We start from the raw sequence: 106,376 nt of genomic DNA on the forward strand, positions 1-106,376 counted from the left end.
AGACAAGCCTCTTCCACTCAGGTGGAGGAGTGGGGAGTCAAACCCGGTCCTCCAGATTAGAATCCACCTGCTCTGAACCACTTCACCAGGCGAGCACTTTCACAGAACTGTAAGTCAGAATTTTAAGGATGTTTGTCCTGCTGAAGAAAAGAGGCGGCGGGAGGTAGACTTCAAATACCTGACGGGCTGTCATGCAGAAGAGGGCGAATATTGGTCCTCTGCTTCTCTGGAAGGCTGATAGGTTGAAGTGACAGGGAAAAAGATTTTGAGTCCTCTCACTTCCACAGTTGTCTACGCATTTCGCTGACCTCCAGAAAGATGGACAGCTGAGTCAGCCTTGAACCAGCTACCTGAACCCAACTTCCGTGGGGGTCAGACCCAGGTTGTGAACTGAGTTTTGACTGCAGCACTGTAGCTTGCCTCTCTGCGCCACGGGGCTCCTAGTTGGCCATTTCTCAAGCCACCTGGGAAATCAGCCTTCTGTACTATCCTGCCAAGCGACCCAGGGAAAGAGCCCTTAAGAGCGGTCCAATAGGCAGAATTCAGGAAGTGTGTTTTAATTTGCCTCCGGAAAAGGTAAGAGATGAAGCGGGGGAAATATTCATAGTGTTGGGACAGGTGCTGCTGGCTAAACCGTCCCACTGTTTGTGTTCAGACTTTGGGGCTTGCTACTAGGATAAGCCAGTTAAGATCTTGTGCCTGTCACTGTTTACATACAAAAGTCTGAAAAAATGTCCTAATGATTTCAAACCCTGCTACAAGCTTGGCCGTGGTGTTGGGAGGAAGGAGGGGGATATCTTTGGCTATTAATAGTGGGTGGCAAGCCAGAAGGACCTGATAAAAAAGTTCCTAACTCATTTCTCCGGAACAATGTCAATCTGTCATGTTGAACACAAACACACACAGAGAGAGACTTGGCCAGGCCAGCTACACAACGCCTGACCGCTTGCCATGAAAGCAGTCCAAATCCAAATCAGATCGAATGTGTACAAATACCACACGCTAGTTGTAGGGCGAGGCGGGTGGATTTCTGTGCTGGTGGAGAGTTACACTGTCCAAGACCTGTATATCAGGTGTGAAGGACAGTTTAATATTAGGAATATATTATCGTCCCCCAGACCAAAGTGCACAAGAGGATTCTGAGATGGAAAAAGAAATTAGAGAGGCCAACAAAAACAAAAATGTAGTGATAATGGGTGATTTTAACTATCCCCATATAAACTGGAAAAATGCATGTTCAGGTCATAGTAGGAGAGCATTCCTGGATATGCTAAATGACTGTAACTTAGAGCGAATGGTTTGTGGAACCAACCAGAGGAGGTGATCCTAGATCTAATTCTATGTGGGACCCAGGACCTGGTGCAGGAAGTCCAGTGTTGTTGAGCCCGATAGAGAACCAGCGACCACAATGCTGTCCCAGATTCAGCCCACAGTATCTCAGCATGCGAACAAATTGGCAACGCTACTGAAATGTAGTTACATTAGCCTTCAGAAAGGAAATTTCTCCAAAGATGGGGGGGGATAGTGTAAGGGAAGCTGAAAGGGGAAAATCAAAGAGAGTCAAAACTGTCCAGGATGCTTGGAGGGGTTATTTAAAAACACAGTAATAAAAGCTCAACTGGAGAATGTATGTTCCTACAAGGTTAGAAAGAGCAGCACCAGTCAAAAAAAAAGCCACCATAGGTTAACAAAGAGGTTGAGAAATTATCAGAAAAAAAAATGTCTTTTTAGAAAATGGAAGTCCAGTTTGGCTGATGAAAGAATATGAGAGGAACACAAATGAAATTTGGCAAAGAAGAGAGAAGCCAGAGAGGGATTAAGCTGTAAGGGGAGGCAAAAAAAGGATTATGAGGCAACATGGCTGCGAACATCAAGACCAGCAACAAAACAGTTCTTCAAGTACATCAAAAAGCAGGGGAAAGCCAGCAAAGGGAAGCGGTAGGCCCGTTAGATGACAAAGGAACAAAGGGTGTGCTAAAAAGATGGCAGGGAGATTGCAAGAGAAGCTGAATGAATTCTTTGCATCTGTCTTCACCCAAGAAGGAGGTGAGGAACATTCCTGCACCTGAACCAAAGAAACTTCTTAGGAAGTGAGATCCGAGGAACTTCTTAAAGATAGTGGTAGACAAGGAAAGGAGAAGTTCTGGCAGCCATTGATAAACTAAATGTTACCAAATCCCTGGCCCAGATTGCATTCACCCAGAGTTCTTAAAGAGCTCAAGCATGAAATTGCTGATCTTCTCACTTTAATATGCAACTTATCCCACAATCAGGCTCCATCCCTGAAGACTGGAAGATGGCCAATGTCACACCAATCTTTAGAAAGGATCTAGGAGGGACCGAGTACAGGCCAGTCAGTTTGACATCTGTTCCTGAAGTAGAATTAGTAGAATCTATCATTAAAAGATAAAATTATAAAACATGTAGAAAAGCAAGACCTGCTGAGAAAGAGTCCAGCATGAAACTTTTGCAGAGGCAAAATCCTGGGTTCTATACAGAAACTTACTAGAGTTCTTTGAGGGTGTAAACAGACATGTGGATAAGTGGGGAACAATGGTGGACATTGTCTACTTGGATTTCCAAAAGGCTTTTGACAAAGTTCCTCACCCAGAGAGACTGTTGAGAAAAACTCAGCAATGAAGGAATAAAGAGGGGAAGTCCCTCCCTATGGATTAAAAACTGGGTTGAGAAACAGATCATGGGAAACAAAGAGTGGGTGTAAATGGGAGAGTTCTCACAATGGAGAGATGTCAGGAGTGAAAGGAAGATTGTCCCCCCAAGGATCCTGCTTTGGGACCAGTGCTCTTTAACCCTGATTCATAAATGACCTGGAGAGTAGGGGAGGTGGAGTAAGCGTGAGTGGCCATGGGTTTGCAGATGATACCAAATATGTAAGGTGTACTGGTGAGAACCACAAAGGATTGCCGAAGAAGCTCCAAAGCGGACCTTGGATAAATTAAGGTAGTGGGCTCCAGAAATGGCAAATGCAGTTCAATGTAGCAAAATGTAAGAGTGATGCACATAGGGGCAAAAAATCCAAACTTTCACATACTGCGCTACAGGGGTCAGTGCTATCAGTCACAGACCAGGAAAGGGATTTAAGCGTCTTAGTTGATAGTTCCATGGGAATGTCAACTCAATGCATAGCAACAATGAAAAAAAGGCAAACTCTATGCTGGGGATAATTAGGAAAGGAATCTGATAATAAAACTGCAAAAGTGATTGTCATGCCCTTTATATATAAAAGCAGTGGTGAGCAGCTTGGAGTTACTTGTGTGTCAGTTCTGGTAGCGCATCTCAAAAAAAAGGATATTGAGGGAGATAGAAAAAAGTGCAGAGAGAAGTATGTAGGCAGCAAAAACAAGGATGGAGGATGAGGGACTGGAGCACCTTCCCTATGAGGAGAGGCTGCAGCGTTTGGGAACTCTTTTAGTTTTGGAGAGAGAGAGGCTGGAGGGGATATGGATTGAAGTCTACAAGAGTATGCATGGGGTAGAAAATGTTGACAGAGAGAAATTTTTCTCTCTTTCTCCCACATCCTACTGGGAACCAGGGGCATCTCATTGAAAATGCTGGGGGAAAAATTGAGGACTAAAAAAGGAAACACTTCTTCACGCAACGTGTGATTGGTGTTTGGAATATGCTGCCACAGGAGGTGGTGATGGCCACTAACCTGGATAGCTTTAAAAGGGGCTTGGACAGATTTGTGGAGGAGAAGTCAATTTATGGCTACCAATCTTGATCCTCTTTGATCTGAGATTGCAAATGCCTTAACAGACCAGGTGATGGGAGCAACAGCCGCAGAAGGCCATTGCGTTCACATCCTACATGTGAGAGCTCCCAAAGGCACCTGGTGGGCCACTGCGAGTAGCAGAGAGCTGGACTAGATGGACTTTGGTCTGATCCAGCTGGCTTGTTCTTATGTTCTTATGTTCTTATCAGTGTGGTCAGCCGGGCTTAGCTCTGTGTTGCGGTTAATGTCCTGTTTTTTCCTTTGTCGTTGGGGAACTGGTTGTTTTTTTCATTTTTGATGTAGCCCCCTTACAAATCCCTGCTTGGGTTGGAAAAGAGGGTATCAATGTCCTGTTTTTTAAACACGCTGGCACCAGTGGCTCTTAAAAGCCGAACCCCACGTGCTTGAGCTTCTGGGAGCCATGAAAGGCCCCTTCCGCACCTGCAGCATAAATGCACTTTCAATCCACTTTCAGCGCACTTTGCAGCTGGATTTGACTGTGCGGAAGAGCCAAATCCCCTTGCAAACAATTGAAAGTGCATCATCCTGCACGTGTGGAAGGGGCCTAAGCCAAGATTTCTGCTGGTTGAAATGAAATGTGTGGGTTGGATTTGGTGAATTGAGCAAGTTCTATTGATTTCCCACCCTCCCTTCCTGCTGCAGGCGTGGCCATGCAATTCCTGGTTTGCAGGTGGAAGGATTTTCAGTGCTTTTTCCTGGTCCCTTCCCAGGGTATGTGAAACCAGAGAAAAAGGGGGGGGGTCCTTCCTTTCATTTCTGCTTGCTTAAAGCAAGAGTGGATGGGAAACGGAGAGAGAATGTGATGCTCAGCTACTTTGAGACTCCTTCGAGAAAAGCAGGTTATAGAAATCAAGTCTTCTTCCTGTGCCAGTTGGGGAGAAGGGTATAAATGATATAAATAAAATAATTGTGCAATTGCTTGGTGAAGATCGATGCTTTGTTTAACCCAGCAGCGATGGTCTTGTATCCCTCTGTGTTTGTGTGTGTGTGCCCGTGCGCTTTTGGCTTCCTCTGCTGGGTCTTCCTTGGTGGTCTCCCTTCCGAGTACCAACTCTGCTTAATGTCTGAGTTCTGGCAGGATGGGACTATACCAGTGGTGGCGAACCTATGGCACGGGTGCCAGAGGTGGCACTCAGAGCCCTCTCTGTGGGCACACACAAACAGAGTGCCCCCCACACACACATCTAGGCTGGCTTGGGCCACTGGGCTTGACTATTAGCATTATTATTAGAATTAGCTAATAGATTATTAGCATTATTAGCATTAAACCTAAGACCTAGTTTTGGGGAAGCAGTGTAGGTAACCCGGTGAAGCCCTGTTAAACCCCACTAATTTTCATGCGAAGAACTAAAGCATGATCCTTTACCTGGGAGTAAGCCCAGTTGCTGGCAATGGGGCTTGCTTCTGAGTAAACCCTCCTAGAGTCGTGATTCACCCGTTAGAAGAGTTGCACGGTTGCTTCAAAGCAAAGTCACAGACTACCACCAGCTTACTCCTAACACGCACCTCGGACCGTTTTTTCTAAACTACAACCTCAGTATTCAGGTTAAATTGCCGTGTTGGCATTTTGCAATAAATAAGTGGGTTTTGGGTTGCCATTGGGGCTCTTGGCCTTGAAAAGGTTTGCCATCACTGGACTATACCAGGCAGCCTTCCCCTTCCTTTTATACATGCTTGCTCCTATTCTGCATATTTTTGTGTGTGTGAGTTAAATAATGACACTATGAGGACTGGTGAGCAGGACAATCTTTGGCACAGAGAACGAGATGGGATTGTTGATTTGGCCCTCTTGAGTTTATTTTTACAAGTCTAATTAGATAGTGCAGGGGAAAGCAGTCATGTAACTTTCCCCCATTCTAAACTTAAACCACCACCCCCACCCCCACCCCCATCTAATAATGTGCCTTATTTTGTTTTCAGCAAGAGAAACTTGGAAAGGATCTTTCTTTTGAGACGCCCGTTTGGTTGTGCAATAATGTCGGATTGTTTTCTTTTGATTATTTTTGGGAAAAGACAATAGTTCAGGACTTAAAGGGGAATAAGTTGTAAGACTCATGTTTACAGGAACGCTAAACTGATTTGGCCTGCTTCCCCTGGGCCTTTTCCCCCCCCAAAACCTTTGTACACAGTTTATCAGTATGACTAATAATAAAGTCAACTGAATTTTCCACCAGGGATTCTCTGCTTTGCAAGAGAGATGCGTTTCTCACACTGACGCGTTTGTTTGTTTTTGGTGGCTGTGGGGTTATTTTACAAAAAACAAAGATGCTTGAAGGGGGACACGATAGGAGGTTTGGAGTTGCAAAAATGGACAGAGAGTGGTTTTGCTCCCGACGACTCAGAGGCATCTGATGATACTGATGGGCAGCAGAAACACAACAGCCCAAACGTCTACCTGGATTCTCCATTACAAAGCGTGGTGGTTATCAGTGGCTTAGAGAACTCCAAAGAGATTCCTGGGGGAATTATTAACAGCCAGCAGATGTGAAGGTACAGGTGGATTCTGTGACACTGTCAGTTATAGTTGGTGTAAACCATAGGTATCAAACTTGCGGCCCTCCAGATGTTATGGACTACAGTTCCCATCATCCCCTGCCAGCATGATGTAGTCCATAACATCTGGAGGGCCGCAAGTTTGACACCTGTGGTGTAAACAGTCGCTTCATTTTTCCTTGTGCACATTTGAATTTTGTATAGGAACGCTGCAGATTTTTCTTTGGGGGCTTGTTCAGGCCAATTCACTGGGCGACCTTGCCTAGCCTACTTCGCAGGTCTGTTGTGGGGATAAAACAGAGGAGAAATCACACATGTCAACTGCGGTTCCTTTGGCAAAGAGCCTAGTAAAAGACCAATACATCTGAATACATGAATCCACAAGCATCACCTTGTATACAACTCAGAACCGGACAGGGAAACTTTATTTAGATCCAGTGGGAAAGGGCTACTTCCCTTTGGCACCTGCAGTATTGTGTTTCCTGTTTATTAGATGAATAAAACAGGAGTCCAGCCAGCAGCAGCAATTGTAACTTATACTACTATAAGCTTTTGTGAATCAGAGCTAACTTAAATCAGATGCGTTGGACGGTACATTTGCAGGAGATACCTATTCTCCTTTGCATCTGGTGAACTAAGTTTGGACTCACAGAAGTTTATGCAGGAATAAAGCTTTTGGGTTTTGAATGTTTACTTACAGAAGTGGCAAAGGACTTGGTTTTACAGTGTTGAGAGACACCACTGGACCGCTTTTTTGTTCTGCTGAAATGGACTAACGTCTGGAATTATTACTCCGTGTGTATGACCACAACACACACTCTCTTTCTCTTGCTCTATAGCTGGGTGAACTAGATAAAAGAGTTGGAAGGGGCCAGCTGGTTCAACCCCTTCAGCCTAAAAACAAAGGTATATCTGAAGGCATAGGATTTTAGATCTCTCTCTCTCCATCCATCCATCCATCCATCCATCCATCCATCCATCCATCCATCCATCCATCCATCCATCCATCCATCCATCCAAGGTACAGCTAAGTCTTCAATCTCTTTCTATACAAGTTCTCTATCTATATATACATTAAGTACAGCTAAGTAATCTGTCTGTCTGTCTGTCTGTCTATCTATCTATAGCATTTTAGATCTCTAAATGTCCATCGTTTTAGGTATCTGTCTACTTATACAGCATTTTAGATATCTAGATATCGTTTTAGCTGTCTATATATCTTTAGATGTTTAAATAGCTAGCTTTCCAGATGGTCACCGCGTATTGGTGTGCAGCCGAGCAGTCAGATTCGCGTCCCATAGCAATTTAGAGCCCAGATCCTCCTCGCCCAAGTTGTGCCCACCCTGCAGGCGGAGCGAAATACCCGGATGAAGGGAGAACCCACGGGCTTTCTTCTCCCCTCCCCATTTTGGAACGTGAGAAGAGTCGCGCGTTGGTTTCCTGCGCGCGCAGCTCAAGGTCCCCCGCGAGAGAGCGCGCATCCAACCCCCCCCCTTCTCTCTGGCGCGCGCTCCGTCCTGTTCTACCTGATCTCACCCAGGCGCTGCGAAGTCCCGCCGCCAAACCTCGCGAGAGGACATGCCCGCGAGAAAGGCGGCGAGAGAGGGTGAGTGAGGGGAGGACTCGGGTTGGCGCAGGGAAAAGGGGGGGGGGACGCTGTGTGCTTTTGTGAGGGGGTTCGCTTGGCGCCCCCCGCCATTTCCCCTCCTACGGGCAAGGGAGAGAGGAAGGGGGGCGGGCAGGCTTTCGTCCGCCCCGTCTCCGGGTCGGTCTGACAGGCGAACGGCGGATGATTAGCTCAGGGTCCTCAGGGGGCGGGGCTTCCTAGAGGACATCAACCCCCGACAGGCTCCGCCCCCAAGTGGCTTCCATCCATGCCAAAGCCCGGAGGCGCCGGTGGGCCAGCAGCAGCCTTCATTCCCAGAGGACTTGGTTCGTTTCCAAGGTGCTCCTGAACTTGTGTTTACTCTTGGAAGGCAGCCACGAGCGGACCGCCTCCTAGAAGCCCATTGTTGTAATAAGTGTGGCTGGTCTGGATGGACCATCATGCACGCCAGAGTTCAGAAGCTAAGCGGAGTCCCCTCTGATTAGTACTGGGGTGGGAGAGCAGGGTTGCCTTGCAGAGAAAGGCAATGGCAAACCACCTCTTGTTAGTCCCTTGCCTTGCAAACCCTGTGGGATTACCATAGGTCAGCTGTTACATGACAGCACTTCTCACACACGTATGGCAGTTTAGATCTCAGAAGCTAAGCAGGATCGACCCTGGTTAGTACTTGGATGGGATACCACCAAGGAAGTCTAGACATAGAAAGGCAGTGGCAAACCACCTCTGTCAGTGACTTACCTTGACAACTACTGAGTCGCCATAGGGATAACTGTGACTTGATGGCACTTTACACACATGTAAAATCCCCTGAAGTCACTTGGCTCTGCACATGGATCAAAACCCTGGAGAATTCATTCATTAACCTTTATTCATTGACTCCCTGGAGAATTAAAGAATGCTTATCCGATGTTCTATGTGCCTCATGAAAACTAAGCTTTGGTGCTTCCATGATAAAGACTCTTCCCTTCCTACCAATTGCCCTGACCTGGGTGGTCCAGGCTAGCTGCTGTGCCCCTCCAGGGTTACACCTTCAACCTCTCACAGGGGTTTTGAGAGATGCGGGGCCCAAGCAGAGCTTGATTTATTTATAATATTGATGTGCTTGTTCCAACTCAGGGCAGCCTCGTGAATCGAGGCCCTCAAAATGTCCTATTGCTAACATCCAAGCTTTGGAGTTTAGGCTGATCAGGGAATTCTGCTGTCAAGATACCAGGTTTCCCAACCTTTCTGGGTGATTTTATCCCCCTGTCCTGAACCCGGGATCCTGGGATTAATCCCTTCTGGTAGATCCACCCAGACTGGGCTTGTGCTCTGACAAACACAGCAGGCCACATCAATGAAAGCATTATGTTTTATTAAAAGGAATATTAAAAGGTTCATACACACTCATAAGGCAGGTGAGCAGGTGCATTAAAGTTACACTTTCAGACAGGAAGGCAGGTAGCTCTGCATGAGGGAAGCATCAGGTAGACGATGCTGGCAAGACGGTTCTGATCCGCCGCTGTTGATCCCAAGGATCAGGCATGACTGTTTTCTCTTTGTCCTCTCTCTTATCCTCTCAGATGTTCAGAAGCTGTTTGGTAGGAGCTGGATTCCTCCCCCCTCCCTTCTGACCTGGCTTCTTGCCGTTCAAGCCAGATCACTTTGAAATGCGGAAAGCAGTCATAGGTGTTCCTCTCGGTTTGTTCGATATATAGATCCTTCCTGTGACCTGGCAGGAAGCAGGATATTGCATCTAGTTTTATGGCTTGATCAGAACTGCTGATGTTCAAACTGCTTAACATGTCAGGACTGATTTATACCAGGGAGGCCAACTCTTGACAACTGCATATACCTATTTTACTGCTCTGGACGGAAACATTGTAAACCGTAAATTGTTTCCTTTGCGTTCATGGGATATCATTGGCTCCAGGACTGTGTCTCTCCTCTGTGGTGTAAGCCTTATTACTGGATTCTGTAATAATTATTTCATTCATTTATTAGTTTTATATACCGCCCTCCCCCTGAGGGCTCAGGGCGGTTCACAACAAGATTAAAACATACAGTAAAACATAATTTAAATATTAATTACATAAAAAACAGAACCCATTTAAAAATGTGGATGGCATCTGGCTACCCCCCCCCCCCTTGTGCCCACGGGAGGCCAGATGACATGGTAAGATATGCATTTTTGCAATCAGGCTGGCAAATACGCCTGGAACGGAACAGGTCCGTTCTTGCAGGCCCTGCTCTGGAAACTCTGTAAGTCCCGCAGGGCCCTGATCTCCCTAGGGAGGCCCTGTTTCCACCAGAGATTAGGGGCCAGGGCTGAAAAGGCCCTGCCCCTCGTTGAGGCCAGCCTGATCATTTTTGGGCCAGGGATCACGAGTAGGTCCTCCTCCGAGGAGCAGAGGGGCCTACTGGGGCAATATGGGGAGAGGCGGTATATTGGTATTTTTGGTATATTTTTCACGTAAAAGATGTTAGAGCTGACCTTACTCTCCTGTTCCTTTCAGATTTTGTATTTCCTAATTCTTTATAAGGCGGTTAGTTTGGAGAGCTCTGCTGTACCTTAGTGCAATTCTCCCAAGGATATCTTTTAAATTTTGATTTCAAATAGAGCTCTGTTTGGGGGTTTTTCAATTCCACATGTTTGTTGAAGTCAGAAGATCCAGCGTATAGTATAATTTTTATTGTAATACTGAATGGTGATTCAGGCTTAACTTGTGCAACTTCAGGCTGGGGATTTTTAGTTTTCTGTTGACTGACTACCTTGGTTCCATAACAAAAGTGAGAAGTTAGGGTTTCCTGTTGAACTGAGTGTTGATCTTGGAAGCCCCCCACCCTGCCCAAGTTTTTCCCACTCCTGTTGATGAACTGAACACCTTGTCCTTCCTGGGAACTTCTCTGCATTATAGAAGATCACCCCCCTCATTGTTTTGGTGTGTAGGAGGAGTCTTGTGCCCTAGTTGTTTAAGGCCATATTGCTCTTTGGCATTATTTCATTTATGGTATTTGTTAGTTTCTTTTAAACTGGAAAAGCTCTCAAAGGCCCCTTCCGCACACGCAACATAATGCGTTTCAAACCGCTCTCACAACTGTTTGCAAGTGGATTTTGCTATTCTGCACAGGTTCAAAGTGTCGGGAGGGATGACCCTTTGGGGTTTTTTTGGTGTTGCAGCCATTGAATAGGCAGGAAATTCCTGCCGCTGCAATTGGTGTAATGATGTTTACATGAAGTGTCTCATTTTATGGACACTGAACAAGAGCTATAACACAACGGTCCACTGATTTTATAATTTTTATTTGTATATGTGAGCATTACACTTTCAACACTATGCTTTGCTCTGGGTATATTTACATTGGTACTAATGAAAATATTAAATAGCTGGAGCACTTCTGTCACTAGAAGCTAACCAGTTGCTGTCCTTAAATGCCTCCATCTTTCCAGTCTTCTAAAAATCCTGCACATCTTTTTGGTTTGCACTGAGTATATGTTTTATATGTTGAAGGATATATTTGACAGAGAGGAGAGCTGCAACAGAGACCGTTTCTCAGTCCATTTTGTGTACAGACTGTTTCCTCTTTATTTTCCTTGCACCTTTGTGTGAAAACAAACATCTCTGTATCAAATTGTTTGAAATTGACCTTAGAGGAAATGCTACAGTTTCCTAAGGTAGAATCTAAACTAGAAAGGAAAACGTTGTTGGTTGCATTTGTGGTCCCAGTACTTTCAGTGCAATTGACTAACATGTGAGGAGGTTGGAAGAAAGTTTAGTGGAATTCTCCTCTCAAAGCCCTCCGAAGTTCGCATCCTGGGGCAGGGAGCTCCACTATTTAACTAAGTGTTGTGTGAAGAAATACTTTGTTTTGTCTTCTTTTGAATCTCCCACCATTCAGCTTCAGCAGATGGCCCTCCTGTGCTCTAGTTATTAGTGGAGAGGAAGAAGTCGTGTCTTCTCTCTACACTATTCCACATAGAAACATCAAATCAGGGTTTAATCTCAAGGACTAATAATGGGATTTTCCGCATTTTTATTTTCTCTGCTTGTAAGATCCTGTTTCTTTTGAGGATTTTTCTGTTCTGTGAAGTCTCGATGTGTCTATGGAATGCATTTCAACGTAACTTCAGTGGACTTTTTTGTGTATTGAATTTTTCAGATTCGCCGTGGGCCTTTTGATTTTCAGGAGATACAATTTTGGGCAATTTATTACTGAGGTAAGTGAAAGTTTTGATGACATCGGCACCATTCATACCTTCTTTACAAACTGATTAGAAGGGACGGTCTCTGGGAGCTAGCAAAGATACCAGCTTTCTTCAAGATGCTCATAAGTTTGCCCCCTCTTTGGACAGTGCTGTCATTTCCACGGTTGGCTTGCGTGTTCTTGGATGCCGTGTAAAACTGATGCATTGGTAACAGTCTGCATCTTTTTTGCTGGTTTTCTTTTTTTGCACAAACTACCAATCAGGCCTTAGGTCCGCCTTCTGTTTTATGAGTGGAAAACTCCTGTGCCCTCCCCAACTGTGTCTGCACGTTCTTAGGTAAGGTGGAGGAAGGCTTCCATCTCTCCCTACGTGGGTGGAAATGCGATTTACTTGCCTGGCAGGGTCTTTGCCCTCAAGCCAATATGTTTATTTTATCATGTTTCCTAGTTACATTTCCAAATACAAAGCACCTCTTCTGTGGCTGTTTTTCGTGTGCAAATGTTATACTGTAAAATAAACGACTGATGTTTCTTGTTCATGGGATTTTTATGTGCAATTTCTGACTTTTTAAAAGACCCGCCTGAAAGCTTTCACGGCCAGATTCAGCTGGTTGTGGTGGGTTTTCCAGGCCATGTGGCTGTGGTCTGGTAGATCTTGTTCCTGCATCTGTGGCTGGCATCTTCAGAGGTGTATCACAGAGAGAAGTCTGTTACACACTGTGTCTAGTGAGAAGGGAATGTTTAGTGGGGTATATATTGTCCATGTCCCAGGGTGGGGAACAAATCAGTAAGTGTTTGGGTGGAACTTGCTATGCAAAGATGTGGTTGAGCGCATTGTATTGCAGGTGGGGTTATCAGTCCATTTTTTAAGTACTGGTAGCCAAGCTTTTTTAATTCTCAGAGTCTCTTCTTTCTTGTTGAAGTTGTCTTGGTGTTTGTGAATTTCAATGGCCTCCCTGTGCAGTCTGATATAGTAACTTTCCAAATTGTCCAGAATTTCAGTGTTTTCAAATAAAATGTTATGTCCAGTTTTGTTTAGAACATGTTCTGCTACTGCAGATTTGTCAGGATGGTTGAGCTGACAGTGTCTTTCATACTCCTTAATATGAGTCTGAATGTTGTGTTTTGTGGTTCCTATGTAGATCTTTCCACAGCTGCAGTGTATGCGATATACTCCTGCAGAAGTGCATTGGATAGAATCATAGAGTTGGAAGAGATCTCAAGGGCCATCAGGACCAACCCCCTGCCATGCAGTAATGCACACAACTCTCCAAACTATACCAGGGTTGTGACGTAGAGGCAACCAGTGTCAAACCAGCTCTGATTGTCTCCTGGCTTGAAAACCCTTTGGGCTCACCATAAGTCAGCTGTGATTTGAAGAGGGGGAAAAATAGCGGTATGCAGGATTTGCTTGATAGGAAAGAATCAAGTTTCGTCAGAATTGGTCCAGACTTCTCCATGCTCCGGCATTTATTGAATTAGGAGGATTCTTCTCTACTCTTCATCTTTGCAACAGTCTTACTCACATCCTTGTTTTGCTGTTTCAGGTTAAGAAAGATAGTTCTGACTTGCTCTTGTTCCACAAACCACAGCTTGCAATCAGTATTTGTCCAACAAGCACAAACTATTGTTTGGTGATTTGGATGCAACCAGAACCCATGGTTCGCCACAACCCCCCAGAGCAACTTGACAAAATAACAGCACACCAAGGGAGAAAGATAAATTGTTTGGTATGGTGAGAGCTCCAAGAGGAACTCCCAAGCCGGGTGAATGGGCAGTCCCATGGAAAATTAGACGGATTGTCAGTAAGCATAAACTGATACACGCCGGGGCAATAAGTCTGAACTTCATTTAATCAGAAATGTAAACACTGCCTTCCTGTCTTAGATCCCTCTGGCCAGTGGTTCACAAGCAAATTAAAAATGAAGATCACAGCAGAGAACGACATGTAAAGTAAACAGTCATACGCTGGTGTAGGCCAAGCCAGGAAAGGTATCTCGGTAGCTCACTCTTCCATTGCTGCAGCTACTGGGGGTTTGCCAGTGGTGTGGTTTACTTTCTGTTCTGTAAAGAAATGCCAGTCCTATTACCTGTGTCTGTAAAATTGCAAGAACAGGTTGAAAACTGTCCAAAGTGCATGCTGGAACTAGAAACGACATGTGTGTATTACCTGTGTGTTTTTGTCCGCCAGGCGAACAGTCTCAAGGGAGATGGGTTATTAAAGATATGAAAACGGTGCAGATAGGAAAATGTTACCACCACTAGATGCAAACCAGATTGGGGCCTCTGTTGCTCTTCATTTGACCTTTAGTTTTTTAATTGCTGGGTTTTTCCCGCTTGACTGTACCCCTTGGGTACACGACAGGAAAAAAATTAAGCACGCAGATATGAAGCATTGTTTGCACAGGGTCCTGGTCCGCAGAACTAATTAGAAATGGAGAGGCCAATCAGGTACCCACTGCTCAGTTTAATAAAACCGGGTTTGTTGTTTTTCTTCAACAAATGTGTCTGCTTTTGTATGAGCGTCTCGGCATTGTGCACAGGAAGCGTTTTAATAGCCCAATTAAGTGTCTGTAAACTCTGCCATTCCAATCAATGTCTCAGCAAAAGTTCCTGGTATTGGCGTGAATGCCTCTTTCCCTGGCCTTTCTCTCAGTCAGCTGAAGTACAATCAAAGGCATCCCTGCATAGAGTACATTACAGTAGTTTTGACTCTAGGAGTGGGTATAATTCGGTCTGGAAAAAACCTAGGCTCCTTCCGCACATGCAAAATAATTCACTTTCAATCCACTTCCACAATTGTTCGCAAGTGGATTTTGCTATTTCGCACGGTAAAATCCAGCTGCAAAGTGCACTGAAAGTGCAGTATTCTGCATGTGCGGAAGGGGCCTCAGGCAAGCCGATTAGCCACGCTTTGGATCAGCCCCATCCGTCTATCAGGCAGCTCCCAGATTATTTCTGCCTTGAACACCCTCATCTTGTCTGAATTGAGCTTCAGCTTATTTACCCTTGTTACTAGCCCTGGGATTATTGAAACGCTCATTATACCACAGGCCTGACTCCATCATTTTACTGAAATGGTGGCAGCAGCAGCATGCTGGTAACTCCTTCCTCTCCTAAACGTTTCCAGTCAGTTTCATGTAGATGCAGCCCTGCCATTCACTTAGTTTTATGTAGGTTTAAGATGGCTGGGCTGAGACTGTGGGCTTTTAAACTTTCAAACAGCTATATATGGCCAATTGCAAGCCATGAATCTAGTAGAAGAAGAAGAGTTTGGGTTTATATCCCCCCTTTCAGTTCTGTAAGGAGACTCAAAGGGGCTGACAATCTCCTTTCCCTTCCCCCCTCACAACAAATATCCTGTGAGGTGGGTGGGGCTGAGAGAGCTCCGAAGAACTGTGACTAGCCCAAGGTCACCCAGCTGGCACGTGCTGGAGTGCACGAGCTAATCTGGTTCTCCAGATAAGCCTCCACAGCTCAAGTGGCAGAGCGGGGAATCAAACCCGGTCCTCCAGATTAGTCCCTCTCTTGTTTGCGTTCATGTGCTCATCTTGCCGGTAATCCATGCGGCGTCACAGTTTTGGGATGTATTAATATTTTGGTAACTGACAAGCCATTTGCTGAAATGTTTTGAACACCAGTTTAAATGTAGGTGCAGCAACTCATAGCAGTGCAGCAGGGATCTATAGTTAGGCTAGCCGATAGGGCCTAACTAAATGGTGAAAACCCAAACAAACCTAACGCAAAAGAAAGCTGGCTCTCTACATCCTTTTTCAGTCCCCAAACGGCACGTTTCACAAAACCAGCAAGTAAACATTTTCAGCAGAAGTTTTCAGCAACGTTCTAATATTGGAAGCATGCAGCAAAAATCAATATTGTGGCTTTATGTTTAAATTGCGTGTTATGTTTTCAAAAGCGAGTGGCTCCAAAATAGCTTTGTAAAGAAATGAAGCTGTCTCTCCGCATACAATGAAACGGTGCTTAATTTCTAAAGTGGGAGGTCTTGAGGCCCAAACCTTGCCAGAACTCACATTCTGACAAGGGGGGGCTTTTCTGTTGGTGTTAAATGTGCCCCTGTGTGCCGAAGCTGCCCGTCTGAAAGCTCTGCGCTTTCAGAGTTGCTTTATTGCAGCTAGTCTGTATATTCTAGACCTGCTCTTGGCATTAAAAAGTGGGCCCCGAGGCTGTAGGCATGAGGCCTAACACTATCCTGTGTACCCTGTGTTAAGCTTTGGGCTCAGCACCCAGAAGTGTCGCATCAAAGCTCACGCAATGCGTGCCTCTGTGTGTTACTGTTCTTTGCAAAAGAACTCTAGGCAGCCCAAGTCCAGTTAGATGTGGGGGTGTCAGGGGCGACCCCTGATTGATGGAGGTGCGTTCCTAACTCCAGACCAGAGCTGTGGAGGTTGTATGTCACTGCTTTTAGATATACGTTCTTTGCCTGCTAAATGTTGCCACTGTGTTAATGGAACATTCCTTCCTCGATCTTGTTCTAATGATTTCACACACTTGGTAGATAGCTGGGCTTGTCCCCAACACTCTTCACTCTCATGGGAAGCAGATGTTTCCATTGGTCTGTTGGGAGGAAGAAGAGTCCAGGTGGCTTTGTCTATTGCTGACCTTGGGGCGCCTAGGCTCCGCTGTAACCCTTTCTTATGGGGGGGCTGTTTGGGGATAAAGAGGGGTGCTGAAGCCTGGTCTGGCCGAACTCGCTTCCTGTAAGCTAGGTGCTTCGTTACCTTCCAATAAACTCTACTGATTTCTTCACGCAACACGGGATTGGTGTTTGGGATATACTGCCCCAGGAGGTGGTGATGGCCACTAACCTGGATAGCTTTAAAAGGGGCTTGGACAGATTTATGGAGGAGAAGTCAGTCTATGGCTACCAGTCTTGATCCTCCTTGATCTGAGATTGCAAATGCCTTAGCAGACCAGGTGCTCGGGAGCAGCAGCAGCAGCAGAAGGCCTTTGCTTTCACATCCTGCACGTGAGCTCCCAAAGGCACCTAGTGGGCCACTGCGAGTAGCAGGGTGCTGGACTAGATGGACTCTAGTCTGATCCAGCAGGTTCGCTCTTATGTTCTTAAGGCCATTGCTTTCACCTCCTGCCTGTGAGCTCCCCAAGGCACCTGGTGGGCCACTGCGAGTAGCAGAGAGCTGGACTAGATGGACTGTGGTCTGATCCAGCAGGCTCTTCCTTATGTTCTTAAGGCCATTGTTTTCACATCCTGCACATGAGCTCCCAAAGGCATCTGGTGGGTCACTGTGAGTAGCAGAGAGCTGGACTAGATGGACTCTGGTCTGATCCAGCAAGGCTCTTTCTTACATTCTTACGATCAACAGATCCAGTGTCCGTGTATTGATCCAAGGGTCGAGACCTAACAGGGTTGAAATCATAATTTAGCAGCGAATGAATTCTGTGAACAGTGCTGTGTGTTGCAGTCTGCCTGTATCCATGTTTTCCAGCCATAAGCTTCCTTGTCAACAGTTCTGTTGACCTCAATTGTTTTGTAAATATATGTGGCCCTGACTTGGCTAGGCAGGTCTCAGAAGCTAAGCAAGGTGGGTTCCAGCTAGAACCTGGCTGGGTGACCTCCGTGGAATACCAGGGTCATGGTGCGGAGGCAGACAATGGCAAATCACCTCTGACCATGTCTTGCCTTGAAAGCTGTACTGGGCTTTTATAAGTTGGCTGCGACTTGACAGCTCTCTCTCTCTCTGATTAAGAGAGCCAGAGTGGTATAGTGGTTAAGAGCTGGTGCACTCTGATCTAGAGAATGGGGTTTGATTCCATCTGAGCAGTGGATTCTTATCAGGCGAACTGGACTTATTTCCCTGCTCCTCCACATGAAGCCTGCTGGTTGACTGTGGGCCAGTCACAGTTCTCTCAGATCTCTCTCACCCCCCACCTGCCTCAAAAGATGTCCCTTGTGGGGAGAGGAAGAGAAGGAGTTTGTGAGTCTCTTTGAGTCTTCATACTGGAGAGAAGGGGGGGGGGTATAAATCCAAATGCTTCTTCTTCCTGTAGGTGTGTGTAGGGTTGCCTGTGGGTAGTAAGAAAAGGATAATTCCTGTGTGTCAGATAGAAGTTCGGAAGAAAAATGATTGGTGCATCTGTGTGCGGGTGCCTCAAATACAGATGTGATAGAGGTTTATTTATGTGATAGAGGCTGTATTTATACCTGCATAGCAAAGAGTATTTTGGAAGGGGGGGGGCTGCACATTCCTGATGGAAGGGCTGTACTTATTTAGCTGGTGCTGTGCTGTTGTCTGGGAAGAGAACTAGCTCTCCTAATTTGCATCTGGCAGTTAACGGTGGCAGTGTTGATGCTTTGGGAACGAGAGGTGAGGTTTTCCTGGGCCAGGGATGTAGCAGCGGCAGGAGGGTCATTAAACCTTTTCTTCATACAATTTTCCTTACCAAAACCTCCCCTTCCATATAGCACCTGTCTTCTGCCCATCACCACTGAAGCTAATGGAAGCTTTGGAGACCATATAATGGCTTTGAGGGAAAGAGTTAGCTTCTCTCCCACCCAGCATGTGAACCCAGTCCGGTTATGGCCCCTTCCTGAGTGGTTAGAAGGTTTTTTTTAAAAAAAGGTTAGAGACTAAGTTGTAGAACTTTTGCGTAATGCGTGGTTTGACCATGCAACCTTTTCCCCCCCCTCTTGTGAATTTTTGTAAGGTAGATAAGCGGGTGATGGAAAGAATTGTTAAATATATAGAAGTACCCTCCCCCCTCAAATACGTCTCAGAGAAAATATCTGTAGTTGTTGTCAAGGCTCCGTTGTTACCATAGACACGGTTCTGCGAAGATGAGATTTGCTTAATGCTTCATAGATAATTCCTCCCCCCCCCCTTCGCTGCTTTATACCTTTTTTTTAAAGGCAGGGGCCAACAGTTTTAACGCATTTCACCCTAAAGAAGCATCCATTCGGTCTTCGTTAGGGTCACACCCGATTAGTAGATAACGCAGTGCAAGAAAAAGAAAGCATGTGACAGAAATATTTCTGCAGGTGCTGATTTTGACCGTCATAGAGAAGGTAAGGCCAGGTGGCTATGCTTGCAACAGCTTTGAAGTTAGCACTGTCCACAGTGACATTCTGAGTAGTACTCTTTCACTGAATAAAACAAGCTTTAACAAATAACACATTTTCTTACAAACGCTTGTATTTCCAAAAAAAAGGAAGGATTTTTGCATCAAATTCTCCTTCTATTGTTTGAAAAGGCGAGAAATCCGTACATTCTTGACATTTTTAATGTCGGTCTTGTTCGCAGTGCGGTCAAGGGAAGCCGATGTAGAGCTACGTTGCAGCACACTCTGGAATAATTTCCAACTTGTGTTTTAGGGCTCAGTGTGGGTTAAAACCCATAATGGAGTCAGACCGGTTCATGCCTTAGTAGTCCGAGGGAATTAGGTGGGAGATAAATATTTTAAATTTTAAAAAATAAACCCCCAGCTCCTTCAAATGTGCTTCTTGGCTGCCCGAAAACTCTGTTATGGCAGTGGGATTAGAGATAAAACATTTCCGGAAGTTTTAAATTTGTGGAAAAAGGTCGAACGAAGGGATCTGCTGCCTCCCCTTTTTTCCCTAGGTCAGCAGTGGCGAACCTATGACACGGGTGCCAGAGGTGGCACTTAGAACCCTTTCTGTGGGCACGTGTGCACAGAGTTCATCATGTTGGGGGGGTGGGAAATCACCCACACACACACACATCTAGGCTAGCGTGGGCACGATCCTTTACCTGGGAGTAAGCTCGGTTGCTGGCAATGGAGCTTGCTTCTGAGTAAACCCTTACCAAATAAGTGGGTTTTGGGTTGCAATTTGGGCACTCGGTCTCGAAAAGCTTCACCATCACTGCCCTAGGTGTTTTGTGGGGGGGTACTTTATATTTCAAACAGAATCAGTAAACAATGTCCATAAGTCTTATTTAAACACTTCATACTTAAAGTGCTTTTAGTTCTCATGAACATCTCCTGTTACCTCTGGGTTACCTTGCAGTCTGCTTCATTTGGTCAGCCCTTTCCTGTGAACGGAGTTTTTTTGAGTTATCTAGCAGCCCACAGTGACAGGTAGGATCTTAGTCATAATGGTGAATTTTGGACACACCATTAAAGGTTTGCTTGTTTGACCTCTGGAGTTTTTGCTCCATTTCCCAGTCATCAGGGAAGGATTTCAGTTTACACTTGAGTATCTTAGGACTCAGAAGAGCAGGTTCACGTGGTAGAGTTCTTGCCTCTGTGAACTGAAGCGTGCCGTGGATCAGGTGAATCAACATGCGCTAATGCTTATATTTATAGGCCTTTTACAGATTTCGGAATTCACTTCTGATAGAATGTTCACCTGTCCAGTATAATACCATATGTTGCAAGGGAAGGGGTGTGTTAGAGAGCTAGTGATATTTGCAGTGTGAATTCAACAGATAAGGGCCATCACCTTCAAAAGACGACTATGTTATTTCAGTTTTTAGGCAGTGTGTTTAAAAAATCAGAGGAACGTTTTTAGTAGGTGTTGAAAACGCGCATCGTACTGCATGTCTCCCCTCTTGTCGGGACAAGAAAAAAATAAAGATTCAAGAGAAATATAACTTTAATGGCTAAATGTCTGTGGTTTACCAGGACATTGAATTGCTGTTTTTGAATAATGATATCAAGAATTACAATAAGCAACGCAACCGGTTTCCATGGAAGCTAATTCTTGGGTTTTGCATCTGTTGCAGACTGAAAGCAATCGCAGCCCTATAAACCATAGTGCTAAAAATGTGGGGGGAAACATGTTCTATGGGAATTAAAAGAATCAATCTTCTTCTTTTTTGCTAGTGGAGTGGGTAGCATGCCAGTATGCATTAGGGGGCAAAGCGAGGAAGAAGGGGTCGGGCAAAAGAGTTTCTTTGCAGCTGGAGTTTTTCTTTTAAGTTTCTCAGAATCTCACACACACACACCCCATTCCCAGGGGTGGAGAGGAAGCGCTGTGCATTTGGCCAGGACGTGATTGGTTGGCAAATACATGATTCAGCATCCAGGCTAAAATTATTAGTCTGGACGGTGCCTGGACGGGAGGCCCCTTGAGTACTGCAGGAGGATATAAATACAGTGAATGTGCTTGCAGGTCAGGATGCTGGAAAGGCAAGTGCACATTCTCTAAGCCTCATGAAGGCCAAAGAGGTTGGTCTCCCGTTTTTGGTCCTAATGCTGAGGAGAAACGCGGTCATTCCCCCTGAACCTCACATGCGCCTCGTGATGTGGATAGAGCTGAAGGGGGAGTAAGGGCGCACATCCGGTTCGCTCCTGGAAACTATCCCGGGAGATGTCTTGTCGAAGGCTTTCACGGCTGGATTCAACTGGTTGTGGTGGGTTTCCCAGGCTGTGTGGCCATGGTCTGGTGGATCACAGTGTGTAACAGACTTCCCTCTGTGATACACCTCTGAAGATGCCAGCCACAGATGCTGGCGAAACGTTAGGAACAAGATCCACCAGACCACGGCCACACAGCTCGGAAAACCCACAGCAACCAGTATTCTGGGAGAGGTTGGACATTCACCGCTGCAGCTTCTCCGCTGGAGCTGCGGTGGAGGCTCCGAGACGTGGAATGGGTTCTAGTGGCAGCCACTACTGCTCCTTCCAGAGGTGGGCATTTTGTGGCTGGAGCAGTGGAGCCTCAGCACTTCTTCCAAGAGCTGAACCTGGAGAGAGAGACCCTCTGAAACCACCTCGCTTGAGCTGTGCGTTTCCACATTCCCGCCATCTGGGGAGAACTTGCTGTATTATCTCGTTGCCGCAGCTGCTGGAGGAAATGTTTCTGTCCCATATAAACGTTTTTCTGACAACTCCCCATGCAAGAAAGGTAGCATGACGCTCAGCCTTGGCAGAAGAGTGGTATGGGTTTTTCCCCAAAAAATATTAATTTTACTTCTTGTGGAGGTTCCAGTGAAGAAAGGCATTCTCAAAAGAAGCAGCGGAAAAGTAGGCTAGCCTACCCAGAGGAAACAAACCCGAATTTCCTTCCTCCTCAGTCTGAATCTAAAACTTTCCTTGCTTTGTTCGGTTCACGGATAAACAAAATAACACCTGCAGTTTGGTCATAAATGAAAATATCTTTGGGGTTAAATATATCAGTGAAATCATAAAGTTAACCATTTATGAAATGCTTCGATAAATATCCACATTCTGTGGGATATCAGCATACTGCTAATTGTGTGGTGGAGAACATATATATATATAAACCTTTATTAGGCATAGAATCCATATAACAGCCAACATTGTCCGAACAAGTATCCCATACATGAGAACCATCGCAGGTAATCATTTCAAAGTTTCTATAAGGAACCTAGCTACAAAAGTTAAAATCTCGGAGGCGGAATTGTTTAGTAGAAACGTAATCTTCCCCACAGTAGAGTATTCATTAAAGATTACAGGACAAAGAGCAAAAAGTCTGGTCCTAGATCCCTCGTGGTGGAGGACATGTTTTGGAGTTTGTGCCACTGACTTTGATCTCCTGGCCCTCCTGTTTTTCTTGTTTATTTAACAACAGTTCTATTTTGGATGCCCCTAAGTACTAAATTTTGGAAGAGAGCAGTCTAATGTTGCTCAAAAAGTGATTTTCCTTTGATTCTCACCTTTCTTTTCAGATTTAAAGTAACCATAGTGATGAGAATTGGGAGCAACAGAAACTGTTGCTTTGTATTATATCTACGTTTCCTTGTTTGTAGATTTCAATAAACCTTTTTATATAAAGTAACAAATATAATGGGGGGGAGATTTGGATGCATGTCGCTAACCATTAAAATCATCCTTCTCGGGTTTATGAATACATTATCTTGGAATTCTAAAATACTCGTTGCAAGTTTAAAAAAAAACTTGTTTAACCGTTCTAATTTTTTTTGTCTATAATTTAATTTCAAATGGATGAAAACTTAAAACACAGATTTTCAGTTCTCTAGACTGAAAAAGGCATTCATTTGCAACACCCGGTGGTTTTAGGGGAATTTAGTTCTCTGCGTGTTCAACGCTGTTGAAAGGAGTTGGTTTATTGATGGGAATGGCAGTGATGCCGCAAAGATGGAAAATTTGCATTTCTGTGAGATTTTTTAATAGGAATTCTGCTTTGAAAAGGCTTCCTTAATGATCTGCCTGTTATAATGAGCGTGTGGGAGCTTGGAGCAGATACTGTCATAAAATGGAATGGGAGCATGACAACTGATTCTTTCTAAAAAGCTAATTATTAAGCCGTGAGTAACCGCATGTGATTGTAAGTTTAATTAGATCTGAGCGCTGCTTCTCCCATTACTTTTCTTTGTGTGTAAGTTGGGTTAGCCAGACTCTTCTCTGAGATGCTGCTAGAGAAAAAGGAACAAGCATTTCTAAGAGGTCCTCTCCTCCTCAACCACAGTCTGGAACCACATGGGACATCTAAAATTCAGCAGATGGAAACAGACAGAACTTCTCTCACACAGTATGGCCTGTTTGCAGAATTGGGTTTTGCTGAAGTTTTATGTTGACCGTCACGTGACAATTCTACTTATTGACTAGTGCAGGGGGTCTATAACTTCGTAACTGTGGGACCTGCTGATACTTTTTTCTGGGGTCCACCAAGTGTTATTGGGAAGTGGGTGTGTCCAAGTAGGGCTTTTACCCTGCTGTAGGACTGTTGGGCATTTGATTGGCTGTGCAAACTTTTTAAAAATACTGCTTTGGCAGCAGCTGCTACCACAACAGAATGATCTGTACTGCGTTACTGAAGTTAAGCTGCAGCAACCATTTTGTGGCCGCCTCCTGCAGCCACCATTTTGTGGCAGCCATTTTCTTGCTGCAGCCACCACGCCGTGTTGGAATTCCACATGTGTGCACAGGCTCAAAAAGGCTGAGGACCCCTGAACTGGTGGGATTAATCCTGCTATCCCCCATTTTGAAATGGAAGAGGCTATCTTTAAGCTTTCAGCTGGCCTTAGAGAATAGTGGGACGGAGTAGTTAACCCCACTGCTAACTTGCCCCACTGCTAACTTGTTGGCAAGATGTATGGCTTTATACGTAGAACGGAGCTGCTTGTGGCAAGACCAGAAAGGGAAGTTGCAGGCAAATTTCTCATTCGGTCACGCGCAATGTGTGATCAGTGGCGTAACTGGGCAAACTGGAGCCCTGGGCAAAACCTGAGTTTGATGCCCCGCCCCAGGCACGTGCCTGGTGCAACGCGCACCCCCCCACCAGCCCCCTTGTGGCGTATCTAGGCAAACTGGAGTTTGCCCCCTCATGGGCAGCTGCCTTCCCCCACTATGACCAAGCAATGATTTTTTACACCAGGTCGTTTCAAAGTCACCATCACATTATAGAACATGCCCCAACTCACAAATATGAACACAGCAATAGGCCATGCCACACAGTAGAAATATTTTTTTAAACATTTTCAAAATGCTTTCAAAATGTTTTATTACTGCTATTAGCTCCCATTGGAAACAGTGGGGGATGGGGCACTGCGAGTCCATAAATTTGGACTCCCTGAACCAAAACTCACCAAACCTGAGTGATGGCATCAGGAGAGTCTCCTGAAACATCCCTGAAATTTTGGTGCTGCTAGCCTAAAAACTGCACCCCCTGTAGGCCAAAAATGGAAAACCTACTTAAATACCAAAAAACCCCACAAACGAACCCTGCATTTTTGGCACCCACCACAAGGGGGTGCCCTGGGCAACTGCCCACTTTGCCCAATGAGCATTACGCCCCTGTGTGTGATAACCTTCTCCTTATCATTTGTGCTACTGACCACATTCCTTCAGAGCGAGAAGATTCGTTGTCGCGTTTGTGGTTGTTTTAGATGAAGTGCGAGGCAATCGGCTGTCACCCTAGGTCTCATTTTAGTCTCTTCTACCAGAAGGTGGGAAACATACATAAAAATGAGCTTCCTCCGTTCAAAGAACATTCATGACACGGACGTTGATGAGTACTGATTGCGCATGGACCAGCAAATAGCCTTGGGCGTACTTTGGAGCTGCGTTACCTCTAACCGGTCCTCCTTCCAGTGAATACTGGTGGTGGGTATTGAATAGGGCTGGTACTCACGGGTTGACCTAGACCATAATAGAAAGAACATTTTGTCTGTCGAGTTAGAAGGTAAGCAGCACTGAAAAGCGAAAAGAATCTTTGGAAGAGGAGATGAGTCATAAACAAAGAGAAAGGCCTTGCCAACGATACACCCACAGAATCTTATCATAAGCATTTCGCTTTACCTCTGATCAGTACGAGTTTTGTGCAGTTATATAAGAATCTGAGAAGGGCTCCCTTCGTCTTTTGGTGGGAGGATATGAAAGTGGGTGTACTTCACTACGCGCATCAAGAAGGCTCTGTAAACGAGCACTTTGCCAGTATGGGCGGCTGCTAATTTTTGATAGCTGGGCCACCGTTTCGACAGGTGGGCCAAGGACGTTTTTGCAGCAAGAGGGAGCTTTGCAGAGCCGAAAGAAGTCCGCCTTGATTGTAGGGACAGGTTTGTATATGACTCACCGACCTGCATTGAAAATACCACACGCTCACGAGCCTTTGAACGTTTTTGAAGCCAGAATAAATCCAGAAGCTGGTTGCTCGTGTTGAGTTTTCAATATTCAATAGTCACTAGCTAAGAACATAAGGAAGAGCCTGCTGGTTCAGACCAGAGTCCAGCACTCTGCTACTCACAGTGACCCACCAGGTGCCTTTGGGAGCTCACAGGCAGGATGTGAAAGCAACGGCCTTCTGCTGCTGCTTCTGCTGCTCCCTGGTCTGCTAAGGCACCTGGTCTGCTAAGGCAGTGGTGGCGAACCTTTGGCACGGGTGCCAGAGGTGGCACTCAGAGCCCTCTCTGTGGGCACGCACAGAGTGCCCCCCACACACATCTAGGCTGGTGTGGGCCACTGGGCTCAATTATTAGCATTAAACCTAAGACCAAGTTTTGGGGAAGCAGTGTAGGTAACCTTGTTAAGTGCTGTTAAACCCCACTGATTTTCATGCGAAGAACTTAAGTGCAACCCTTTACCTGTGAGTAAGCTCAGTTGCTGGCAATGAGGCTTTCTTCTGAGTAAACCCTCCTAGGATCGTGATTCACCCATTGGAAGAGTTGCACAGTTGCTTCAAAGCAAAGCCACTGACTACCACCAAGTTACTCCCGAATAACGCACACCTTGAAGCCAAACGTTTTTTCTAAACTAAAACCTCAGTATTCAGGTTAAACTGTTGTGTTGGCTCTTTGCAATAAATAAGTGGGTTTTGGGTTACAGTTTGGGCACTCAGTCTCAAAAAGGTTCGCCATCACTGTTCTAAGGCATTTGCAATCTCAGATCAAGGAGGATCAAGACTAGTAGCCATAGATTGACTTCTCCTCCATCAGTCTGTCCAAACGCCTTTGAAAGCTATCCAGGTTAGTGGCCATCACCACCTCCTGTGGCAGCATATTCCAAACACCCTCACGCGTTGCATGAAGAAATGTTTCCTTTTATTAGTCCTAATTCTCCTCCCCAGCATTTTCAATGTATGCCCCCTGGTTCTAGTATTGTGAGCTGCCCCTGTAAAGATTAGGGAAGTAATTGTAAAAGCGATGATTAGTTCTTGTGGATGTATCCTTGTCTGTGTGTAAGGTTTACTTGAAGGCGTTCTGGGGCATTCCTGAAGCATCCCCTTGAATGCATATATTGTATATTTAGACAACTCACAAATTATGCAGTCTATGACTGCTAGCCATGTTGTGTGCAAATATTTGCTTGTTCGGCTAGGAAGGAAGGCAGCTCTGCAGATGACACTGAAATCAGAGCCGCGAGCCGTTACAAACAGCCTACAAAATGTCAGACAGGTAGGCTATTTCTCAGGGAAATGTTCATCCCCCTCAATAGCATCATCCCTCCCAAACGACCAATGTTGTTGTTTCATCAACCAGACAAGATTTTGTGAATAATAGGCTGTTCTAAATCTTGTCTAATGCAGAACTTCCACATTCTTAGCCAAAGCAAGATGTATAGCAGAGTGTATTATTCAGGCAGGAGATGCAAAAATATCCCTCTGTGACCTGTTGGGGTGGGGGGAGGGGGGACAATCTCCAACGATCTTTTCCCCAAAGCCACTTCCTTTCAATAGACTCTTATCTGTTGCTCTTTACTTCAACACTACTTCTACATATCCACAGTTTGTTTGAATTAGTAAAATTTAGCAAAGGCCAAGAACTTCATGTTCTGTCAAGACCAAACTGTCCCATGTTGTGTTTGTAGGAGGTCCTCCCACCGGATTGTGCAGGAGGCACGCCAGCGGAGCTGTTGCAAAAGAGGAATGGCAATATGGTTGCCCTGTAGATAAACAAGATGTCATTCATCCCCAAGCTGGTGATTAATGACAAAACAATACAGCTTCTTTTCAGTGGGAATAGGAAGCCCTGTACATGTTACTGGCCCTTGTATTCCTTGTACAAACTGCACAGACAACCATGCGTAAGGGAATGCAGTCATTACTAGCACGACAGGCTGCCACTTTTAATAGCCTTTCTCTATTCCAGGTGGCAACAGTCTCATCAGCAAAGAAATACCACTAGGAAAACTTCTTCTTTTGTAGCTTGCGTTAAATTAGTTGTTGAATATTGGAATGGGACGGTCTTCTTTGAATAGCATGTTCAGCTTTTCCTAACTAAGCAGCCCTCTGCTCTTTTCACCTCCAGCGACTTGAACACAATGGAGCGCTTGGGGCCAGCGGACCCAGAAGACGATTTGGGATCATTCCCACGCCTTGCCCCTAGTCCGCACAGCGAAGCAGTGGCTCACGAACTCCAAGAGCTCTCCTTGCATCCCGTACAGTGTTTGCCTCCCCTTAATGAAAGGAAGAACGGTGAGTACGGCACAGAGCTCCGACAGTTTATGTTTAGGTGATGCTTGCTTTAACTTGCTTTACTTTTAAGCCAGCTGAGGTAAGGAAAGATCCAATGAACTGTGACAAAAAAGAATTCACGGGACAGACATCTCCCCACACCCCCTGCAGTTCTTGTGCCCCTCCTGAAAAGCTCTCAGAGTATCAAGGGCCTCCCCGGAACATATCGGGGCGCAGTGTTGGCGAACAGCCATTCAAGAGGAAATGAATGGAAATCAGCCTCCTTTCTTTTAATGAAAGTTCTTCCATGAATTGAATAATTGTTGATTCCCACTTCTTGATGTAGACCACCACCCCGCCATATTTATTGTTTCTGTTTCTGAGGGTTTCTGTTTCTGAGGGTTGGTTTCTGAGGGTTCCCCCATCCTCTGTTTCTGAGGGTTCCCCAATCCTTTGGGACAGCTGTTTGGAAGGAGCCCAGGGTTTGCAGAAGAAAGGAGAGACCCGTTCCATTAATTTGTTCCCTGGTTCAAACCAAAACTGAATACTTGGAACTTCCCTCAGGAGCACTGCAGAAATCAACATGAACGCTGTCTCCAGTATGGTTGTGTCTTTGCCCCTTTGTTGCGCCAGGTGATGGAGCTTCCCAGTGCTAGTATGGTATAACCTTGCATATCTCCTGATATGCTGCTAAAGTATCTCCAGAAATATGAACCACCGGTTTCGGAAGAATCAGTTACACTTAGAGAATGTAGTGAATATTATTCATCGCAATCCCTGTGGTTTCTTTTGGACAGGAAGACAAGGAATGCTTATCAGGGCATGTCTGGCTTGCACACGGGCTACTTTCAGTTTGTTGTGGTCTCCGTTCTTTGTTTGGCAAGGCAACATGCTTGTCCGCGATAATCTGCTTTCTCTGCATCCAGAAATGTCTCCAGTCATGACTTCCCATTGGATTGCGGTAGAACAGTTGGTCTTACCTTTGAGAAATGCAGCTATAAGTTACTGAACAAAACTTACACAGTCCTTGTAAGAACATAAGAACATAAGAAAGAGCCTGCTGGATCAGACCAGAGTCCATCTAGTCCAGCACTCTGCTACTCTCAGTGGCCCACCAGGTGCCTTTGGGAGCTCACAGGCAGGAGGTGAAAGCAGTGGCCATAAGAACAGAAGAAAGAGCCTGCTGGATCAGACCAGAGTCCATCTAGTCCAGCACTCTGCTACTCGCAGTGGCCCACCAGGTGCCTTTGGGAGCTCACTGGCAGGAGGTGAAAGCAATGGCCTTCTGCTGCTGCTGCTCCTGAGCACCTGGTCTGCTAAGGGATTTGCAGTCTCAGATCAAAGAGGATCAAGATTGGTAGCCAGAGATCAACTTCTCCATAGATCAGCCCAAGCCCCTTTTGAAGCTATCCAGGTTAGTGGCCATCACCACCTCCTGTGGCAGCCTATTCCAAACACCAATCACACTTTGCGTGAAGAAGTGTTTCCTTTTATTAGTCCTAATTCTTCCCTCCAGCATTTTCAATGGATGCCCCCTGGTTCTAGTATTGTGAGAAAGAGAGTTCGCAAAGGAATAATGATGGAGTTCATAAAGGAAGGGCAGCCTAGAAATGTAATGATTTTTTAAAAAATTTAAATTTTTTTTTAAATTTAAAAATAAACTCTTGAAGATAAATTTGCATAAAATTGGAAATGAGCAGTTAAAAGGGGAGGGAGAGACCTCAGCAGAGGAAACAAGCGAAAATGGCATTGTTGATGGCTTTAAGCGGACTACTGAGATACAAACAGAGGAAAGGGGGAAGCCCCTCTTTGCTTTAGTACAGCCGTTGCCCCTGCGTTCTGTCATACCCATGCAGATTTCCAAATTGCATTCTTTATTTAACCGGGAAAATGTTGCCATTTATATATGCTTGTGGCGCTTCCAAAAGTCAAGCTTTGATTGGAGGAGAGAGAGAAATTGTTCACTTGAAGACATCTGCCCTATATAGGAAAGGAGAAGAAGGTCCCAATGGTGCCCATTATAGAGAGTTGTCCACTGAGGATGGAGCAAACATAATCTTTCTGTAACTCTGGCCTCCAAGAATTTGTGAAGCAGCAAGCTACGCCAGCGGCCGCCTCTTTAATTCTTTACTAGGGAGGGAGGGAGGGAGGGAGGGAGGGAGCTGAGCAGAAGGAAACTTTTCCTAAGAACCATGGTTAAAGACCCAGCTAGGGCAACTGTGCTGTGCTGGGCCCTCTGCAGCACATGCCCAGGACTCTGGTTTTGTGCAGAAAGTACCAAATGAGGCATTCAGATCTGGGGAACAGATGCTTGGAATTTTATATTACCTTCCTGGCATCTCATTCCGAGCGGGTTGGATTCCTCCCAGCACTGTTTTCCCCCTAGATTCTGGGCAGGCTTTTTAATTGCAACCCCGTTTGCTGTCTGATTTGGATTATTCATCCTCCGCTTGTTGCGACTCGATCCTGCTGTTCATATTGGGACTTGGGAAAGACGTTCATCAACATAGGAGTGAACAGTTTGGAAGGGAATGCCTCGTGGACGTGTTTGTTCACGGTGGATTATTTAGCCTGATTTCACGCTGGTCAAACCAGTAGATTCCAGGTGTGTGTGTTTGTTTTTTAAGCCACTCTGTTTATTTGGCCACCAGATCCTTTGCTATTCTCCCTTTTCCTGGAGGATCCGCTCTGACCGGAATCCTCTTTGTGACTGAGCATTACTTTGGCAGCAGCTGTTGTAGGCCAGGCTTTCCTCTTCTCCATGGGGGAGATGGACCCTGTCCCAGCAGCTCAGGCGGATGTTTTGGATGGGCGCGTCAACGGACAGCCGGCTTTGATGTCAACTTCAAAGGAAGTTCTGACTGGTTTGTTTTTTAGGCACAGGTACAATTGGACACCATAACGGTGAGAGCAGACAAGCAGAGGGACAGAACTGAAGCTCAGTCAACAGGCAAAGACTCCCCCCACCCCCCAGTTAACAGACTCCCAAGTACACTTTCAGTTGAGTTATATAAAAATGTCACCTTTTGCATGTCCCTCAAGGTGAGCGCCAATTGCAAGGTAAAGGCCTGCAAACAAAGAGCTGCAAGCAGCTCTGGTAAAGACCATTTTGGTGGGGAAGTCACCTTGATCCTTCTTGACCTGAGATTGCCAGTGCCTTAGCAGACCAGATGCCCGGGAGCAGCAGCAGCAGCAGCGGGCCATTGCTTTCACCTCCTGCCTGTGAGCTCCCAAAGGCACCTGGTGGGCCACTGCGAGTAGCAGAGTGCTGGATTCTGGTCTGATCCAGCAGGCTCTTCCTTATGTTCTTCAGTCTGCCTTTACTCGATTTTTCTCACCGATGCAGACATGTTCAGCACCAAGATCTACATTGGTGTGTCTCCGCTCCTTGTGGCCCCAGTTCACTAAAATGAAGTGAGTGACCACAAGGGACAAAGCAATTTCAGCAGTGGCACCGGGCCTTCGGGACTCACCCCACAGCAATTTATCTGGCCTTTTTCAAGCGTTAAGCCAATTTTTCTTTGCTATGCATTAAAAATCCTTTCCCACCTTCATGCCGGTCTCCATAACCCTGTTCTAAATTGTGCCACTATGTGCTACTATTTGAACTAGTTCTGACTTTCTGCTGCCAGTCTGATGCAGCCAGCGTGGTGTAGTGGTTAAGAGCAGATGGATTCTAATCTGGAGAACTGATTTTGATTCCCCACTCCTCCACTTGAGTGGCAGAGGCGTATCTGGTGAACCAGTGTGTTTCCACACTCCTACATACCTGCTGGGTGGCCTTGGGCTAGTCCCAGTTCTCTCTGGACTCTCTCAGCCCCACCTACCTCACCAGGTGTCTGTTGTGGGGAGAGGAAGGGAAAGGAGCTTGTAAGCCACCTTGAGTCTCCTTACAGGAGAGAAAGGTAGGATATAAATCCAAACTCTTCTTTTTAACTTATCAGCTGCTGTTTTGTATTTTAATGGTTCGGGTTTTTTTATTGCATTTAGATGGTTATCACATCGTTCACTGCCTCAAGAGCTAATTGCTCAGCACAGTCTAAATAGTCCTGCTGAATTGTCATCTGGTTCAGAGTAACGGGTTGTTTGCTAGGAAACAGGTGCCGGATTGCCTGTCGTAGTCTGCTCCTCACCCCTCCTCTGCCTGGCCTATCCTGATGGTCGTGCTGGCATACACACATTGCACTGACTTCCACTGGGGAAGCCTAAATATTGCCTTTTGGAGTGCTTCAGACACACATAAGCAAATGCCAAGCTAAGGTTCCCTCCGCACATGCAGAATAATGCATTTTCAATCCACTTTGCAGCTGTGCGGAATAGCAAAATCCACTTGCGAACAATTGTGAAAGTGGATTGAAAGTGCATTATTCTGCATGTGCGGAAGGGGCCTGAGTGCGAATATTCATCCAATTTAAAAATAAAATTTAAGACTCATAATTGCATGTTCAGGGCTCAACGTCCTTCATGTGTGCTGTCACAGTAATCCTTACAACAGTCCTATATAGTAGGCCAGGTTTACTATTCCCTATCTCCGAGTGGAAGTTGCAGTTTGCTCTACGGCCACTGGCTGAGGTAAGATTTAAACTGGAGACTTTTCATGCTGTAGTTTATTCTCACAGCACGTGACAGTGTAGGAGCAGTTAGGGGATCACTAAATAATGTTTAGTTTTAATTAAAGAAAAAAAATTAAACTCTGGCTTTCAAAGAAGGCTTTTGTAATCCATAGAGTTTAAAATTAAACCGTTGTCATCTGTAAGCTATTTTAAATCCAAAATCCTTGGAGAGCGGAATGCGTTGCGATCAACATTTTACCGCTTTTTAAAAAGCTTTTTAAAGTTTTAATTTTAAAGTCATTTTTCTGAGGTTTCCAGAAAACCACGAGGGGAAAACGTTTTTGCGGCGGCGTGTGAAATTGTTTTGACTCGGCGCGATAGCGCACATATCAGTTAAGAGGCGCCAATCTCTGATGTTAGCTATAAGAAATGAGAAGGCCAGCTCTGCCTGCGCCGATTTCCCATTCAGTTTGTCACTGCTACTAGTACTGCCAGTTCCCACAATCCTCGCATTCCCTGGGCATCAGTCAGTGTCTGGAAGGAGCCTTTTTCAAGTATTACAGCATGTGAAACGACCCGCAGGCCGAAGTCTAGTGCTCTCCGGAGACACGACCCCTGGAGCGGAGCCTTTTCTGACATTTTCACAGGCTTCGCGAAAGAATTTCTGCAGCGTCATTCCGTTTGGTAAACTCTTCAGCAGGCTTCTGTCACTTTTAAGTCAGATTTATTATAAACGTCGTCCCCTGCCTTTAATAACTTCGAGTGATGTCATCAGAAGGAAAGGTGTGGGTTGGTGACTCATTTTGTGGGCAGAAGTATGGGGGGGGGGAAATCTTGTTTGCAGATTTTAATATTTAAGACATTTTGAAAGAACATTCAAATGTCTAACCAGTCCATGGACCATAAAGGTAAAATTTGTCTCTAGGAATGCATAAAATACATTCTTAACGTTTTAAAAACAAGTTCAATTACCTTTTGTGGGTGGGGGGGAGGATTAACTTCAAATAGAGTTGTCAGTCTCCATGCAGGAGATTAGCCATAATTAAAACTGTTCTCTAGACCAGCCATTCTCAACCAGGGTTCCCTGGTACCCTGGGTGCCGTGAGTGTGTCCCAGGGGTACCGCGGCAACACTACCGTCCCCCCCCCCTCATTTTTGTGGTGTCTCCCTCTGGCGCCAGCAAGGACATGGAGCTGGCCCATGGGGCAGGGCCTGCCACAAGGTCAGCAGCCACCACCACCCCCAGTGCTACCCTTCACCCTGGGAGGGGAAGGTGGGGTGTGTGGCAAGCAGGGGCAATGGGAGGGGAAGGTGGAGGGTGGCAGCAGGGGTACCGTGAGATATGAAGAGTGAGGTCAAGGGTACCCTGACCTTGAAAAGCTTGGGAAACACTGCTCTAGACTATAGAAGAAGAAGAAAAAAATGTATTGTCGAAGGCTTTCACGGCCGGAATCACTGGGGTGCTGTGTGGTTTCCGGGCTGTATGGCCGTGTTCTAGCAGCATTCTCTCCTGACGTTTCGCCTGCACCTGTGGCTGGCATCTTCAGATGATGAAGTAAAGGGTGCAATTACTTGTTGCGTGGTATCCACCCTCTGAAGATGCCAGCCACAGATGCAGGCGAAACGTCAGGAGAGAATGCTGCTAGAACACGGCCATGCAGCCCGGAAACCACACAGCACCCCAAGAAGAAAATGGCTGCTCTGTGTCATTATAGACTGCCAATGTTCCACCTCCTCAAGTTCTAAACACAAAGGCTCCGGGAGTTTCTAACCCAGAATTGGCTACCCTGACTTCAATTCTGAAATGGCAGTCGCTTGCTTGTATGTATGTGTGTGATACTCTACAATTTAGGCAAACCGTCCTTTAGCGATATTAGATGAGAATGGGTTTTTTCCTGCCAAAATGGCCTGTGATTCTGGGAAGAAATCCTCTAAATTTGTCCATATTCAGCATAATGCAAGGACTGAAGTGAAGTTTGTTCCTGTGATGAGAAAATGGACACATGGGCTTCTGAGGCGTTGCTGATTGTGGCTGAAGTGGGATCCGCTGAATTGTGGGAGGAGCATTTTCTTCGCAGAACAATCATGCTGGTGTTTGCATTTGCACTTGTGTTGCACCACACATGAGCCCACAATTGCACTAAATAGAATGGAACTGGTGGTGGAGTTTCCTTCTTGGGAGGTTTTTAAACAGAGGCTGGATGGCCGTCTGTCATGACTGCTTTGATTGTGTATTTCTGCCTGGCAGGGGGAGCAGACTCAATGGTGGTCTCCTGTACGATTCTATGGTCTTTAGAGAGAGAAAGGCCTATGTCTGAATCTCTTTGAAATGTACACAGTTCACAAGATTTCATTTAGGCTCTCTTCGCATTCTTCAGATTGTGACTCTTGTGTTTCTGGCAGGAGTGTTGTATCTTCAACCGATCCTTGTCTTTTCTGTTTCTTTGTTACTTTTCTGTAAAAATCAGATGTTTTATTGGTGTGTTTTTTTTCATTACTCAACATGATGGTTTTGTTGGTGAATCTGTGAAAGCTACTCGCATGTTGTCTTTTGGAATTCTTTTATCCTTGGCGCGTAAAAGAATGATAGCCATAAGCAGACAGGTTCTCTCGACTTTGAATTCTGGCTTTTTGAAGACAGATTATTTCTAAAACCTTTTTTTTTTTTTGCATTTCCATGGGAAAGAAAATAAAGTGAACTGTCTTGTTGCGTTTAGCTGAACATTTTTTAAAAATGAGTGTACAGTCAGGAAAGCATTCACCTGCACTTTTATAGTTACGACTTCTTTAGTCTGTATTTTTGGTTTTCTGGCAGTTTGGGACGGGGAGGGGAGGGGAACAATTTTGTTCGCTTTGACATGAAGAGGAGAAATAGGATGGACTTCGTGAGATAAGCCCCAGGAAGATAGCAATGGCTTGTTTGTTCATCTACTTCATGGTTAACGAGGCAATAAAATTGTCCACCCATGCTCTTGATTTCATTTCTCATATCACCGATACTTGAAACTGAGATTAGCCATCCTCCCCCCGTTTCTAGCCAGACAGGAATTGTTTAGGTAACAGGGATGATTATGCCTCATTTCCCAAGGAGCGGTTCCTGAGAGTTTCTAACTCGCATTTCCTATCTTGTCAAGGTCTGACGAATCTGGCTGAGTGTAGCTAATGTGGGAAAGCCATGTTAAAGGGAACAGCACAAATCGACCCTTTATAAAAACGTTTAAGGGCGAGTCACCAAATACTCAACACAAATTCAGTTTCATTTGTCTTCAGATTAACTGTGCTGTTTGGAACTGAACCCCTCACCCCCTTCCAGGCTCTTGTTAGCCTGCTAATAAAAAGATAGGTACCTGTATTCCATTTGTTTTTCCTTTTAAAAGACTAATAGTGTACAAAGATGCAACACAATGTCGTGGTTAAGAGCTGTGGACCGTAGTCTGGAAAGCTGGGTTCAATTCCCCACTCCTCCACATGAAGCCTCCTGAGTGATGTCGGGCCACTCGCAGTGCTCTCTGAACCCTCTCAGCCAATGGCAAGCGGTGGCAAACCACCTCTGAACACCTCTTACCTTAAAAACCCTACAGGGCTGCCGTAAGCCAGCTGCGACTCGATGGCAGCTCACACAACAGTGCATGCGGATCAGTCTGAATGATGTTGACTTCTCTCTTGACCATGTCCCGGTCTGAATCAGGGCAAGACCCTTCGGGGAGGTTCTGTCGCAGGCCTTCCAGCAACTTCTCCTCTGTTTTGATCCTAAATAATTCATTCCTTTGTATACGTCAGCGCCCTCAAGACGCAGCCAACTTAACAGTTACCTTAGCAAAGGACTTTCATGGCAAGTGAGAAATAAAGGACGTTCCCTTTCTCTGCAGAGCCTTCCTTAGCCTCTTGTCTAAGCACTGATCCTACTTAGCTTACAAGATCCGATGAGGTTGGGTATGCCAATTCCAATCCGTTCCTTTCATGCACAATATTCCATAGCCATGGGATACAGAATTTATCAGTCTCCTTTCATCCCAGCAGTATCCAGAAGTAAACTGAGAAGAATTTTCTTGATGCTGAGTACAGCCAAGTATGCTAGAATTGTCCTGTATTTGTATAACTAGTAACATATTGCCAGAAAATGGCCTCCATTTATATGGTGGGGGGTGGGGGGGTGCATGAACATGCATTCGTCACAGGAGTTAATCTGAACGGGAAGAGCCCATTCAGATTAGCTCCTGTGACGAATGCACGTTAGAGCATCTTTCTGTTTATTATATTTCTTGCGCCGTGTTTGCTTAATATTGTTTAATTCTGTTCTACGTGAAACCTTACCCCGTTTCCTTTCAACAAATGCCTTTCTAATGATAATCTTCTACAGCTTTTTTTCCTTGAATCACGCTTGAGGCATTCCTTCAGCTAAGCCGCATGTTTGCCTCTCTTGTTAGGCGCTGAAGAACTCTAATAAACATGTAAGAACGTAGAAGCAGTGAATGGTTAGAGGCAAGGTTTCCTCCCTCTTGCAGAGCAAAACAATGCAACTTCTGAACCCTGGATGGTCAGGTTTCTAGTGATCGGACAAATATTAGAATTCCTTCATGCCTGTTTCGTAGTCCACGCCACCACAAGCGTGAATGTGTTAGCGTTTTCTGCATCGTCTGCTTTTTATAGGCGAGTTATTTAGGGGTTTAAGTTTGCCATGAAACTTTGGTAGAGGAAAAAATGTGGCTTACATCCAGAGAATCATGTCATTTCAGTTCTTCAAAGGCAGCATTGTCTGTATGAATCCTTAAAAAAAAACCAAAAACAACCCCAACTCTCCCAAGCTTTTACGAGTAGGTGAATGTCTGACTGGACTAGCCATTGCACTGAAAAGCAATCAAGAGTGAGACACAGCTTGCTTCTCAACAGCACGACTGGGGTTGTACCACGTTGTCATAAAAATATCAGTGTTAAAGGGACACCAACTGCCACCCCTTCTAGCATTCCCGTGGAATGGGCAGAATCACAGACCTTCGTGGAGATTTTGAGTGAGAGGTTAAAGATGGGTCAGTCTCGTGCAAAGTGATTTATTGCCAGGTACAGAACAAGACAATGGTTTCTCCAGTTTGTCTTCTGTTCACTTGATGTGTAAATTGGCCTTCAGATTAGGTATTATAAACATACACCTGAGTTACCAGGAACAATCAACCAATTCCAAGAACAGCGATTCACAAATACTTTTGATTGATTAGCAAGCGGTCAGACAAGAGGGCGAATCCATATGCATCATATCCTGTTTACCTATCAACTACAGCCAGAAGATGGCTTCTGTTACATTTTTTAAGTTAAAGCGCAGTTCGAAAGGTGAGAAATATAATTCCAGGAGTTCTGATTAATCTTGTCTGTAGGCTCTTGTGAGTATCGTTTTCCAGTTTCTCGACTTATTTCTCAGTTTCACCACCCATCAATGCGACAGCAGCCGCCCTTGATTGATTGGGGCAATGTCTTCTCGAAACTTAAAGCCAACTTTGCTTGCAATGGGCCTGCTGCCGCCTCCCAGTTCCCCTTCTGCATAGATAGCCAATGATGGCCCACCGTTGATGCAATGCCGACGATGCTTTTTGGCTCATCAAAATGGCTGCTGCACAGCCAGAATTTACATCCAGTAGTGTGCAAAGTTGGCACACGTCACCACAACTGGCAGAGTTGGGGCACGGCAGATTTAAGAGCATTCCGCCTGCTGTCGGAACGGCTTTTCAGCCACCCCGGGGCAAACCGTGCCAGCGTGTCGCCGCATGCCGACTCTTTGTTGGGATTATAGTTGCCTCACCCAGGGCTCCTTGATGCTTGCCTCACCCAGGGCTCCTTGATGCTTGTCACTCAGTGCTTTCCCAGCTATGGGCATCTTTTGGAGGCAGGCACCAAAGCTCGGGCGGCATTCGCATTTTGTTAAGAATTCCTGATGGGCGTGGTTTGCTTTCGGCTACTGAAGGAAAAGTTAAGACCAGGGAGATTCGTGACTTTGAGGTCTTTTGCATTTGAAAGTTGATAAAGAGGGCTGCCGTGTTACCAGCGACCCGGGGTTCATTCGGCCCTTCTCCAAAAAAGTTTACTTTCTAGCCATTTGTCTCTTAGCAGTCTCTGTCCGTTTTGAGTATGGCCTGGTTGTAAACCATTGTCTTACACAACCAAAAACTTGAGTTCTCTGTAGTCAAAAGTATGATGACTCCCTCCTTTCTGCTGCTAGTCTGTGACTGGGCTTCACAGGCACATAACTAAAACGGTGAATTCTCGGGTGGAGAATCGGTGCTCCTTGTACGAACCTAACTGTAAATATTTGGCAACATTTGTAGTTCAACAGTTTGTACCACTGGGATGTTGTGGGGTTTCCGGGCTGTATGGCCGTGTTCCAGTAGCATTTTCTCCTGACGTTTCGCCTGCATCTGTGGCTGGCATCTTCAGAGGATCTTGAGTTCGTACCGCTGTTTATAACCTCCATTCCTGTCCTAGTTCAAAAAACGGTTGTCAGATCTATGTACACACATAGCCATAGAAGAATTCTACGTGAGAAAAGAGGCAAATTGCAACATGAGTGTTTTAAAGATAATTTGACAAGGGCATGTTTGAGAAAACATGTTGGCTGAATAGTTGTAAGGTTTTCTTTTTCACTGTGAGATGACATTCGTCGAGAAAAGCAATGTAGACTTTTTATAAGTGGTTCGGTTCAAACTTTTGCCTGCTCGTTGAACTGATTTAAAGCCTTTTGCCTTTGGGACCCAAAAGCATGATAACCAGGTTTGCTCAGAACTCTTTTGTGAATCAGATTCCTGGATCACTGTTTTCAGAGAGCTACATGCTTCTCTTCCATTCAAATACAGAAACATATCCAACTTCTGGAGAGCCAGCATGGTGTAGAGGTTAAGAGCAGGTGCACCCTAATCTAGAGAACCGGGTTTGATTCCCTGCTCTTCCACTTGAGCTGTGGAGCTTATCTGGTGAACCAGATGTGTTTGCACCGTCCTACATTCCTGCTGGGTGACCTTATACTAGTCACAGTTCTTCAGAGCTCTCTCCTTACAGGAGAGAAAGGGGGATATAAATCCAAAACTCTTCTTCTCCGTCCCAAGAACTCAAGTTTGGAGGAAATAGGCATGTCATGAAGCTCATGCAACAGAACGTGAGGATCTCAAGAAAATACATTCTTTATGTTAGTGCATCAACTTTACTGTTCTATTTTCTTCCTCATGAGTTCCCAGTCTTATTGCACAGAACTGCAAGGCTGAACAGTAGTCCTGACAAGAACCTAAAGAGTTAAATAAAGTTTATCCCAATTTGCTGGTGGTTTCATAGCTCACACACTTGGATGAAAATTTGATTGGCTCATCTGAGCAGGCCCTTTTCGTGAGAAACATTTTCTGTAAGTAAAGAGAGAAAAAAGCTTTTTCCATTGTCGACATAGAGCTTCTAGGGAGACACACGAATAGTTGAAGGTCATTGGCTTAACCATGCTGGTGTTCTCAAAAGAGTTTCTTGGATTGTGATATATCTGCCTTTATCTGAAGTGTGGTTGGTTCCTCTGCTTCTGCTCTCCACACTTTCTTCCTTCACAGATTGTGCGTGTTCTGAGAGTTTTAGCGTCATCCACGTAAGTAAAATCCCCAAGAGTTTCTTTTTGCTGTGTGAGGGGGAGTGTAAATCAAGGGCTATTCCACCCCTTGTATATTTTCACAACAAAAGAATGGGACATTTTTGTTTAAAATTTATGTTTGGTTAAAATTCTCCTAGTGAAAATTTATGTTCGGGCACCGTGGAGAAAAAAGCTTCTATAATGTGGAAATGCTATTGCCTGAAGCAAGCAGTCGTCAGAAAAGTTTCTGCTTTGCAATTGTTTCACAGTTCCTGTTAAAACAGGAGAAGCGCCAATGTGTGGTCGAAGGCTTTCACGGCCGGATTCAACTGGTTCTGGTGGGTTTTCCGGGCTGGGTGGCCGTGGTCTGGTGGATCTTGTTCCAAACGTTTCGCCTGCATCTGTGGCCGGCATCTACAGAGGTGTATCACAGAGGGAAGTCTGTTACTCACTGTGTCCAGTGAGAAGACCCTGGGACATGGACAATATGCCTCACTAAACTTTCCCTTCTCACTAGAGACAGTGTGTAACAGACTTCTCTCTGTGATACACCTCTGAAGATCCAGGTGAAACGCTAGGAACAAGATCCACCAGACTACGGCCACACAGCCCTGAAAACCAGGAGAAGCTCCGTTTGTATGTGCGCCAGGCACTTAAACGAACTTGTCGTTCCAGATTTGGGGAGGGGGGGGGGGTCTGCTCTGAAAGGTAAACAGAATCAAATTCCATGCCTTCCACTCTGGTCTGGATTAGGAAAAACATAAAACACCAGAAAACAGCATTAACCAAATAAACTCTTCGTTGGCCCCTAGTTAGGAGAGCTGCCTTTTCCTGCAGTATATTGTCAGTTTCCATCCTGACCTGGATAGTCCAGAGTGATCTGATCTCATCATCTCTCAGAAGCTTGTACCCTGGCAAGTATTTGAATGGGAGACCTTCAGGAAATTCCAGGGGCATGATCCGCAGTGACAAACCACCTCTGAATGGCTCTTGCCTTAAAGCCCCCACAAGGTCAAATGTGACCATTTTTCCTTTCAGTAGAACTATATCGACAAACCAGTTGACTGTCAGGCACAGTGGATCAAGGATACTCAGTCTGCCTACTCCGGGAGCAGCAGTGGCGTAGTGGTTAAGAGCAGGTGCACTCTGCTCTGGAGGAACCGGGTTTGATTCCCCGCTCTGCTGCTTGAGCTGTGGAGGCTTGTCTGGGAAATTCAGATTAGTTTGTGCATTCCAACATATGCCAGCTGGGTGACCCTGGGCTAGTCACAGTTCTTCAGAGCTCTCTCAGCCCCACCCACCTCACAGGGTGTTTGTTGTGGGGGCTAGGAAGGGAAAGGAGATTGTAAACCCCTTTGAGTCTCCTTACAGGAGAGAAAGGGGGGGATATAAATCCAAACTCCTCCTCCTCCTCCTCCTCCTCCTCCTCCTCCTCCTCCTCCTCTTCTTCTTCTTCTTCTTCTTCTTCTTCTTCTTCTTCTTCTTCTTCTTCTTCTTCTTCTTCTTCTTCTTCTTCTTTTTCTTCTTCTTCTTCTTCTTCTTCTTCTTCTTCTTCTTCCAGTGCCATCATGACTGAGGAAGCATGTGCAGTCAGGTGCACGGGACTAGTTAAGCATTTTTAGGCTAGGGAGGCATATCTTTTATCGGATTAAGCGATTAGCGGAAAGGCGAAATGTTTTAGCATATCTAATCCTGCGCACATCTTCTGAGCCTGACACATGATGATCTAAACTTATCCCTCTTATCAAAACTTGTGAACTTTTTTTTTTAAGTCCAGTTTTTTACGGCTCTTTTTCCAGAGTTCGCACTTGACGTTGGTCCAGGTCATTTATCAGACAGGCCCTTAGAGACTCAGTGTCTTGCAAGCCAGTCAAGTATACTGTGTTTCCCCGAAAATAAGACAGTGTCTTATATTAATTTTTGCTCCCAAAGATGCACTATGTCTTATTTTCAGGGGATGTCTTATTTTTCTGTGTTCTGTTCGTCGGGCATGCTTCCAAACAAAAACTTTGCTACATCTTACTTTTGAGGGTGCCTTATATTTTGCACTTCAGCAAAACCTCTACTACATCTTATTTTCAGGGGATGTCTTATATTCGGGGAAACAGGGTACGTTGAATCGCATTAGAACGATGCCTTCTGCTCTAGGCTGGCCCTGCATTGAGCAGGGGGTTGGACTAGATTTCCTGTTCGGCCCCTTCCAACTCTATGATTCTGTGATTCTAAGTTCTTGTCACGGCATCAATTGAGGCCCCCTCCGCACATGCAGAATAACGCCCTTTCAGGCCACTTTCACAATGGTTTGCAAGTGGATTTGGCTCTTCCGCACAGTAAAATCCAGCTGCAAAGTGGATTGAAAGTGGATTGAAAGTGCATTAGTCTGCATGTGCGGAAGGGGCCTCAGACAGCCCCTTAGAAACCTACCACATTGACAGAGTCTTCCTCCAGCTGTCCGGGCCCTGCGGGATTTTAGCGAGTTCCGCAGGGCCTGCAAGACGGAGTTGTTCTACCGGACCTTTGGAGGTACCAGCTGCTGAAGGTGCCCCCCCCCCCCCGCTTTGGCTTTTCACATCTAAGCCCTTCATCTAATGGGACTCGCTGTCCCTTCCTCTTAGGGAGGATTTAACTAAACATGGGGTTTTGCGGGACGCCTCTGATCATTATTAATTTTATTGCTGTTTTAAAGGTTTTGGAATTTAGGATTTTATGCTGTACTGAAAATTTTATGCTGTACACCGCCCGGAGCCCCTCGGAGATGGGGCGGTATAAAAATCTAACAAACAAATAAATAAATAATGAGTAAAGTTTTATTTAAAAAGATAACAAGGCTGTCTTGTGCTTAAAAGGTGGCCCGAATGTCCTCTTTTTCACCAGCTCCATTCTCAGGAAAAAAAACTTAACTCACTTTCTTGGCCACATCCATTTGAACTCAGCCTTCACCTTTGGAAGATTCCTGCTCTTAAGCCAAAATACAACAAAGCAGCCCGCTCCATGTAAATCGCATGTGGAAAATCTTAGTGCACGTTGGCATATATTACATATCGCATTCCTGGCTCAATAATTAGTCTACTCAAGGATCATCTTGCTCTATAAAGTTTGTCCGAAGAGGAGATTAAGCGAGCATCTGGTTAGGGATCATTTAGATCTGGGCAGTCCTGCCCGCTCGAGGCACTGAAATATTTGCCCCTTGGTTGTATCCTCTTGTATGGTGTTTCCTGTATATTTAACAGTGTAATCCAGTGCAGGGTTTCTGTAGCCGGACCCCACTGATACCTGTGGATTTAGACTGGAGTGGCTCTGCATAGGATTGCACTGAAACAGAGTAATAGAGACAACTTCATTAAAAAAATCCTTGTTGCCATGGGGACCCTGACCTATTCCCCTGGAAACTGTCACAGCTGTTTTATCCCCACTTCTCCGCCCCCAGAGCCTTTTTATGATATGGAGAATCTACTAGGGTCCAGTGGTGGCGAACCTTTGGCACTCCCGATGTTATGGACTACAATTCCCATCAGCCCCTTCCAGCATGGCCAATTGGCCATGCTGGCAAGGGCTGATGGGAATTGTAGTCCATAACATCTGGAGTGCCAAAGGTTCGCCACCACGGTACTAGACAGTTACAATGCACTCAACCACACCTTTGCATAGCAAGTTGCACCCAAACACTTACTGATGGGTTCCCCACCCTGGGACATGGACACTATACCCCACTAAACGTTCCCTTCTCACTAGACACAGTGTGTAACAGACTTCCCTCTGTGATACACCTCTGAAGATGCAGGCGAAACGTTAGGAACAAGATCCACCAGACCACGGCCACACAGCCCAGGAAAGCCCCCCACAACCAGTTGAATCTGGCCGTGAAAGCCTTCGACTATTGTTGTTTGCCGGTTGATCAATGGAACATTATTCAGGGTTGATGGCTAGGAATCGTTTGCGGGGGTTTTCAACAAACCGAAACGCTCTGTTTGGAAACAAGTTTCCTTAGCTTGGCACCAAACGGCAAGTTGTTTGGGAGAAAGGGCGGCTTATAAATGTTTGGAAGAAGATTAAATAAAACAGATTTGACTGGGGCAAGCTTCCTAAATGTGTGGTTTACAGAGACATGGCACAAAATTGTGGCAGTTGACTGTAGAAGAGCAAACCCCTGCCCGGCAGCTCTTCACAGTATGTTGTAAAATAGAGGGAACATGGAGTATTTAGTCACACACAGAGGACTAAAGAAGACAAGGAGTTCTGGGCAACTCCAATTGTTGGAAACAGCTTCATGCACTCATCTGCGTTTTGCTCGTACCGTGTTGACTTGTCTCTCTGTCACTTCGTATTGTTCTAGCAAAGACTTGGCAGTAACCGCATAAAGCTAAAAAAAATGTGTTTTATTCTCTCATATATTGATGGTGACATGTTACAAGAAATTGATTGTTTCTGTAAGTATAAAACACAGTGATTTTCCGGGAAGGAGCCAGGAAAAAGTTATAGGCTAGTGCCGCAAATCCTTTCTTTGTTGGGTTTTCTAATGCACTCAAGTAACACCCCTGTTAAACTGCTTAAGTTGGAGAGATTGAAACCAGGAGAGCCGTCTCAGACTCAGCATTCATTTAAGGTAATTCCGAAGAAGGGTTTTCGCAGGTTGTCCAGGTGTGCTAAAGGGACGTGTTGCAAATTGTCTGTGAGGACGGTGATTTAACTTCTCCTGCCTTTGCGGGTAGAAGCAGCAGCAGGTTAAAAAAAATGCTCTGTTATTTTTTTTTACACGAGAAGCAATTTGCTGCTCATCTCTGCAGACTGCACATTAAATCCGACTGTTATCGACTCATTAACGGTCTCTGGAGACAGGGGAAGAATCTGCACAGTGCTAGTTATTGTGTTAGATGGGTTTAAATGGGGAAAATGTGGAACTAAGTGAAGTTGCTGCAGAGCGTGTGCTCGTCCTGTTGGTTTCTGGGTCGGAGAAAGCGTTACCAAAAGCACTGTATGTATCCCAGAACGCTTGCATGCTCTTGCCCCAGTGGACGTTGCTGCGATCTTTCCTGTTTTTCCATCCCTGATGGAACGGAGACGGATGTGGAGGGGGGGAAGGCGAGGAAAAAATAGAATTGTTTCCCTATCAGAATAGTCTTATGAATGTAGGAATTTGTTCTTTGTTCAGTTGTTGTTCAACATACAGGAGAACTAATTTTGAATCACTTGCTGGAAGCATAGCTTAAACTGAGTCTTGCAGATATCTGAGCCAATGAAACACCCCTTCTCCTCCCCCCCCCTTAAACTGCTTTTAAAAAAACAGCCTGGTGTAAGTTGTATATGACTAACACTGACCCTGCCAAATTGGGTATAGGTCCCTGGGGCATTTTTTTTTTGTTTTCTCTGTAATTGCCAGGAAGTCTATTTTGACTGGTTATTTCTCAGCAATATGGGGTTGTTGTTGTTTTAATTTTTCTCACGCTTAATAAATAATAGTTAAACTGAGGGGGTGGGAAATCTCAGCTGATTTATGGGCTCCTTCGTGTTTTTGAGCAGTAAAAAGGTCCCCGTGAAAGATTTATTGCTGCCCAAGGGCTGATCTCACACATTTAGATACAGGGATGATGAGATCATCCCAAAACCATACATCTCAACCTGTAGCGACCAGTCAGAAGGTGAGTTACTGAGAAAGCGAGAAAAGTCGGTCACAACTGACCCAACTGTGCCGCTTCCTAATTTCTTGGGAGATGGCTGGTGGTGGAGATTTGCATTCTTCTTACACTTACATGCTTCTGACCTCAGGGAATCACAGTCTGGGCGGGTTTATCCCACTCAAAACGGCCCTGCAGAGCAGATTAGGCTCAGAATGTCCTAAGGTCACCCGGTGGTTTCAAGATTTCTCTAACCCAAGAGGAGACTCCATTCCCCCTCCCACAACCCAGGATAACCTCAGTTTGCAGTTCTTGGTGAGGAGTCTACCTGTATTTGTTTGACAACAGCTGCTTGTCAGGGCTGAACTTCAGCTAAGGAACCTGAAGACAGTAACATCTAACTTGCCCTTAGCAATAAGAGACCTTTTAAAAAAGAGCAAGGCTCAGGAACGTCCAAACTGCTAGCTTTTGTTTTCTGCTCTCTTGGGTTAAGAACAGTCTGCACCTTCGACTTTTTGTGGCAGGTTAATTCAGTCATTCTGTCCTTGTCATCTTTTCATCGTTTAAGACGCTGTGACTGCAAGATCCTTGGGGATGGAAACCTGGTGTATTCAGTGATGCACCTTCTTTGAAGTTCCCTGTACAATGATGGTGTGCTATCGTTAATAAATCCTTGGTGGTGGACAGTGCTGACAAGTCATAGCAGCCTTATGGGGTTTGTAATTGCCTGTTTCTGCACAGACGTGCTGAATTTCCTCAGCCCAAGTGATAACCACATCCAGCACTGGATAGCTTCCAAGACCTGACGAGATTGGGGTGGCCTTGGCCACCCAGGTCAGGACATATTTAGGATAGAGTAGAAGAGTTTTATTGTAGAGCCATAGGCCATTACAGTTTTAAAACATGAAGTTGGCATAAAATACAACAAAAGGGGGGGGGTTAGGAGCCGCGTGGAGTAGTGGTTAAGTGCTTGCACTGCCACTCACATGGTCAGGAGTTCGAGCCCCCGTGGGTCTGATATCCTGGCAGCTGGCTCATGGTCAACTCAGCAATCCATTCATTCCTTGGTCGGTAAATGAGTACCTAGCACATAGCTAGGGGGTAAAGAATAGCTGGGGAAAGCAATGGCAGACTACCCCACCAAAATGGCTTGCCTGTGAAATCACTGCTTGCAGTGGTACCCCTGAGTCGGACACGACTGGAGGGGAATTGCTTCCAAAGGGGTGACAAAAACAGCCGTGTGAAGACGGTGTGAATATGGTGTAAAACGGTTTAAAATGGTGTAAAGGGGTTTACACTGTTTTCACACCACTGTTTTTGCCCCATGCGGAATCAGCCATTGAGTGACTTCCAGTCTTCATTACTAACCCTAAACCCCCACCCCCTCCTGCAGTGGTATTCAGCTTCCTTGACTATTTTGGGGTTGGGTTGGTGCTTTTTGTGACCAATGGAAATATTTGGGATTGTCCAATTAACCCTCAAGCAACCGAATGTTCAGAGGAACGCTTGCTTTCTAAATTTTGTGGCTTGGATATATCGTGGTAAGTTCTCTGGCTGGGCTGTGCAGCACATCTGGGCGACTTCTTTGAGCTCCACTGGAATTCGGTAAAGAGGGCAATTGGAATTGCTTCCAAAGGGGTGACAAAATACAGCCAGCCAGAAATGGCAGCATCTCTTCTTGTCGCAAGAATTGGCACTGGTTGTGCCAAAGAATCTGGAGGCCATGAAGGGAACCTATTTTCCCTGGCTGGTTGGATGGTTGGTTGACTGGGAAGTGCTGCTTTGAGCTGCTAACTGAAAAGGCTGCTAACAGAGAGAATAGCAGATCAAAAAGCCCGTGGAGGAGGAGGAGGAGGTGCTCTGGATTGATTTAATGAGGGTAAGTGTGGCTGCACAAAGCAAGCAATTGAAATTTTTTGCTGCATTAGAAATGCCACATGGAATTAAAGGAAGGTGGAGCAGCAGCAGCGGCATATGCTCCTTTCTAGCGAACTGCCATATTCACGTTGCCTTCATTTGTCACTTCATGCTAGCGAGATGAGATTTATGAGAGGGAATTCCAGCCAGTAGCTTTCCCTTCCCCCATCCTGGCTGGGTTTTTCCTTGCATTGTGTTTCTTTAGCATTCTTGTCCACTGCTTCTTCATCTTTCCGTTGGTCCCACCCACCTGCGTTTCCAATCACTCCTGTCCTCCTTTTCTCAGCCGGCCTGCTTCCCTCTCCTGTTACCTTCAGTCTTACCTGTAGCCCAACGATTGTGGCATTTCAATGCACATGCCCATTGGAATGTGACAGCCGGAACTGTGTAGCTGTTGCTTCGTTGGGCTAGATCTCCGCTCAAGAATACACCGGATGACCTTGAACCAGTTGCCGTTCTCTCCTTGCCTAGCCAACCCGCCTCGCTTCGCCCTGTGCAATGGCCCAGCTGGGCTGGGCACGTTCTGCTCCAGGCTGGCCTAAAAAGTGCCCCCTCTCTCCTTGGGAGGAAGGGGACAGGGCAAGCCATTTCTCTCTCTCAGCCCTACCCTGCCTTCAAGCCCCCTGAACTGAATGGGAGCAATTCAGCCACAGATTAACGCTTCCTGTGGAACTGCGTACCTTACAGAACTCTTCACTCATTAGCATAGACCTGTTGAATGTATTGTCGAAGGCTTTCACGGCCGGATTCAACTGGTTCTGGTGGGTTTTCCGGGCTATGTGGCCGTGGTCTGGTGGATCTTGTTCCTAACATCTTGCCTGCATCTGTGGCTGGCATCTTCAGAGGTGTATCACAGAGGGAAGTCTGTCACACACTGTGTCTAGTGAGTAGACCCTGGGACATGGACAATATACCCCACTAAACTTTCCCTTCTCACTAGACACAGTGTGTAACAGACTTCCCTCTGTGATCCACCTCTGAAGATGCCAGCCACAGATGCAGGTGAAACGTTAGGAACAAGATCCCCCAGACCACGGCCACACAGCCCGGAAAACCCATCGGAACCAATAGACCTGTTGGTTTCCAGTTCCTTTGAATCAGCTGCCTGGAGATGTTGGTGGGTGCTGTCGGATAGACTCAGGCAGATTTCTTAAGAGAGGAAGGATCAGGTGTGTCAGCTAGTAGGGTCAGCAAGGCACGGAAGGTGCGGCGAGCAGCTGTGGAGATCCTTCCTTCTGTGCAGTTCCTGGATTCTCTTCCAGGTTGAAAAAACCACCCATTCTTGAAACATCCCTCTCACCTTTCCAATGGTGCCCCTCCTGTCCAAGCTAGTGAAGTGCTTTGGGAAGAGAATGAGACCTTGTGTGTGCAGAACGATGCACGGGAAGTATATAGTGACCCTCTTCTGCCCCTTCCCCTTTGCTGCAGGTTTGCAAAGATAACTTACTTGCTTATTGTGGGGGACAGGAGGCGAAACGAATACCGAGCGACAGAATGTGTATCCAGAGCCCGTGGCAGCGGAGACCAGAGGACAGCAGCAGTTTATTGCCTTCGGTATCACCAAACACTTCCTCTTCCACAACTGCTGGGATTTATTTTTAACCGCTTGACTCAGTGTTTGTCAGATGATTGTGACCGTCAAGCTTGCAGAAGCCAGGGGTTGGTTGAAAAGGGGCGGGCTTGTCTGGGGAAGGGGGCGGGACTTGGAAGCTCTCCCCAGAGCCTCAGCCTTTCTCTTAGCACAGAGAGTTCAGCACTTGTAGCCGGCTGGGTACTTTCGGGCCAAGCTGGGAAGGAGAAGGCTAATGGCTGCTTTCAGAGACTTTAAAGACATAATTGCTCAATTATCGCCGTGCTGAAAGAAAGGGGGAGCCGCACGCTGCCGGTTTGCAAATTGGTTTTCTTTCCTGTGCTGGATGGTGCCTTTCTAAAGGAGGTTTCATCATGATCGACAGCTCCAAGAAGCAGCAACAGCAGGGTTTCCCAGAGATTTTACCGGTGGGAGATCTCAAGCCCTTGAAAGAGAAGGAATGCCTTGATGCCAACAGCCCAAAAAGTCTGAAGGAAGGTCAGTTTCCCGGTTTGGGGAAAGGCAAAGACGCCAGCTCGTTTTTATGGTTTAAACACGGGGAGCTGGGTCATCGATGCTGCAGGCTAGTCGATAAGTTTAAGGCGTTAAATCTCTCCCAACGAGGGCGTGCAGCCTTGAAAGGGGTTGGGTGCGTTGCTGTGCAACGGATGCTTGAACAGAAGTTAATTTTCCCAGGAATGCTTTGGGCTGGGGGGGGCGGGGATAAGTGCTCCTGTGGTGCCCATGGCTGGTCGCAGAGCACACGGGGAAAGAGTCCCCCTTTGGAAGGATGTCGCCATTCAGGTCAAGCCAAAAGAACCCGAGCTGGGATGCCTCTTTTCCGGGGACCTCGTTCTCCACCGCGATGGGCTTTCTTCCGCTCCGGTTCTGCTGACGTCCGCCAGCAGTTACACTTTGTCAGGCTCATGGTTGACTCTGGCTGTAGCCCTCTGAGCTGTCATGTTGAGGGAAACGGGGCGGGGGGGGGGGGTCATAAATACACATCTCTGCTAGCAAAGATCATCTAGGTTCCACAGGACCTCTTCAAGGGATTGCTCTCCTGGCTGCAGCAGAAATGATCTCTTCCCGGAATCAAGGTTTGTGCATTGTACGAAGAACCCTGTGGGAGTTTTCCTTCCTTTGAGATATTATGTTAGTCTTTTCCATTCAGTATTACCCACTCACCCCCTGTCCCAGGTCAATATCCTGTTTACCCACCTCATCCCTGTTTTCCATTCTCGGTCCTTTTACAATAAGTGGGAATGAGCCAGAGAATGCTACTGGTTTCCTTTGACACAGGATCAGCCCTTCTTTCCCAAGAGAGAGAGAGAGACGTTTCCCTTTTGGATGGAACAGAGTACAAGGAGCAAATATATGTTGAGAAATTGAGGACAAGATTGCTTTTCGGCAGCTCACGCTAGACTTTGCAATAGCGAATGTCAATTGAGATGTGTTTTTTTCCCCCACTGTCACCTCCTTTTAGAGAGCAGTCTTGAGAAAAGTAGAAAGGGGAACCTCAGCTGGAAGTCTAGAGTGTCAGTAGACAAAAACCAGAAGCACCAATCCAAAAAGGTGATTTAAAATGTGAGGCGTGCACTGTCGGCTGTTGCTGGAAAGGGAATACGGAAGAGTCGGGCCGAGGAACAGTTCCGCAGGCTGTCGGTTTCCCACCCATGTGTGAGTAGCCGCAACCTTGCCTTGTGCCAGCAATCACATGGGTTCAACCACAGCTGTTTGCCTTCGGTTGTGGCCAATGGGGAAAGATCGCGACAACCAGAGAAATGGCTGTCTTTGTGCAGAGCTGTGTTTCCGTGTGCGCTTCCTTGAGCAGTTACGGTGCTTGGGCTACTTGCTGGTCCGGGATTCACTTTAACCTAGTTGTCAAGTTGTGGAAGTGGGCGTGAGTGGTTTTAGACCAATTCTGTCTGGAAAAATGAGTGTCTGGGACCCAGCCTTGATTTGGGGAGTGTTGCCATCGCAGGTTTTTCCTAAGGAGCTGCATACAATTGGTTTTCACAGCTCCCTTTTGAGATAGGTTAAACAGAGGGATGGGGACTGGCCCAGTTACCCAGGGATCTCCGTGGCTTGGTGAATCTGGCTTGGCAGCTCTTGCTTCTGCAAAAGATGGCCATCCAACTTCCTGACACAGCCAGGCTAATAAGTGCATATGATCTTGTGTTGCTTCAGCATCGGTGATGCCTTGCTGTCTTCCAGGCACAATACAAAATGTCAGCTTTGCAGTATAAACCTTACATGCTTGGGGTTTCCACAGTATATGGCTCTGAACTCTTCATATCCCAGAAGGATGATCTCAGCGGTTGTCTTGAACCTCTGGAGTTCCTTGTCTGGGAAAGTCCACCCCAGGTCTGAGCCTCATTCTGATTTGCGGGACATATATATTTGGGTTAGCTTCAGCCAGGAGAACTCAAGACTCACCGGAAAAGACAATAAATCTAGGAAAAGCTGAAGGCAGCAGGAAAAGAGGAAGACCCAGCATGAGATGGCTTGATTCCATCAAGGGAGCCACAACTCTCAGGTTGCAAGATCGGACGTTTTGGAAGTCATTTATTCATAGGGTCACTATAAATCAGGAACAGGCCATTGCTTTCACCTCCTGCCTGTGAGCTCCCAAAGGTACCTGGTGGGCCACTGCGAGTAGCAGAGAGCTGGACTAGATGGACTCTGGTCTGATCCAGCAGGCTCTTCCTTATGTTCTTAAGGCCATGGCTTTCACCTCCTGCATGGGAGCTCCCCAAGGCACCTGGTGGGCCACTGCGAGTAGCAGAGCGCTGGACTAGATGGACTCTGATCTGATCCCGCAGGCTCTTCCTTATGTTCTTAAGACCACTGCTTTCACATCCTGCATGTGAGCTCCCCAAGGCACCTGGTGGGCCACTGCAAGTAGCAGAGCGCTGGACTAGATGGACTCTGATCTGATCCCGCAGGTTCTTCCTTATGTTCTTAAGGCCACTTCTTTCACCTCCTGCCTGTGAGCTCCCAAAGGCACCTGGTGGGCCACTGCGAGTAGCAGAGAGCTGGACTAGATGGACTCTGGTCTGATCCAGCAGGCTCTTCCTTATGTTCTTAAGGCCATGGCTTTCACCTCCTGCATGGGAGCTCCCAAAGGCACCTGGTGGGCCACTGCGAGGAGCAGAGTGCTGGACTAGATGGACTCTGCTCTGATCCAGCAGAATCTTCCTTATGTTCTTAAGGCCATGGCTTTCACCTCCTGCATGTGAGCTCCCCAAGGCACCTGGTGGGCCACTGCGAGTAGCAGAGCGCTGGACTAGATGGACTCTGGTCTGATCCCGCAGGCTCTTCCTTATGTTCTTAAGGCCACTGCTTTCACATCCTGCATGTGAGCTCCCAAAGGCACCTGGTGGGCCACTGCGAGTAGCAGAGTGCTGGACTAGAGGGACCCTGGTCTGATCCAGCAGGCTCTGTCTTATGTTTTTATGTGTTGCTTCTAGCATGAAAGATGAGGCACTCTAGGCATCCAGACAGGTTGTCTTGTAGGCTCCTTGAAAGTTGAGTTGTTTTCAGTAGGTGCAGATTTCAGTTCAGGTGCCACATAAAGGTCCTGAGGAGCACAAGAGGGTTATTTTAAAAATAAAAGACATGACAGATTAGATGGTGAAGGAAGACCACAGCTCTGGGAGAAGGCATCTGTAGCAGGGAACGTGTTATTCTCAGTGCAGCCGTATTTAATTGCTCGATCACCCACTTTAAAATGTTTCAGTGGAATAAAGGTTTGCCCTCAAGCAGCAGATTTATTTTAAAGGCAGTATTTTTTTAATAAAAGCATATACGAAGGCTGCCCACTGACAGTACCTGGTATGTCACATGCTTCCACCTTGAAAGAAATGCATGTGTGTTTGTTTTGTTGCTTCAAAATTGTTTTGTGAACTAAAAATATCAGAACCAGTACATCATGCTAGCCATCTGCGGCCCGGCATCTGCTCCGGTTATGTAAATGACATGCAAATGAGCTCTGGCATTCCATTTTGCAATATGACTCCATGTTCATGTTCAGAGCCATTTGGGTGTTGACTTTGGGTTTTCAACTCTTTTATTTTCCCTTCATTGTCCCCACCCACACACTTTCGTTTGACATTCTTATGTAATCCCACAGTGTGTGCAGATATTGTATGCCTACACCACGCATAATGTGATGTTAAATAACCAATATTTTTTTTCTTCCTACCGCTGTGGTGGTAGAATCTCCCAGAGCACAAATGTTTTTTTTAAAATGCCATTAGTGAAGTATTCCACATGCGTTTTTGCGATTCTGCTAAGAAAATTCAGTGCACGATGCCAAGGTCATGATTCTGCCGTTCTTTTTTCACTCAGTATTAGTATAAGGGCGTACCTATCTAGAAAGAACTGTTGATATTAAATTACCTTTTTTTCCCCCTTTGTGAAATTGGGCTATCAGGGGTCCCACAACCTGCGGCTCTCCAGATGTTCATGGACTACAATTCCCATCAGCCCCTGCCAGCATGGCATTGGCCGTGCTGGCAGGGGCTGATGGGAATTGTAGAACATCTGGAGAGCCGCAGGTTGCAGATTGACAACTCATTAAAATTGTGAGCTAGCATCTTCTGACATCCTTCAGCTAGAAATCTTTTCTGATGGGGTAGAAAAGGATTTTACAAAGGGTGTTCATTAAGGCTTAAGCCCAGTGAGGTCTTAAGGAACATTCAAGAATGCAGAAGTAGAATGCTCTTAGGAACTTAGGATCAGGTGTCTTTGGTTAATCCATAAAAATGTTAACTCTTGAGGCATGCATATATATTGTTGTTCGCACAACTGTGTCGATAGATGTGACTTTTCTATCTCGATCCCACTCTTCCTTTGGAAAACTGACAAGTCGGTTTCAACATTTGCCCAATAGTAAAAATATTCCTTACTATTCTAAAGACATTTACAGCGTTCCCATTTGGTGGGTTTTTGGAAAACCTCAGATGCCTCTCCACCTGCCCCAGATTTCTGAAGGAAAACCAATAATGTGAAAAAGCAGGCAGATGGCCAAGATTTGACTTACGAGAAATAAATGCTTCACTAAGTCCCTTTCCTGGCAAATCAGAGAGGAGAAAATCTGAACTGCTCTCTTTTCCTGTAACCGTCTATGCAATAGCCTGGTGTTTTCTGAAAGAGGGCATTTTTGGTAAATGTCAGTGTAATAATATACATTTATCAGTAGCACATCTGTCTGGCTTTTAGAGTTTGTATTAGCTCATTCTAGAATACCTTGTACGGAGTAGAGACCCTCCTAGATCAATGGTGGCGAACCTATGGCACTCCAGATGTTCATGGACTACATTTCCCATCAGCCCCTGCCAGCATGGCCAATTGGCCATGCTGGCGGGGGGCTGCTGGGAATTGTAGTCCATGAACATCTGGAGTGCCATAGGTTCGCCACCACGGTCCTAGATCATCCCAGTAGAACTTCAGGTTTGCTTAATATACACAGTACATAACTTCAAAAGGTGGCCAGATGGTCCTTGTTAAACAACAACAACAACAACAATAATAATGATAATAATAATAAATACATCCAAGTTTCTCACAGTATATTTAGGTGTTTATGTGTCTCTGAGAGTATAACCAAAGGTCCAGAATGTATGATTGTCAGGACAGCCATTTTTTCTTTTTAAAAAGGCTTTGTAAAGTGTTCTTTGGAATGGTCTGTCCACAGAGTAAGGCGATGGAGCGTTCTCATCCCTGCACAGTGCTTTCTTTTCGTAAGCCCTTCTCATCCGCTGTTCCTGTTATTGCCAAGATAGGTTAGGCACAAACCAAGATACCTGCAGTGCAATCCTAGATAAAGGTCCAAGCTTCTAAGCCCCATTGACTTTAGTGGATGTAAAAGATGTAACTCTGCGGAGGATTGCACTTCTCACGAGCCTCAAGGCCTGGGTTTAGAGGACAAGAACCAGGTCTTCTTGATCCACATCTCCAACACTGGAACCAGTACTTTACACTGAATCAGAAGTGATTGCTGATAAAATAATGACCCCGGGGAATCATGTGGCTTGCTCTCTCCTCTGGATAATTTGCATAATTCCCGGTTTAGCTGTGGGGGGTTTTCTGAGCTGTGCATTCGCCCACATCTGTGACTGGCATCTGCAAAGGCATGTCACATTAAGATGTGTTTCTAGCCAGGTCTGGAAGTCACCTGTAGTCTGCTGTTGAGTCTGAACTGTCAAGCTATATAAGACTGATAGATAGATGGATGGATGGATGGATGGATGGATGGATGGATGGATGGATGGATGGATGGATGGATGGATGGATGGATGGATGGATGGATGGATGGATGGATGGATGGATGGATGGATGGATGGATGGATGGATGGATGGATGGATGGATGGATGGATGGATGGATGGATGGATGGATGGATGGATGGATGGATGGATGGATGGATGGATGGATGGATGGATGGATGGATGGATGGATGGATAGATAGATAGATAGATAGATAGATAGATAGATAGATAGATAGATAGATAAGCTGACTTGACTATTGCCTGCATATCAAGGTGCCAAACAGTGCTTAATCCTGCAAACCTAGGGAAAGTGCAAACCACAGTTTGCTACTACAGCAAATGAAGGTTTGCCACAAAACCCAGACATATCTAATCATATGGTCGTTCTTTCCCCATGCTTGTTCATGTGGAGACAGACCCTTGTGTCTTAGGTCCTTGAGTCCTTTTGTCTTTCGCCGGCTGAATTTCATCTTCATGACAACTTGACAGCAGAACGATGAACGCTCTCGAATGGATGGAGGCAATTTGACAAGTCTGTAATAAATTGATTTGCCTTTGCCGGCTGCGAGGATCAGCAATGCTCCTTCAAGCCATAGGTAGTTAATACCCTTTCCAGTTGCATTAGTTGGAAGCAATGATACTATGGAAACCGAAGAGCACCCATTATCTAAGCCCGCTTCTTTGAAAGCCTGCAAGATGAGTAATACAAAGTTTAAAAAAAACAACACAGGACATTCCATAGCTTATGTGGTGAACGTAAAGTGACTAGGTACATTTCGTAATGCTGCGTTTAATGAAATAGGGGGGTTTGGAAGGAATTAAATTGTTTCCAAGGCTTTATTCTGAATTGTTTCACAAATAGTAAACTACATCTATTTACAGTGGGGGGGGGGGGATTGGGCCTCAGTGTATGATCATTGGCATGCTTGCCGTTTTGTTGAGGTGAGGGGCATTGTGTGGGCCAAATGTATTGCAGGATGATAGAGAACAGACGTGATTTGCTTGGAACTGGATAGTCTAAGACAAGCTTGCTTCTGTCCTGAGTAGATCTTTTTGCTGTGGATCACTTTGGAAAGCAGGTGGCTTTCAGGGCAATAAGTGAGCTCATTCAAAGTGTCTGTGACAATTGGTGTGTGTGTGTGTGTGTGTGTGTGTGTGTGTGTGTGTGTGTGTGTGTGTGTGTTTTAGTATTGTATTTGCTGTAAGCTGCCCCTGAGCCTATCCAACTGAGAAGGCCAGCCTACAGATTCAGTCGATTAATCAGTCAGTCAGTCAGTCAGTCAGTCAGTCAGTCAGTCAGTCAGTCAGTCAGTCAGTCAGTCAGTCAGTCAGTCAGTCAGTCAGTCAGTCAGTCAGTCAGTCAGTCAGTCAGTCAGTCAAACTACTTGGCTGGTTTGACTGGAGAACCAACCCTGCTTCCTAGCCATGTTGGCTTCCAGACACAGGTGGACGAAGAGACAGCTTGGGCGCATTTCATTGGCAGGGCCTCCTTACACACATACACATGGGTGCATTCCTGTGCAGACCCATGTGTGCCTGCACAACAGACCACTCCACAAACAACACTTACAGGTAAGCGCAACGTTGTCCTTCTCTTGAAAACCAAAAGCTTATTGAAGGGGAGTGCCTGACATGCGAACCATAGATGAGTCCTCTTAAGTGACTCGTGCTGACGTAATTCCTCCCACCCCAAAAGAACTTTTTTTTTCTTTTTTGGTTTCCACTCGATGCTTGTTTCTGTTTTCACCAACCATGAGGAGAGGGATTGAACCAGATGGTTTTTTTCCTGCTGCATTGTCGTGATGGGGCGAGCAGCAGCAGAGGAACCATATAGCAGCATGCACCTCCCTGTCCCCCCCACCCCACCCCATTCTTATGTTTCCCAGAGCAACTGTGCACTAGTTCTTGGCAGTTGCTTCACACACCCCTCTCTGTGCTTGCTGACTCTTAACTAACTCAGGAAGCACAGCACTGTGCTATGGCAGCTGGTAAGGCAAACATTCCCAGAGCTCTTGTTTTGCAAGGATTCCGTATGTATTGTGTAGTGTCACCTGGTTACCAGATTCTTCCCAAAATGCAGCACTTTGGTAGAGACACTTGCATTTCCCCCTCAACTTTTAGACATCTCTATCGAGCAGGCACGCTCTGGGTGCTTGCTGAGATATCGGCTTATATCTTCACCTTTGGGCTGTAAATTCTCAGCACCGCTTCTCCGCCATTAATACTTCAGGGCAACTTTAATCGGCTATACCGTGCACAATGTTCAGGTTGCCAAAGTGGAGGAAATCACTTTAATTACTGTTTCCAGAGGAGAAAAGTGGATTTTGGTACAATGGGGATAGATTTAAAGGGACCCTCTCGGTTTCTGCACTGTTTCCATAGCAGCAAGAAGAACAGTTGTAACGACACTGTAAAATGCCTGTGGTGGAATATTAGTAGTCCCATTTTGGGTAGCACTATGAGTAGTACTCATTATTTCTAGTTGCTGTCTGTTGGCGGCCATAAAGCTGCCCTTGTTGGAATAGGACACAGCTTATTCTAGGTTTTGATTTAACATGCCCATAAAAATCTTCTAAGCATGGAGTCTTTTGCCTTGGAATATTTTTGCAACTGGCATCCCTCTTAGAATGTCAATAAGGATCTCTTACAGTCAAGAGATGGACCCAGAACCTGGAGTACAGATGGCTGGAGATTCTGTCCAGAGCTATTACGAGTAACACAGGCCACTTGCGTGAGAAACACAGCTAATCTTTTATCGGTTGGAATGCTTTACATATTGCCTGATAGACGGCCCTCACATCCACTGTGCTGAACGTTTGTTGTTATTCAAACATGCAATCCTGCGCTCTTGCAGAGTCTTCCTTTTTTGATCAGTCAAGAGCAGAAGGCCACGCAAGAGTGTATACATCATGCCTGACATATGCATGTTCTCTTGCCGGTTGCATATGTTATATACCTCTTTCTCCATCCCTCTCCCCCGAGACGGTTCTTGACAAATTCAAGAATTTGCAACCAATTCAAGTGCTGACCGAAGGCCTTCAGAGTACAGACCACCAGCGAGCAACTCGGGGTTGCAGTCACGCCATTCTCAGGCCGTTTGATCCTGCCCTTTATCATTTTAAAAACAAGAGGAGGTCTTGTTGTGGCTGATAATTCCACATCAACCCACTGCAATGGAATGGAAATAGACAAGGGAGGTGGTACAGAATGTTGCTGAACTCTTTCCAAACGCAACAGTAATTGACTTGCGTGGTTAACATCAGCTTCTGCTCATTTTGTTCTTTTAGGAAGAAGTTGTCTAATTTTTAATGTCTCTTCTGTTGGGTATAGTTTGATATGCCCTGACCTGGATGGGCCAGGCTAGCTATATCTTGTCAGATCTTGGAAGCTAAGGAGTGTTGGCCCTGTTTAATATTTGTTCGGTATTTGGTATTTGGATGGGAAAGCACCAAGGAATAGCAGGGATGCCGTGCAAAGGCAGGAAATGGCAAACCACCTTCTGAACATGCTAGGGCCGTGGTGGCGAACCTATGGGACTCCAGATGTTCATAGACTACAACTCCCATCATCCCCTGCCAGCATGGCCAATTGGTTGTAGTCTGTGAACATCTGGAGTGCCATAGGTTTGCCACCACTGTACTAGGGAGTCAGCTGCAACTTGGCAGCGAGAAAACAAAAAGTTTGGTTGTAGCATGGTTGTAGATTTCCAGCTACAGCTCATGCGGACGCTGCAGGTGGGAACCCAGTAAACTCAATTACGATGCCAGCAGAAAGACGCACACACATTTTTTAAAAAGGCCATTGGCCCTGACTTAAGAGAATATGTTCTCTGCCGCGTCTGTGTCTTCCTCCCCTCCCTGCCGCTTTGAGACATGAACGTTTTCCAGTGACTCCGCCATTGTGCCTCGCAGTGTTTATAATACCTCCAAGCGCCAAACTGTGACGGGACATGTAGCTGACACGTTCCATAACACTTTGGAAGATGAACAGAGCATGCTACGGAGGTAGCATGTCGGAACAATCGGCTGTCTCGCCTTCTACAATAGCTGTGCCTTCTACAGTAGCTGTGCTTTTCTGCTGGGATAATTATTACTTTTCTGTTAGGAGAATTAGTACTGGTCTTAGAGACGACCTGTCCCTGTATGAACTCCATCATCAGTCACCGTAATCGGAACAGGCCACGTGCCAGGTAATCTTGTCATACGACATAAAATCATCTGCTCATCTGTAGGTTTTCTTCTTTTTAGCAACATTTCTATTACCATCACATTTCTTCTCATTGAAAACACCATCATTATTATGTTGTCTGGTGAATAGCTCCATCGTTGGAGCCAGAGGTGGGATCCAACCAGCTCTCACCACTTCTCTACAAGTGGTTACTAATATTTTCTGAGTGCTGAGAAGGTGTTACTAAAGCAAACTCCCTGCCCAATAGGGACTGGAGGTGCGTGTGTGCGGCAGCGCCACTGTTTGAATCCCACCACCACCAGAACATGTTATTAAAATTTTTGGATCCCACCACTGGTTGGAGCTCCCTCCCAATTGTGCTTCTGGCAATTTCAAATGTTCTTACTAATCCCCACAAACTAGTAGAATTTCTGCCTGTCTCATGTTGCCTGCAGTTTTGGCCACAGCTGTTTCTGCAGTATTAGCCCTTCTAGCACACATGAAGGTATTAGGCGTCAGTTGTTGTGAGTTTTCCGGGCTGTGTGGCTGTGGTCTGGTAGATCTTGTTCCTAACATTTCGCCTGGATCTGTGGCTAGCATCTTCAGAGGTGCATCACACAGAGAAGTCTGTTGTATGCTGTGTCCAGACCACAGCCATGCAGTCTGGGAAACTCACAACAACCAGTTGAATCTGTCCGTGAAAGCCTTCGACGGTGTATTAGGCATTGTTTCTTCTTTCCCAAACCTGTACAGTGATATCAAATGAGCATCCGTGTACTCTGGCCTGCATTACACTGCCCAAGTATTCCATAATTGTGCAGTGGATAAAAATGTATAGAGTATTGCAACGTAAGTGCTCGATTTGCTCTTAATTAACGCCATATATTTCAGAACATGAAGTGCTGCTTGACTGTGTAATAATTTGTTTCCATTGGCAAGTTCACCTACTGCAATCTCCAGTGAAGGGCGAGCATTCGAAAGGATCCACTTGAGCAGTATACTTTCCAAATGCAACTCACATTCTCTTAAAAAGGTGCACATCAAAAGTTGCAAAGGGAAAGAACGTCTACAAAAATCCTGCCTGGGATATTTAATCGCTGAGCCTGGATGTTATCTTTGGATCTCCCCTCGCGCGATCAATTTTTGTAGCTCTCTCCAAACGATTTAATGTTCATACCAGTGCAAGAACGGGACACTCTCTTTTAGAATGTTCCGAGATGGTATCTGAAGTCTTCTTCACAATCTGGTCAGATGCTAATGTTGCTCTTCAACCCGACCTCGCAGATTCTCCGCAGTTGTGCCCGAAAAGAACAAAGCGGCGGCTTTATGTGTCGGGGCCGTTGACTGCCTGCTGTCACAAGCGGCCAGCTTTCAGCTCCAGGCCGTTGTAAGAGGTTTCTGCACTTGGCTGATGGGAATCCCAACATTTCCTTCCTGCAGACCCGGACATGCCTAGCTTTTGCTGACTAGTACGACACCGTTTTCCTCACAGGACTTAGTGATCTCAGCTCTTCCTGCTTGCCAAATGCAAGTGGCACAGGGGTGTGGATTGATGGTGCCCAAGAGGGCGCCCAGAAGTGAGTTGCATAAATGCTCTCTCTCTCATCACCATCTGCCTGATCTCAGAAGGTGATCTCACTAGGTAGGTAGGCTTGTGTAAGAGGAAGTGATGCTGTGGGTACCCCTATCCCTCACCATGTAGGATTTTAGCAGTGCAATTCTAAGAATGCTTCCCTAGGAGTAACTGAATTGAATAAACCCGAGTTAGGATTTTGGAGTTGCCCTCTTTTGAATGGCTCTGTTAATGTCCAAACCAGCACTTTAGGCCAGTGGAGATACCTGAATACAGGTATGTGATGCACCTTGTGAGGGTCTTTGTTAACCTAGCCATTGTATTTCCAACCCTAACCTTTCCAAAGGCCTTCCAAATGCAATCATTTGTGCAACATATTGTGGTAATTAACTCCAGATGTTACCGGAACGTGGATAACTCTGGCAAATACTGCTCCTTTTTCTGGAGTAGCTACATCTGGTAAGCCAACCAGATTTGGAAAAGAGCTCTCCAAGTTGCCAATACATTCAGAAGCCCAGTACCCCCCCAACCTCCAAAGTGCAGCCCCATCCGGAACTAGTCTTTTCTGGATTCAGGTTATTAACCAACTAGTATCAGGTAATTTCATATATTACAGTGGTCTCACCTTTTTTCTTAACTGATGTCTTTTATAGAATGTTAGGGCGGCACTATTTTCTAGAACATCTTACTTGGGATTTGTACTTCTGAATCTAGGTCCAGTACGGTAACTTCCTGAGCTTTTCCTTTTCTCTATTTTAACCAATCAACTGCAGTTTTTGTACAAATAGGTCGCGAGCCAGTGCTCTACTGAACTATGAACTTCGTCCTCAATTTAAGTTCACGGGAAACTCCTGTGTTTCGGTAAATCTGGCCATCAGCCTTGCTTTGTTTTTATAACAAAAAAGTTGAATGACAACCTCATGTGTTGCTCTGCTTTTAATGTAAAATCAAAAGTTATCAAGAGAGTGCTAGTCAGTTTGTTATGGCATACACTTCAAGGCTTTTATTTGGGGAGTATATGCTGTTAGGTTAATTGTTTGCTTCAGTTCCTTTTCGTTCTAAGTTTGAATCTCAAGGGATACACAAGGGAGTGATTGTTTTGCTGACTGACAGTTTAAAGAACGGGGTATTTTAGACTTGATTTTAACTTTTAACTATATGTAGCAATGTAAGAATCTTCCAAGTGATGTTTGTACCTCCAGGCATTTGCAAAGGGAAACTTCATATCCCGTAGACCGGGCGTTCCGCATCTTGGCAGCATTCCGCTGTCCTCAAAATGAAGCACGTTGACATGTTTATGTAACGATAATGCACACCATCCAAGTTAAAATTGTTTTTTTTTCTATTCGCCTTTGGGAGAGAAAATATTCTGTGCATTTTTTGTTCAGCTTCTGCGGCTGCGGAACACAGAAAGTTCTCTCACCGCAGTGACCTTGCTCAGACTTACCAGGAAGGAGGGTCCCTCGATCGGAGGTTGCCCATACCGTGGAGGGGTGGGCTGCTAAATTAACTTGGGTTGTCTGTTTCTGCTCTTTTTCTTCTTCATGCTCTGCTGGCAAGAACACTCACGAGTCCACATGTACCCACAACCAAATGACGTCAGTCCCCCACCCCTGTTGCAAGTCACGTTTTAACCTGTAGCTACAACCATAGTAACAAGCAGAAGAACAAATGCAGGCGATAATTAGGCCCTAGACCCCATTGGTTCTGTTTAACTTGCTTAGGAGCAGCAGTGGCGTAGGAGGTTAAGAGCTCGAGTATCTAATCTGGAGGAACCGGGTTTGATTCTCCATTCTGCCACCTGAGCTGTGGAGGCTTATCCGGGGAATTCAGATTTGCATGTACACTCCCACATACGCCAGCTGCGTGACCTTGGGCTAGTCACAGCTTCTCGGAGCTCTCTGAGCCCCACCTACCGCACAGGGTGTTTGTTGTGAGGGGGGAAGGGCAAGGAGATTGTCAGCCCCTTTGAGTCTCCTGCAGGAGAGAAAGGGGGGATATCAATCCAAACTCTTCTTCTTCTTCTTCTTCTTATAGGAACGTGTATGTGTTGTAATAATGATTTCCTGAACATGACTGTGGTACATTCCCAACAGGTGTAAACACCATCCGCATAGTATCCCCAAAGTGCTACCAAGTTATCCTGTTGCTCATGCTCATTTATTTAAAATTAAATACTACCTGGGCAGTGTATTTTAAACTTCCACAAGGCCCCAAGAAATTGGGTCCTACAGTTTCCTCCTCACCAGAGCCCTTCTCGTGCTCAGCCCCGGGATTTCCATAAGAATTACCCATCCCTCACCATCTCTGAATTTGCACCCATTGTTTTGAGCCATTTGTCAGGCTGTGTTCCCGCCTGTCTAGTTAACGATTTCCCCTTTTTTCTCTTGCCAGTACTTCAACTGAGGCTGCAGCAACGGCGGACACGCGAACAGCTGGTGGACCAGGGAATCATGCCACGTAAGAGTGATTTTATTTTCTGTAGCTTGTATAACACTGAATTCTTAGCCTCCTTGCCTGAAGATGAAAAGAAGCCGTCAATAACATTAACATTTAATACCTTTCCGAAAGCCAAGGAAGAATCATAACAAAAGACAGCGTAATAGACACTCAAGCTTAATTTTTGCTTGATGGAATGCCTCTGGCACATAGAAGTTTGGAAACGAGAACAAACAGAAGACAGCGTTGTTTTCCTGCTGGAATCAAGGGCTCGGGTTTAATTCGTAATTTAATAAGTAATATACTCATTTCTGTTCATGGAAGTCTTGGGAGTGCCTTCACATTTGGACAGGGTGAATCATAAGAACATAAGAAAGAGCCTGCAGGATCAGACCAGAGTCCATCTAGTCCAGCACTCTGCTACTCGCAGGGGCCCACCAGGTGCCTTGGGGAGCTCACAGGCAGGAGGTGAAAGCAATGGCCTTAAGAACATAAAAAGGAGCCTGCTGGATCAGACCAGAGTCCATCTAGTCCAGCACTCTTCTACTCGCGGTGGCCCACCAGGTGCCTTTGGGAGCTCACATGCAGGATGTGAAAGCAATGGCCTTAAGAACATAAGGAAGAGCCTGCTGGATCAGACCAGAGTCCATCTAGTCCAGCACTCTGCTCCTCGCAGTGGCCCACCAGGTGCCTTTGGGAGCTCACATGCAGGATGTGAAAGCAATGGCCTTAAGAACATAAGAAAGTGCCTGCAGGATCAGACCAGAGTCCATCTAGTCCAGCATTCTGCTACTCGCAGGGGCCCACCAGGTGCCTTGGGGAGCTCACAGGCAGGAGGTGAAAGCAATGGCCTTAAGAACATAAGAAGGAGCCTGCTGGATCAGACCAGAGTCCATCTAGTCCAGCACTCTTCTACTCGCAGTGGCCCACCAGGTGCCTTGCAGAGACTCACATTTGGGATGTGAAAGCAATGGCCCATGGGAACATAAGGAAGAGCCTGCTGGATCAGACCAGGAGTTGTCAGCACTCTGCTCCTGCTTGAGTAGCCCACCAGGTGCCCCGGGAGCTCACAGGCAGGAGGTGAAAGCAATGGCCTTAAGAACATAAGGAAGAGCCTGCTGGATCAGACCAGAGTCCATCTAGTCCAGCACTCTGCTACTCGCAGTGGCCCACCAGGTGCCTTTGGGAGCTCACAGGCAGGAGGTGAAAGCAGTGGCCTTCTGCTGCTGCTGCTGCTGCTCCTGAGCACCTGGTCTGCTAAGATCATTTTTGAGGCATCGCTTTCAGATACAAAACAACATCAAAAACCTTTGCAAGGGACATGCATTGGTGAAACCTGCAAGCATGAACTGATTTGTAAAACAACTTGCAGTGAATAGTGGTACCCAAAAATGTCTGTGAAAAAAACAGTACCATTCATGGCAGTGTTTCGAGGAAGAGACTCCCTGGAGAGCTCCAGGAAAACCTTGTTGTAGCCGAAGTTACAGTTTTGTGCGCACAACTACACATAATCCTCCTGCCTTTCCTGTGTCTGCTGCTGCACACCTGGTACACTTCACTTAAGGACTTCTTTGCTTGAATATTGAACACACCTGCATTCACGCTAGCAGTCTCTTTCCCCTCCCCTTTTCTGCTTGCAGTTCTTTAGATCCCAGCCCCTACCTATAATTCTTAACGGAGCTGTTTGAAATGTTGCAGTTGGATCCAATTAGCAAGAGCCACACCCTTGGGCTTGGCTGGGGGCTGCCCAGCGTTCAGTTCCCAAGTACATTTTGCAGTTGTCTTTTAATGCAGTGTTTTCACTTCTGCCCTAGGAACGAATGGCAGCTCTTCGCTCCTCCAGGAGAAAATCAGAGGGGGTTCCCCTGGGACAGTGTTAGGAAGGGAGGCCAAAGGCATCATTGGGAGGAGTGTGCTGTACTCCTCTGACTGCAAGGCTGTGTGACCTAGGAGGCGGTGGGAATTGCTGAGTATGGCTCTGTCCTCTCGGCCCTGCCCTGTCGTCTGTTTCCTGGGGATGTCGGAGGGTGGTTGAGCCTACAGAGCTGGCAACACACACACACACGTAAAAAAAAAAAGACTCAGCATCACAGTGGGACTTTGCAGCATATGCTGAGCTCCACAACATGTGTGAACACTGGTTTTTACCTCGGTTCTCCTTGACCAGTCGTGCAGTCTCTTCAGTAAGCTCATGTACTTGTAAAATAACCCAAGCGGAAAATGTTTGAGGTTATCTAATGGTCAGTAATGACTGTAAGACATCTCTCTGTGCCCGCATGTTCCAATCCTTTCTTGTCGCTTCCTCCCTTCTCCATCCTAGCTTTGAAGAGCCCAGCTGCCTTCCACGAGCAGATCAAGAGCCTGGAAAGAGCCAGGGTGAGGAATCGAGTTGAAACATGGGAGTTTGTTTCATTTGGAAAGGGGGAGGCATGCAAGATATGTTAGAACAGGAAACAGAAATCCTTTATAAGGAACCCGGTTTTCGACTAGATGGCCTGTATGGCCCCTTCTAACTCTGCAGCCAGCATGATGTAGTGGTTAAGAGTAGGTGGATACTAATCTGGAAGACCAGGTTTGATTCCCCACTCCTCCACCTGTGTGGCAGAGGCTTATCTGGTGAACCGGATGTGTTTCCGCACTCCTACATTTCTGCAGGGTGACCTTGGGCTAGTCACAGTCGCCTCTGAACACTCTCAGCCCCACCTACCCTCACAAGGTGTCTGTTGTGGGGAAAGGAAAGGAGCTTGTAAACCACCTTGAGTCTCCTTACAGGAGAGAAAGGTGGGATATAAATCCAAACTCCTCCTCCTCCTCCTCCTTCTTCAACTGTACAAGATAAGCCAACCCTTTAAATCTTGGTTGAGCATTCATTGGTGTAATAAAATACAGACTGATGAAAAATAATGTTCGCTTAGCGTTGCCTAGTAACATTCTGGGAAGAATATTAACTTGGATTCCTTCTGTGATCAGGATGTTGCTTGCAAAGATTCATCTGCTCAGTTCGTGTTCTGAAAAAAACAACAAAGAATAATGTTGAGGGAATGGCATCATGTTCAAAATCTATCTTAACTCTGCTTGTTTTAAGTGCTACTTAACCACTCCTACTTGCTCACTAGGAGTCCTATATTTTAGACCAGTTGGAGGTCCATCTGTTGTATCACTGTTTAAAGGAGTATGTTTAAAATATGTCATCTGTAAAAAGTACATTTTTATAGGTTTCATCTTGGATTGTAGAAGTTTGAAGGGATAAAGTCTGCATTTTATTCCTTTCTGGGTACACTGCCAGGAACTATGTCCAATGGAGGATTCTCAAAATTATTCCACCATAAGCATAGGCATCATCTTCCAATCTAAGGCTGTGTATCTTGTGAAAAGCTGTGAAATTATAATTGTTTTTTTCTATGAGGAAAATGCCTGTTGTACTTAAAATCAGGGCACATTAAATACAAAATTAAACTCAGAAAGTCACATTTGTATTAGCTGAAAGTATGTTGTGTCAAACTGGAGAGTGTATGTGCATATTTTTCCCCCTTTCAGACTGAAAATTTTCTGAAGCACAAGATACGCAGCAGACCTGATCGCTCTGAGCTCGTCAGAATGCACATTCTAGAAGGTGAGGACCCAGATTTAAATGGTTTGTAAGATCACAACATCTTTTTTTCCAAACTGATAGACAAAAGCAATGGATTTCCATTGGGGGAAAATTGCCTTTCTTAAAATCTCATTGCAGTGGCCAGCATAGTGGTGAAGAGCAGGTGGATTCTAATCTGGAGAACCGGGTTTGATTCCCTACTCCTCCACCTGAGTGGCAGAGGCTTATCTGGTGAACCAGAGGTGTCTCTGCACTCCTACATTCCTGCAGGGTGACCTTGGGCTAGTCACAGTTATTTGGAAGTTTCTCAGCCCCACCTATCTGACAAAGTGTCAGTTGTGGGGAGAGGAAGGGAAAGGAGCTTGTAAGCCACCTTGGATCTCCTTACAGAAGAAAAAGGGGGGATATAAATCCAAACTCTTCAGTAATTACACTGAAAAGCTTGGGAGAGTTTCTTCCAGAGGGAAACATTGTTCTCTTTGCTTCAGACTTTAAAGTTCATAAGACCAGTTCACCAGAATGAAGTCAGGAATTAAAAACCCAGCTCCCAAATTCAATATTGGGCCACACCGTTTCAATTAAAAGTACCCTTCTTTCTTTTCATTCTGTATATGTAAATTACCTGTGACCAAATTTAGCTGGATAATGAAAGAGAAATGTTTGTGAAATTGGATTCCCAAGATTTTTTAAAAAGGCGTTTCTTAGTGTCTGTGTATGTTTCTTTAGAAATTAAAATAATTTCCAATAATTAAACAAAAACTGTCTGCAAAACTGTTTTCAAGTGGCACATTTTAGGGAAGGAAGGGCACTGCTGAATTTTCTTTCTGGGGTGGCAACGCAGGGTCCCAACAGGTATTTGTGGCTGCAACAAACCCCTGCTGATCTCTATACAGGACGGTTGTGCAAAGGATGTATCCTCTTTAAATAAAATGGTGTCCTTTCTGTGTAGCCAAAAACAGCCTATTTATTACAAATGAACAAATCTGTACACCAGCCCATTATAGGTAGCTGTAAGTCAGGTCTCTGGTGAGCTTTTCAATCCAAATTCTGTAGCCTTTCAGACAGGCACTCAAAAGCGTCTTCTCTCAGTCCAGCTAACTTTCTTCTGAAGATGCCAAACAATTCATGTACAGAGAAGAGCTCCCAGGTGTTTTATCTCCTTGTGGTCCAGGACACCATCTGGTTCCCTCCTTTTCTTGCACTTCCATCCTCTGCTTGAGAGGTTTCCCGTTACGACTCCAAAGGGGTGTGAAGCGTGGCAGTGTCGACGGGTGCAATGTCACCTTTCCCCACATGTTTGCACGGTGCCACCTTTAACGAAACGTGACGGCTGAAGCATTTCTTGCTTTTGAAACAAACAAAAAAAGCAGTGCAGTTTCATCGTCACGGTCTCGGTGCAGTCCTGCATGAGAGCTGCGCAGGCCTGCTGCGGTGAAGAACCTTATAAAGCTTTCTAGAAGATTCACTGAACAAGGAGTTCTCCCCTATCATCGTCCGTCCCTCCCCCACCTTTTGCTGGCATATATCACCAAAGGATCATGTCCCTGACTTATTGGTCTGGATATCTTTGTTGCTTCCCTCTTAAATGTGATGTAGAAGCCCTGATTCCTAAAAAATTTGCCCGAGTACACAATTTAAACAGCAATCCTTTCTTGAGGCAAAGCGAGTTCTGGGTTAATTGACTGTGATGTGGTGTTTTTAGACTGCATTTAATTAAGAGTTCCAATCCGCTCGTTGCTTGACCTTGGCTTTGGCATTGAACGCAGAGGCCACTGCAAACATTGTGGAACGGCAGAAAGCCGTTCTTCTTCGACAGCTAGAAAAGCTAACCTCCAAAGCACAGGGCCCTTTAAGGAAAAAAATGTCATCCTCTTTCAGAGACATTTGCAGAGCCTTCTCTGCAGGCAACTCAGATGAAACTGAAGAGGGCACGCTTGGCGGACGACCTGAATGAGAAGATAGCCCAGAGGCCCGGCCCGATGGAACTGGTGGAAAAGAACATCCTTCCTGTCGATTCCAGTGTTAAAGAAGCCATTATAGGCAAGTTAGGGGCCTTTGGTTTGGGCATGATACCACACAACAAGTGAAAACTTGAGCCTTAAAGGCCCCTCTGGTGCATCGGTTACAATAGCTGTGAGAGATAGAGCTGTGGGAGATAGAGCTACCTAGGTCCCCGTAGACTCCTATTGGACAGCGCCTGTGATGTCATCATCAACAAGTGGCATGATTACTTTCTACCATGCAGCATGGCATTCCATTGAACCCGTTGTTGAGGCTCACACTGTCCCTTTTCCCTGCATACGGGCTGTTTTTGATAAATCACAAGGGAGTTACCTGTCGAAAACTCCCTTGTGATTTATTGAAAACAGTTCGCGTGAAGATGGCTGTCCCCTTGCTGTGAGATTATAGCCATCAATCCGCCCACATTGATCAGTTGCGCAGCAAAGACATTCTGCAGTATTAGTGCTGGATGGGAGAAAAAGTTACTTAGGGTTTTCTGGCATGAGGAAGGATACATCTGCATGTTGGTTCGTAGGTGGAATGGAGCTGGTTCATCTCTGACCCCCTTCATTTCATATGGAAACATTACTTTCAGACTATGTTGGTCCCTTAATTATACTGATGGTGTCCGCCAAAGTACACCCCCAGCCCATTCTTTTTAAAAAACCCTTGCTCTGAAAAGCAAACCTGAACAGCATATTCACAAACTGGACCGTCATTGACTGACGCTCTTCTGAATTCATTGACTTCAGTGAGTTTAGCTGGGGGTCTCTCTGTTAGGACAGCTGCTATTATTATTATTATTATTATTATTATTATTATTATTATTATTATTATTATTATTATTATTATTATTATTATTATTATTATTATTATTATTATTATTATTATTATTGATACAAAACAGTTATACACAGCAAACGAGATCAATATTCCCCCCCCCCCCCACCCCCCCCCCCCCCCACCCCCCCCCCCCCCCACCCCCCCCCCCCCCCACCCCCCCCCCCCCCCACCCCCCCCCCCCCCCACCCCCCCCCCCCCCCACCCCCCCCCCCCCCCACCCCCCCCCCCCCCCACCCCCCCCCCCCCCCACCCCCCCCCCCCCCCACCCCCCCCCCCCCCCACCCCCCCCCCCCCCCACCCCCCCCCCCCCCCACCCCCCCCCCCCCCCACCCCCCCCCCCCCCCACCCCCCCCCCCCCCCACCCCCCCCCCCCCCCACCCCCCCCCCCCCCCACCCCCCCCCCCCCCCACCCCCCCCCCCCCCCACCCCCCCCCCCCCCCACCCCCCCCCCCCCCCACCCCCCCCCCCCCCCACCCCCCCCCCCCCCCACCCCCCCCCCCCCCCACCCCCCCCCCCCCCCACCCCCCCCCCCCCCCACCCCCCCCCCCCCCCACCCCCCCCCCCCCCCACCCCCCCCCCCCCCCACCCCCCCCCCCCCCCACCCCCCCCCCCCCCCACCCCCCCCCCCCCCCACCCCCCCCCCCCCCCACCCCCCCCCCCCCCCACCCCCCCCCCCCCCCACCCCCCCCCCCCCCCACCCCCCCCCCCCCCCACCCCCCCCCCCCCCCACCCCCCCCCCCCCCCACCCCCCCCCCCCCCCACCCCCCCCCCCCCCCACCCCCCCCCCCCCCCACCCCCCCCCCCCCCCACCCCCCCCCCCCCCCACCCCCCCCCCCCCCCACCCCCCCCCCCCCCCACCCCCCCCCCCCCCCACCCCCCCCCCCCCCCACCCCCCCCCCCCCCCACCCCCCCCCCCCCCCACCCCCCCCCCCCCCCACCCCCCCCCCCCCCCACCCCCCCCCCCCCCCACCCCCCCCCCCCCCCACCCCCCCCCCCCCCCACCCCCCCCCCCCCCCACCCCCCCCCCCCCCCACCCCCCCCCCCCCCCACCCCCCCCCCCCCCCACCCCCCCCCCCCCCCACCCCCCCCCCCCCCCACCCCCCCCCCCCCCCACCCCCCCCCCCCCCCACCCCCCCCCCCCCCCACCCCCCCCCCCCCCCACCCCCCCCCCCCCCCACCCCCCCCCCCCCCCACCCCCCCCCCCCCCCACCCCCCCCCCCCCCCACCCCCCCCCCCCCCCACCCCCCCCCCCCCCCACCCCCCCCCCCCCCCACCCCCCCCCCCCCCCACCCCCCCCCCCCCCCACCCCCCCCCCCCCCCACCCCCCCCCCCCCCCACCCCCCCCCCCCCCCACCCCCCCCCCCCCCCACCCCCCCCCCCCCCCACCCCCCCCCCCCCCCACCCCCCCCCCCCCCCACCCCCCCCCCCCCCCACCCCCCCCCCCCCCCACCCCCCCCCCCCCCCACCCCCCCCCCCCCCCACCCCCCCCCCCCCCCACCCCCCCCCCCCCCCACCCCCCCCCCCCCCCACCCCCCCCCCCCCCCACCCCCCCCCCCCCCCACCCCCCCCCCCCCCCACCCCCCCCCCCCCCCACCCCCCCCCCCCCCCACCCCCCCCCCCCCCCACCCCCCCCCCCCCCCACCCCCCCCCCCCCCCACCCCCCCCCCCCCCCACCCCCCCCCCCCCCCACCCCCCCCCCCCCCCACCCCCCCCCCCCCCCACCCCCCCCCCCCCCCACCCCCCCCCCCCCCCACCCCCCCCCCCCCCCACCCCCCCCCCCCCCCACCCCCCCCCCCCCCCACCCCCCCCCCCCCCCACCCCCCCCCCCCCCCACCCCCCCCCCCCCCCACCCCCCCCCCCCCCCACCCCCCCCCCCCCCCACCCCCCCCCCCCCCCACCCCCCCCCCCCCCCACCCCCCCCCCCCCCCACCCCCCCCCCCCCCCACCCCCCCCCCCCCCCACCCCCCCCCCCCCCCACCCCCCCCCCCCCCCACCCCCCCCCCCCCCCACCCCCCCCCCCCCCCACCCCCCCCCCCCCCCACCCCCCCCCCCCCCCACCCCCCCCCCCCCCCACCCCCCCCCCCCCCCACCCCCCCCCCCCCCCACCCCCCCCCCCCCCCACCCCCCCCCCCCCCCACCCCCCCCCCCCCCCACCCCCCCCCCCCCCCACCCCCCCCCCCCCCCACCCCCCCCCCCCCCCACCCCCCCCCCCCCCCACCCCCCCCCCCCCCCACCCCCCCCCCCCCCCACCCCCCCCCCCCCCCACCCCCCCCCCCCCCCACCCCCCCCCCCCCCCACCCCCCCCCCCCCCCACCCCCCCCCCCCCCCACCCCCCCCCCCCCCCACCCCCCCCCCCCCCCACCCCCCCCCCCCCCCACCCCCCCCCCCCCCCACCCCCCCCCCCCCCCACCCCCCCCCCCCCCCACCCCCCCCCCCCCCCACCCCCCCCCCCCCCCACCCCCCCCCCCCCCCACCCCCCCCCCCCCCCACCCCCCCCCCCCCCCACCCCCCCCCCCCCCCACCCCCCCCCCCCCCCACCCCCCCCCCCCCCCACCCCCCCCCCCCCCCACCCCCCCCCCCCCCCACCCCCCCCCCCCCCCACCCCCCCCCCCCCCCACCCCCCCCCCCCCCCACCCCCCCCCCCCCCCACCCCCCCCCCCCCCCACCCCCCCCCCCCCCCACCCCCCCCCCCCCCCACCCCCCCCCCCCCCCACCCCCCCCCCCCCCCACCCCCCCCCCCCCCCACCCCCCCCCCCCCCCACCCCCCCCCCCCCCCACCCCCCCCCCCCCCCACCCCCCCCCCCCCCCACCCCCCCCCCCCCCCACCCCCCCCCCCCCCCACCCCCCCCCCCCCCCACCCCCCCCCCCCCCCACCCCCCCCCCCCCCCACCCCCCCCCCCCCCCACCCCCCCCCCCCCCCACCCCCCCCCCCCCCCACCCCCCCCCCCCCCCACCCCCCCCCCCCCCCACCCCCCCCCCCCCCCACCCCCCCCCCCCCCCACCCCCCCCCCCCCCCACCCCCCCCCCCCCCCACCCCCCCCCCCCCCCACCCCCCCCCCCCCCCACCCCCCCCCCCCCCCACCCCCCCCCCCCCCCACCCCCCCCCCCCCCCACCCCCCCCCCCCCCCACCCCCCCCCCCCCCCACCCCCCCCCCCCCCCACCCCCCCCCCCCCCCACCCCCCCCCCCCCCCACCCCCCCCCCCCCCCACCCCCCCCCCCCCCCACCCCCCCCCCCCCCCACCCCCCCCCCCCCCCACCCCCCCCCCCCCCCACCCCCCCCCCCCCCCACCCCCCCCCCCCCCCACCCCCCCCCCCCCCCACCCCCCCCCCCCCCCACCCCCCCCCCCCCCCACCCCCCCCCCCCCCCACCCCCCCCCCCCCCCACCCCCCCCCCCCCCCACCCCCCCCCCCCCCCACCCCCCCCCCCCCCCACCCCCCCCCCCCCCCACCCCCCCCCCCCCCCACCCCCCCCCCCCCCCACCCCCCCCCCCCCCCACCCCCCCCCCCCCCCACCCCCCCCCCCCCCCACCCCCCCCCCCCCCCACCCCCCCCCCCCCCCACCCCCCCCCCCCCCCACCCCCCCCCCCCCCCACCCCCCCCCCCCCCCACCCCCCCCCCCCCCCACCCCCCCCCCCCCCCACCCCCCCCCCCCCCCACCCCCCCCCCCCCCCACCCCCCCCCCCCCCCACCCCCCCCCCCCCCCACCCCCCCCCCCCCCCACCCCCCCCCCCCCCCACCCCCCCCCCCCCCCACCCCCCCCCCCCCCCACCCCCCCCCCCCCCCACCCCCCCCCCCCCCCACCCCCCCCCCCCCCCACCCCCCCCCCCCCCCACCCCCCCCCCCCCCCACCCCCCCCCCCCCCCACCCCCCCCCCCCCCCACCCCCCCCCCCCCCCACCCCCCCCCCCCCCCACCCCCCCCCCCCCCCACCCCCCCCCCCCCCCACCCCCCCCCCCCCCCACCCCCCCCCCCCCCCACCCCCCCCCCCCCCCACCCCCCCCCCCCCCCACCCCCCCCCCCCCCCACCCCCCCCCCCCCCCACCCCCCCCCCCCCCCACCCCCCCCCCCCCCCACCCCCCCCCCCCCCCACCCCCCCCCCCCCCCACCCCCCCCCCCCCCCACCCCCCCCCCCCCCCACCCCCCCCCCCCCCCACCCCCCCCCCCCCCCACCCCCCCCCCCCCCCACCCCCCCCCCCCCCCACCCCCCCCCCCCCCCACCCCCCCCCCCCCCCACCCCCCCCCCCCCCCACCCCCCCCCCCCCCCACCCCCCCCCCCCCCCACCCCCCCCCCCCCCCACCCCCCCCCCCCCCCACCCCCCCCCCCCCCCACCCCCCCCCCCCCCCACCCCCCCCCCCCCCCACCCCCCCCCCCCCCCACCCCCCCCCCCCCCCACCCCCCCCCCCCCCCACCCCCCCCCCCCCCCACCCCCCCCCCCCCCCACCCCCCCCCCCCCCCACCCCCCCCCCCCCCCACCCCCCCCCCCCCCCACCCCCCCCCCCCCCCACCCCCCCCCCCCCCCACCCCCCCCCCCCCCCACCCCCCCCCCCCCCCACCCCCCCCCCCCCCCACCCCCCCCCCCCCCCACCCCCCCCCCCCCCCACCCCCCCCCCCCCCCACCCCCCCCCCCCCCCACCCCCCCCCCCCCCCACCCCCCCCCCCCCCCACCCCCCCCCCCCCCCACCCCCCCCCCCCCCCACCCCCCCCCCCCCCCACCCCCCCCCCCCCCCACCCCCCCCCCCCCCCACCCCCCCCCCCCCCCACCCCCCCCCCCCCCCACCCCCCCCCCCCCCCACCCCCCCCCCCCCCCACCCCCCCCCCCCCCCACCCCCCCCCCCCCCCACCCCCCCCCCCCCCCACCCCCCCCCCCCCCCACCCCCCCCCCCCCCCACCCCCCCCCCCCCCCACCCCCCCCCCCCCCCACCCCCCCCCCCCCCCACCCCCCCCCCCCCCCACCCCCCCCCCCCCCCACCCCCCCCCCCCCCCACCCCCCCCCCCCCCCACCCCCCCCCCCCCCCACCCCCCCCCCCCCCCACCCCCCCCCCCCCCCACCCCCCCCCCCCCCCACCCCCCCCCCCCCCCACCCCCCCCCCCCCCCACCCCCCCCCCCCCCCACCCCCCCCCCCCCCCACCCCCCCCCCCCCCCACCCCCCCCCCCCCCCACCCCCCCCCCCCCCCACCCCCCCCCCCCCCCACCCCCCCCCCCCCCCACCCCCCCCCCCCCCCACCCCCCCCCCCCCCCACCCCCCCCCCCCCCCACCCCCCCCCCCCCCCACCCCCCCCCCCCCCCACCCCCCCCCCCCCCCACCCCCCCCCCCCCCCACCCCCCCCCCCCCCCACCCCCCCCCCCCCCCACCCCCCCCCCCCCCCACCCCCCCCCCCCCCCACCCCCCCCCCCCCCCACCCCCCCCCCCCCCCACCCCCCCCCCCCCCCACCCCCCCCCCCCCCCACCCCCCCCCCCCCCCACCCCCCCCCCCCCCCACCCCCCCCCCCCCCCACCCCCCCCCCCCCCCACCCCCCCCCCCCCCCACCCCCCCCCCCCCCCACCCCCCCCCCCCCCCACCCCCCCCCCCCCCCACCCCCCCCCCCCCCCACCCCCCCCCCCCCCCACCCCCCCCCCCCCCCACCCCCCCCCCCCCCCACCCCCCCCCCCCCCCACCCCCCCCCCCCCCCACCCCCCCCCCCCCCCACCCCCCCCCCCCCCCACCCCCCCCCCCCCCCACCCCCCCCCCCCCCCACCCCCCCCCCCCCCCACCCCCCCCCCCCCCCACCCCCCCCCCCCCCCACCCCCCCCCCCCCCCACCCCCCCCCCCCCCCACCCCCCCCCCCCCCCACCCCCCCCCCCCCCCACCCCCCCCCCCCCCCACCCCCCCCCCCCCCCACCCCCCCCCCCCCCCACCCCCCCCCCCCCCCACCCCCCCCCCCCCCCACCCCCCCCCCCCCCCACCCCCCCCCCCCCCCACCCCCCCCCCCCCCCACCCCCCCCCCCCCCCACCCCCCCCCCCCCCCACCCCCCCCCCCCCCCACCCCCCCCCCCCCCCACCCCCCCCCCCCCCCACCCCCCCCCCCCCCCACCCCCCCCCCCCCCCACCCCCCCCCCCCCCCACCCCCCCCCCCCCCCACCCCCCCCCCCCCCCACCCCCCCCCCCCCCCACCCCCCCCCCCCCCCACCCCCCCCCCCCCCCACCCCCCCCCCCCCCCACCCCCCCCCCCCCCCACCCCCCCCCCCCCCCACCCCCCCCCCCCCCCACCCCCCCCCCCCCCCACCCCCCCCCCCCCCCACCCCCCCCCCCCCCCACCCCCCCCCCCCCCCACCCCCCCCCCCCCCCACCCCCCCCCCCCCCCACCCCCCCCCCCCCCCACCCCCCCCCCCCCCCACCCCCCCCCCCCCCCACCCCCCCCCCCCCCCACCCCCCCCCCCCCCCACCCCCCCCCCCCCCCACCCCCCCCCCCCCCCACCCCCCCCCCCCCCCACCCCCCCCCCCCCCCACCCCCCCCCCCCCCCACCCCCCCCCCCCCCCACCCCCCCCCCCCCCCACCCCCCCCCCCCCCCACCCCCCCCCCCCCCCACCCCCCCCCCCCCCCACCCCCCCCCCCCCCCACCCCCCCCCCCCCCCACCCCCCCCCCCCCCCACCCCCCCCCCCCCCCACCCCCCCCCCCCCCCACCCCCCCCCCCCCCCACCCCCCCCCCCCCCCACCCCCCCCCCCCCCCACCCCCCCCCCCCCCCACCCCCCCCCCCCCCCACCCCCCCCCCCCCCCACCCCCCCCCCCCCCCACCCCCCCCCCCCCCCACCCCCCCCCCCCCCCACCCCCCCCCCCCCCCACCCCCCCCCCCCCCCACCCCCCCCCCCCCCCACCCCCCCCCCCCCCCACCCCCCCCCCCCCCCACCCCCCCCCCCCCCCACCCCCCCCCCCCCCCACCCCCCCCCCCCCCCACCCCCCCCCCCCCCCACCCCCCCCCCCCCCCACCCCCCCCCCCCCCCACCCCCCCCCCCCCCCACCCCCCCCCCCCCCCACCCCCCCCCCCCCCCACCCCCCCCCCCCCCCACCCCCCCCCCCCCCCACCCCCCCCCCCCCCCACCCCCCCCCCCCCCCACCCCCCCCCCCCCCCACCCCCCCCCCCCCCCACCCCCCCCCCCCCCCACCCCCCCCCCCCCCCACCCCCCCCCCCCCCCACCCCCCCCCCCCCCCACCCCCCCCCCCCCCCACCCCCCCCCCCCCCCACCCCCCCCCCCCCCCACCCCCCCCCCCCCCCACCCCCCCCCCCCCCCACCCCCCCCCCCCCCCACCCCCCCCCCCCCCCACCCCCCCCCCCCCCCACCCCCCCCCCCCCCCACCCCCCCCCCCCCCCACCCCCCCCCCCCCCCACCCCCCCCCCCCCCCACCCCCCCCCCCCCCCACCCCCCCCCCCCCCCACCCCCCCCCCCCCCCACCCCCCCCCCCCCCCACCCCCCCCCCCCCCCACCCCCCCCCCCCCCCACCCCCCCCCCCCCCCACCCCCCCCCCCCCCCACCCCCCCCCCCCCCCACCCCCCCCCCCCCCCACCCCCCCCCCCCCCCACCCCCCCCCCCCCCCACCCCCCCCCCCCCCCACCCCCCCCCCCCCCCACCCCCCCCCCCCCCCACCCCCCCCCCCCCCCACCCCCCCCCCCCCCCACCCCCCCCCCCCCCCACCCCCCCCCCCCCCCACCCCCCCCCCCCCCCACCCCCCCCCCCCCCCACCCCCCCCCCCCCCCACCCCCCCCCCCCCCCACCCCCCCCCCCCCCCACCCCCCCCCCCCCCCACCCCCCCCCCCCCCCACCCCCCCCCCCCCCCACCCCCCCCCCCCCCCACCCCCCCCCCCCCCCACCCCCCCCCCCCCCCACCCCCCCCCCCCCCCACCCCCCCCCCCCCCCACCCCCCCCCCCCCCCACCCCCCCCCCCCCCCACCCCCCCCCCCCCCCACCCCCCCCCCCCCCCACCCCCCCCCCCCCCCACCCCCCCCCCCCCCCACCCCCCCCCCCCCCCACCCCCCCCCCCCCCCACCCCCCCCCCCCCCCACCCCCCCCCCCCCCCACCCCCCCCCCCCCCCACCCCCCCCCCCCCCCACCCCCCCCCCCCCCCACCCCCCCCCCCCCCCACCCCCCCCCCCCCCCACCCCCCCCCCCCCCCACCCCCCCCCCCCCCCACCCCCCCCCCCCCCCACCCCCCCCCCCCCCCACCCCCCCCCCCCCCCACCCCCCCCCCCCCCCACCCCCCCCCCCCCCCACCCCCCCCCCCCCCCACCCCCCCCCCCCCCCACCCCCCCCCCCCCCCACCCCCCCCCCCCCCCACCCCCCCCCCCCCCCACCCCCCCCCCCCCCCACCCCCCCCCCCCCCCACCCCCCCCCCCCCCCACCCCCCCCCCCCCCCACCCCCCCCCCCCCCCACCCCCCCCCCCCCCCACCCCCCCCCCCCCCCACCCCCCCCCCCCCCCACCCCCCCCCCCCCCCACCCCCCCCCCCCCCCACCCCCCCCCCCCCCCACCCCCCCCCCCCCCCACCCCCCCCCCCCCCCACCCCCCCCCCCCCCCACCCCCCCCCCCCCCCACCCCCCCCCCCCCCCACCCCCCCCCCCCCCCACCCCCCCCCCCCCCCACCCCCCCCCCCCCCCACCCCCCCCCCCCCCCACCCCCCCCCCCCCCCACCCCCCCCCCCCCCCACCCCCCCCCCCCCCCACCCCCCCCCCCCCCCACCCCCCCCCCCCCCCACCCCCCCCCCCCCCCACCCCCCCCCCCCCCCACCCCCCCCCCCCCCCACCCCCCCCCCCCCCCACCCCCCCCCCCCCCCACCCCCCCCCCCCCCCACCCCCCCCCCCCCCCACCCCCCCCCCCCCCCACCCCCCCCCCCCCCCACCCCCCCCCCCCCCCACCCCCCCCCCCCCCCACCCCCCCCCCCCCCCACCCCCCCCCCCCCCCACCCCCCCCCCCCCCCACCCCCCCCCCCCCCCACCCCCCCCCCCCCCCACCCCCCCCCCCCCCCACCCCCCCCCCCCCCCACCCCCCCCCCCCCCCACCCCCCCCCCCCCCCACCCCCCCCCCCCCCCACCCCCCCCCCCCCCCACCCCCCCCCCCCCCCACCCCCCCCCCCCCCCACCCCCCCCCCCCCCCACCCCCCCCCCCCCCCACCCCCCCCCCCCCCCACCCCCCCCCCCCCCCACCCCCCCCCCCCCCCACCCCCCCCCCCCCCCACCCCCCCCCCCCCCCACCCCCCCCCCCCCCCACCCCCCCCCCCCCCCACCCCCCCCCCCCCCCACCCCCCCCCCCCCCCACCCCCCCCCCCCCCCACCCCCCCCCCCCCCCACCCCCCCCCCCCCCCACCCCCCCCCCCCCCCACCCCCCCCCCCCCCCACCCCCCCCCCCCCCCACCCCCCCCCCCCCCCACCCCCCCCCCCCCCCACCCCCCCCCCCCCCCACCCCCCCCCCCCCCCACCCCCCCCCCCCCCCACCCCCCCCCCCCCCCACCCCCCCCCCCCCCCACCCCCCCCCCCCCCCACCCCCCCCCCCCCCCACCCCCCCCCCCCCCCACCCCCCCCCCCCCCCACCCCCCCCCCCCCCCACCCCCCCCCCCCCCCACCCCCCCCCCCCCCCACCCCCCCCCCCCCCCACCCCCCCCCCCCCCCACCCCCCCCCCCCCCCACCCCCCCCCCCCCCCACCCCCCCCCCCCCCCACCCCCCCCCCCCCCCACCCCCCCCCCCCCCCACCCCCCCCCCCCCCCACCCCCCCCCCCCCCCACCCCCCCCCCCCCCCACCCCCCCCCCCCCCCACCCCCCCCCCCCCCCACCCCCCCCCCCCCCCACCCCCCCCCCCCCCCACCCCCCCCCCCCCCCACCCCCCCCCCCCCCCACCCCCCCCCCCCCCCACCCCCCCCCCCCCCCACCCCCCCCCCCCCCCACCCCCCCCCCCCCCCACCCCCCCCCCCCCCCACCCCCCCCCCCCCCCACCCCCCCCCCCCCCCACCCCCCCCCCCCCCCACCCCCCCCCCCCCCCACCCCCCCCCCCCCCCACCCCCCCCCCCCCCCACCCCCCCCCCCCCCCACCCCCCCCCCCCCCCACCCCCCCCCCCCCCCACACCTGCGGCTCTCCAGATGTTCAGGAACTACAATTCCCATCAGCCTCTGTCAGCATGGCCAATTGGCCATGCTGGTAGGGGTTGATGGGAATTGTAGTTCCTGAACATCTGGAGAGCCGCAGGTTCCCTACCCCTGCTTTAGAACCAACGGGGTGGTTGCTGAGATCCCCACTTGCTCCGAACCTGGGCTGCACATGTGTTTTGCATGGTCCTCTGTGCGCGAAAGGAGAGAGACCTCTAGTAAACAGGGCAGTCCTTGGATTGAAGCCCCAAACTCTCCACTATTGAAGCCCCAAACATCTTCTTGGATTGAAGCCCCAAACATTATCACTATTGAATGGCAGAGCTCTGAGCATTACTTGTCACAGGCATACGCCAGTTCTTTCCTGCTCTGCAGCTGGTGATGTAAATTCATGCACTTACCTTTTGCTGAATCATAGCCAAGATGCTAAGCTTCAAAATGCAACATTTGTGCCAGCTGAGCTGATGCTTTGGGTGACTTTCCTATCCGCTCGATTAATTATTACACATACGTGTGCTCCTTTCTCCAAAAACACGTCCAAGGCAGTTTAAAATGAAATCATTTCCAACCACAAAAACACAGTTTTAATTAACGTTAAACATGAGGTTAATCCTCTGAGCCTGAGAAATACAGATACATAACTACTGCCAAAGGAGAAAAATCCTTTCTCCAGAATAAAGTATAAGCTGGACGCTCTGCCTTCGATCTGGGGCTTCGTTGAGATCTTCCACTTGGGTCCCGGTCTTTACCCATGAACTGCAGTGCTGGTAATATCTCTGCACATGCACAAGAGGTGACGTTAACAGAGGCAACTGTGAAAAGGGGAACCTCAGGTGTTCAGACATGCCTGAGAGCTTGTGAAAGGCTAGTTGTCCTTCACAGCCTAATTTTTAATTTCCTTTTTTCCCCCATCTCAGGTAGCTGAACTGAAAATGGAACTAAAACTGAGGGGATTACCTGTGTCTGGAACAAAAATGGACCTTATTGAGCGCTTGAAATCCTATCAGGATCTTAATAACAATTCTGTCAGCTCCAGCAACGCACTGGCTGCCACGACGTCCTCGAACAGTATAAATAATCCTGGGGAAATAGCTGCCATATTCCCTGTCAGTACCCTAAACAAGCCGGCCGCGACGTCCGTCCCCTGCTTTCCTTCGGAAACCCCGGTGGTTGGAACTGGTGGCAAGTCAGCGAATATGGAATGCCTCAGTTCCTCCCTGCCCATCTCCCCGTCTCCTTCGGAGCACTCGAATCTCAGCGCCGACGACGCCACCATGGCCGACACTTTGACTGAAATCATGACCCTGATGTCGCCCCCGCAGCTCCCGGGCACGTCTCCCGCCCGAGCGCCCGCGAACGAAGACGGCCTCATTGACGGAGGCGCGGAACTCGCAGCCGCCGAGAAGGACCGCCGGCTGAAAGAGAAAGAGAGGCAGATCGAGGAGCTCAAACAAAAACTGGAACAGGAGCAGAAGCTGGTCGAGGTGCTGAAAATGCAGCTGGAGGTGGAGAAAAGGGGCCACCAGCAGCCCCCACCAGCCCCGCAGGGTCCAGCGCCCGCGTTGAACCGGAAGTCCGTTGGCGCGATAGTCAAAGAGGAAGTCGCTTTTGTCAACTGCTCTGACGGAAGACCGTCACTGTCTGAAGCCGGCCCATCTGTGGGGCAAGCTGCCTCCGTGGGGGCCCAGAATCTCATTGCCAAAAAGGCTCCTGTTATCAAGCAGGAGGTTCCTGTGGCCAAAGCGGAACCCCCGAACATCGTGTCTCAGTTTTACGTCAGCTCGCAGGGGCAGCCTCCGACGGCCATGGTGGCTCCTCCCCAGACTGTCCTTACTACACAGGGGACCGCCCAGCTGCTTCTGCCTCTCCCTCTCCAGGGTCCAAATCCAGCCACTTCAGTGCAGCTTCCTGTGCGCAACGTCCAGGTACAGGTAGGAAAGCTTTCCTCTCCTTGAGAGCCAGCGTGGTGTCGTGGTTAAGAGCAGGTGCACTCTAATCTGGAGAACCAGGTTTGACTCCCCACTCCTCCACCTGAGTGGCAGAGGCTTATCTGGTGAACTCCTACATTCCTGCTAGGTGACTTTGGGCTAGTCACAGTTCTTCAGAACTCTCTTAGCCTCACCTACCTCACAAGGTGTTTGTTTGTTGTAGGGAGAGGAAGGGAAAGGAGCTTGTAAGCCGCCTTGAGTCCCCTTAACAGGAGAGAAAGGTGGGGTATAAATCCAAACTCTTCATCTTCTTCTCCATCATCATCTGTGGAGGCTTCAAAAACTGGGAAAGCATCGGGTCCTTTCCAGACTTGACTACTTTCCGATTGATCGTATTAATCGCTGGCTGTATTAGAAACTGCTTTGTTGCCATTGTAAGTCGCGTTTGTGTTATTTAAAGTATTTGTAACCGGCGTAAACCCTTTCTGTTTTCACAGGTATTTCCGTCTACCTCACCAAACGCAGTGTTTTCATATCAAAACCAGTCAGTGACAGCCGTGCCACAACCTTTGTTTAGTCAGGCATCCAGTGCAGCTGTCCGCTCAGGAAACCAAGCCCCCCTGGTGCAAAACGGACCCAGCGCTCCTCAGAAGGTATCTCTCCTTTTCCGGTCCACAGGCCATGTAACGCGTGAGAGAGGATTTGTCTCAGTTTTGAGCAAGAGACTCAAATTTTTGAGAAGTTGGTAGCTACTTGCTTCAGAACATGAGAACAAGCCTGCTGGATCAGAGCAGAGTCCATCTAGTCCAGCACGCTGCTCCTCGCAGTGGCCCACCAGGTGCCTTTGGGAGCTCACAGGCAGGAGGTGAAAGCAATGGCCTTAAGAACATAAGAAAGAGCCTGCTGGATCAGACCAGAGTCCATCTAGTCCAGCACTCTGCTCCTCGCAGTGGCCCACCAGGTGCCTTTGGGAGCTCACAGGCAGGAGGTGAAAGCCATGGCCTTAAGAACATAAGGAAGAGCCTGCTGGATCAGACCAGAGTCCATCTAGTCCAGCACTCTGCTACTCGCAGTGGCCCACCAGGTGCCTTTGGGAGCTCACTGGCAGGAGGTGAAAGCAATGGCCTTAAGAACATAAGGAAGAGCCTGCTGGATCAGACCAGAGTCCATGTAGTCCAGCACGCTGCTACTCGCAGTGGCCCACCAGGTGCCTTTGGGAGCTCACAGGCAGGAGGTGAAAGCAGTGGCCTTCTGCTGCTGCTCCTGCTCCTGAGCACCTGGTCTGCTAAGGCATTTGCCATCTCAGATCAAGGAGGATCAAGATTGGTAGCTTCTGAACAAGGACTTTGGGAACTCAAGAGCGTTCAGGATAGGGTGGGATCCAGACCCAAATCTGGGTGAATCTAGAGGATTGCAGGCTATACCAATTGCTCAGCCATAAATAGTTATTTTGCATGCATCCTTTTGCTAGCTTGAGGGTGGGGGTTGCAGGGAGAGATGACAACATGCATTATTGATTCCCAAGGCAAAAACTTTCTGAATCTCTACAGGGGGGCCTTCTAAGGCCTTCCTGGGTTTCCTGACTTCTGCTCTTTTTCCATGCAGCCGGCCTCACCGCCTCAGTCTCAGCAGTACGGCATCCGGCAGCCTCTATTCAGCCAATCAGTAACCAAGACGAAAGATCCCCCACGCTATGAAGAAGCCATAAAACAGACACGCAGCGTGCAGGCTTCCCAACAAGAGGTAGGGTATACGCCACAAGTAGTGCCTGATACGTGTATCCATCTTCGGTAGAATGGTCATGTCCTTGTTTCGGCCTAGTGGCCGCTCTAGCAACCAGTGAGGGGTTAAAGGTGACGTGTCTCCCTTCATTTTTCTACCCCAGCAGCAGCAGCATCTTCTCCAAAACTTCTCTCTTGGACTTCCTGTCCTCTCTAGCAGACGGTGCAGATCTGAACTCTGTCCTCAATTTAGTTACACCTTGTAATGCTCAGCAGCCTGTGGGCTATTTCCCATTCGTTTCCAGATCATGTGACTAGCCATGGACTGGGTGAAAGTGAAAGAAGATAGCACAGCTCTCTGTTAATCTCCGCCCCGTGCCTCCTGCGGTGACCCAATGTGGCTGTCTCTACCCTTACAGAGTCTCTATCTCTATCCCTGTGGAGAGGGGTTCTTGCTTGTGTTCCTGAGTCCTGCTATGGGCTCCTCTGATGTGTGATCCATTCATTCTGTGTCCCTCTGTCCCATTTTTAGACTCTCCTTCCTCCCCAAGGCAACTGGTGTGATTCTCCACCACCTCCACGTTAACAACCCTATGAGCAGCAGCAGTGGCGTAGTGGTTAAGAGCAGGTGTATTCTAATCTGGAGGAACCAGGTTTGATTCCTCACTCTGCCACTTGAGCTGTGGAGGCTTATCTGGGGAACCAGATTAGCTTGTGCACTCCAACACGTGCCAGCTGGGTGACCTTGGGCTAGTCACAGTTCTTCTGAGCTCTCTCAGCCTCACCTACCTCACAGGGTGTTTGTTGTGAGGGGGAAGGGGAAAGGAGATTATAAGACCCTTTGAGTCTCCTACAGGAGAGAAAGCGGGATATAAATCCAAACTCCTCCTCCTCCTCCTCTTCCTCCTCCTCCTCCTCTTCCTCTTCCTCTTCCTCTTCTTCTTCTTCTTCTTTTTCTTCTTCTTCCTCTTCCTCCTCCTCCTCCTCCTCCTCCTCTTCTTCTTCTTCTTCTTCTTCTTCTTCCTCTTCTTCTTCTTCTTCTTCTTCTTCCTCTTCTTCTTCTTCTTCCTCCTCCTCCTCCTCCTCTTCTTCTTCTTCTTCTTCTTCTTCTTCCTCTTCTTCTTCTTCTTCTTTTTCTTCTTCTTCCTCTTCTTCTTCTTCTTCCTCCTCCTCCTCCTCCTCCTCCTCCTCTTCTTCTTCTTCTTCTTCTTCTTCTTCTTCTTCTTCTTCTTCTTCTTCTTCTTCTTCTTCTTCTTCTTCTTCCTCCTCTTCTTCTTCTTCTTCTTCTTCTTCTTCTTCTTCTTCCTCTTCTTCTTCTTCTTCTTCTTCTTCTTCTTCTTCTTCTTCTTCTTCTTCTTCTTCGAAGGTGGGTTAGGCTTAGAAAAAGAGAGGGTGACTGACCCGGGATCCCCTGTCTGTCCTTCCAGGCACAGTGGGGATTTGAACCCTTTGACTCGTAGTCCAACCCTCCAACCTTTGTGCCACAGTTGCTCCTCTAAAGCTGCATCTGTGCTAGGGTTTCAGCTTGTTTTTGTGAAGGTATCGGTTTTGTATGTTGTAACTGACTGTGAATTCTAACAAGAGAGCAAACGCTGCCCGTGGAATTAGGCATGCGAGCAGTTGTTTCGCGGGATGTTCTTGTTTGGTGATGTCTCTCCGTCCATCACTATCACGCTGCCATCATGAAGTTCCCGCTTGATCTCCAGAGGTGACTTCCTCTCAGCGAATGAAACACTCGCTGGGTCAGGTTGCCAATTCCGCCGTTTGGAGTATTTCTTTTTAAACGTCTTGCAAAACTGCCAAGTCTTGCCTGGTATTCACCTGAATGAATGGAAACCTGCACCAGATTTGGCTGTTCAGGGGGGGGATCCTTTTGCAAGTGACACAGTGCCCCTTCTGCAGCCTTGAGCCAGTGGAATCTTGAATACTGTCCCCGTTCTAAACACAAAGGGCGGGGACGCCGCTAGCCCACGCTGCCGCCCAGTCCTCACCTAAGACCCCTGACATGCAGACTAGACCGATGTTATGAACCTTTTGCGGTTCTCCTTTTGACATGTTCAGGAACCGAGGCAATTTCCATCAGGCCTTCTGTCAGCATGGCCAATTGGCTACGTATGCTGGTAGGCTGACCAGGGAATTGTAGTTCCTGAACATCTGGAGAGCCGCAGGTTCCCTACCCCTGAGCTAGACAAAAAAAACAACAACCCGGACCCTTTTCCCCAATTGCAGGGCCTTTACAACCCTGGCCCCTGCCTGGTGGAACGCTCTTCCTCCAGCTGTCCAGGCCCTGCGGGATCTTTGGTGAGAGTTCCGCAGGGCCCCTGTAAGACGGAGCTTGTTCCACCGGGCTTTTGGAGTGTCCAGTCGCTGATAGGTGCCCCCTCTTCTTCATCTTTCTGGATCTCTTACCATCTATGGGACCCGTTTTATTCCCCCTTTTGGGAGGGTTTTAATGAGGGTTATTGCGGACATTGTTTGTTACTGATCGCTGCGTTTTAAATTGTTTTTAATGTATTTAAGGGTTATTGTATATATGTGATTTATGTTGTTCACCGCCCAGAGCCCTTCGGGGGTAGGGCGGTATACAAAACCCAATAATTAATTAATTAATTAATTAGGGTTTGTGTGATGAGAGTCAATCTCTCTGTGTTACAGGTTTCCTGTGCACACAGCCAGCAGATGGACGACCTCTTCGACATCCTCATTAAGAGCGGAGGTAAGTCAGATCAAAAGCACCGATCACCAGAGAAACAACGTCCTGTTTCAGTGTAGCCTGGAGCGGAGCAGGGTGCCATGGGAATGGCAGGAAGCCACGTGACAGAATTATGGGATGAGCAAACCATGCTTGTTTTTGCATTCTTCATTAAGCAGGATAGAAAGGAAGCTAACTCTCAGTGTGGTGTTGGCCGGGCGAATAAACTTCGGCCGCATCCGTTGGGCGGCGCCCCAGCCTCAAACTCTTAAGCGCATCAGACCAATTTATGACAGTTCTTTAACCAGCAGGGGTTTGCCATGTGTTTCATTGAGCCCGAGTAATCCAGTTGAAACCCGCTGTGCTGAAGAGATCAGTGCAACCGTTCTGTGGACCCCAGCTGCCTGAAATCCTATGAAAGCAGCCTCATGACACGTCACTGCAAGGAGAACATGATTGGCTCTTTGGCAAGGGACTAGCTGCCTGAATCCTTTGTGCAGGGCATTCTGGGAAATGTGTCTCGTGAGCCGCACCTGGTGCAGTTCTCCAGATGGTGGCTGCGAGGAGGTTTCACAACCGCCTCGTGTTACATTAGGCTCAGTAGTCTTTCACCTTGTCCAGGAGTCACATAGCTTCAGCTTGCCAGGAGCATGAAAAACTTGACACCGGAGTGAGCGAGTGTATTTTTTTGGTCCCAATTATGCTTGCGATGAAATCCCTTTACTGATCTACATGTTGTTTTTCCTTTCTTGCAAGCAGAGATTTCCCTGCCCACCAAGGAAGAGCCCTCTCTGATTTCCAAAATGCGAACCGGGTCACCGCCAGTATCACCACGATGCCGGTGAACACAGTGGTGTCTCGCCCGCCGCCCCAAGTCCAAATGGCCCCTCCCCTCTCCTTAGAATCCACAAGCAATTTCTCTATCTGTCTGGAGAACCAGCTGGAAGCCCTCTTGGAAGGAACTCTGCCGTCAGGGAACGAAATGCCTCCGTTGGGGAGCGGCAGCGAGGACAGAGGACCCTTCTCTCTCATCGAGGACCTTCAAAACGACCTCCTTAACCATTCGGGCATTATAGATCATTCACAGTCACCGATGGAAACAGCCGACTCGCAGTTCACCACGACTAGTTCCTGTTTATCTCTCGATCTTCCGGACACAAATTTAGATAACATGGAATGGCTGGACATCACCATGCCAAACAGTTCGTCGGGGTTGACACCCCTCAGCGCAACAACTCCAAGTATGTTTTCAGCCGATTTCCTCGATCCCCAAGATCTGCAGTTGCACTGGGACTAACTGCCACGGGGGGCAAAGCATAGCGGAGCATGGTTTTAAAAGCTCTATTTACGCTACAGGTCCATGGTTTCATTATCCTTACGTTTGGGATCATCTTTTGAATGATGTTTAGGGATGAGATATATATATATATTTAAAGCATAAAAAGTGCTTCTAGGAAAGTGATTAAAAATGTTCCACGAAGATAAGAGAGTCAGAAGGAGGCTTTTCAACTGTTGGACGTTCTGTTGCTGGCGAGGGATTGGATCTTAGTGTGTGGTAGCAGAGACGGTAGCATCTGTTTGAGGAAAGGCTGTTTGAGGAAAGGCTTCTAACACTGCACCTGACTGTTCCTGTGAACAGCCTGAGCCAAGTTTAAGGTGCGTTTTGAAGAAGACCGGTGGACCTTTAGGCACAGTTGAAAACTGACCATGTTTTGGATTGCTTCCTGACTTTTTAAAGCAAGCCCCCGTACACGCACGCACACGCACCTGCACACACGCAACGCAGACTTTTAAATCAAAGTATTGACTTGTGACGTTAATACGTGCCCGGAGAAATTTTAGGAAGCAGAGCGGCTCACACCAAAAAGGCACCATAGGCCATGCAATTTGAAACGCCCGTTCATCTATATGACTGACAAGGTATTTTCAGGTATTTATATATTTACATCCAGTTGTTCCTCAGTTCTTCCGGGCAGGATTTCCTCCTAAGAACTAGACAGACAGAATACAAAATCTTGTCTGAACGTCGCTTGGGAGGAGAGGAGATCTGTTTGTTTTCCTCTCAGAATTCTGAATGTTCCACTTTTTTAAAAAAAAAAATTAAATCGTGAGTATAAATGACAGATGTTCCTTCTCCTTAGCGTAGTGAGTGAAATTTGGCTTTCTTCCAAAGAAGTGCTGTAGGGCAAAACCTGTCCATCAAGGAGGAATTGTGTAAGACATTTAAAAGTTGCCATGTACAAAGATTTGAACCATCTACCCTGCTATTGTCCAGTGGGCACAAGCTCTGCCTTGGTTGCTATTTAACTGGAGATGCTAGGACCACTGTAAGCTCTTCCCAAAGAGACAGTCATGGGGACTAACTCTTTGTTTGAGGTGGGTGAAGGGGAGCAAGGGAAGGAGAGGTGCTTGAGTGCAGAAAGAAACACTCTGCCCCTGAACTTTCTATACCAAGGCCTTCTTTTCTTGTTCAGTACAACATGGAACTGCACATTTGAGGTCGATAATCTCATAGACTGCTTAGCTCCTGAGCTACACTCAGAAACTCCACCGTTTTAGGAGGTTCTTCTAATCCCCTGAAGGACTCTTTTGAAAACCACAATCGTTCCACAGGGTCCTCATTTCAGACTCCGCTCAAGCTATGAGGGAGGAACCGTGCTTTATCCTGCTTTAATAGCATTTTTCTTAAAACCAGGTTCTCTTCTCAGTCTCGAGGCAAGGAAATAATTTGACTTTTGGGAGTCATAGGAAGCGATCGGGTTTTAGACTGTAGCTGATGACCAACAGTCTTTCTGCACTTGTGGCCTTGTTCAAAATAATAGTCATATCTTTTTTTAAAAAGGTGAAGTTTCCCCTTCAGTCATGTCCGAGCCAGGGGTACCGCTGCAAGCAGTGATTTCATAGGCAAGCCGTTTTTGTGGGGTAGTTTGCCATTGCTTTCCCCGGCTATTCTTTACCCCCTAGCTATGTGCTAGGGAATCATTTACCGACCAAGGAATGGCTGGCTGGCTGAGTTGACCATGAGCCAGCTGCCAGGATATCTGACCCACAGGGGACTCGAACTCCTGATCGTGTGAGTGGCAGTGCAAGCACGGATCCCATTAAAATTGGCACAGGAGTACGAATCGGCAGTGGCAAATCTAAACCGATCCAATTCATATCTCTGTAGTGTGGCATTTATTCAATTGGCATGCGGCATCTGTGCTCAAATCTGGAGCCAAAGCAGACGAGACAGAACAGCGGTACAGTAGGAAAAGAGTTTCTCGTAAAGCTACTGCGGAAAAGCGGCCAATTCAAACGGTACAATTTTGCTTTGTAGAGTCGACGCAGAGAAAGATAGAGCTGGAAGGGACCTTGAGAATCACTTAGTCCAACCCCCTGTACGACACACACACACAAAATTTCACAACTACCTTCTCTCCCAGTGACTCGCGTTCTATGCCCAGAGGAAGGCAAAAACCCTCCAGGACCCCTGACCCATCTGGCGTGGAGGGAAATTCCTTCTTGACCCCAGAGTAGGGGACAGCATTACCCTGACTGAGCATGTAAGAAACGGCCACAGGAATCGAGGAATGACTTATCCCTTTCTGCCCTCCCTCTCAGGATGTGCCTGAGTTTGCATGTAACCTGCCCTTCTGTCAGAGGGCCTCAAACTCCTGCTTAAAAACCTCCAAAGGAAAATCCCCTACCTCCCAATTGGCCTGTCCCACCAAGGACCCCACTGACTGTCTGGAAGTTCTTCTTAACGTTTTGCCGAAAACCCTTTCGCTTTAATTCCAACCTGTTGGCTCTGGCCTAACAGAAAACCGCTCTGCTCCATCCTTCATACGACAGCCCTTCAGAGACTTGAAGACAACTGTCTTATCGATGTATTGTCGAAGGCTTTCACGGCCGGAATCACTGGGGTGCTGTGTGGTTTCCGGGCTGTACGGCCGTGTTCTAGCAGCATTCTCTCCTGACGTCTCACCTGCATCTGTGGCTGGCATCTTCAGAGGATCTTCAGATCCTCAGATCCTCTGAAGATGCCAGCCACAGATGCAGGCGAAACGTCAGGAGAGAATGCTGCTAGAACACGGCCGTACAGCCCGGAAACCACACAGCACCCCAACTGTCTTATCACCTCTCAGTCGCTTCCTCTTCAGGCTATACATAGCCAGTTCCTTCAGCCTTTCCTCGTGGGACTTGGTGTCCAGACCCCTCACAATCTTCACTGCTCCCCTCTGGACATGATCCAGCTTGTCGACATCCTTCTTAAACTGCGATGTCCAAAACTGAACTTTAAAGTTAACAGGAAATGTCATTAACATCAGGGTAGCTTTACACACACACACACACCCCAAAAAAGAAGTGTAACTTGTGACCCACATTGGTAGAATTTCTTGATGCCACCTTTTCTTGATGCTTTCAAATGATGAGGTGAGAGGCATTCTGCATTTACCTGCAAACCCAACGATTAGTGTATTGTCGAAGGCTTTCACGGCCGGATTCAACTGGTTGTGGTGGGTTTTCCGGGCTGTGTGGCTGTGGTCTGGTAGATTTTGTTCCTAACGTTTTGCCTGCATCTGTGGCTGGCATCTTCAGAGGTGGATCACAGAGGGGAAACCCACCCCAACCAGCGATTAGTATTTTGTGCATTTAGTTTCCGTTGGCTCTTGGCTTAGCACTGCTGTGTTGGGATTGTTGAAGGGAGAATAGGAAAGCTGGTTTCACCTTTTCTCAGAGAGAACGCTTATCTTGAGCGTCACCCCCCTGCTCGGTTGGCCTCCAACAGTCTTGTGAGGTGCTGAGGGACATGGTTTTTCTCGCATACACACGAACATTTGGATTCCGGTACTACACACACAGAAGTATCATGGGAAACACGTTAAGAGGTTTAAATTCCGCACATCTGTATGCTAGTTTACTTCTTGTGGTATGCTGTATAACGTTGTGAGCCACCCTAAGCCTGTTGAAGGGGAAAGGGCAGCCTATAAATCAAAGAAAGCTTGTCTCTTGCACCAGTGGGACCTGTAGATCGCTCATGCGTAAGCCTGGAACCCAAAGAGGTATTCCTACAAGCCCAAGGACCTCAGCCAGCATAGTGCAATCTTCCTTCCTTTCTTCTTTTGCAACTGCTCAAAATTGCCCTGAAACCCTGTTCCTGGGAGACAGGGGAATCCCCTGAGTGGGATTTCAGGTGTATTTAGGGTTAGGGCTGCCATGGGGGGTGGGGGGGGGAGGGAGAGAGGAAATCACACTGCACAGTTAGCAGTGTTTGAGTAGACAGAACTGTCAGTCTGGATATAAATTGCAATTTGCCTTGCCCCTCTTTCCTTTGGATCCCAGCCTACGGCCAGGGGGCAGGCTGGAAAAGGGCCATTGGACCCTGTTGAGGAGGGGCAACTGGTTTCCTTGCAGCCGTGAGTTTTTGTAGGCAACCACTACAGAAACAAACGCGCTGCATCGACCGCTTATTATTATCAGTATTCCAACAAACATTAAAGTGCAAACAGTGAAGTAAAGTGCAAAAATCAACTGTGCAAAAATTCTCATACAATTCTGTACGATATAGCACATAAATTACAATAGCAGCTCTTGGGTGTCGTCTTCAAACAGATTGCGCTATTGTAGCCGTTTTCGATTCAATCTTCCTCAGATTATGATTTAGATTCGTCAGTCTTCGTTGGGATAATCCTTCAAGGTGATATTCTCACATGTGAATCGAAAACGGCTACAATAGCGCAATCCGTTAATTTGTGTCTATCGGACTTGGCTAAGACCAGTCTGCATATCTACCAGACGTACAGGAAGTCAGTTTGACGGATTACAGGGAATGCAGCACGTTGAAGTCGGTTGATAGTCTTCAAGAGACTGTGTCCTATATGTATATGGATTGACAATTTATGAGGACTGTTTGAAGACGACACCCAAGAGCTGCTATTGTAATTTGTGTGCTATATCGTATAGAATTGTATGAGAATTTTGCACAGTTGACTTTTGCACTTTATTTCACTGTTTGCACTTTAATGTTTGTTGCAATACTGATAATAATAAGCGGTTGATGCAGCGCGTTTGTTTCTGTAGTGATTGTGCACGTTGCATCTATTGAGAGATTGATACTTTTTGTAGGCAACCCCATACTTCCTCAGGGCGATTTTCCATCTTCCTGGATTGACAGCACGCCCAGTTCAGTCAGAGAGTCTGTAAGGGTTTTGGTCTTCTTAGTGCCACAATGCGACCTTAGGCTGCTCTTGGCCAACAGGCAGAAGCGCGTGTAAATAGTAGCTTTGAGTCAGTGGCGTTGCGTGGGTGCTGTGCTGCCTCAAAATAACCTTCACGCTTAGTGTATGAACCAAGCCAAAGGAGTACGCGCAACCCCCAGAAAAGTCGTCCTCCCAGTAAAATCCCGCCAGGTGTTTGAAAATCGCCGCAGAGCTGCTTTTCTCCATTCACAGCCTGAAGGGATGATGACACGTTTGTAACTGACGGTATTTATTTTCTCAAGACAAGACTGTGTGGTATTCCTGTGCATTTCAGAAATAGACCTTTATGGTGGAACGGACTCTGTGAGGGTTGGTCTTGGATCCTGCGCTCTGAAATGTGCCACCCCGTTGTACACTAGTTACCACACCTGTGTGGGCCTGTACTTGTGAGAAGGTTGTTTTTTGGTGTGTCTTTTTAATCGCTTGGGTAAAATTTTGTGCACAATGACTATTTTTGTAAGACTTTTTAAACCTTCCTCTTTGCAATCAGTTGGTTTTGTGGCTTTCACTGCTCGTCTTTCTTTCAGCCCAAGAGCCGTAGTGACGTGCAGCCATACCGAGCATGACCTCCTTGCTAAGATAGGCTCTGCCTGCCAATTTACGCGTTCGCCTCTTATTTTGACTGTTTCAATTCACGGGAGCAGCTCAATTTGTTTTAAATGACGGGAGGCATTTAAGGATCTCCAATACAGCCATCTGGAAGGTGCATTTTGAAACTCTTGTTTCCCTGGAAACACGAGTTCCAGATTCCCAAACTGCGCTGCTCTTGAGATGGTCGCTTCAGTAAGCGTAAATCAAGCCCTGGTCTTTTCTGGATGAATTGAGTGTAAGCTTGCAGTGTGGTTGCAGTCCCAAACACGCTCACGAAGAAGTTAGGAACAGATGGAACAGTGCCGTTTCTTCCAAGTAATCATGTTTTGAATCATTCTGTGGCGTATAGAACTCTATCACACTGCACGCATCAGAGAAACAGTCGCGACTTTCCCACCGATGTGAAGCATCTGTTCGTAGACACATCTTATCCGCCCATTACATGTCAGGTGTAGATCCAAAATGTCATCTGGGAAGCAGCACGCAAAGATTTCAATATCTGACCAGTTTCTGCAAGCCATTTTTCCGACCTGTTCCCTGAGGATTGAAACAGGTAAAGGGATTTATTTTGTTGGGCCAATTTTGGGTTTTTTAAAAAGCACATTTGTATTTGAAGCTTTTGTATTCATACGCGTCCAGCTGGTCCAATAAAACACGCTGCTTTATCTGTTACCCGATGGACGAGGCTCAGAAGCCGTTGTTCTTTGGCTCCTGTTGAAAACTTGGAAGTGTATCGGTCAGGATAAATGTGCGTGCTGCTTTGCCGCGAAGTCAATGAACCGCCAGCTCCTCGTTGTGAGTTTGGTGGGCAAAGATCTATCCGTGCAGGTGATTTACTCCTGATGCCAGAGCCCAGCGGGCTTAGAGAAGGGTCCTTCTCAACCCATTGAAACCAGTGTGCTCAATGGGCGAAGCTTCTGTGAATGACCCCGCCAATCTGCAGAGAGGGCTCGCATATCAGGGCCTTTTGAAGCTGAGTATAGGACAGCATAGGAATAATTTTTTATCACCAATCTCCTTTAAAAAAAAAAATCTATCAGACACACTTCGCTCAGCAGCCGGGCAAGATGCATCTTCCTACTTTGGAATGTGTTCAGTGGGACTTGCTTCTGAGTAAACGCCTTAGGGTTTCGCCTTGCATATTTGCACAGAGGTCCGGTCGGTAGGCATTTATCGATGGAATTTGCAGGTTTGCCAACAGACATCGGTGCCCAAAGCTGCCCTGTGTGAACCACTTAATCAGGAAGAGTCCCCAGCTATTCCCATTGCATTCTGGGAGACCGCTCTGGAGTGTGTGTACCTTGTCGCTAATATTTCCAGTTTTGTTAATAATAAGTTTTAGAGAAGGATATCTAGTGCACGTAGCTCTAGAGCTACCCAAAGCACAGGACCATAGAATACTTTAAGAAAGTAGCGTCCTGCTGAAAAAACGCATTGAGAGGCTAACTGATGTTTGATGCACATTTATTGGGCTCATCGCAGGTATGATCCAGACAAAGTTAAGCATAAAGCTTAAAGGGGCCTAGCGTTGGCCTGGATCATTCGCTAATTATTGAGCAGGTTGGAAACCGCCGGCACGTGATGTTGGCATTACATAGTAGTAGCAACCTTTGTTTTGCTTTTTAAGTTCTTTTAGAACTGGAATACGGAAACTGGTTCCACATCTCTTGAGAAGAACCCCTCTTAACGTGGGGATGCTAATGTCTGGCGGCGTTAAGTTTTTATGTTTTGGAACGCAAAACCGGGCTGCGGCTTTGTCTTCCAAACAGATCGTCATTGCGAACGTTCGTTTCGTTTCAAAACTGTGGATGTGGATTTGCAAAATGTGAAAAGGGAGGGCAGGAAGCCGGCATTTTTATCAACAACCAAACCCATTTGATCTTGATTGTGGGTTTTTAAGCTGCAACATGTTTTACAGTGTCATACAAAACAGAACCATTTTGACAAATGCAAACCGTTTTGTTTTTTTTCCTTAACTGCACTTTGACTCTTGCAAGAAGATGAAGCAGCCGTTCGGTTCTGTGTTGCCGGCAGCTGAGCACGGAATATACCTTCACCAGTGTATTGGCCTAAAAATCTAATATAACTAAGCCATGCCACCAGCAAAATCAGAGACTTGAAATTATGACTTGTAAAAGCTTGCTAATACGAACCGCACTACCAGCATTTTAAATAACTTGTTGCATGTGACACTTTAAAAAAAAAAATCCAGAGCCTTAAAATGAGCAGCAAAACCCAACTGCAGAAACCAAAGCGTTGCCCAGGTGTACCCCCACCCAGTTTTAACCTGTTCAAAAATAACAGAAACCCCTTCAGGTAATCTCAACTTAAAAGTCTGTTTTGAAAGCTGAAAATACAGCTATCTCCCTTTTGTTTCGGTGTCTCAGTGAAGCCGATTCTCTTTTTGTCACGTCTGAAACCTCACTAAGAAACTGACGCAGATCTCCTCTGCTAGCAAGACCTCTTTCCTTCTTTGTCGCTAATATTTCCAGTGGCGTAGGAGGTTAAGAGCTCGTGTATCTAATCTGGAGGAACCGGGTTTGATTCCCAGCTCTGCCGCCTGAGCTGTGGAGGCTTATCTGGGGAATTCAAATTAGCCTGTGCACTCCCACACACGCCAGCTGGGTGACCTTGGGCTAGTCACAGCTTCTCGGAGCTCTCTCAGCCCCACCTACCTCACAGGGTGTTTGTTGTGAGGGGAGAAGGGCAAGGAGATTGTAAGCCCCTTTGAGTCTCCTGCAGGAGAGAAAGGGGATATAAATCCAAACTCCTCCTCTTCTTCTTCTTTGTGTGGCTTGTGGTAGAAAAAGCCCCCGCTGCGACTCGGATTTCCTGTTCTCCTTTTCGTAGCCACAATTACCGTCTCAGCATCTCACGTTATGAAAAGGAGAAGGCAGGTCTCGATCAGTACAGGCCTCTGTGTTTGACGCTCGAAGTGAAAGAGAAATATTTCAGGCAACCGAAGCATTCCCCCTCTCCCCCGGTGCATTGCCTTTTGTATAACGAAACCATGATGCCTTTGTATTTGCGGTTTGCACCTCCCCCCCCTGAAATCAATTCCATACGTTGATTTGCCACGTTTTGCACATTGTACTGTATATATGTAACGCATACTTGTATTTTTATATGTGTCGTTTATGGATGATACCTTTTGTACATAGTGGCGATGTTGTAGCTGATGAGGAAAACGTTTGATATCTCGGCAATTTTGCAAGTTGCGTGTCAAATAAACCAAGTTAATACACGCAGCGGTCCTTTTTGTGTGTGTTTGTTTTCGCAAGATCACAGGCCAGAGCCGACCCCGCTGAGAACGGTGGAAGTTATTCTGCAGGTAAATGAGAAATAAGAAGTGCAAAATGTGTGTTTTTAAACATTGCATATTATTATTTTGATCTTCGTGTGCTGCTTTTCTCTCCCTGGGGGCTTATTGAAACTTTTTGATCAACCAAAATAGGCTCCAAGGAGGCTATAAATCCTATGAAAACAGGCAGAGGCATAGCTAGGGAAAATACAGCCCGGTGCAAAATCTGAGTTTTCTACCCCGACCCCAGTATTGGCGGTCACCCTTCCCCACCTACGACCAAACAACTTTTTTTTTCACCAGGTCATCAGGGCAGGGAAGGGGGTGTGGGGGCGGGCAATTTTCCGCCCCCCCCCCACGTGACTAAATGACCACAGTCCAGGAACATTTGACCCCATACGCCCCCCCGGGCGATACAGCCCCGAAAACAGGCGAACGGGAGTCAGTTATCCAGAACAGACTCCCGATCAACAGTTGAGAGCCAAACGTCTGTGTTTATTCCCAGTAAAATAACGTGACACCAGAAGTGGATTAATCTTATATTTATAGTGGAAAATATTGTCATTGTTATGGTTGGAAGCCTCCCTCAGCCCTGCCTGGCCGGGAGAAGGCAGGGTAGAAATCATATGAAATGAATAAATGAAATAAATGCAACCAATTGGAGCTCTGCATTATTCAGAGCATCGGGGAAGGGGAGGGGGGCATCTCAGTGGCAGAGAAGACTACGTTGAGCGAACTTGTCTGGGGAGAAGATTCCACAGCCACAGGTAAGACCGCCTTTGGGCGCTACCCAGCTAACCTTTGAGCACGTTACACAGACCCTCTAATTCAGGGGTCTGCAACCTGCAGCTCTCCAGATGTTCATGGACTACAATTCCCATCAGCCCCTGCCAGCATGGCCAATTGGCAGGGGCTGCCAGCCAAGTGGCAGGGGCTAATGGGATTTGTAGTCCATGAACATCTGGAGAGCCACAGGTTGCAGACCCCTGCTCTAATTCCTTGCCTTCTCACGTTCGATGACCCCAAGCAGATGTGCTTCTCTGGACTTTAGCATCAGAGCTGGCACCAGACAGCTGAAAGTGACTTCTGTCAGTGTGTCTTTCAGCTGGCTCCATGGTTGCCTTTGCTTTCGAGTTCTCACCTGCCTTAAATTCTGGTGGGCGGGATAGGGGTGAGAAAGGGGGACGCCATAAATGTGTAATATCTTAGGAGGTGGAGACGTTCCATCGGGCCGCTACTTTGACCCACAGGTGAAGTGAATCCCACCTGAAGAAGGGTGAGCGAATGGGGAGGATGGCAGTAGGCTGGAGACGCCAGGAGCAAGCTGTGCCCCCATCTCCTCAAGCCCTTGCCTCAGACCTGGCTGGCACCTGTGCATGTTTGGAAGGTGGTGACTGACAGAAAGCACAGCGCCTTCTCCGACACCACAGTCCCAAGCAGATCTGCCAGAATTTCCGGGGCTCTCCTTTCTTCCTCGCATGGAGACTGGCCTACCACACCCGTGTGGCGTAGTGGTTAAAAGCAGGTCGCTCTCTAATCTGGAGAACCGGGTTTGATGCCCCACCCTGCCACTTGAGCTGTGGAGGCTTATCTGGGGAACCAGATTAGCTCGTGCACTCCCAACACAGGCCAGCTGGGTGACCTTGGGCTAGTCACAGTTCTTAGGCGCTCTCTCAGCCCTACCCACTTCACAGGGTGTTTGTTGTTGTGGGGGGTGGGGGGCGGGAGGAGGAGATTGTAAGCCCCTTTGAGTCTCCTTACAGGAGAGAAAAGGGGGAATTTAAATCCAATTCTTCTTCTTCTTCTTCTTCTTCTTCTTCTTCTTCTTCTTCTTCTTCTTCTTCTTCTTCTTCTTCTCCTTCTTCTTCTTCTTCTTCTTCTTCTTCTTCTTCTTCTTCTTCTTCTTCTTCTTCTTCTTCTTCTTCTATGTGCTTGAGAAAAAGGGCTCAGCATCCTGCTGTCACCTCTGTTCTGACTCAAAGATTCCTGAAACTGCCCTGTCTTCTGCAGTGTCATATCTTGGCCACTGATACCTTGTTTATTCATTTGACTGCATTTCAGAAATATTACCTGTTCAGCACCGGAGCCAGGCCACCAGGAACCAAGGTGTGCCTCCTTCCCTCAGGAGAGGTCGGGCAGGCTGGACTCGAGGGGCTTCCAGGAGACCCACTTTCGAGTCAGAGCCCGTGCTGTTACCTCATCGGTTGACATCACAGAGGTACTTGCACAGCTCACTCCTCCCCCAACCTCCAGCCTCCAGTGCTCCTCAGCTGAAGCACACTTCAGATGCTCAGAGGAGCGCCTCTCACCATGGAGGTGATGAGATACCAGTTCTCCAGGTCGGCCAACAGTTCTGAAGAAAGGTAAGCAAGGAGACTTCAAGGCACCCGACAGACTAGTGAGATCTCCAGGTTACAAGCTTTAGGCACAGGTGTCAAACTCGCGGCCCTCCAGATGTTATGGACTACAGTTCCCATCATCCCCTGCCAGCACAATGCTGGCAGGGGATGGTGGGAACTGTAGTCCATAACATCTGGAGGGCCGCGAGTTTGACACCTGTGCTTTAGAGAGTCAAAACTGAGAGACCAAGGAAGAGAACTTTGTATCTGAAAACTTCTACACTGGAAATCTTAATGGCAACCTCGCTCTTCCACTACAGAGCAGCATGACTACCTGCCTTTGAGCATATTGTGTTTCCTCAGCCTCGACAGCCGGGCTGTTGAAATGAGGAATTAAGTACCCACAAGGTCACAAAATGGTTCGAGTGGCATTCTGTTTCTGTCTGTTTCTTTGGTGATTTCTGGTTCTCTCGTGGTGCGTTTATTGAGCTTGTGACTCTGCCGGCTATTCTGTTTGCAGGGTTCTCACTCACTACAGCGAGGTCTCACTGCTGTTGGAAGACAGGCCCGATTTTCCAGAAGAGCTCCAGGGCGCCAAGAAAGGGATGCTGTACCTCACCCAATACAAAGTAAGAGCGTTAGAGCTTAGCGGGAAGGACATGCCATTGATAAATGGCTGTGGTTCATCTTTTGGCTCTAGGGCCGTGGTGGCGAACCTTTGGCACTCCAGATGTTATGGACTACAACTCCCATCAGCCCCTGCCAGCATGGCCAATTTGCCATGCTGCTCTAGGGCAACCCAAGATGCACATCAGTCGCAAGCTTGCATCCTAGCAGCAGTGGCTTAGGAGGGCCTTACCCTCCACGCATCAGGCACCTTTTGAAAAATTACGTGCACCAATTTTGCACGGCGCAAGGTCAGAGAATGAGGAGGAGAGGAGCTTTTCAGCTGAACATTAGGAAAAAGGTTGTGGCAGAGCAGCTCCTCAGCGCAACCGGCGGACTCGGGAGGTGGCGGGCTGTCCTTCAGAGGTTTTCAAGCAGAGGGTTCCTGGCCACTCGATAGCCACGCTGATTCAATGCCCTTAGGCAGATCGTGAGAGGGAGGGCCGGAAGGGATGAGTCTCAGCGTTGGTGGTCTTTTTTTTTTACATGCCCAGGATAATGCCAGCAGTGGTGTAGTGGGTAAGAGCAGGTGTACTTTAATCTGGAGGAACTGGGTTTGATTCCCCGCTCTGCCGCCTGAGCTGCAGAAGCTTATCTGGGGAATTCAGATTAGCCTGGGCACTCCCACGCACACCAGCTGGGTGACCTTGGGCTACTCACAGCTCTTCGGAGCTCTCTCAGTCCCACCTACCTCACAGGGTGTTTGTTGGGGGGGGGGGGGAAGGGAAAGGAGATTGTCAGCCCCTTTGAGTCTCCTACAGGAGAGAAAGGGGGGGTATAAATCCAACTCTTCTTCATTTTGGGGTCAGGAAGGAATTTTTCTGGCCAGGGATCCTGGAGTTTTTCCACCTTCCTCTGGACACAGAGCAGGGGTCACCGGCAGAGTGGAAGGGCAAGATAGTTGTGAATTTCCTGCATTGGCCGGCCATTGTATGCCCAAGGTCATGCCAGTCACCACTTTGGGGTCAGAAAGGAATTTCCCCCCAGGAATCCTGGATGGTTTTTTGCCTTCCTCTGGGCATAGAGCAGGGGGAAAGGGGGGATAGAGTTATGCCTTTCCTCTGACCTTTCCAAACTTAACGTTTCAATGTATAGCTGCTTCCTGCTCTGTGTTGGAAGGTAGAAGGGTAGAGTGACCTTGGGGATGAGAAGAACAAGGAAGTAGTACCTAAGTGGGAGGGCTCATTTGCTTTCCTGAAGAAGAAACTGACCAAATTACTCTATTCTCATCATTTGGTGAATACCTTCTTGGTGTTTTTTTCCTAGATGATATTCCAGCACAAAGATAAGGGATCGACCATCATTCGTTTCCCACTCCAGCTTCTTGAAGATTGTTTGCTGGAAGATGAGCCTGGTTCTAAACCCCAGTGCATCAAAGGAACCCTGAGTATCTATCTATCTATGTATTTATTGCCCACCTTTCTCACTGAGACTTAAGGCAGAGTAACCAGCCCGCTGTGTGTGTCCACAAACATGCAAAAGGCACTTCCCGAATAGGGGGCTAGAAAGTGGCATAGGAGCAGCAGTGGCGTAGGAGGTTAAGAGCTCATTTTTCTAATCTGGAGGAACCGGGTTTGATTCCCAGCTCTGCTGCCTGAGCTGTGGAGGCTTATCTGGGGAATTCAGATTAGCCTATACACTCCCACACACGCCAGCTGGGTGACCTTGGGCTAGTCACAGCTTCTTGGAGCTCTCTCAACCCCACCTACCTCACAGGGTGTTTGTTGTGAGGGGGGAAGGGCAAGGAGATTGTAAGCCCCTTTGAGTCTCCTGCAGGAGAGAAAGGGGAGATATAAATCCAAACTCTTCTCTTCTTCTCTTCTAGAAAGTGATAGGCAAGGCTCGCAACTTGCAGTAACGTTTTCACAAGGCATCCCAAAGGTCATACATGGAAACAAATTATTTAGCTGAGACAGGGATTGCTCTTGGTGTAGAGGCACAGCGGGAGCCTGTGCAATGAAATGAAAAACTTTCCATATCCCAGCTTGTCTCGTGGGCTCCACCCGCATCCCTTTGAGGAAAACAGCGACTGGGTATTGCCTGCAAAGGCTGCAGCTGCCATAAAGCACACTGCAAAAGAAGAAGAAGAAGAAGAAGAAGAAGAAGAAGAAGCAGAAGCAGAAGCAGAAGCAAGAAGCAAGAAGCAAGAAGCAAGAAGCAAGAAGACAGAGCAGTTGCCAAGGATGTACCCATTTGGGGAGGGGGAGGGAAGGCATGGCATCAATGATATCTCTCATCCTGGATTAAGTTCTCCTGTCTCGTCTTCTTTCTAGCTTCTGGACGGGGAGCGGTGTCCTTCAAGTTAACCTTCTGTCACGGAGCTGCCACCGAATGCCTAAGCATGATTAAAGACCTGTCTGAAGCCGGTGAGTCAACCTAGCTGGATCTCCTCGTTTCAGAGATCTTCTCTGTTCCATTCAGAAGACCAGCTCAGTTCATTGAAGCCTGCGGCCCCAGAGGAAGAGAGTGCTGGAGCTGCTGTCGGCTCTCCCGCAGAACTTTTGTACTGGCACATAAGTGATGTTCCTTTGTGTGTGCACAGAGCACAAAGTTGTATTGTATGCACTGTAGAAAACTTTTGTTTTTATGTATTCTGCCTTGCACTGTTTTAAACAACCATACGCATGATTGTTTTTAAAGATGTGTCTGAAAAACATATTGACCTGACCTTCTATTGCCTTTTACATCTTTCTCCTTACTGGCACACTGTGTTGTCCTATAGTGCCGCAATACAGTTATCCCTTCCACATCACGGGGGCTAGGGACGTGGCACCCCCTCACGATCTTGAAATCTGTGTCAAAAAAATTGACCCTCCCTTTGTACCAGAGAAGTCTGGATTCTCTTTTTCTTTTCTTTTAATGTTTTAAAAGAAATTGTGTATATTTGTGGCATTAAAAGATAAAATACCTTGACATTATACAATGCCATACATATATTTTACGCATTTCTTACGTTTCTAAATTTCTCTTGTGTCGTTTGTGGCTTCCACAAAACTCCCCCCCAAATTCCCATTTAGTCTCTTACGTCAACCCACAACGCATCAAAACTGTGATGTGGAAAGCCGCCGTGGGGAAAAGATAACTAGACGATCTGTCCCGCTGTCGTAAAAAAAAGACAAGAAAGTGAAACTAAAAAAAAACCCATTTTGACACGTAAGCAGAGGTGGGATCCAGCAGGTTCTCACCAGTTCCTGAGAGTGGGTTACTGATTATTTGTGTGTGCCGAGAGGGGGTTACTAATTGGGTCTGCTTTTCCGTTAGAAATTCCATTCGGTCCAAAAATCATAAAGTCCTGTTGTTTCCTATGTGGCTGCTTAGTGAAGGTAGAAAAAAAAAGCGTGGATAATTCTCTCCCTATTGTTGGCCTGTTTTAAGAAACATGTTTTAGGAAATATGGTAAAAGTTCCTTGTTTAAGGAAAAGTATCCCTTCTTTGATTTCTAGAAACAAAATTAAGTATTTGAAAGTATTAAGTATTTGACAGGCAGTCATTTAGAGGAGAAGTAGTTGTTTCTGTCGGCAGTAGACGATAGGACTTGCTATAATGAGTTTAAATTATGGATAGAAAGATACCAGCTGGAAATTAGGAACTTTTTTTTTACAGTAAGAATTTTTTACAGTAACAGAGAAATTATTAATGCCCCGCCCCTGGAATGCCCTGCCACGCCCCCATCGTGCCCCGCCCAGCCCCATTGGCGCTACGCCACTGTTTGAATCCCACCACCATGGGAACCTGTTACTAAAAATTTTGGATCCCACCGCTGCACGTAAGATATTATTTTCCCATTTGTGCCTCTTAACAGACATGTTGAGGGAAGGCAGGAATCTCCAGGAATACCCCACTGCCTCCATCTACACGTATGCCCACCCTGGAGCACCTCGGTCAGCTCGTAAGTATGCACAAAAACATGGTTTCCCGTAGGGTACTGCATGCCACCGGGCCTCTCTTTGCACCAGGGATGCTGTAACACGGGGTTCCCTAACCTTTTTGGCGTAATGGTTAAGAGCAGGTGTACTCTAAACTGGAGAACTGGGTTTGACTCCCCACTTGAGCTATGGAGGCTTATCTGGTGAACTAGATTAGCTTGTGCATTCCAACACATGCCAGCTGGGTGACCTTGGGCTCGTCACAGAGCTCTCTCAGCCCCACCTGCCTCACAGGGTGTTTGTTGTGAGGGGGGAGGGAAAGGAGATTGACAGCCCCTTTGAGTCTCCTGCAGAAGAGAAAGGGGGGATATAAATCCAAACTCTTCTCCTTTTTGATCCTGAGGGCACAGCAATAAAATGGCTGCCGCAAGAGACAGAACCAGCTACAAAATTATGGCCACCGCTTAACTTCAGTATTTCAGTGACAGATCTTTGTGCTGAGGTGGCAGCTGCTGCCAAAGCCATGTTTTTTTTAAAAAAATCTGCCCAGCCAGTCAACTCTCCATCAGCCAATCAGAAGCTTTGCTGGGCAAAAGCCTACCTGGCCACACCCACTTCCTCAGAACACTCGGCAGGTGCCAGAAAAGGAGTTAGCTCCGTGGCGCCCACCGGCAGCAAATTGAGGACCCTTGTTGTACATGTTGGAGACCCCTGTTGTAACACAGTGAACTTCCTGGGAATAAAAACATTGGGGGATGGTGGACGACTTTATCGGCCCATTGATCTATCCTTTTTCACAATGGCCAACCAGATTTGGAGCCGAGGCGAAGCGGTTTCACTGGAACCAGGTGTCGTAAAGGCTTCGCAGAGGAGGAGAAAGATTTGAATGGGGAAAGAGAGAAAGGAATACTCGCGGCCCTCCAGATGTTATGGACTACATGATGCTGTCAGAGGATGATGGGAACTGTAGTCCATAGCATCTGGAGGGCTGCGAGTTTGACACCTATGAGTAGGTCATCCTGAATGTATTTCTCCTTCCTGCCAGTTTCTGAGAAGCTTCTTCTTTTGCGGTCACAGGTTCCCTCAACACGTTCCCACTGTGGCCGCCCCCATACCCTGGCCCACCGGACCTCCCCCCTCCTTATTCTGAAGTGCAAGCGACACCCCTGCGAGGGAACCAAGGATCAGGTAAGTGAGCCACGCGGCTCATCGGGCACTCCCTTTCCTCTTTTTCGACATTGACAGCGGCAGCAAAATCAGAACAAAGAGCACATGGAGAAGGCAAGGGAGGGAGACCAAGGCAAAGGCCAATCCCCACACATGCTTGTGAACACGCAGGTCAGAACCTCCCCTTCGGACTGCAGGAGGGGAGAATCACGTTGTCATGGCACAGGGGATTCTGGTGATGCTGGTAAGCCTGACCCAGGAATGTGGCGCTTGATGAGAAAACCCCTTCCTGCCACCATTAATGAACCTCCTCGTCGTGACCCAATTCAGAATCCTGCTCCTCTGATATGCCAGGTACGACTCTGCCATAGGGATGCCCGGCTGCAGGTGGAATCTGAGGATCCCACGGAATGACGGGGAAAGGAGGAAGGGAAAGAAGCTTGTCAGCCACCTTGAGTCTCCTTGCAGGAGAGAAAGGTCGGGTATAAATCCAAACTCTTCTTCTTCTTAACGCTGGGGACTTTTGGCTTATTTGTGTTAAAGACCAAGTTCCCCTGGATGCTTTGGAGGAGAAGAAGAGTTTGGATTTATACCCCACCTTTCTCTCCTGCAAGGAGACTCAAGGTGGCTTTCAAACTCCTTTCCCTTCCTCTCCGCACAACAGACACCTGGGGAAGCAGGTGGGGCTGAGAGAGTTCAGAGAGAACTGGGACTAGCCCAAGGTCACCCAGCAGGAATGCAGGAGTGCGGAAACACATCCGGTTCACCAGTTAAGCCTCTGCCACTCAGGTGGAGGAGTGGGGAATCATACCCCACTGAGGTCCTTGACCTCCCTATCTTCACCCTCAAATCTCCAAGAGATTCCCAGACTGGATCTGGCCACCCTACTCCCCTGTCCCACTGAGCCAGTGGAGAATGAGGAAAGAGAAGTGAATGGGGGTGAGAGAGACCCAAAGACAGAAGGGAAGTAGCTGAAAGAAAGCTGCACACATCTTACAGTGTGTTGCTGGGCTCTGTTCCTTCTCACAGCGTTTTATAGATGCTTCTCTTGGTGTTTACAGTGTTCTCTAAGCCGTAGCATAGACGGATGTTTAGCCTGATCCGTTTTCAAGTTGTAAATGAGTAGCCCTGACACAGGGACGAATGTAAACCTGTGGAGTAAAATTTGTCGTACACATTCTTACACGAGATCAGAAACGATGATGAAAACAAGCAGAGAAGAGACGGTGAGAAAAGCAGTGCGCTAATTAAAGTACTCGTCACCGTTTCCTTCACAGCAGCTCATAGTTCATATTGAGAATGGCAAAAGGCAACTCATTTAAATAAAACTCCGGGGGGGGGGGGCTGCCACTCAAGCCCCATTGAATAAAACTGTCTTGCCTGGTCTAGTGTTCACCCCGTGTCTTCTCTCCTTCCACTTGCTAGAAATCCAAGAGGGCTGCTGCCATTGCAGAAGGCAACAAATCCAGAATCAAATGGGCAGGCAGGACTAAGGACCGACCAGCGCAGAAAGGTACCTCTCTCGAAACCATAGTTTTCCTCTTTCTCCCTTCTTTGCAATTCCCTAGGGCAGGGGTCTGCAACCTGCGGCTCTCCAGATGTTCATGGACTACGATTGGCCATGCTGGCAGGGGCTGATGGGAACTGTACTCCATGAACATCTGGAGAGCCGCAGGTTGTAGACTCCTGCCCTAGTGGCATAGGAGCAGCAGTGGCGTAGTGGTTAAGAGCAGGTGCATTCTAATCTGGAGGAACCGGGTTTGACTCCCTGCTCTG

General features: G+C 50.9%; 2 protein-coding genes across 2 annotated transcripts; both read left to right on the top strand.

Annotated features, from left to right (window-relative positions):
- Positions 1–27,707: 27,707 nt before the first annotated feature.
- Positions 27,708–89,353, top strand: MRTFB (myocardin related transcription factor B). Its single transcript, XM_048494184.1, is given in 12 exon segments — positions 27,708–27,870; positions 63,495–63,560; positions 65,860–65,915; positions 67,077–67,152; positions 69,010–69,171; positions 69,728–69,768; positions 81,005–82,018; positions 82,513–82,668; positions 83,621–83,758; positions 86,392–86,452; positions 87,188–87,234; positions 87,237–89,353. Coding segments are annotated over 12 exon segments (2,460 nt in total). The 5' UTR covers positions 27,708–27,716; the 3' UTR covers positions 87,726–89,353.
- Positions 89,354–98,812: 9,459 nt separating this feature from the next.
- Positions 98,813–106,115, top strand: LOC125431722 (WW domain-binding protein 2-like). Its single transcript, XM_048494774.1, has 7 exons — positions 98,813–98,925; positions 99,422–99,530; positions 100,834–100,954; positions 101,841–101,933; positions 103,370–103,456; positions 104,511–104,621; positions 106,026–106,115. Exons 1-7 carry the CDS (start codon positions 98,849–98,851, stop codon positions 106,091–106,093), a joined length of 666 nt encoding a protein of 221 aa, XP_048350731.1. The 5' UTR covers positions 98,813–98,848; the 3' UTR covers positions 106,094–106,115.
- Positions 106,116–106,376: the final 261 nt, after the last annotated feature.

The sequence above is a fragment of the Sphaerodactylus townsendi genome, linkage group LG04 (genome assembly GCF_021028975.2).
Source record: "Sphaerodactylus townsendi isolate TG3544 linkage group LG04, MPM_Stown_v2.3, whole genome shotgun sequence".
Lineage (NCBI taxonomy): Eukaryota > Metazoa > Chordata > Lepidosauria > Squamata > Sphaerodactylidae > Sphaerodactylus > Sphaerodactylus townsendi.

What these genes read in the sequence shown, in the direction of transcription:
- LOC125431722 (XM_048494774.1), top strand. Translation starts at nt 98,849, where the DNA reads ATGCTCAGAGGAGCGCCTCTCACCATGGAGGTGATGAGATACCAGTTC. An exon ending in GTGCATCAAAGGAACCCTGA is followed by an intron (nt 100,955 to 101,840) that starts GTATCTATCTAT and finishes TCTTCTTTCTAG; the next exon opens with CTTCTGGACGGGGAGCGGTG. An exon ending in GCGAGGGAACCAAGGATCAG is followed by an intron (nt 104,622 to 106,025) that starts GTAAGTGAGCCA and finishes TCCACTTGCTAG; the next exon opens with AAATCCAAGAGGGCTGCTGC.